This window comes from Myotis nattereri (assembly GCF_964212035.1).
Source record: "Myotis nattereri genome assembly, chromosome: 19".
NCBI lineage: Eukaryota > Metazoa > Chordata > Mammalia > Chiroptera > Vespertilionidae > Myotis > Myotis nattereri.
The window spans coordinates 10,121,284-10,234,256 of record NC_138095.1 but is presented as its reverse complement, the minus strand read 5'-3'; the positions used below and the strand labels follow the sequence as shown (position 1 = coordinate 10,234,256).

General features: G+C 45.7%; 3 protein-coding genes across 3 annotated transcripts; 2 read left to right on the top strand and 1 right to left on the bottom strand.

Moving 5' to 3' along the window:
- Positions 1 to 14,786: 14,786 nt before the first annotated feature.
- On the bottom strand, positions 14,787 to 47,867 carry BRAP (BRCA1 associated protein). The gene is made up of 12 exons (XM_081113377.1): positions 47,576 to 47,867; positions 45,450 to 45,611; positions 42,420 to 42,618; positions 40,683 to 40,872; positions 34,409 to 34,522; positions 33,235 to 33,383; positions 30,571 to 30,646; positions 28,730 to 28,868; positions 28,017 to 28,126; positions 25,895 to 25,984; positions 19,898 to 20,001; positions 14,787 to 17,430 (listed from the first exon to the last, which is right to left on the bottom strand). Exons 1-12 carry the CDS (start codon positions 47,655 to 47,657, stop codon positions 17,067 to 17,069), a joined length of 1,779 nt encoding a protein of 592 aa, XP_080969503.1. The 5' UTR covers positions 47,658 to 47,867; the 3' UTR covers positions 14,787 to 17,066.
- A 4,123-nt stretch (positions 47,868 to 51,990) lies between these two features.
- On the top strand, positions 51,991 to 82,487 carry ACAD10 (acyl-CoA dehydrogenase family member 10). The gene is made up of 20 exons (XM_081113376.1): positions 51,991 to 52,190; positions 55,040 to 55,188; positions 57,268 to 57,462; positions 59,669 to 59,827; positions 60,541 to 60,700; positions 62,001 to 62,142; positions 63,196 to 63,264; positions 65,781 to 65,962; positions 66,909 to 67,059; positions 68,065 to 68,210; positions 70,199 to 70,372; positions 72,153 to 72,553; positions 74,597 to 74,737; positions 75,445 to 75,582; positions 75,683 to 75,773; positions 76,654 to 76,812; positions 77,442 to 77,614; positions 79,839 to 79,982; positions 80,985 to 81,062; positions 81,613 to 82,487. Exons 1-20 carry the CDS (start codon positions 52,004 to 52,006, stop codon positions 81,751 to 81,753), a joined length of 3,180 nt encoding a protein of 1,059 aa, XP_080969502.1. The 5' UTR covers positions 51,991 to 52,003; the 3' UTR covers positions 81,754 to 82,487.
- Positions 82,488 to 87,735: 5,248 nt separating this feature from the next.
- On the top strand, positions 87,736 to 112,753 carry ALDH2 (aldehyde dehydrogenase 2 family member). The gene is made up of 13 exons (XM_081113375.1): positions 87,736 to 88,119; positions 94,768 to 94,872; positions 95,930 to 96,070; positions 97,138 to 97,217; positions 100,580 to 100,691; positions 101,107 to 101,235; positions 101,667 to 101,780; positions 102,624 to 102,726; positions 103,288 to 103,472; positions 108,324 to 108,488; positions 109,176 to 109,333; positions 110,974 to 111,088; positions 112,385 to 112,753. Exons 1-13 carry the CDS (start codon positions 87,997 to 87,999, stop codon positions 112,415 to 112,417), a joined length of 1,563 nt encoding a protein of 520 aa, XP_080969501.1. The 5' UTR covers positions 87,736 to 87,996; the 3' UTR covers positions 112,418 to 112,753.
- The last annotated feature ends 220 nt before the right edge of the window (positions 112,754 to 112,973 follow it).

Genomic DNA, 112,973 nt, shown 5'->3' with positions numbered 1-112,973 from the left:
TTCAGTGCTCTTCATTTGATCATGTTTAATGTATGACGCTACATTACTCACTCAATACTCTTGATTTCGCTTTCAAAAGCATGAAAATTAATTCAAATCAAAACTAACATGCACTGCCCCCCCCCCCATCTACAAAATCCATCCTCTTAAAATTTTTGCAAAGACCAAGCCTCATTTAAGAAAAGAGAGAGAGCAGATGTAATTTCAAAAATAGGACCATGGCTAATTAAACCAGTGTTGTTTCTTCTAACCATGGTTACTCGGAATTCTTAAAGGCTAATCTATTTGTAGACACTCCAGGAATCCCAAAAGACTAAAAGAAAAAAAACTTTTTAAAGTGTGTGTGTGTGTGTGTGTGTGTGTGTGTGTGTGTGTGTGTGTCGGGGGGTTGCTTCTAAGAGGCATTATTTATACACCTTGTATGCAAAGTAACAACTTTCCCATAGGTTCAAAAAAAACCTGAGGATGTGTGGTAAAATAGGAGGGAACACAGCAACATTACTTGAAAAAGCTTTTAAATGAGCCCTTTCCTCCACACAAGCACACTTCTGGTGGTTAAGTTGCTCATTTTGTTTTACCTTGAGGGACAGAATAATGATGTGGTGACATTATTCACAAGGCAAAAGCGGGATGCCAGCTGAAATAGATACAGAAGAAAGAATTCGTTATTTTTATTGGAAATGCTTGTGCTGCAGAGCCAGAAATTTAAAGAAACTCAGTCTTTTTGTTCTTCCTTATTCTCCCTTTTTGTTTTCATTGGCCCCCTTTTTGGGGTGACTGTTGTGGGCAGCCAGTTGTTTCAAGGGGCCATAGATCCATGGAAAGCCAGAGATGTGAAGTATGCACCATTTGGAGAACTCGGGAAGGGATGTGGAACGGATGTGTGCAGCACCCGTGACAGCTGAACTGGCCATTAGCATGGGATCTTGTTAAATGTGCTACAGGATACCGGGAGCCCCACAATGGAACCCCGGAGGGATCAGACTATAATTAATACTGACATTGCTGACCTATGATCTTAGAATAGGGACTTGGATTCTTGTTCCGGAGTGGAATCAGATACGGGCTTAATAATGCTCCCTTGTCTTGCTCAAGCCCCCATATTATCAAAACTATTTATTTTCTGTAAGGTAAGCCTTAGGGCTCAGGAGAGATAATGCTGATAATAACTGCAGGCCTTTATATAGCATTTATTATGTACCAGCTCTGTTCTAAGTGCCTTTTACATAATAACTCATGCATATAATCTTCACAGTAACCCACTGATGCTCAATGGGAGGGGAGAATTTTGCCTCCCCCATCTCCAGGGGCCCATTCGGCAGTGTCTAGAGACATTTATGGTTGTCACAATTGAAAGGGAAAGGCCACTGGCATCTTGTAGGTAGAGGTTAGGGATGCTTCAGTGCACAGGACTGCCCACTCCCTCAAACAGAGAACCGTCCAGCCCTACATATCAGCAGTGCTGAGGGTGATTGAGAAACCCTGCAGTAACTTTATGACGTAGATGGGATTAGTCTTTTTATCTGACAGACAGTTAAGTCACTTTGCCCAAGGTCATATGCAGTATGAGCATGTTGAGCTGGGATTCGAACCCAGGCAGTCTGTCTCCAACATCTGGGCTGTAAGCCACTTTGCTACATGAAATAGTACAGGCGCAATTGCTCTCTGGGAAAAAGAAACTTCTCACCTTGGGTTCATCAAATGCAAACTTCTAGTAAGCTGGCACCACCGATGACTGCCTGCTCATAGATTAAAGAGGGAGCTTACTATTATAAAAGTCACCATCTGCAGGGGACACGCTAGCAGTGCCTATCAAAACTGAAATAGCACCTTCCCAACAGGGTGAAAACTGAATGTACAAGGATAATCACCACAGTGTTGTTTGAAACAGAGAATAGGAACTCCAGCAGGAGACAGTGAAATGCCTTGTAGGGTGTCCCAAATGCAATGGAATACAGAATGTTCCCAGCTGTTCAATGAGAAAGAGGTAGATCTTTGCACTGATCTGGAAGGATCTTTAAGAACCTGTGTTTAAGAAAAGAAAATTCAAAAGGTAACTATGTGAGGGGGTGGATGTGTTAATTTACTGGATTGTGGTCATTTCACAATGTCTACAAATATCAAATCACATTGTACGCTTTAAATACATACAATTTTATTTGTCAATTATACCTCAAGAAAGCTGGGCAGGGGAAAGACCTGGCCAGTGTGGCTCGGTGAGCATTGACAGGTCATTGGTCGATTCCCAGGTTGCAGGCTTGATCCTCAGTGCGGGGCATGCAGGAGGCAGCCAATCAATGATTCTCTCTCATCACTGATGTTTCTATCTTTCTCTCCCTCTCCCTTCCTCTCTGAAATCAATAAAAATATATTTTAAAAAATTATAGTAAAATAATGAAACATACATAAATGTGCAGAATATTTTTATGTTGTACACCAATTTGTGTTAAACCAAAGGGAAGTATGTATGAATATATATAAATATGGGAATATATGTTTCTATTTTTTACTCCATATGCATAAAAAAACTGATACTAGGAAGGAGGGAAACTTATCGTATACCTTTGGACTGTTGGAAAATTCACTTTTGAAAATTTATTTTACCATGTACACACGTTACCTTTTCCAAAAACATAACAAAATAAAATGGTAGGGCATCAGAAGGAATAAGTCCTATTTGTATAGCACTTCATGGTTTACAAAGCACTTTTATTTGCATTGTTTCCTTTGGCGCTCACCCCAGAGATGGCAACACCAGAACAGAGAAGTGGCATGCGCTCTGCCCAAGGTCACTCCCTGCCAATTCCCCCACATGCTGCCCTTCCTCGTTTCCCACAGTCAGATCAATTACTGTCTGCACCACTTTAATTTTGTTTTATTCAACCACAAGCTGCCACTCTCAAGCTCTGGGCAGTAAAACCCTAAGTCACATAAATAGGAAGAAAGGCCTGTTTCAGGAACTTTTCAGCCTGCATCCCTTTCTGCCACATTTGTATTGTTTTCTCCTGAAATACCATATTGGTCAGATACAGGAGCTGCAGAAACAGATTCTTCTCTCCCCCATCAATGTAGAGTCCCTCTGTGCGTAACGGGCACTTAACAAACCTGAGTTGCTTTGATTGGATAGAGACTAATTCTTTCATTTTATCCATGTTTGCTTCTTTGAGCCTGAAATGCATATGCTTCCTATTCATACCTGCTCATTGCCACCAGCCATGGGCGCCCATGATAGGGCCAACATCCAGGTCACCCCCTAATGACCCCAGCATTTCCAGGCAGTGCAGGGGACAGTTGGACAACTAGCCTTCCTTACCCATGTTTCACTCACAGGTGGTTTGGGCAGGGTTTGCATTCACCCCTGGATAAAGTTTAGCTCTCTTCCAGTGAATAGCTTGTGATGTAGCCTTGTAGGCAGTTGGGAAAGTGTCCATAGTAGTTCATCAGGAGACACTGGAGCCAAGAAACCATGAGGGTCCTTCTGGAGAACTACTTTTAGTCACTAGCCTCCTGCAGGCTTACAGGAGGTTGGAGCTGAGGCCCTATGAGACTTGGTTTCACTCTCCTTTAATCAGGGCTTTCTTCTATTGCACATGTGGTTCATTTCTGTCCTCAGTGGATCAATACAGGGCAAGTCTTCACATAGCACAGCGGTTCTCAACCTGTGGGTCGCGACTCCATTGGGGGTCGAAAGACCCTTTCACAGGGGTCGCCTAAGACCATCGGAAAACACATATATAATTACATATTGCCTTTGTGATTAATCACTATGCTTTAATTATGTTCAATTTGTAACAATGAAATTGGGGGTCACCACAACATGAGGAACTGTAGTAAAGGGTTGTGGCATTAGGTAGGTTGAGAACCACTGACATAGCAGGAAGCAAATGCTAGGCTTCTGGTTTCCTGAAAATGACTCAGGAATCCTGATACTTGAACTTTTTTTTTTTTTTTAAGTTATATAAGCCTTTTTAAGAACATCCTGAATATTTGTGTATTGGTTAGCATTCGCTGTGTAACAAACCACCCCCCCCCCCCCCAACATAGTGGCTTAAAACAACAAACATTATTTTATCTTAAAATTCTGTGGTTAGTTGAACAATTCTTCCATTCCGGGCTGGCTCAACTGGGATAGAATGGTCCAGGATGGCCTAATGTCACGGGTAGCAATTGGCTCCCTATCAGCTGGGGATGACATGGCCACATGTCTCTAATCAGACAGCAGACTAGCCTAGGCATGTTCACATGGTGGTAGTCACAAGGTTTCCCAAGAGCAGCAAAAGAAGACAAACCCCAAGGCACCGACACTGCTCAAGTCTGTTCTTGTGTCCCATTTTCTAATGTCACATTAAGTCAAAGCAAGACATATGACCAAGACCAGGTTTGAGGGGTGGGAAAACAAGACTCCATGTGACTTGATGGAATAAGCTGCAAAATCACTTTGCAAAGGATCAGCATGCAAGGTGGAAAGAATTTGCAGCCCTTTTTTTGTGATCTATCGTAGTGAGATGGGATATTTAAAAATCCATTTTATTTTATTTATTTATTTATTTATTTTTTTAAATATATTTTATTGATTTTTTACAGAGAGGAAGAGAGAGAGATAGAGAGTTAGAAACATCGATGAGAGAGAAACATCGATCAGCTGCCTCCTGCACATCTCCCACTGGGGATATGCCCGCAACCCAGGTACATGCCCTTGACCGGAATCGAACCTGGGACCTTTCAGTCCGCAAGCCGACGCTCTATCCACTGAGCCAAACCGGTTTCGGCTAAAAATCCATTTTAAAACTTTAAAAACACACACACACACACAAGATGTCTCCTAAAATTCAGAAGAAAGCTGAGAAAGCCTACTTTTATCAATCTGATGACTTTCAAACCTCCAGTTCTTGTCACCTCACTCCAGGCTGCTAGAACCATCCTGATGAAAATAGCACCAGGTATTGTTTCTGCAAAGCTGATTGTGATGATTAATTTTATATGTCAACTTGACTGGGCCACAGGATGCCCAGATATCTCATTAAAACATTATTTCTGGACGTGCTTGTGAGAGTGTTTCTAGAAAAAAAAAACAAACAAACATCTGAATTGTTAGACTTAGTAAAGCAGATGGCCTTTTCCACTGTGTGTGGGCAACATCCAACCCATTGAGGGTCTGAATAGAACACAAAGGTGGAGGAAGGGAGAATTCTCTCTCTGCCTGACCGCTTGAGCTGGGACATAGGTCTTCTCCTGCCCTCAGACTGGGAATGATGCCATCAGGATTCCTTTTTCTCAGGCCTTTGGACTTGGACTAGAACTTATACCATCAGTTCTCCTGGTTTTCGGTCTTTGGACTTAGACTGAAACTATATCACCAACTTTCCTGGGTCTCCAGCTTACAGACAGTGGACTGCAGGACTTCTTAGCCTCCCTAATCAAGTGAGCCAAGTTTGTGTGTGTGTGTGTGTGTGTGTGTATACATATACATATGTGTGTGTGTGTGTGTGTGTGTGTATATATATATTTTTTTTCTTTTTTCTTTTTTCTATTGGTTCTATGTCTCTGGAGAACCCTAATAGAGTGGTTCTCCAGAAAGGAAATCGCATGACCTTGGGAAGTTTATCCTCATTATCCTTTTTCGACAATGAGAACTACACTAGATGTTCTTGGGTTACATAGGACCTTTCAGAGGCTGTGTTAGAGGAAAATGAAAGTACAGGCCACACGCTGAATGGCCCAAGCCCTGCTCGTAGAGATAAGATGTCCAGGCATGGGGCTGAAATTTTCAGCTTTCGTCCAGATTTTTGGCATGGTCTTTGAGTCTGTGATTTTCAGCTTTTTCTCCTCTAGGCCTGATTAAACCCTTTGATCTCATTTTATTGGGCAATATTATTACACCACTTTGCAAATACACTATTTATTCTAGGCTGACCTTAAAATCTTTTTCTTTCCCCCATTCCTTGAAGGGCATTCATGGTTAGTAGAACATTCAACAGTGCTAGATTAAAATGGGGGAAAGGCATATAATAGGTGCTGGAAAATATTCAAATAGCCCAACCGGTGTGGCTCAGCGGTTGAGCATTGACTTATGAATCAGGAGATCATGGATCACGGTTCGATTCCCAGTCAGGGCACATACCCAGGTTGCCTGCTTGATCCCCAGCTGGGGATGTGCAGAAGGCAGCTGATCAATGATTCTCTCTCATCATTGATGTTTCTATCTCTCTTTCCCTTCCTCACTGAAATCAATAAAAAAAAATATTTTTAAATGTTCAAATAAATGAAGGCCAGGTAAGGAAGAAGGAGAGGAAGGCAAATGAAGAGAGTCCCTAAGATATCCAAGTTGGACTATTCTTTTTCTAGCTTTGCTGACATAAAATTCACATTCTATATAATTCACCGATTTAAAGTGTGTACAGTTCAGTGTTTTTTAGTATATTTACAGAATTGTACAACCATCACTACAGTGGGGTGGTGAGGCCCTTCCCCAAATCTTGGGAGGTGAATCATACTTGGCCTCATGGAATGAAGGAAAGTGTCTTAAGAGCGCTTCTGTACATGGTCTTTGGTAAGGTTGCTAAGCCACTCATTTAATCAATCCAGAACTTGACCTACCTCCAATCTTGCCTTGTGAGATAATAAACCCTCTCATTATGGGAACCATTTTGAGTCGGAATTCTGTTACTTGCAGCTGAAGGCATCTCACACATCCATTCCTCCAACTCACACAGAATTTGCTCAAAGCAATACTCTCCAAAATTGCCTTAGCACTCCAGATAGAGGCAGGCCAGAAGCTCTGTCCTTTTAGGTTCATCCCAAATGCCACCATGTCCCTAAACCATTCCAGGCATGCACAGTCATAATCACCTTGCCCTTTTCTCAGTCCCTCAGGCATTTTCCTTATTGCCCTTTCCAATACATTGCCAGCGGTTATTACCGTACATTCCCCCATACATTCCAGGGGATGTGCTAGGTGCCAGCATCGTACAGGTGAGGATTCCCTTACTTGCCTTCAATCATGCAAAGTCTGCTTGATTTCATCTGCTGAGCCTGTGTTGGTTCCTTCATGCCTTCCAGTGCTGCGTTGAGAGGATTCTCAGGACCAAGCCTCGTGCAGATGAAGGAAAATGATCCCGGCTTTCAAAATGCATGTTGTCTAGCTGGGGGAGAATGACAGATATAAGCACAGAGGGCAGCAGGGAGCAGGACAGGAGCCACTAACACAACCATCTTGTGAGGGGCAGATATTATTTCATCAGAGATGTCAAATAACTTTCCCTAGATCACTCAGCGAGCAGTAGCAGAGCTGGGATCTGAACCCAGGCAGGCTAACTCCAGGCCCAGGCACAAACCTCTGCACCACACTGCTGATGCAAGCTTGGCCAGATCTCTGCTTGCCAGGAGAGGCCTGGAGCAGGGCCTTCCCTCACAGCCCTCAGGAGGAACCAATGCTGTAAACACCTTGATCTCAGACCTTTGGCTTCTAGACTGTGAGACAGTAATTCTCTGTTGTTTACATCATTCAGGGTGTGGCCCTTTGTTATGGTGGCCCTAACAAAGCAATACACCATGTACGTCTTAAGGTAGCTGCGAAGAAATAGAGGAGGAGAGTGGAATGAGATGAGATTAGAAAGGCAGATCAGGGCCAGAGCACACAAGACCTTGTAGGCTTAGGTAAGACTTTGGATTTTATCCTGAGATCCAGGAAAACCATTAATAGGTTTTATAACTGTTTTCTGCAGAGTTTAAAGTTGACGATGGGAATAGGAGTTGACGAGGTGGAAAAGAATAGCTGTCAGAGGGAACAGAAGCAAAGATTAGTGTGCTAATTTCTAAGATATCAAAGTACCACGAACTGGAGGGCTTAGAACAACAGAAGTTGCTTCTCTCATAGTTCTGGAGGCCAGAAGTCTGAATTAAGCTTTTTTTAAAGTTTCTATTATTATTATTATTATTTTTTTTTTGGCATATAATCGACCATGGAGGTATTCTCTGACAAGCCTACCTAAAAATAGCCGTGCCCTTCTATCCCTTTACACCATGTCATTTTTATTCCTATCATTTATTACTATTAGAAATTTGTTTGTTTGGGGGATGGCAATGACTGGGACTGTTATATTTGCTGCTTCATCCTCCAAATCTAGATAGTGTCTGGCACTTAGTAGGCCTTAAAGTAATTGCTAAAAGGACAAATAGCCAAAACCGGTTTGGCTCAGTGGATAGAGCATCGGCCTGCGGACTGAACGGTCCCGGGTTTGATTCCGGTCAAGGGCATGTGCCTGGGTTGTGGGCACATCCCCAGTGGGGGATGTGCAGGAGGCAGCTGATCGATGTTTCTCTCTCATCGATGTTTCTGGCTCTCTATCTCTCTCCCTTCCTCTCTGTAAAAAATCAATAAAATATATTTAAAAAAAAAAAAGGACAAATAAACCATCCTATATAATAAAAGACTAATATGCAAATTGACCAAACAGCAGAATGACCAGTTGCTATGATGCACACTGACCACCAGGGGCAGACACTCAATGCAAGAGCTGCCCCCTGGTGGTCAGTGTGCTCCCACAGGGGGAGTGCCACTCAGCCAGAAGCTCTGAGCCGGGCTCAAGGCTGGCGAGAGCAGTGGCGGTGGCAGGAGCCTCTCTGCCTCTGTGACAGTCGGACATCCCCCAAGGGCTCCCAGACTGTGAGAGGGCACAGGCCAGGCTGAGGGACCCTCCTGAGTGCATGAATTTCATGCACCGGGCTCTAGTTAAAAACAATATGCATAGAAAATGCTGGAAGAAACACTATTAAAGCACTATAATGATTTTCTCTCTTGAGATAAGGGTGCTTTTAATTCTCTGTTTTTCTGCTTTAAGAATAAAACATCCTACTTTTAAAGGAAGATGGAAATGATCTACATCTTGATTTGGGTGGTGATCACACAGCTGTATACAATTGTCAAAACATATCCAATGGAACACTTAAGAGCTGCATTCTATTATATATTAACTAGAGGCTCAGTGCATGAAATTCCTGCACTGGGGGGGGGGGGTGTCCCTCAGCCCAGCCTGCGCCCTCTCACAGTCCGGGAGCCCTTGGGGGATGACCGACTGATGGCTTAGGCCCGCTCTCCACGGGGGGCCTAAGCCATCAGTCAGACATCCTTAGCACTGCCGCAGAGGTGGGAGAGGCTCCCGTCACCACTGCTGCGCTCACTAGCCATGAGCCCAGCTTCTGGTGCACTGATCACCAGGGGGCAGCTTCTGCATTGAGCATCTGTCCCCTGGTGGTCAGTGCACGTCATAGCGACCAGTCATTCTGCCGTTTGGTCAATTTGCATATTAGCCTTTTATTATATAAGACTAGAGGCCCAATGCACGAAATTTGTGCAAGGGGCTCGGCCCTCTCAGCCCCGGCTTCATCCGGCAGGTCATCCAGATGGTCGTTCTGCTATTCGGTTTAACTAGCATATTAGCTCTTTATTATATAGGGTTATATCTCAAGAATTTTAAAATATACAAGTAATACACTTGTGTATTTTAAAAATATAACACTCTTGTTATTATTTTATAGCATTTAGAATATATAATTATAAGTAGGATAAATAGAAATGAGTTACATAACACAAAATAGGTATTGGATCTATAGTATAAATTAAATTTGACTTGCCAAGGCCGGTTTGGCTCAGTGGATGGAGCGTCGGCCTGCAGACTGAAGGGTCCCGGGTTCGATTCCGGTCGAGGGCATGTACCTGGGTTGCGGGCATATCCCCAGTGGGGGATGTGCAAGAGGGGGCTGATCGATGTTTCTCTCTCATCGATGTTTCCGACTCTCTGTTTCTCTCCCTTCCTCTCTGTAAAAAATCAATAAAATATATTTTAAAAAAATTAAATTTGACTTGCTATATTTTAGAAAAAGCTCTTGGGAGACATTTGCACACCACACACATACCACTTATACCTGCAAATTAGCACTGCTTTATAATATCCCTCAGTAGTTTATAACAATTTTGTTCTAGGCTTTCTCTCTCCCCTATTTTTCTGTAATAAATTGAAGCCACCAATTAAGCTGATTGTGCCAGAATCTAAAGTTTCCAGTTAGCCTGTTTATCAGTGCCTTGGCAGGCAGTAACTGAGTCTACACTCTTAAAAGGTCTGGACTTTTGTTCTACAAGCAACTTTTCCAGCTAGGGAAGCACCTTGGTTTCCACGAAGCTCTGTATAAAAGAACTGAGGTGTCAGCTTAAATGGTTGGTGTGCACTGGGCCCCAAGCCTCCCAGAGTGAAGGGGCCACAATAGGCATTGCAATGATCTCCCAAAAGCCAGCCTTTGGACACAGTGGGGAAAGCCACGGGCATTGTTTATAACCTCCTTTATCAGCTCTGGCTCAGGTCCCGGTGAAGTGGGACAGGAGACAGTGAGAAGTCAGAAAGTCCCGTGAAGAGGGTACGTATACAGGACGGGTTTATTTACTCAGACATGGTCTTAACTCAGTATTCAGCTTGGTTAAGCAGATGTACTGAGTTAAAGCAACCACAGAACAGACACTGGGAACGGTGTCCTTTCTGCTCCCAAGATCCAGAGTTAGGAGAGTAGGGTGGGGAGGAGCCCAGGTTTGGGGGCCAGAGGATGCTGAGGTTGTGCACCACCCTCTCACATATTAGCTATGTGACCTCAAGTCAATGCCAGTTGAGTCCTGAACTGTCTTCCACTGAGCCCTGGCTTCCCGATTTTTAAATGGGGCAAACTCTACCTACCTCACAGGCTGATGCTGAGGACTGAATGAACACAGGACATGGCAAGTGCTCAGCACCGTAACTGTAGATGGGTAAGTGGTTCGAAATCCAAGAAGTGGAGCTAGGCTTGGAGTCAAACGTCCACAGGGCAGGACATGCTTCCGCCTCTGGTTTCTCAGTGAGTGCCAGGTGCCTGGATCAGCTTTGGGTCCTACCAAATGAAACAGATTTTGGGTCTGCCCCTCTCCCTCCACATTGCCTACCTGGGGTAACCAGCACTGGAAGTGAGGTCTCTCATGGGAACGTTCTTCTAGGTTTTCCTAGTGGGGCTCCCACAAGAGACGAGTAATCCAATCAGGGATTTTAGCATCAATTGCCTCCCTTCCCACAAGAATGTTATCTCAGAAGGTGAAAATAACACTGGTTTTAAGAGTTCACCAAAAAGGCATCTCTCTCCTGAGGGCTAACCAAGAAGATGGGGGGAGGAGCTTGGTGTGGGTTATCTTTTTTGAGCTTATTCTGGTTTTGAGAAGCAGGCATATTTACAAAGGTGAGGAGCAAAGGGCTGCAGGAAGAGGAGGATCCAACATAGAGGGAGAAAGGCACAGGGGAGAGCTTTAGAGTTTCTCCGGCTCTAGAGAGCCAGGAATCTCGCCAAAGAGAAAGTGAAGTATTGGCAGCAACTGAGAGATCCTGTGTGGACTTTTAGGAAAGATTTTGGGCTGCAGCACGAGGCCTCCTTTAGTAGGGCCAGGAGAGTTCTGGCAGCAGCCCCCAGCCCAGGCATGTTCCCACATAATTGAAGTCGAATGTGCTGGGGGGAGGGTGGCCGGAGGAGGCCTCCGGGTTCTTCCTGGCTGCAGAATCTCAGCATTCTGCAGTTGGCCCTGTTTGGGATCCAAGCCAGTTTGTGTTGATTTTCCGCAGCATGGAAACAAATGCAACGAAGCTGTTTTCCTGAGGCGTGCATTTTGAAAAGAGGATTTTAATTTTTTCCTCCGAGGACAGGTGGGGTGGGGGTGGGGGTTAGGGGAAGCTGTGACGTGGCTCTTCCATTGCTGTCCCTTTTGCAAACCCGTTCCGGCTGTTTCCGAGTAAGCATACACTAATGAGCGTGTGAGTGGGTATAGCTGTGATGAAGGCTACGTCTTTCACAAAAGCTAATTCCTGGAAAATGCTGCTGGCGGACCCTCTGGCTATGTGCGATAAATCACAATCCGCCTTCCGCTGGAATGTGTCCAAGAGAGCAACTCTCCTCGTTCCTCCTAAAATTTTCCGCTTACTCTTCTTCTCTTCCAGGTCTTTCTCAGTGATCATTTCTTTCTGCCCAGGAATTAATTTGCGCTTCTTTTCAGTTAGCATCCAAAGTCTTTTGGTGCTAAGTATAATTATATTAATGATGTCAAGTGATACAGGAAAGTTTTCTCCAGTGGCGGAAACAACTCGTCCTTTCAATGGCAGCGGTGCTCAATCTGTGGGTCGCGAACCCTTTGGGGGTCAAACGACTCTTTTACAGGGGTCGCCTAAGACCATCGGAAAACACATATATAATTATATATTGTCTTTGTGATTAATCACTATGCTTTAATTATGTTCAATTTGTAACAATGAAATTGGGGGTCACCACAACATGAGGAACTGTATTAAAGGGTCGCGGCATTAGGAAGGTTGAGAACCACTGTTTTAATGGCATTCACCTTCTCCCAATTCCCTAGGGAAAATCTGGCCACAACCTAGGGATTCAGAATTTACAATCAGGAATTGATACAGCTGGAGAGGGGGATCTCGGTGGGCTCTTCCTTTTTAAATGAGGAACAAAAGTACAAGATTTGTTCTGGGACCGGCTGTTTCTTGCAGCCAAAGATGGCCGAAAACATGGAGGCTACCCAGCTTGTGTTGCTCGGTGGTTGAGCATTGACCTATGAACCAGGTCAGGGTTCGAGTCCCGGTTAGGGCTCGGTCCCCAGTAGGGGGTGTGCAGAAGGCAACTGATCAATGATTCTCTCTCATCACTGATGTTTCTCTCTCTCCTCCTCTCTCTGAAATCAATAAAAATATATTTAAAAAACAAAACAAAAAATGTGGAGGCCAAGTCAGAACTGTTTTTCCTATTCAACATTTATGTGCAGTGCTATAGGGTTATCTTTTGGAAAGAACTGCACCATCAGTCATGTGCTAGGGTAGATTTATCCTGGGTATCATAAACCTTCATGCTCCAAGACCTTGCAGGTGATTTCACACCTTGATTGGCTTCACCCACTGGACAAACCTCTCTGCATTTATTTTGAGAGGCTGAATTTGAAAGGAGTCTCAGGTCAGGGGATTTAGAACTTGTTCAGCAAAAGAGCAAAGCGGCTTTAGTTCACTTAGTGCGCTTGGTAATTAGCCTTGGAGTAAGGCATGTTACCTGCACCAGCGCAGCTCCGTGCCAAGTACCAAACCGCATTTTCCAGATGAATCCAGTGAGAAGTTTCTGACCCGAAGCAATTCAACATTAGGCCCCAAGGACCACAGTCATGTTGTGTAAAATAACAGATTGCTCATCTCTCCCTGGCCTTCTTTACCACAGCAAGAATGCAAAATCCAGATTAAGAACCAATGCAGTGCCCCTTTCATGGTCTCCTAAGCTTCCAAATTACAGTGAGAGGCTGCTCCAAAAGTGTACTAGAGAAAATGACTGAAATAGTTTTGGCTCCTGGAACGACAGCTTTCAAAATTAATGTTTGATGGAACCCATTATTGATAAGTGTCTGAGCATTCCGGGGTGGGCGTGAAGTTTCAGGCATGCAAAGTAAGGTTAGCATTAAGTGGTAAAGGGTTACCATTAATTTAAAAAAATGATAAGAGCAGGCAAAGGAATAGATTATGAGATTAGCCAGAATAAACAGGCCACAACCCCTCCCATAAAGAATAAAAAATAAAAGAAGCCCTATTAAGTTTCCCTGAAGTCCCCAAAAACCCAAATCCGAAGACTGGCTTTCCATTTGCTCCAAGCTGACTGCAGTACTGTGTTTGGGGGAAAATCAACTTCAGAGGACACACTTGGCTTTGGCTCTGGGGTAAAACTCGGGGTTACTGAAGGGAAAGGCTTTTCTCCCTATTACCACTTCGCTCTTTCCTGTCATTTAAGCATTTAACTTTAAAAGCTCCATCTGCTGGTGAGGCCACTAGGTAGATATTCTGGGATTCCCGTTCCAGAAATTTTCGCAGGCAAGAATAAAGTCTGGCCAGCGCGGAGGCCTGCCAGGGAACACTTACTTGGTGGCTTCCTGAACTCGCCAAAGGTGATGTCTTTGAGTGGCTTAATTGTCCCTCGGCGCCATGAAGGAGCAGGAGTCAGGGCTGGAGACTCCTGAAAAATGCCCTTCTGCTGCCAAGAAAGAAGTACCATAGCAGAATCACCTCGACAGTTAATTCAGTTTTATCCTGGAGAAAACGAAATAATTTCCCTCAAATGCTGTGAGTGGCTTTCCTTTTTTAGATCAGCCCATGGGCTTCATCACAAGCAATGTGGCATCGGGTATAAAGCAGCCAAATCTCAAGGGTAGTATTCGTAGCTTGTGGATCCCAACTGCACTAGGAGAGGGGTTTCCAAGTGATGACAGACGGTCGTTCATTTGTGATCTGCCAAATTCTCCACACTCAGCTGGCTGGCTATTTAGGTAGGAGTTCCTCGGCCCTTTTGATGAGGACACTTTCACTATGGAAGCAAGGAGGGGGTCTGCCTCAGTGTATCCTAGGAAGTCACATTTTGTGACAGTTTCCAAAAATAAAACAATCTCAGCATGGTGTCGGGCCTAGGAAAAAGTCTTAGGTGTATAAATTCATTGCTTTTGGTTTGTAAGAATTGTGCCTGGGTCTTCTACCCCGAGCCTCCAAATTAAAATAATTTTTCCTATCCTGTATTTGTTCAGGTACTTATTGTTAGGAAAGTTGGGAGCAAAGGGGCAGAAAAATGAGTATAATCTAGCTGCTCACTACATTGTTGCAAGATTGAAATCCAAGCCATTGACACTTTCATACATTTAGATATAAACTCCCAAGCAAATGTCAATAGGAGACACACAAATTTCACATGAAACAGAATCATTTCAAAGTTTGGTTACTTTAATGCAATGTCATTGTTCAAGGTAGTATGGGTATGTTAAGTGGTTCATTTCCACCCTGAAGAAAACACTGACAAGCGTCTATCTTATGTAATTTTGTCAAATTCAAACATAACTCTTTTAACAGGTTTTTAAAAAACATTTTCTTTCCATATCTTAATAAGATTTTTATTTTCTGCAACATTTTTTAGAAACCTTCAAGTAGTTTGGAAACATTTGCCCATTTGCTCATTTCTCTGGGAACAGGCTTCCAGAACATTTATCCCACCTATGCAGAAAATCTGCATTTTCCCAGCTGGTGGTAGAGCTGCTTGATAGAGGTGATCAGAGAGAAATGAGGAGTGTGCAAGCTTTGTAAAGCACTTGTAATTCTCTTCATTAGTATGCTACAATCCACCCCAGCTTCTGCAAGGTCAGACATGCAACACAAGTACTTGGCCAAAAAAGCAGGATTCTAACTAGTGTAAAAATAGATTTTAAATAAAATAGAATCTCTATAGGAAAGGGAATTAGGTTATGTTTTACATTCCCACTGTTGCTCTAAGATATCTGAGATATCTGGTAAGTCCAAAGAGGACTTACAGTCGGTCTGCCAAAAACTGAGAATGTCTTAAGTACATTCATTTTGCAAAGTTACAGGTAAGGTTCTCTGGAAATGCTGCAGCACATCCCACAACAATGGATGGTGATTAGCGATACAATTGGTGTGCTAACAAGTAACTTGTAAGACATTTAGGTCAAAGGGGATGAGGCCTACCCATAGGCTGGCTAAAAAAATTCTGAAATGTGATAATTTGAACTTTGGCTAATTATAAAGCAGAAAACAAACTCATCTTGTAACAGTATGTCTTGTTAACCTATCCAACTTACCACTTTTGAAAGCTAAATTCCAACAGCTCTTATTTTAATTTTGCTCATTACTGCATATTACGAATTATTTGGAGTTTGTTTTTAGAGAAAGTACACAGCCCCTCTGTTGGCCTACAACAAGCATTACATGACAGTTTTAAAGGGGGTTCTGTTAAAATTCTAATTTTTGGATTTAGAAACACCCTTTGGTTACAGCTTGAAAGCATAATTGAAAATCTGCCCAAGCTCCCTCTAGCCGCAACCTGAACATGCAGCCCAATCTTTTGTAAACATTCAAAAAATACTGATTCCAGCAAAATACACAATCAGCTAGTCAGAGGCCTCACTCTACATTTTAACATGGATGATAAATCTGACTGCTCATTCTTGCTAGATGCAAGGAAATTCACTCTGAGATTTGAGTCTTGAAGTCACTATTAAGTTTCTTCCTTATTTGAGGTTCATGGGGAGGTGTAGAATCATCAAAAATAAACGAAGTTGCCCTAGCCGGTTCGGCTCAGTAGACAGAGTGTCAGCCTGCGGACTGAAGGGTCCTGGGTTTGATTCCAGCCAAGGGCACAAGCCCGGGTTGTGTGATCGTTCCCCTGTAAGGGGTGTGCAGGAGGCAACCAATGATTCCCTCTCATCATTGATGTTTCTCTCTCCCTCTCCCTTCCTTTCTGGAGAAAAAAAAAAAAAGGCTTAAGAAAAGAAAAAAAAAAAAAGAAAGAAAAAATAAACAAAGTGGAAACACCACCATTTTTCCTACACTGGGTCTACTCAGTCTGCCCTGGATTGTTGTTTTTCCTGGCTAGCCCTAGAGCAAGAAGATACGGCTGCTGGAGACAAGCCAGTGCCTGGTTTACAGGCCCAACCTCTTTTCATATAACATTCAACCAGTCCTTCAATTCCCTAGAGGAAGGGAGGGATGACAATGATATGAGACTAATGCTCCGGAATTTTCATAAATCCTCAGTAGCTAATGCAAACCTCTCTCTAAGGCAGCTTCTATGACCTCAGGGAGGTTTGGTGCTTTAGGACTAGGAATGTTACCCACCGACCCCAGAACTGAATGTCAAAAACACCAACTCAATAAATACAACAGAAAAATGTACAGCAGATTTGGGGCATCTATCAAGTAGGAAGGCAAAATGGTCATTAGAATGTCTGAGGTTAGTGAACTATTAGGTTGAAAAAAGCAGCCACCATTTAAAACATTCCCCTTTCCATCAGTTCTCCCAGTCGTCAACCCTCTACATTCATTACACCAAACACAAGCAAATGAAAGATCCAAACAACTGCAGCTTGATCCTCACTTGTACTTATTTCGGGCCCACCCTCACATTTAGGCCCCAGCACACCCTCGCCGTGCCAGGGTAAACAGTCTCAGGGACACCTGTTTCTGCAAAGGTCACTTGCCCCTCTTGCTGCGGCTCTTCCTGGAGGGCAGCTTCCCACTGCCCCCGGAAGAGGCAGGGCTTGAGGCTGAGGCCATGGCAATGTTGATCTGCCCCTCTTGGATTTCCTGCCGGGTCTCAGCAGGCAGGTGGTTGATCTTCTGCTGTGCCTCCAGGTAGAACATGACATCACGCAGCTGCTCCTGGATCTCAGTGATCTGCAGATCCTTCTGGTCACAGGTCTCCTTCAAAACCCTCTCCTCCTCCTTCAGCTTGTTTTGCAGGAGGACCTGATTGGCTCGCAAACACTTGTTCATTTCCTGCTCCTCTTTGAGCTCTGTGGTGAGTTTGGCTACTTTTGTGTTTAGCTGAGTGCACCTTTTACAAAACAAAGGAAGACAAAAGCACATTTTTCATTTGCTGACACAGACCTTTATCTACTCCGAGCTTGAACAGAGGAGCTATGATCTCAGAATCATTTAGGGTGGAATCCTCCCTACCTGTTCAGGGAGACTGGTTTGCTACCATTGCAACAGCTACACAAAGCAAGAATTTTGCACTACTTAACCCAAGTATAGCTTTAAGACAATTTTTCATTTTTAGGCATAGAAATTTTTTCATAGCAGAAACTATTCTGTGATTCATGGTTTACGGTAAAACTTCTACTGCTTCTCTTGTTTTGCAGTAGTGGTTAAATAGGTTTCAGAGAGGACAATGGTGATAAAGAAGTTATGAGGAAAAGTTACATTCTTGGAGAGTCAAGTGATCTGACCTCACTGCATTTATTACTCAGAAGTAAAGAACCACAAATTTAAACACCATTTTTATGTATCAGAATGCCAAAGAGCTCACACACACGGGAAGAGGCACTCCTACACATGGCACTGGAGTGAGAACTGGTACAAATTCTCAGAGTTAACTTAGAGCTAACTAGAAAGTCGAAATTTTCACATGGTCCTTTGATACAGCTACTCTACTTTTAGGAACTTATCCTGTAAACTAGATATACTCAGGAATGCGCTGAAAAGACACACAGAGAAAGATGCTCATCACAATGTTGTTTACAATAGTGGAAGACTTGAGACAACTTAAATGTCCATCAATGGGAACTGCCTGAAATTATTATGGGACCGCCCTAGCCAGTTTGACTCAGTGGATAGAGCCAGCCTGTGGACCAAAGAGTCCCGAGTTCAATTCCGATCAAGGGCATGTACCTTGGTAGCAGGCTCCCACCCAGGCTGTGGTTGGGACTTGTGCAGGAGGCAACCAATCAATGTGCTTCTCTCACATCGATGTTTCTCTCTGTCTTTCCCTCTTTCTTCCAACCTCCCTAAAAATAAATGGAAAAATGTCCTTGGGTGAAGATTAACAACAACAACAAAAAGTTTGCCTTAGCCAGTTTGGCTCAGTGGATAGAGCGATGGCTTGAGGACTGAAGGGTCCCAGGTTTGATTCCGGTCAAGGGCACATGCCCAGGTTTCGGGCTCAATCCCCAGTGGGGGGTATGTAGGAGGCAGCTGATGGATGATTCTGTCTCATCATTGATGTTTCTCTCTCTCTCCCCCTCTCCCTTCCTCTCTGAAATCAATAAAAATATATTTAAAAAATTATTATGGGACCTACACACAATGGAATACTACACAGCCATTACAAAGATCATGATAGAGCTAAAATGTGCCAGCATGAAAAAAATCTCCAGAGTATTTTACCAAATAGAATACGTAGTATTATTCTAATTGTGTAGAAAAAAAAGACTATGTATGTGAGATGTTTATATAGGTACAGCAGATCTGTAAGAGTAAATATTCACTGGTACTGTTAAATAATGGTTACTTCCAGATATTGGGATCTAGGAAAACACCTCCAGTTTTCACTTTTTAATTCTTTAATATAGTTCAATTTACTAAGGTGGTAAAAGTATAGGATGATTTTTAATTTGTATTTCTACTAATGTTGGGATTTTATCACAGTGGTGTTTTTTTTTTTAAACCTTTGGTGAAGAGTTCCTGTTTGTGGTGATGAGAAATTTTGGAAACAGATGGTGGTGACAGTTGTACATTATGAATGTATTTAATGCCACTGAACTGTACACTTAAAAATGGTTACAAGTTTTCTGTTATATAGATTTTTTTACCACACACATATAAAAAACTATTTTTAAAAATCCAACTTTTGGGGGAATGTGTGAAGGGTATACAGGAACTCTGTGCTACCTTATAACCTCTGTTAATCTACATTTACTCCAAGATAAAAGGTCTATTAAAAAACTTTTAAGGAACAATTATCACCCTTACATTTTTTTATCCATTTGTCTGGAGGTAAAAATCCAGTTATTTTTGTAAGTATAGCATAGACCAGAAAAGTAATTTTAATCAGTAATAACCATCTTCACATACAGCAGGGGTAGAGTGATGGTCTTGCCATGCTGTTCATGAGGTTTTTGCTCCATATTCAATATCTTTGGCCTTTGATTCCTGTCTAAGGTCAGATCACATGCCATCTCTAGCTTAGACACAGTCTCTTTCCTATCATTTCTCAGGCACCATGGCTCAGAGAAGCTACAGGCTCTGGGAACAAGGAAATTGCTTTCTACAGGCAAATGTAGAAGATATCTGCACATTTCAGGAGAGAACACTGCATTCCCTATGGCATCCATCTGGCATGAAACACAGTGATTTTAATAAATAGGAAATCACAGTAAGTTTGCTCTACATATAGATAGACCCCTGAAAACCTGGTGATATATTTGAAAATGAGTATTTCCTGAGGAGTGAAGGAAATTATCTGTTTATGTTGCCTGTTACAATAAAATGCCTCCTTTAAAGAACAGACCAATTATACCTACTTTCTTTCCATAGACTGCTTTTCTTTTAGAAGGTCATTTAGTCTGTGCTCCAGATTATCACATTTCTCAATTGTTTCTTTAAATTTGGTCTTCATATTGTTAATCTGAAAAAACAAACAGAGATCAGTTTCTTTTCTTTTCTTTTTTTTTTTAAATATACTTTATTTTTTACAGAGAGGAAGGGAGAGAGATAGTTAGAAACATCGATGAGAGAGAAACATCGATGAGAGAGAAACATCGATCAGCTGCCTCCTGCACACCCCCTACTGGGGATGTGCCTGCAACCAAGGTACATGCCCTTGACCGGAATCGAACCTGGGACCCTTCAGTCCGCAGGCTGATGCTCTATCCACTGAGCCAAACCAGTTAGGGCAGAGATCAATTTCATTTCACAAAGACAAAGTTGTGTGGCCTTTGGAGCTAATTTCTCAAAACAATTTTTTTTCCAATTACTGTGTATAACTTTGACAAGCCAATTTTAGAAAAGGTGAGATAATCATTTTAAAGAATTCCAGTAATAGGAATAAAATATTTGAGAAATTCTTTTTTTGGTTACTATTTCTCTATACCAGGATGAACAAAGGATCAGGAACTGCTGAGGGTCAAGTGAAACTGCTCGGAAGTAAAGGAACAGTTCCAGGCAGTAGAGCAGGAAACGGTTTGTCAGAGACACTGGAACAGGGCCTCCCCTCCCATGCTCAACTCACCATCGTTTTTCTCTTCCTGAGATTACACTCCAAAAACTATTATCCAAATAATGCAAGAAACTCATCTACTCTAAGAATGATGTGATAACTGATTCTGTTTGGGGTTCCCCATCCCAATTCACTATTCAATTTCTCATGTACCATAAAGCCATATGGTACATGAATCGGTTCTTGTTTTATTGAGTTCAATTATAAAGGCAATATATATGAACTAATTCTTATTACACTGTCTTAAAAACTTACGAGAATTGAAAGATTCTGTTGTTTTATGGCAGATGGCAGCAATCCTAGCCAAGAGTCCCTGAAGTCTAGCGAGGCAGACACTAGATTCACTCAGGTGTGAAGATTTGGGAAATGCCTCAACTCTACCAGTCTAACAACATGGGAAGATTAGGTGAAAGGGGAAGTAGTGAGGCTAGGTCAGTGGTCAGCAAACTCATTAGTCAACAGAGCCAAATATCAATAGTACAATGATTGAAATTTCTTTTGAGAGCCAAATTTTTTAAACTTAAACTATATAGGTAAGTACATTGTTATTAACTTAATTAGGGTACTCCTAAGGCTTAGGAAGAGCCACACTCAAGGGGCCAAAGAGTCGCATGTGGCTCGTGAGCCACAGTTTGCCAACTACGAGGCTAGGTGAATCGTGAGGCAATAATCATAGGAACTGATAGTAACTGAGAATTTAAATCCTATGGCCCAGGCACCTGCTCGGTGTTTTGTAAGTAGTATCTCCTTATAATACACCTATGATTAGGTATGTCAACTTTTTACAGAAACAGAGGCTTTCAGAAAGGTGAGGTAATATACCCAAGGTTTACCCAGCTAAATAAAGTATGGTGGGTCCAGGACTGGACCCCAAGTCTGGATCCAAGGCCAAGTTCTAAACCTCTCTATAGCAAAAGAAAAGTGACCTCCGGTGAGTTCTAAACTCAGCAGAGATCCAGGAGAAAGGGCCATTGCTTTTAACATTTCCTTTTTAAACACTTGCCAATATGGCCTAACAGGTCTCTAAAAGCACTGTCCACCTTTTTAAAAAATATATATTTTTATTGATTTCAGAGAAGAAGGGACAGAGAGAGAGATAGAAACATCAATAATGAGAATCATGGATCGGCTGCCTTCTGCATGCCCCTACCAGGGATTGAGCTCACAACCTGGGCACGTGCCCTTTACCAGAATCAAACCTGGGACCCTTCAGTCTGCAGGCTGATATTCTATCCACTGAGCCAAACTGGCTAGAGCTGTCTCCCTTTTTGAATTATAAGAAAAAAACTACTTTGGAGAAATTAACTTTATAGCCTACTACCATTAAGTTATAAAAGCATGCAATTAAAGGGAGATTTCTGACAGTTTTTCTATGTCATAAAAATAAAAATAGCCTTAAAATTGCTTTAATTCTAGTTTGGTATTCATTTTTCTCCTCAATATTGCTTTAACATAAAAGACCACTAAATCCTTTGACATTTTCTCCTAAACCGGCTCCTGTTAGTTTAGGGGAATTGGAAAGGACAGATATGGAATCAAATTGTAATGTTTTGGCCCTAGTTGGTTTGGCTCAGTGGCTAGAGCGTCGGCCTGCAGACTGAAGGGTCCCAGGTTCGATTCTGGCTGGGAGCACATGCCTGGGTTGTGGGCTCGATCCCCAGTAGGGGGCGTGCAGGAGGCAGCCGATCAATGATTCTCTCTCATCATTGATGTTTATCTCTCTCTCCCTCCCCCTTCCACTCTGAAATCAATAAAGAAATATATATTTTTAAAAAATTGTAATGTTTTGGTCACTAAAGTGACTTAAACTGAACACATTTAAATAAAATGAAAAATATCAAGCAACACCAAGAAGCTTTCTAATATTACTATAGATGATGTTACAATGGGCTAAATTAGTGCTTTTTAAAACATTTCTGACCATTAGCCCAAAGTAAGAAACACCCAGGAACATAAAAAGACACAACTGAAACAGGAGTTTCGGAAAACAAAATTTAAATGTGATGCACTCTGATATTTTACGCCTATCCTATTCTGTTTAATAAAAATGCCAGTTGTGGTCCACCAAACTCATTTCCCACCCACAGCTGGAGAAACACTGTCTGAAAACATGGGTCTAGAGTTCAGAGAGAAAAGCGGCACCTGTGTTCTTCATATGCGGCCCCATTAAAACTAAGCACCTTCAAGTGGGGATGAGCTTCATTTTCTAGCACAGACTCTGCTCACATGCTAGAATAATTGTACTACCTAAGGCAACGGGGGACAGGAATAGTATTATAACTGAAGTTCACAATCCATTTCAACCTCCCCCCTCCCCTCCCCCACATTAACTTTTTATGAGGCCCATGAACAAGACTCTCTGTCGGTGAGATTCACGTGGGTTCCTGTTAATCCTTGCACATGCTGGAGGTGCCAATGGGCAGAAGAGTGGGCAAAAGGAGGACAGTGGCAGGAACAAAAGGCCTGAACCGTCCATTACCTTATGGGTAAGCAACATTTGTTATTAGGAAACAAAGCATTCTTTTCAAGCCCTTCATGCTTTTCATTTAGGGCCTCCATATGACACCCTTCCTAAACGGAAACACAAGTTTCAAAGTTTTTAGCTCCCCTGTCCCTGGACTTTTCATGGGCATGTGTTAGAGAATGCAGTTAATCCTAAAGAATCTTAAAAGGCAGAGAATCCTGAACTTAGCTCTCAAGGGTCTGCATGAAGCACTTCATGGTCACGCTGGGATAGCCCGTGGAAAAACCCATTAGTGAGGCTGCTCGGGTTGCCAGCTCTCTCCCAAATGCTGTCAGAGGTGTATCCTTCCCCCATGTACCCAATCAAGCCCTATTCAGAACTTGAGTGCCTCTGGAAAGGTATTTCCATTACTTGAGAGAGTCGTAAAGAATTTCATCAAGAACTTTGAACTAAACATCATTTTAAAGTTGGTGTTAAGCCTTATGTTTAAAAACCCAGTTTCTCGCCGAAACCGGTTTGGCTCAGTGGATAGAGTGTTGGCCTGTGGACTGAAAGGTCCCGGGTTCGATTCCGGTCAAGGGCATGTACCTGGGTTGTGGGCACTTCCCCAGTGGGGGATGTGCAGGAGGCAGCTGATCGATGTTTCTCTCTCATCGATGTTTCTAACTCTCTATCTCTCTCTCTTCCACTCTATAAACAAACAATAAAATATATTTTAAAAAAAAAACACAAAAAAAAACCCAGTTTCTCATTTGTAGGCATACCCAGAAACCAGGGTGCCTGGGCCTGGCATAAAGTGAGAGCTCGGCCCTGCCTGCTAAGCTCCAGGATAATGCGACTCAGAGGTGAGCCTCAGGCCCAGCTCTGCATTCTCCATCTGAAGACCCAGTTACTGGTGGGGATTCACAAAATTATTAAGATAATCATTTTAAAAAATCTCAAAGTCTTTATTTAATACTAAGGGAACTGATGAATTAAGAACACTGTCTATAGGTTCAGAAAATGGTTTCTAACATCCTAATTATACGTGAACCATGCAGTGCTCACTGGTTTTCAACCTCCTTCTTTGGGAACCTCTGAACTCCTGTACATGCTGGAGACAAAGGGAAAACCAAGCAGGTGGGGCTCTGGGCCCTTCATCTAGGTTTCAACCAAAACCACACCACTTTTCTCTTTTAAATATTGTAGTGAGTGGCATCTCTTTGAAAATGGCATCTTTGTTAAAATCTGAAGACACTGCCTGAGACCAGCAATTTTTAACCTTTTTCATCTCATGGCACACATAAACTAGTTACTAAAATTCTGCAGCACACCAAAAATGTATGCTTTGCAATCTGACAAAAAAAAAAGGGGGGCGGGGAATACATTTTGATTCATTCACACCAGGCAGCTATTGCTGTACTGGATGTTGTCATTTTTTTTATTTTACAATCTAGGGCAGTGGTCAGCAAACTCATTAGTTAACAGAGCCAAATATCAACAGTACAACGATGGAAATTTCTTTTGAGAGCCAAATTTTTTAAACTTAAACTATATAGGTAGGTACATTGTTATTAACTTAATTAGGGTACTCCTAAGGCTTAGGAAGAGCCACACTCAAGGGGCCAAAGAGCCCCATGTGGCTCACGAGACGCAGTTTGCCGACCACGGATCTAGGGGAAAAGAAGTCCGTGCCCTTGACTGCATAGTCAGGTATTCTATGTTATAAAAATTCACACTGGTGTGCCATGGAACAACCAGTTGAAAATCACTGTCCTAGACCAATAAGGAAACATGGTTACCATTGAAGTTCTAGCATTTCTGCCCAATTTTGTTCCCATCAACTTGTAGAAGTAACATCTTGTTGCCTCAGAGGCCCATGTTCAGCTCCCCAAAGCAGCTGTTCCCAAGTTCACAAACCAACTGGCTGACTCAAATTACAAACTCTCATGTATATACTTCTTTTTTTAAATAGAATAACACAAGGCACTAGAAAACTTTATTGAAATTACCAAATAAAACCCCAAGCCCAAAATTTAAAGCTTTTAAATGCAAGATTTCTATTTTCCTTTCTTTTTTTTAAGGTACATGCCAGGAATTTTACTTCTTCCTTAACTTAGTTTGGTATAGAGCTCAGTATACAATAAGACTTTAATATATTCTTTTTGATTTAGTAATCTTAGGTGAGAATACATGTCTGCTTCTCTCCCCTTCTTATACTATACCTAGTTGATTGCATTTGCCTTTTTTATCTTTCTTTTCCTTTTTGACTAATTTCATTCTCATTGTGATCTAGCTCAGGGGTGGGCAAACTTTTTGACTCGAGGGCCACAATGGGTTCTTAAACTGGACCGGAGGGCCGGAACAAAAGCATTGATGGAGTGTTTGTGTGAACTAATATAAATTCAAAGTAAACATCATTACATAAAAGGGTATGGTCTTTTTTTTCAATAGTTTTATTCATTTCAAACGGCTGGATCCGGCCCGCGGGCCGTAGTTGCCCACGGCTGGTCTAGCTTGTCCCACAATAGTGCCTTCATAGGCTAAGTCTAATATAATGAAAATTCAGGTGTTTACCATTCTCTCTGGAATCCTTACCTAGAGTTACGTTACTGAGGTGAGCCAAATGATTCCAAATTGTTTTCTTTTCTTCTTTCCCCTAACTCCAGCTTTACTGCAACATAACTGACATACATAGAACAAAGGTTTCTTTTTAGAGGCAGAACAGTTCTTTACCTGTCTACCAGACTAAGAAGCAAGATTCAAAGATTCCTTTGTCTGTACTCTGCCTTTTCCCAAACCAACATCAGATTGCCCATGCCACGTGGCACTTCATCAGTCACTAAACCAGAAACTTACTTCTTCTGCTGTGTCCTTCTCTATCCGAACTATCTTGTTTTCCCAGTAGATTCGCTGTGATTCCAGCTGGCTTGTTAGTAAATATGAATACTGAAAACATAAATAATAAAACGTAAGTCACTGTTGTAAGTCTCTGAAATCCAATTAAAAGCTTACTTTTAATGGCCTACGGAAGAGTAAGAGTAACCATCAAATATATATTACACCTTGGTTCCACTCTACTCACTAAACCACAATTATACTCCTGATCTCCTGGAGCTTACAATCTAGTCAGGAACAAACAGGGAAATGTGCAGTAAAAAAACATATGTTCCTGTTCAAACTGACTTTCAGAACCACATGGTGCCCTAGCTGGTTTTGCTCAGTGGACAGAGCGTAGGCCTACAGACTGAAAGGTCCTGGGTTCGATTATGGTCAAGGGCACATGCCAGTAGGGGGCGTGCAGGAGGCAGCCAATCAATGATTCTCTCTCATCACTGCTGTTTCTCTCTCCCATTCCCTTCCTCTTTGAAATCAATAAAAATGTATTTTAAAAAAGACCCTCATGGTTTTTAAATCAAAGGGTAACTCAACTCAGGTTATCCATCTACCCTGTACCTCCCAGCCTTGGGTTACGTGCCCCCTTTCTCAGTTCCCACAGCACTATGCCTATCAATAGCACTTACAACACTAGCACTTAATTACTGGTTTATTTGCCTGTCTTCCACGACTGGCCTCTTTGAAAGCAAGGGTTCTATCTTTATTTCTATATCCTCGGTGCCTGGCACATGGATGTTAGGAAACATTTGCTGCCTGCTTACATGGATGAATGAATAGTGCTGTGTAACTGCGGGGAAAGGATAGATGGCTTCTGACAGTAGGGCATAGTAGGACTTCTGAAAGAAAGAGATTTGAGAGGTCTCTTAACAGACAGGAAGAGGAGATAAAGAGAGAGGTATGGTTCCAGAGAACTACTGGACCTTGATGTGAGCTGTGATGTATATGTCTCTTCAGAGATGAAGAAGTACCAATAAGGCTGGGGTGTAGGGTGTGGAGAGTTGGGGTCTATGGAAGGCTCTGGGTTATCACATTGAGAATGTGGGCCAAGGCTTGGTCAGATCACACCTGCATTTTGGAAAGACTATTCTAGGAGACTAGCAGAGAGTCTAACCACATTCTAGAGAAGAAACTGAAAGTGCAACAGAGGGAAAGGACAATCGGGAGAATATGTGTGTGTGTCACCAGAATGTACATTCCATGAGGGCAGGGAGTTTGTTTAATGCTACATTCCCACCACCAGAGGACTGGCTGACAGACAGCAACCCTCAATGAATATTCATTGAATGACATACTATTATTAACTATTATGGAAGGGCTACTCATTCTAAAAACTTAATGTAAAAGATGTGAACGACTGTGATATATCAATATAATATTTTTTCAATATAATTTATTAACGGTAACAACATAAGCCTTATTTTAGGCCATTATACTGATCTATCAGACCTTAAAAGTCTGGAAATGAGCAAGTTTTTAAATGTCCATTTCCTCCCAAGGTTAAGATAATTATTTTTTAATTTATATAAAATAGGACTTGTGTTAAACTTCTTCATTAACATAAAATGCACATGACATCAATTTTATAGTAGATGGGATTTACTGGTATGGAGAAAACATAGACTGTGCTAATTTTGTTGTTTCTTCAAATATATGAGTACCCAAAAATGGCTTTATGTATACAGGCATCAAATTCATAAAATGCCAGCCAATATATAGGGAAAAGCTCCCTGGAAAGATAATATTGAGGTTTCCTCACTCCAACCAAGTCTGCTCAATTTACAACTGTTACTATAATGCCAACAGAAAGATTCTTAACTTCCAGTTTTAGAGCAGCTACAGAGGACAACCTTAATATTGAAACTTGAGACAACTCAGAATATCACATTGAAAATAAGGCACAGTGAAACTTAGACTTTCAAGGAAGAAAACCAGAATAAAAACATTCTAATAATCATTTATAGCAGTAAAAGAACTTTTTAAAAACAGTTGGCATGCAGAGTAAATGGCAAAATTAAAAATCTAAAACACCTTTCAAGTTAGAATAGTAAAAAGCTATTTAGTAATTACTAATAACTTATCTTACCTCTAACTGCAAGGCATCTATTTTCTCTTCCTGGCAAGTATCACCCTCACATTCATACTGTACTATTTTTCCATCTGTTTTACTTGCAACCAGTCGATGGACATAATTATCTAAAGAAAAGAATGAGTCAACCAAGGTCAGAATGAAAAGGGTCTCCCATACTATTTTAACTGACATTTTTGTTTTCACAGATCTAAATTGCAGTATTTCTTTAAAAGTGAGCTAGCCCTAAAAATAATAAAATAAATAAATAATAATAAAAATAAAAGTGAGCTAGCCCTAGTGGATAGAGCATCAGCCTGCGAACTGAAGGTTCCCAGGTTCGATTCTGGTCAAGGGCACATGCCTGGGTGGCGGGCTCAATCCCCAGTGGGAGGCGTGTAGGAGGCAGTTGATCAATGATTCTCTCATCACTGATGTTTCTATCTCTCTTTCCCTCTCCCTTCCTCTCTGAAATCAATAAAAATATATATATTTTTAAAAAGTGAGCTAAAGCATTTGAATTTAAAAAAGAGTGAAAGGCAAGAATGGAAATATTAAGGTGCAAACATTAATTTCTTTATAAGGTGCAACTCAGACCAGTCATAGGAAATCAAGCCCTATAGGGCTTGAGTTTGCCACAGCTGTCAGAAAGGTTTCAAGCTGTGAGAGATTCTGACAGAGAAGTTTTCATACAGAATGAACCCAAATTCGAGAATGAGAGTGGTGTTCACCTCCAGCATAGTCCCAGACTCGATGGTTGGTGAGCTGCATGGCATATGTGTGCTGGGTTTCCTCAAAGTGCTTATAAGCATGTCGACTTACATATCGTCCACATCCTATGTGGCCACATATTAAGCAAATCCAAAGGTTCTGCCAAGAAAAAGGTATGATTTTAATTATATAAAAACACATGACAGATAATCTCTTTGCTGTTAGAAGCTTCATTTTGTAGAAGCAAAAGTACTGGTACTTTGTTACAGCAATCTGAACAGAATAAGACACCAGCCATTCTAACTTTTTCCACTGTCATCCCTGAGTCTAAGCCCCCATGATCGCTGGCCTGGACTATTCCTGCCCATCTACATTTTGTCCTCCATACTGCAACCAGAGTGAACTTCAGCCCTAACCACTTTGGCTCCGTGGATAGAGTGTCAGCCTGCGGACTGAAGGGTCCCAGGTTCGATTCCGGTCCAGGGCATGTACCTTGGTTGGGGGCACATCCCCAGTAGGGACTGTGCAGAAGGCAGCTGATTGATGTTTCTCTCTCATCGATGTTTCTAACTTTCTATCCCTCGCCCTTCCTCTCTGTAAAAACTCAATAAAATACATTTAAAAATAAAATAAATAAATAAATCCATCAGATAGTTTGTCCTGGCTCTGCTATATCCAAGCATCTGGGATGATGTCATGAAATCTCCGTGGGCCTCCGTTCCCTTATCTGTAAAATAGGGACGGTAATGGCATTGATCTCATAGGCTTGTTAAATGATTGAGTGCATAGCTGTAAAGCACGTAGAGCAGTCCAAGGACATAGTCAGCGCTGTGTTTGAACTTTTCAAATACAGTAACTGAAACTCCCTTTCCTTCTCAATACACTTAAACTCCAGACTCCTTACCTTGAGTCTCTAAGGCTCTACATCAAGCATGTCAAACTTGCGGCCTACACGAGTATTTTTGCAGCCCAGCCAATATAACGGTATGGAAGAAACATTTTAATAAAAATTTCGTAACTTAATTTTTACAATATCCTGTTATACATAATTATTAATAACAAACTACAACGTTCACTAATGACTGATTATTATAATTGTGTTGCATTCATTTCCCTTACATGCCTACGTACAGGTGCACCATTTCTCTCTACTAATACTAGCGGCGAATATTTTAGCAGCCGATGGCCACATCATTAGTCTTGTACTGACTTGTTTGGTGTGCACAACAGGAAATATTTCGCTTTTGGAAAACAAGAAAAATAGGTTTATTTGTGTTACGCTTATTAATTTGTGCAGTTATTCAGTGTCTGGTAAGTTAATGTTTAAGAAAAAATATTTTTATTAAAATGTTCTATTATTTTATGTTAACAATTACTTATTTATTTCAGCCCTTTGTCTTCAGCATGTCTCTATCAAAATAAACCTATGTTTCTATGAAAAAAATAAAATAAAATAAAAATACATGACTGCCCGACTCATGGTAGGAAGGGGCTGACAGAAAATAAGATTTAGAGTTGTTTCTATAAGAGCTTTGAATAAATATATATTTAAAACCCAAAAGTAAGGATGCTTTTATGGGTCAATCATTTTCTTATTCTGACTTTAATGGAACTCCATGCAAATAGCAAGGAAAAAATTCATAACTTATCAATAAAAGTATAGGCTTTTTCAAAGAACAAAAAATAAAACCATAAAGTATTTTGCTTAGGTGTCAGTTTTTATAGTTATATTTCTTGCCTGACACTAGACAAAAAGAAAAAAAATCAGTCTCACAAAAGTATTTCAAGCCTCGCAAGGCAGAAAAAAATCCCAGACAATTAAAGCGGTGTTCATTATTCATTCCCACCATGCATTACTTACTTCCTGAACACCACATTCAAAACACTTATTTTCTTCTACTGGCTCTGGAGTTTGACAGTACCGGCAAACAGGGCACCTATCCAAGACACCAAAAGATAATGACAGATTAAATAGAAAACAGCTGTTATACAACCCAACAGTAAAAAACTTAATTTTAAATACTCCTTCTCTAATATCTTTTATCATAACTAAAAATAGCACTTAAAATATACTTCTGAGCTATTTGCAAACAAAATGAAAAAAACAAAACACAAAAAACCCCAAAATCTTGACAAAGCAGAGGAAAGGGAGAAATCTTCATCTGCCTCATACCTTTTCCCACTCTCCTGTCTAAAGCTTACATAATCAAAGGATTACATAATGGGCTAGAATTAGGGACTTGAGACAAGTTATTAATTTTTTCATGTCTAGGTACCCATAAGGTATTTTTACTTTAAATAATCTACCTTATACCCACTTTGAAAAGTTTAAATTATTTAAAATGAATCCAGTCCTCTCAAGGTTGCTATTAAGAGTTGAAACTAGCCGAAACCGGTTTGGCTCAGTGGATAGAGCGTTGGCCTGCGGACTGAAAGGTCCCAGGTTCGATTCCGGTCAAAGGCATGTACCTGGGTTGTGGGCACATCCCCAGTAGGAGATGTGCAGGAGGCAGCTGATCGATGTTTCTCTCTCATCGATGTTTCTAACTCTCTATCTCTCTCCCTTCTTCTCTGTAAAAAATCAATAAAATATATTAAAAAAAATTATTTTTTTAAAAAAAGTTGAAACTAAACTCTAGTAAATTTCACCAAATTAAAAATAAAGTAAGTCAATGTACTTCCTGAAATGCACATGACACATATAAGGAACATCATGTGGAAGAATATACCAGCGCTCTGTGAGTACTCAAGTTTCAATTTACAAAATGCAATAAAAACAGCAGTGAAGTCCTAGCTGGTTTGGCTCAATGAATAGAGCGTCGACCTGTGGACTGAAAGGTCCCAGGTTCGACTCTGGTCAAGGGCACATGCCTGGGTTGCAGGCTCGATTCCCACTGTGGGGTGTACAGGAGGCAGCTGATCAATGATTCTCTCTCATTATTGATGTTTCTATCTCTCTCTCTCCCTTCCTCTCTGAAGTCAATAAAAATATATTTAAAAAAACAAACAAAAGACGACAGTGAAGCCAAACTCATAGATACATAGAGTAGAAAGATGGTGACCAGGGTCCAGGGGATAGGAAAATAGGAAGATGTCAAGGGATACAAAGTTTCAGTTATGTAAGACGAGTAAGTTCGTAGAATTGGTGCACATTAATGTGACTACAGTTAATATTATACTGTGTACTTGAAATCTGCTAAGAGGGTAGATCTTGGGTGTTCTTACCACACACACACACACACACACAAAAAAAAAAAAAAAAAGGAAAAAGGGAAATGGTAAAAGTATGAGTGATGGATTATGTTAATTGGCTTGGTTGTGGTGAATATTTAATATTTCACAATGTATACGTAGATTGGTTCATCAAGTCATACATCTTAAATATATAATTTCTGACTGTCAATTATACCTCAATAAAATTGAAAAAAGGGACACTGAAAAATCCATTAACCCTTTTCAATTATACTTAAGGCAAAGTAACTGAGTTAAGTACTAGCCATTAATATTTTTGTCAGATGGGCAAAGATGACACAAAGTGAATTATTGTTGAGGCTAACTGAATTGGCACAAGAAGAAAGAATGCTCAAGAAACAACTAGTATCAGTTTGTTACCCAACTGCATAAATAAAACCAACAAAAGGAAATCAGCAGGAAGAACACAGAGTTCTTGTCACAGAAAAAGAGTCTATGTTGCCCTAGCTGGTTTGGCTCAGTGGATAGAGCATCAGCCTGTGGACTGAAGGGTCCCAGGGTCGATTCTGGTCAAGGATACGTGCCCAGGTTGCGGGCTTGATCCCCAGTAGGGGGCATGCAGGAGGCAGCCAATCAATGATTCTCTCTCATCATTGATGTTTCTATCTCTCTCCCTCCCCCTCCCCACTCCACCTCCCAGAAATCAATAAAAATATATATAAAAAAGAAAAGTCTGTGTTCCTAAGAGAAAGTTAAAGGATCCAGTCTGTCTCTTTCTTCAGTATCAACAGAAAAGACAGAAGACAACTTGAAGAAATAACGAAATGGCAGCTGGTAAGCAGCAGGCGTCTTGTCAAAGCTAGAAACTAGCCCTCTGCCATCCCTGTGGTCTGTGTGGCAGCTGTAGTAGTGGTTGGATAAGAAAACAACAAACTAATTCTGAAATCTAAGTGTCAGAATGGCCTTTGTGAACTGTATGTATGACCCTGAGAATGAAAAGGAAAAAAGGAGCCCAGCCTGAGTGGCTCAGTGGTTGAGCGTTGACACATGAACCAGGAGCTCACGGTTCAATTCCTAGTCAGGGCACAAGCCCTGTTTCAGGCTTGATTCCCATTAGCGGAAGTGCAGGAGGCAGCCAATCAATAATTCTCTCTTATCACTGATGTTTCAATCTCTCTCTCCCTCTTCCTTCTCTGAAATCAATAAAAACATATATATTTTTTAAAGTCAAATACTTGGACTGGTTCACTTTTGGTGGTGGCTATTTTAATTCTGGGAAAGGATAAGAGTGGGCTTTAATAGGGTAGGGAGATGAGCTCGCTCCTGTACTCACGTCGTGTCATCCCAGCGCTGCAAACACTGACTGTGGAAGCTGTGGTTACATAATGTGGTGAGGATGCCATTCACGGACTCATCCATGCGCTCCAGACACACCGTGCACTTGGGGAGCTCGGTCAGATCCATCACAGGGAGACTGGCACCCTAGAATGAAACACCTCACATAAGCCTCACTCTTCATCCACCAGTTCTAATTTTTTAAAACAACAGTTTTCCTATTGCCTTTTGACTCCTGGAAGGATATTCTCAACATTATTGCTCTGTGAAAATAATTTAAAATTTTTGTTCAAGAAACAAATACTGATTGAGCGCCTCCGATCTTCCCAGCACTGTGCTAGGCACTGGGGATACAGAGGAGAACAAAGCAGACAAAGATCCCTGCCCTCACAGAGCTGACATTCTAGGAAGGGAGACTGCCTCCAAAACCTTAAAACAGAGAATCTAAAATGTCAACAGGCTCCTAACTCTAAGTGTAAAGGTCTATGATTATAACAGAATACAAATGAAGAAAAGCAGCAGAGTCTGGCTGGCAGGTGTGAGTGTCAACCTATGAACCAGGAAGTCACAGTTCAATTCAGGTCAGGACACATGCCCAGGTGGCCAGCTCCATCCCCAGTAGGGGGTGTGCAGGAGGCAGCCAATCAATGATTCTCTCATCATTGATGTTTCTCTCTATCCTTCTCCCTTCCTCTCTAAAATAAATAAAAACATAATAAATTAGGATGGGGACTAAGGGTTGATATTTAAAATAAAAACACTTCTTTTAGGCTCTAGGCAATGTTTCATTGATCTAGAATAGATGAACCTAATTTTCAATGATACACATAATATCCTTTTATTTATTTATTTACATTTTTGGACAATTTTTAAAACAGACATAAAATTCACCAAAGTATACAATTCAGTGGGTGTTTATTGTTTTGTTTTTTGGTTATTCACAAGTTTGAGCAACCATCACCACAACCTAATTCTAGAACATTTCTATCATTTTGAAAAGAAACCTCGTTTTCATCAGCAGTTACTCTCCTCTTACCCCGACCTCTGGCAATCATTCATCTACTTTCTGTCTCTATGGATTGGCCTATTTTGGACATTTCCATAGATATCTTACTGTTCAACTTTATACCATTCTGATATGTATATAAAATATAAGGATTATTCATACTTACATCTTCAGATTTCAGTACTTCAGCCCTTTCCACATAGACCAGCTGGCAAACATCATCTTCTATTGAGTTGAACTGGCGGCCATTGCATGCCATATAAAAACTATCTGCATCAGCCTAGGTACACCAATGGGGAAAAGAAAAAAATTGAGAGCCTGAAAATGCGCTTTATATTCAAGATGCATAGCTTCAATTATTCTCTTCATTGTCTTTTAAAACTTATACTTGAGAGAGAGAAAAATCAACGGCCAAAAGTAACATCTACAGAAGCAGGAAGCAGGTTCATAGGCTAATCGAACTCTGCAGCTCAATATCCTACATCTCTACAATGTTTCCTGACACATGATAGTTTTACTGGAACAAGAAGCAGCTACTAATGTGTAATAAACTGACAGCTAGTATAATTTTATTATTCGACCAGCAATGGTCAACACTTCCCTTGATAGCAGTATTTTTTTCTCCTCTAGTCAGCACTTTCATAGCAGCTGAAAGCAAAACACTTATTTTTGCAAAGCTTGGAACCAAATCCTAATGGAAGATTGTTAGGGAATAGTCATTTTCAAAATATGTCAGCATCTATGTTCAAAAAAATAAAGGACATGTGGAACTGGAATGAAAAGCTAAGATCTCTTCAAGAAACCAAGTAATAATGATACATGATAAGGATCCCATAAGGAAATTTAAGCAACCCAGTGTGTAATACCAAAAGCAAAGCTCTTGGCTAAAATCAAGATGAATGAGCCTTTGAAATACTAAGCCTCCTTCCCTTAGAGTGAAAGATAGATGGAATTAGAAGAAAAAGTCCCTTGCAAAGGCATAAATGCATTTGTGAATATGGACACAAGTAAATCAAACCTAGACTAGCCTTAGTAGAAAGTAACAAAGAGATGATTTCAGTTTTAAAACTCAGTAATTTTTAGAGGCAGCTAGAGGCCAAGGCTTGTCTGGGTTTCACTCCCACACGGCCATTAGCCCAAACATAGGAAGTTGTGTGCTTTGGCCCTGTCAATGTAGACAGGCTGCTTGTGGGGAGGAAGGGTATCTGCAAAAGGAAATGCCATATTGTTAACATCTAAGAAGAGATTCAAGTCTGTAGCAGGCAAAAATTGTCCTGCAGGTCTACTTTCATGGGGTTCTGAATCTTTAACAGCAAAAGCTTACAATGAGCTTTTCACAGCTTTAAATGTCATTCTAATGATGTAATCAAGTATGGATTCTTGATTATTTATGCTTTCTTAATATGAGCAAGGGAGCTAAACAGCTGAGAAAGGACAACCAATTCTGAACAGTTATATTTAGGTGGGGGGTAGGGAGGTTTTCTTTCAGGAAACAACCTAGTGTACAGACTACAATTCACTTTAACGTCAAAATGTTAAGAGCTAGTTCTTAAATAATACATTTTCTTTAATACTAAGAAGAGGCAATCTAATGGCTTCCCCCATTCTTTAAGAGTAATGACTTCTTGCCCTGACCGGTTTGGCTCAGTGGATAGAGCGTCGGCCTGCGGACTCAAGGGTCCCAGGTTCGATTCCGGTCAAGGACATGTACCTTGGTTGCGGGCACATCCCCAGTAGGGGGTGTGCAGGAGGCAGCTAATCAATGTTTCTAACTCTCTATCCCTCTCCCTTCCTCTCTGTAAAAAATCAATAAAATATGTTAAAAAAAAAAAAAAAGAGTAATGACTTCTTCCTGAAATGTTTATAGATGAGGAAGCAGCACAGTGAGCAAATGGATTCATGTTCTGAGGAAAGTGAGAGGCTGGGAATGAGGGCCACTGGTCAGCTCTTCGGGGTCCCAAGCACCAGGAGCTGCGCCAGCTGAGTGAGGAAAGGAAGACCCCTCCTTGAGCCTCCAGCTCTGTAAATGCTCACTAAGCGACTATGCCTCCTCAGAGGAAGGAACAAGGTTTGTGTGACACAGGGCATGTGATGAATTCTATTCAGCACCAGATAAATTAATCCTTTCTGGAGGGAGTTGTTTATACCGTAGAAATGTATTTTTTGAACACACTGATCTCTTCTTTAAAATCTTGGTATTGAAAATGTACCTTCACTTTTTCAAATATTTACTGAGTACCTAGCATATGTCAGTAGAAAACAAAATACACATGGTTCCCACTTCAACCCACCACTGAAGTGCACAAAAGCATGAAGCCAACTGGAAAATTCGCAAAATAAACTCTTTTATTTAAAATGTTTGCACTGTATAGAGCCCAAAATTTAAAGAAACCAGCTTTTGTTTTTTCCTTAGTCCTTGTTCCTACTGTTCCTGTCTCAGGATAAATTTGAGAAAAAGAAAAATCCATCATGAACAAGGTTCCTTTATCATCATGATGATCACTATACTACTGAGAACATATTTTTACTTCTCAAGAGAGGGGTCTTGCTGGGCCACGGTTGCTCAGTGGTTGAGTGTAGACCCATGAACCACGAAGTCACGGTTGGATTCCTCATCAGGGCACCTGCCCGGGTTGTGGGCTTGATCCCCAGTCTGAAGGCAGACGATCAATGATTTTCATCACTGATGTTTCTATCTATCTCTCTCCCTTTCCCTTTCTCTCTGAATTCAATAAAATATATTTAAAAAAAGAGGGGTCTTCAAGGTTGCCCTAAGCATGCAAGTGAAAACGAGCCAACACACACTATTCTCTCAAAAGTTTTGTTCCCAAGAAATATGAAATTGAACCTCCTGTCTTCCTGTGTCCTGATGAATTACAAATTCTTTAACTAAAGACTAAATTTCCTAAAGGTTACAGTAAACTTTGTGAGCACATCCTATATAATAAAAGGCTAATATGCAAACAGACCAAACGGAAGAATGACTGGTTGCTATGAAGTACACTGACCCACAGGGGGCAGATGCTCAACGCAGGAGCTGCCTCCTGGTGGTGAGTGCACCAGAAGCCAGGCTCGTGGCTGGTGAGCACAGTGGCGGTGGCAGGAGCCTCTCCCGCCTCCATGGCAGCGTTAGGGATGTCTGACTGCAGGCCCATGGGGAACGGGCCTAAGCCACCAGTTGGACATCCCCCAAGGGCTCCTGGACTGTGAGAGGGCACAGGCCAGGCTGAGGGACCCGCCCCCGCGAAGTGCACAAATTTTGTGCAACAGGTCTCTAGTCTCTTTATAATACCTCCAGCATAAAGCTGAGGCCAAAAGAAATTCATGAGGTTATAAAAGATAGAGAGAAGGTCCATTTTTTTATTATTATTATTTTTTATTGATTTCAGAGAGGAAAGAAGAGGGAGAGAGAGATAAAAACATCAATGATGAGACAGAATCATAGATTGGCTGCCTCCTGCACGCTCCCCATTGGGGATTGAGCCCACAACCCAGGCATGTGCCCTTGACCAGAATCAAATGCGGGACCCTTCAGTCCACAGGCCAATACTCTATCCACTGAGCCAAACCAGCTAGGGTGGTCCATTATTTCTTAATAACAATTCTCTGGTGAGAAAAAGGAATAAGAATATAGCCTGGCCGGTGTGGTTTAGTGGTTGAGTGTGGACCTATGAACCAGGAGGTCATGGTTCAATTCCTGATCAGGGCACATGCCCGGGTCACAGACTCAATCCTCAATGGGGGCATGCAGGAGGCAGCCAATCAATGATTCTCTCTCATCATTGATGTTTCTATCTCTCTTTTCCTCTTCCTTCCTCTCTGAAATCAATAAAAATATATTTTAAAAAAAAATACAGTTAGCTGCCCAGGCTATGGAGTCAGGCTGCCTGGGCTTCAATTCCCACCTCTGACAACTATTAGCTGTGTAGCTTTGGGCAAGGGACTTATTCCCCCTTGTTCCCACAATTACATAAGTAACATAACAACATCTACTTCATGGCGTTATTGAGAGGACTCAAGGACCTAATGCATGAAAAGCACTTAGCACAGGCCTGGCATCTATCTAAGCAAGTGTTTAACATGTGGTAACTACTGAGTCTATTATTTTCATTAGGGCCCAATATTAATTTAATAACACCAAGTCTTATACTAGGAGGGTGCTTGTAGGCCTTAGAAAGTCCCTGATAGGATGAGCCTCTGACCCTAAGATCCAGCATTAACGATAATACAACTCATGACACCAAAGTCAAGGGTTCCGTCCTCATGGGGGAGAGCATGCAGTAAGCTGTTTCAAAGTTTTAGAAAACATTCATCAACTTGAGCAACCTGCACTTGATCAAAAGACAGAGGTACAGAGCCAATGCATGAGTACAAAGAAAATGTATTAACAGTAATAGCAAATTCCCACAGCATTATCTGCACACTATGAAGCACTTGTTAGAAGAAAATTTGTGGGTTTATTAGACTTCAGACTAACAAATCTAATATGTTCTTAAACATTTTCTCCAATCTGTTTCTGTGATTTTTCCTTTTTCTGATCGGCTTTGTTAAGTAGAGGCAATAACTAAATTACTGCCATTACACAATTTCTTGCAGACAGTGACTGTCTCCCCTTTCCCGCACTTTCATACCACTCCTTAAGGTAAGAGGGGTACAACCTAGGACAGTGATGGCGAGCCTATGACATGCGTGTCAGAGGTGACACGCGAATTCATTTTTTTGGTTGATTTTTCTTTGTTAAATGGCATTTAAATATATAAAATAAATATCAAAAATATAAATCTTTGTTTTACTATGGTTGCAAATATAAAAAAATTTCTATATGTGACACGGCACCAGAGTTAAGTTAGGGTTTTTCAAAATGCTGACACGCTGAGCTCAAAAGGTTCGCCATCACTGCCCTAGGGATTAAAAGTGAGGGGTCAATCCCCAGCTCAGTCACTTACATCTAGCTATGTAACCCTGGGCAAATTCCCAATCTCTCTCAGCAGCTAGTTTCCTCATTTTGTAAAACAAGGATAACAACAGTACTTATCTACCTCACAGGGTTTCTAGTGAGGATGAAATGCGATAACTCACATTAAGCATTTAGCACTGTGAATGGTACAGAACAAGTAGTCTATCTTATTATTACTTTTACCAGGTTTAAAAGGTTTAACATACCACTTGCCCATTTATTGCAAAACTCTTCACTGACCTCGGGTCTCTTGACAATGAAAGCAGTTGTTTAAGTGCTTTTCCATTCTCAACTTGCAGGACAGTTGAAACATTTCTTTTAAATGTCTCGTTCAATGATAGGGTGCTTTGGAAGGTTAAAGGTAACAATTGTGCACCCTCTTGTACACAGAACTCCATTCTAAGTGTTCTCTTTCTGTGGGGCATGGAACAGATAATATAACTCTCACTTCTCTTAACTTCCTTCCCATGAACAATGAATGGCTGCTACTGCTGTCAACATTGGATTTTCTATAACGAAGAAGGAAATGCCTAGTGGATCTTGCGTCATGGGCTCCTTTTCACCCACCAATCTCAGTGACCAGTCAGAGACAAAGGCAAATGACCCTACAGGAACACCCACCTTTGCCAATCTGCAAATGAGGTGAGATTGAAGTAATTTTTGACAAAGCCGCATTTCAAAACTAATGAATAGACAAATATAACAGGCTATTAAAAAAAACCACACAGATTGAATGAAACCTACAGATAAGGTAGCTCTTTAATAACCTGGATAACACCTAAAGCTTACCTCATTTTTATATGCATAAAGAAATATGCATACTCCTAAGAATATCTTTCTAACATCTTTAGAACTGAGACACGTAAAGTATGAGTTATAATGCACAAGTGCTTTTAAAAACTGAAAATACCACCACTCTTTCAGTGTTTGTTTCTCTATTCTCTATTTCCAATCAGAATTCTAGAGCATCTTTAATACATCAAGGAATGTCACAAAAATCCCTCGTCACCAAAATTTTTTTAAAAAAGAGAGATCTTATTTTCTAAAATGTGCCAAAGAAGGTCTTTTAAAAAGAGCATGAAAGAAGCAGGGGCACAAGTGTTATAATGGCAAATTAATAATTGCTTTCAACTTTTAAAAGTTTGGAAACACACATTTGTAATACCTTAACTAATAATAATAATAATTAAAAAAAAAAAGTTTGGAAACTATTGTTCTACTGGAATAGTTACTATTGGATAAAAAAACCCAAATACAACCCTAGATTTCATACCAAATCTGATTTATAAAAAAGTATGGGTATGAATTAGAAAATTCAGTGTCTGCTAATTAATTTAGAAGTAATTCTAGAATTACAATATCCTAGAAGATAAGCTATGAGTCTTAAGTGCAAAATGCTGTAAACCACACACAGCTAGTATTATACAATTTCAAAAACACAGTTTCTGTGGCAAAGAGATTTTTAATATATCTTAACTTTTACCTGTGCACTAAACTTTATCAGCACCATATATTGATTTGGAGTAGAGTCTCTGATGATTTTCATTTGTTCAATTACTTCATTAAATGGGGCGACAAACTTCATAAGGTCATGACTGGTCATTGTAGCAGGGACTGTGAGAATACACAGCATGGCACTGCGCCTCACATCTTCTTTTAAGGAGGTCATCTTACTAATAAGACAATAATTAGACTGTCTTGAATAGACGTATAGTTAGTTCACACAACACTAATTAGACAACTTTTACGTCCAATAGGAAAAATAAAACATGTAATACTTCACATATCAATTAAACAGCTTATTATTTTATTTGAAAATCCATACTACATAGGTAAATGCAAAATCCCTTAAATATATCTGCCATGGAGTTTAAGGTAAGCTTCGTAATGTTCTACATTACACACACCAGTGAAATTTTTAACCTTTAGTTAAAAGTTTGTTATGGTTACAAATCTGCATTAGGCAAATTTGCAGTTTGTTGTTTTATTTTCGTTGTTCTTGTTTAGTTTTTTAAATAATAATCTCTCACTCAGCTGGCATGGCTCAGTGATTGAGCGCTGACCTATGAACCAGGAGGTCACGGGTTCTCCCAGTTAGGGCACCTGCCCCGGTTACGAGCTCGATCCCCAGTGTGAGGCATGCAGGGGACAACCAATCAATGATGCTCTCTCATCATATCTCTCTCCCTCCTCCTCCCTCTCTGAAATAAATAAAAATATATATTAAAAAAAATCTCTCATTGTGTAACTTGGAAGCACAATGCTAACTCTGGACTTCTCTTAAGGGTCTAGAACAGGGGGGGGGCAAACTTTTTGACTCTAGGGCCACAATGGGTTCTTAAACTGGACTCAGAAGAAGGAGCTGCGGCCGTGTTTCCCGATGTTGCCATGTTAACACTGCTGCTGGTGAAGGAGCGGAGGGGAGAACAAGAGAACCCTTTGCTCTTTCGGCCACGGCTGGTCTAGAAGATAAAAGAGCTCTTAATATAAGAAAGAGAATTCTGAACCATGAAGATGTGACTCTGAAGATTACAGAAAGTGTTGCTGGGTTGTAATAGCTGGAATGGGGGTAGGGAGGATTCTCCCTAGCCTTTTTGAAATGGTGCAAACTCACTTCAACAGCTGTGATTCCACATGGCTACCTGAATATTCTGAGTATTCACTATTTCCCTGTAGGAACTTAGCATCCGAGTTAGGATAAAGACAGCCTTTAAAGAAATCAATTACTAATTATCCCAGAAGCTGATGGCCCAGCTTATAGATTTAGTCAAACGCTTTCTTTCTGTTGGCCTCCTGCAAGCCTACTGCTCGGACCACAGAAAAGGGTAAAAAGAGGTGATGAAATTGCTACCATTACCTGATTTCTTAGTTTCTTTCATAAAGATTTGGTGGGGATATGAGACTACTGTGATGTTATGGATCATTTGTAATTTTCCTTTGCTATCTTCTTTCCTTTCCCTTTACCAATCACCTTGCATGCCTACCTTCTCAGGGAATATTTTCTAGGAAGGCCATTTACACATTCCTTTTATAAGGAGAAGCTCTGACCCAATCTACAAGATTAACCAAATGTAAAACATTTAAGAATTCTCTAACACACAATATATGAAAGTACTATGTTTTTGAAGCTTAAAATACACACTTCCCTTCAGGGTAAAAGATTTTTCTCCTCCCTAAAGCAAAAAATAGACCAACTCAAAAGGAAAAAGGTTTTTCTTACTTTGTCTTATATAGATGCATAATACCATGAACTATTTCAACTGATGGATTTCCACTGAAGAATGAAATCTGGTCTGGAAGCTGTTTGGATGGAGAATCGGGAGCAGTATTTACACTTTCTTTACTTTGATCTTTACTTTTCTGTGCAGTGGGGGATGCTTCTGAAGACTTTCTTTCTTCCATTGCAGCTTTCAGGTCATCTTTCACAAATCAAAAATTAGCAGATTATAAAATGATAGGAAATATGCTGAAGGATTCTAATTAGATTAAAATTTTGAGTCAGAATAATGAACTCTGACAGAGAAATTGTCATATATTAAGAACTACATTCACAGAACAGCCATGTTTTGGGGGCATCTCAACTTAAAAGTGCTCTTTCCTCCATAAAAATCCCATTATCGCCCTCAAGGTGACTCTTACATCTATCTATCTATAATAATAAAAGGGTAATATGCCAAATAGACCGGATGTTCTTCCTGATGAAGCCGGGGCCAGAGGGAAGCAGCCGGGGTCCTGGGTGCCTGCTGGTGGCAAGAGGAGGGAACATCAGGTCCCAGGTGCCAGAGGGAAGCCGGTGCCAGCAGCCGGGGGAAGGAAGGCCTACTCTTGCACAAATTTTTGTGCATCAGACCTCTAGTCCTATCTAATAAAAGAGAAACATGGTAATTAGCCATACGACCGCTACCCTTCCCATTGGCTAATCAGGGCGATATGCAAATTAACTGCCAGCCAAATGGTGGCCAACAGCCAGGCAGTTAGAAGCGAACATGAGGCTTGCTTGCTTCAGTGACGGAGGAAACCAACGTTCCCTGCCAGCCTTGTCGGCCTCTGAGCTTGCAGTTTGAAACATTGTAACAAATATAGAAGCTAAACAAAACCCCAGAAACCCGCTTTCAGCCAGCCAGGATCTCAGAGCTGGAGTTGATACAGAGTTTTGATTATAGAACCCAAACAAACCAGATACCTGCTTTCAGCAGGAGAGGCCTCAGAGCTGGAGCCAGAGCTAAAGCTGGCCCAGAATAAAAAAAAAAGAAAAAAAGGAGCAGTTGGGAGCTTCAGTCACCCGCCAGCCTGAAAACAGCCCTCAGCCCCTCACCCAGACTGGCCAGGCACTCCAGTGGGGAACCCCACCCTGATCCAGGACACCCTTCAGGGCAAACCAGCCAGCCCCCACCCATGCACCAGGCCTCTATCCTATATAGTAAAAGGGTAATATGCCTCCCAGCGCCGGGATCAGCGTGACAGGGGGCAGTGCCCAAACCCCCTGATCGCCCTGCGGCTCTGTGTGTGACAGGGGGCTGGGCCACAACCTCCCTATCCGCCCTGCTCTGTTTCTGACAGGGGAAGGTGCCCCAACCCCCTGATCAGCCCTGCTCTGTGCCTGATATGGGGGAACTCCCCAACCCCCTGATTGCCCTGCGGCTCTGTGTGTGACAGGGTGCGGCCACCCCAAGCCCCTGATCGGCCTTGCTCTGTGTGTGACAGGGTGCGGCGCCCCAACTCCCCCCCCCCCTTCCCCACGGGCCCTGCTCTGTGTGTGATGGGGTAGAGCCATAACCTCCCCATCAGCCCTGCCCTGAGTGTGACAGTGGTGGCACCCCAACCCCCTGATCTGCCCTGCTCTGTGTGTGACAGGGGGCGGTGCCCCAACTCCCCTATCGGCCCTACTCTGTGAGTGACAGGGGGGAGCTCCCCAACCCCCTGATCGGCCCTGCTCTGTGAGTGACGGGGGGTGGCGCCGCAACCTCCCCATCGACCCTGCCTTGAGTGTGACAGGGGGCGGTGCCCCAACCCCTCAATCAGCCCTACCCTGAACGTGACTGAAGGTGGCATCGCAACCTCCCGATCCGCCCTGCTCTGTGCATGACAGGGGGCGGCGCCCCAACTCCCCAATTGGCCCTGCTCTGAGCCCAACCAGGGGCTGCACGTAGGGATTGGGCCTGCCCTCTGCCACCCGGGAGCAGGCCTAAGCCAGCAGGTTGTTATCTCCCAAGGGGTCCCAGACTGTGAGAGGGCACAGGCCGGGCTGAGGGGCCCCCCTTCCCCCCCGCCTGTGCACAAATTTTTGTGCACCGGGCCTCTAGTATATATATAAAAGCCCAATATGCTAAGTGTCCGCCTGTTCAGTCAACCGCTCTACCAGTCTCTATGATGCGCACTGACCACCAGGGGGCAGATGCTCTGACTGGTAGGTTAGCTTGCTGCTGGGGTCCAGCCTGTCCCTGATCAGAACTGGGTGAGAGGGGCCAGACACGCCCTGGAGCCCTCCCACAGTCCCTCCCCAGCCTCTAAAATATTTCTACTAATTAATTTCCTTTCAATGTGCATGAATTCGTGTACTGGGCCTCTAGTTTGTTAATATCATAATAAAAGCAGGTGCCTTACATCATGTACTTTTAAATAGGACAAACATTCAGAGCTATTAAGTTTGAAAACCAACCCTACCAGTTCTAACCACCTCCATGCTGGAGATGTAGTATACATCCACTCATCCACTCCCCTGGCTGGGGTGAGCTGGCAGAGCAGGGAGAGACACAACATGCTTATTTGTATTCACTCATGATCTGCCACTGACCTAGGTGGTAAGTAGCTCTCCTCACTGAATAGAGTTGTCAACCCAGACTGTTAGGATTAATTTAGAAGAAATATTTGGGGAAGTTGAAATGTGCCTTGGCAATCTCATGGAAGGCACACAGTCAGTGAAAGATAAAAGTATGCTAAAAAGCATGGGCTCACTGACCAACATGTGTAAACAGGCAACCAGAGGTTTACGTTACAAAAGAGTCTAGGGCAGGAGTGGGCAAACTTTTTGACTCAAGGGCCACAATGGGTTCTTAAACTGGACCAGAGGGCTGGAACAAAAGCATGGATGGAGTGTTTGTATGAACTAATATAAATTCAAAGTAAACATCATTACATAAAAGGGTACGGTCTTTTTTTTTTTTTTTAGTTTTATTCATTTCAAAGGGGCCGGATCCAGCCCTCGGGCCGTAGTTTGCCCACGGCTGGTCTAGGGTTTTATAAAGCATACCTGGGTTGGACTTCATGGTCTCAATGATCACGTCTGTCATTTCTCGACGGCCAAGATGCTGATGTATGATTGCTGCTTTCTCCCCTGGTGACTTCCCTTCTAAACAGGCTACAGCTGAAGCTAGTGTCTTCTCTTTGATCTCCGCATCGGACATTTCCCCGGCTAAAGAACACATGAATGATTAATACCTGATAATAAAACAGGCTCTTTTCCCCTCTTAATGTATCCACTGATAGGTTTCCCTTTTCTCTGCTGCTTTCCTGACGACGCCGTTGCAGTGTCCATCTCACTCACTTCTGGGGCTCCTGCAGTGCCCAGCAGACAGTCAGTCAACACCCAGTGCAATAAATTCAGAAACGCGGGGCTGTTCTAGGGAAATTATTCACTTCTAAAGCAATTTAATGAGAGCAACCCCTTCAAGGAGGTTTGACAGTGATTATGCCCAGATGAACCAACCTTTTTGTAATACCTAGTAAAGCACAATTGTGTGCTGAACCCAAAATAAAGTACCAAATCATTATCATTAATAAAGAAAACTTACAAAAATTTTTAGGGGTAGCCTTCTTCAACACCCTGTATCGGAGTCACCTCCTGCCAATCTGTGATCACTGTCTCCAGTCAATGGAAAAGGAATTTGGAGACGTGACTGAACTATCCTGACTATCAGGCCCATCAGGGCAGAGACCAGGCCTGTTGTGTCCACCGCTCACCCCACAGCGCCTAGCACGCATTTAAAGATTCCCTGAATAATGCCGAACTGGTTTGGCTCAGTGGATAGAGCGACAGCCTGTGGACTGAAGGGTCCCAGGTTCGATTCCGGTCAAGGGCATGTACCTTGGTTGTGGGCACATCCCCCGTAAGGGGAGTGCAGGAGGCAGCTGATTGATTCCTCTCATTGATGATTCTAACTCTCTATCCCTCTCCCTTCTTCTCTGTAAAAAATCAATATATATATATGTATATGTATGTATATATATATATATATATATATGTATATGTATATGTGTGTGTGTGTGTATATATATATATATATATATATAAAGATTCCCTGAATAAATGACTGAGCCATGCAGAAGGGACCATGTGGCTAGTGCAGGTTTGGTGGACTTTCAGAACCCAGAGATCATTTTTAACCTTTAAAGATGGCTCCTCGCCCATAAAATAATACTCTATCTTTAATCTGCAGTTCCAACATTCACATACTCAGGGAAGACTCCCACTGACGCCACCCCTACCTGCCCCCCCCCCCCCGCCCCCAAACCAAACGGCGCCTCCTGCAATACTTTTCCAGACTGTTTCTTCTCCGCCTTCATAGTGGTGGTTCTCTCTTTATTCTGTAATTAATTCACCCGTCCCCCCCGGGAACTGCTGGTCCCATTACGGCGGGGACCACGTCTGATTCTGCACACAAACTACAGCTCAGCAGACGGGGTGCGTTGGGTAAGCGTTTCGGGGTGAATGTTACTGTTCGGCAATGGTCTGAGGTCCAAGGAACGGCCATGGCCGCTCTCACAGCCTCGGGGGGTCCTGGGGCCGGTGAGGAAGGGCTCCGGGTCTCCGAGGTAGAACCCCAGTCTCCCGGATAAATCCCGGGCAAGTCGTTTAATCCCTGGGTTTTCCTTTCCCAGTTTGTGACCAGGGGCACCCACCAATCTAACCGGACCGGGTTGTTAAGACAAAATACATACAGTCCAGTTGTGGGCTACAGGAAACGCACCAACGTTAATTACAGGAACTGCCAGTGTTACAAGGCGCCTAAATGAATAGTTTTTTTTTCCAAAGAGGAACGATTTAATAAAACCAGGGACCGTCCGCGTCGCTGGGAATCCAGTCCCCGCCTTCACAAAGCCGAGAGGAAAGCGACTCACAAACTCGACTGGAACCGAGGGCGGGGCAGCGACACGCCAGGTGTAAACAGAGTTCCCGTGGGCGGCGGCAGGTGGGAGGGTCGAGCAGGGCCTCCCCCCGGAGCCACCTGGGGAGGCCCCCAACCCCTCAGCTTCTTCCTGAGGCAACAGCCCTCCGCGGGGCCCTCCCCAGGCCCGTCCTTGCGGAGGACAAGCCCCCCCTCCCCCCCGGGGCCCAGGCGCCGGCGACGCGCGGGGCGGCGAGGCCGCGGCACTCACCCGCGGCGCTGAAGCCGAAGCCGGCGGGGACGGGCGAGTGTTCCGCGAGCTCCAGTCGGATGACAACCAGTGACACACTCATAGGGCAGGCGCTGGCCGGCGCGGGCCCCGGCGGGCTCAGGAGAGGCTGGGGGTCGAGCCGAGAGGCCGGGCGGCCCGAGGCAGGCAGCGCCGCCACCACCTCAGCGCCGCTGCCGCCGCCTCAGCGCAGCAGCTCCTCACGCCACCCCCCGAGCCGCCACCACCTCCACTTCCGCCTCCCGGCCGCCGTCGCTGACCCGCAGGGTTACGCATGCGCGGGCCGGCGCGCGCCCCGATTGGTTGGGGTGGCAGCCGCGTGACCAGCGTGGCCGCTCGGAGCCGGAGCCCCCGGGACCGGATCTCGCTGAGGTTGGGAAGGGTGGGGGGGACGGCGTGGGCATGGCGGGCACTTCTTCCCCCCACACGGGGCCGATGGGCGGGTTGGCGCCCAGGCCCACGTTCACCTACCCGATAGGCCTGGCCTTCAGCCCCCCTCAGCTGATGGCGCGGGGGCTCCCGCTCCGCGAGGTCCCCGAAGCGTCCGAGGACCCGCGGTCTGCAGAGAGCTCTTGCCCCTTTCGCCCCGTTTGACCGCTAGCTCTAGCTTGAGGCAGGGTGGCCTTGTGTCGGCCGCACTTTCCGGACGGGTCCTGAGACTCAGGGGAATCCACTTCTCTGAGGGCCCGGGGGAGGGGCAGGGACTCGATTGCAGGGACGCCGGCTCTGTCCAGGATCGGGCTGGCTGCGGATCTGGGTCCTGCTCCCCGCCCCGTCACTTCGCAAAGGTTTGCGGAGGGCCGCGGGCACTGCTGGCAGGGCACCGTGAATAAGACAGACACCCAGCGCCTTTTCGTCTGCAGCCGCCCTTGACCGCTAGTTGTGTGACCTTGATCCAGGTTTTGCATAAGATTGGAAAAATACCCTCATTCAGCTGTGAGGGTGAAGTGGACAGAGCCCGTGGCTCGGTGTCCATCAGTTTTTCTGAGATTCAGCCTTCTTTCCAGGATGCCTGTAGCACATGGGTAGATACTGAGAGCCACGATCGATGCGTAGGGAGCATCCATGACCAGATGCTGTTCTAAGTATGCTATCATGTCTAGATGTGTCACAGCAGGTCCTGGACATACGAAGGTAGATCGCGGACATACACCTTGTGACTGTGTCCTATGGATTGTGATTCAGTATACGCTGCTTACCTTAGGGTTTCTCAACCTCTGCACTGTTGACATTTTGGGTTCTGATCATTCTCCCCGGTGTGTGTGTTTCCTATGCTTTATAAAGTGTTTAGCTGCAGCACCCCCGGCCTGACCCCTGAGGTACTGGTGGCACTCCCCAAGTGGTGGCAAACAAAATGTCTCCAGACATTGCCAAAGGTCCCCTTGGGGCCAGAATTACTCCCTGTTAAGAATCACTGGCTTATGAGAAAGTACATGTGCCATTTGCACATAGTATGTGCATATAACATGAGACCTCGTGAACATTTTATAGTATTTTACAGTAGTAGATAACATTTTTTAAAAATATATTTTTATTGATTTCAGAGAGGAAGGAAGAGGGAGAGAGAGAGGTAGAAACATCCATGATGAGAGAGAATCATTGATCAGCTGCCTCCCGCAAGTCCCCCACTGGGGATCAAGCCCACAACCTGGGCATGTGCCCTTGACCGGAATCAAACCTGGGACCCTTCAGTTCGCAGGCTAACGCTCTATCCACTGAGCCAAACCGGCCAGGGCAGTAGTAGATAACATTTAACAGTGTGCCAGGTCCTAACTTGAGTGCTTTACATACTTTACCTCATGTAACAATGACTTTATGAGACAGGTACTATAATTATTCCCATTTTACAGAGGAGTAACTGGAGGCTCAGAGAGAGAGAGAGAGAGAGAGAGAGAGAGACTTGCTCAGGATCTCACTTAGTAAGTAGAGGAGCTAAAATTTGAACCAGGCAATGTGAAGGTATGGAGAAAAGGCAGTGAGAGTGAGGAGAGAAATAAATAAATAAATAAAAAGTAATATAGTCCCATAGTCCACCTAAAAAAAGAAATAAGAGCCCCTCCAGAGGGGAGGCTGAGGCTGCCGTGTACAAGGGAATGGGAGTTCACCAGGCCAACAGCAGGGAGAGGCAGTTCAGTCGGTGGACATGGCAGGTACCATAGCCTAGAAATACAAGAAATCACAGCATTTTCCTTCGCTGAAGAAAGTATTGGGAAGTGGCCAGAACAGAACTGTCCTCCCTAAATGGAAAGAAGAAGCAAGCTAGTCATGGGAGCATTGCCCATCATCCATTAGTGGGAGTATGTGGAGGACAGTGTCCTCAGTGAGGATGAAAGTCAGTCCTTCAGGCCCCAGAGACACTTTTCATCTCTGTTAAGCCCTCACACAAAAGCTGTGGATGTTTTGGAGCCTATAAATAAATTTTTCCTTCTGTTATAAACTTTGGCCTTGGCATAGAAACAGAAGTAAAACTGAAAACACCAACCAACCTCTAAATTTTTCATTTCAAAATTCACTTCCCAGTTCAACAAATTTCTAATTACATGAAAAACACAGTATATAAACTTGAAGAGTTACTCCTTAAGAATCTCTCCTTTAGATTCTTAGTTTATTGAATCCTTATGGTGGCCCTAAAAGACTCTTTTAAACTTGTAGGCTGTCATACCAATCTGTTTTGCTGTAACCTGATTTTCAGTAAGCTTTTTTTAAACTGTAGATATCACATAAAAAGCTTAAAGAGTTTCATGAGGGCCCTAGCCAGATTGGCTCAGTGGATAGAACGTCAACCTGCGGACTGAAGGGTCCAAGGTTCAATTCCGGCCAAGGGCACATGTCTGGGTTGTGGGCTCCATCCCCAGTAGGGGGCATGCAGGAGGCAGCCGATCAATGATTCTCCCTCATCGTTAATGTTTCTCTCTCCCTCTCCCTTCCTTTCTGAAATCAATAAAGAAATATATTTTTTTTAAAAAGCAAAATAAAAAAGTTTCATGAGGAATGACTACAAATTGAATTTGCTTTAATTATTTTGTTCCCCCCCCCAGCTTTTTATATCAGACCTATAGAAAAGTTTAAAGAATAGTATACGATCTCTCAATGTACTTCATCATATACCTTTCACCTAGATTGATTATTAACATTTTGCCACATTTGATTTATCTCTCTACATGTATCTATCTACGTGTGTGTTTGTGTGTGTTATATTTATATGTTTGTTCTTTTCTGAAACTTTTGAAAATCAATTTAGGAAAGAGGCAATGTTAGGAGGCCATTGCAGTCATCTGCAGGAAGGGTGATGGTGTGATGGTGGCCTCATAAGTGCTAGGAGGAGCTGAGTACAGGGCATCTTAGGAGTATACAGGAGACACTCATCTATCTCTTCTGGTAGCCAGAAGAGGTTTCAGGACGGAAGTGACAGAGAAACTGACCTAAAGGACAGTTCGGAAATAGCCAGGTAACAAGTAGAAGGGAGCATCACAGGCCAAGGAAACATATGAAAGGCCTGGTAGCAGGAGGTGAACGTTGGTTGAGAGCTACACATGGATGTGTGTGTCTAGATCATCCAGGTTAATATTGTGGACGAAAGGGGCCACATACTAACCTGACAAGCTCAGGGGAGGCCCGCCTGGCGGTCTTGCAAACTCAGAGACCTAAAGTAACCACAAAGGATGGTCTGAAATTTAACTAAAGCAGTTTTGGTGGGCAGTTACGTCCTAGGCCAGTATCTTCACTGACAAGGTTAACCTTTACCTTAACTGAGCCTATCTGTCTTTTTGCATCTATGATAACACACCCTTGAAATGTCTGGGTAACTTGTAATTTCCCTTTTTCTAGAGCCCCTGGGGCACAACCAAATGTGCTGGGCTCCAGGACCGATACCACAGAGTCCTTCATTATCATGTTAATTGATCCTGCATCCACCTAAGTATGTGTCCATCATTTTACTTTTTATCCAGTCCCAGGGGTTTCCCTGCTTTGCTTTATCCCTCCTCTTTAATCTATCACCAATGAATTTCATGTAACCCACCTATGTCCCTCCCTTTGATTGCAAATGTATAAATACAAATGTAACCCCGCCATTCTCCGGAGCATTATCTCAATTCGTTGAGGTTTTGCTTCTCGGCATATGTCGGCAGTTTGGCTCAAATAAACTCACAAAAATTCTTTACAGGTTTCAGTGGTTTTTACGTTAACAATGGGCAGCTTGGTGAATGGTGCAGCCCTTCACTGAGCTAAGGAACCCACCAAAAGGAGGTGGGAGGGCAGAGATAGAGCTCAATTCTGGTTGTGGTTTGGAGTGTTTATTGGAGATCAGTGATGTCCAGGTGGCACCCCTGAGCTCCAGGATGGAGGTCTGGATGGAGGCAGTGAAGGCAAACTGTGCCCTGTGCCTTCTCACACAGCTTTGGCCTCAACATGTGCATACGGCGGCTTTTCCGGTCCTCACATCTCCAGTGGGCTTGGAGGGCAGCCTTCCTGAAACACAGCCAGCGTGGGCACCAGGGACCCTGGCGATGGACACATTCTGGAGGCGGCCCCTACAGAGCGGTCATTTTTGACATGGGTGGAGTTCTCATTCCTTCTCCAGGGAAAGTGGCTGCAGGTGAGCTCTGTTCTATTTCACTTTTGGAGACGGGGGTGGGGGTGGGGGTGGAATGGGAGTGGGGTGGGCGTGGAGGGTGGGAAGGAGAGACAGAGAGGAACATTTGGTCAGCAGTGTGTCCCGGTGGGTGATATTCTGGCTCTTGAATCAAATTCTAAGCACCACTTAGTGGTTGATTATGTTGAGCAAATTAATCTACTTCCCCCAGTCTTCGTTTCCTCATCATTGACTTAGGTCTAGCCCAGAGGTTCTCAGCCTGTGGGTCGCGACCCCTTTGGCGGTCGAACGACCCTTTCACAGGGGTCGCCTAAGACCATCCTGCATATCAGATATATTCATAACAGTAGCAACATTACACTTATGAAGTAGGAACAAAACTAATTTTATGGCTGGGTCACAACATGAGGAACTGTATTTAAAGGCTAGAAGGTTGAGAACCACTGGTCTAATATGAGGGCCTACCTCTTTGGGGTTTGGAAAGCAAATTCTCAATAAATGACAAGCTGCCATTGTTATGGGTAGGATTTAACTAGTATCTTCCCCTGTGAGCTGTGCTGCTTCTGAAATCTTGAACTCTGAAAGCCTCACCCTTGATCCCAGCCTTCCCTCTTCCACCAACTTCCTCTAAACCTTCCAGAGCAAACCTCTAGTCTCTGATCCTTTCTTTGTCAGGCCTCTCCTGGTTTTACATTTTTCCTACTTAGTTCAACTCAAGTTTGACTAGTTTTAGCTCTAACAAAACAGTGATTGAAACAAGATAGAGGTTTATTTCTTTGGCAGGAAAGCCAAGGTATGTGGTCTGGGGCTGGTATGTTGCTCTGTGATACCAGGGACTCGGGCTCTCTATTGTGCTGCTCTGCTGTGAGTTCATTTCCAGTTTCACCTCACGGTCTGTCTGGGCTGCATCACCTCCTGCCATTACATTCTCATTCCAGCCAGCAGGAAGGAAACAGGGCCAAACAGCTGTCCCTATCCTCTGACCTGCTATGGTGGCTGGTTGGCAATGCTCCGTGTTAAATGAACTGAAGTACAGGCCTAGTGGTTTGGCTCAGTGGATAGAGCGTCGGCCTGCAGACTGAAGTGTCCCAGATTTGATTCCTGCCAAGGGCACGTGCCCGGGTTGCGGGCTCAATCCCCAGTTAGGGGGTGTGCAGGAAGCAGCCTATCTATGATTCTCTCTCATCATTGATATTTCTATCTTTCTATCTCTCCCTTCCTTTTTGAAATCAATAAAAATGCATTTAAAAAGTAAAATAAATGAATCCAGATTTCCTATGCTCCTGGGTAAAAAGTTACCCGGCTGTGCAAATCGGCTGAGTGAGCTATTTTTTTTTTTTTTTTTTTTAGTTCCAGGGACAGCTGAGCCCTCAGCCTCTCTATTCCTCCACTCATTCCTCTCTCTTTCACCGCAGCCGGGCTGTTCCAAACACCTCCCCTCCAAGTCATCACACTCCCCCACCCCAAACCTTCAGACTTGGCAGACAGAGAACATAAAGGTCCCTGGGCAGGAATCTCCGGGACTTTAGAATATCTTGAGAACCTATTTGCTCCTCTCCACCTGCACTGCCTCCGCCCATTTCTATCCTTGTCTCCTCCCACCTGCCTGATCCCATTAGCCTCCTAACTGCTCTCTCTGCCTCTGGCCCCTGGGTTTTGCGCCACCCTCCACACAGCCCCCAGGATTACCTGCCTAAAACACAGATCTTATCCCTTCACTCCCCTGCTTCAAATCCTGAGTGCCTGCACTTTGTCGCTTAAATTGGGTCCAGAAGCTTTTGCCTGGCATTCAGCACCTCTCGAAATTAGCCTTGTATCCTGGTATCACACCGTTTCCTACTGTGTGTCCCCATTTCAGCTGCCGTAGACTACTTGATGTTCTCTAAACTTGCCAAACACATGTGCAGTGCGGTGCCTTTGCAAGCTCTGTTCCCTCTGCTAGCAGCCACCCTTCCCTGCCTCCTCTATAAATGACTTGCTTAAACTTTATTCAGTCAGAAAACAGATTTTTAAAAAAAAAAAAAATTTTTAAAATATATTTTATTGATTTCTTAGAAGAAGGGAGAGAGATAGAGAGCTAGAAACATCGATGAGAGAGAAACATCGATCAGCTGCCTCCTGCACATCTCCCACTGGGGATGTGCCCGCAACCCAGGTACATGCCCTTGACCGGAATCGAACCCGGGACCCCCCAGTCCGCAGGCCGACGCTCTATCCACTGAGCCAAACCGGTTCCGGCCAGAAAACAGATTTTTATGGAGCAGTTACTATGTGCTGGGCACTGCTGAGGCATGAAGGGGATACTGTGTGCAATGTGATAGACACAATCCCCTCTGCAATCCCCACTTACCACATTTCAAGAGCTCAGTTGCCACAGGTAGCTACTGTCTTGGAGATAAAGCATTTCCATCAGTGTAGAAAGTTGTGCAGTTTACAAAATGAAGGTTTTTTTTGTTGTTGTTGTTGTTTTTTTAGTACTGTCAGTATCTGGCTTATTACCCTATGGGCTTCCTTACTGTGTGGCCAAGACTGTGTGAATGACCTAATATATATGAGCCAGCTAGTGAAAAACCAGAAAAGAAAATTTATATTAGAGTTCAGTGTCATCTCAAGCAGGCGGTAAGGATATGAGACTTGGCAGCAGTGTTCCCTCATTCACACAAATCAGTACTGCTGTTCCCTTGGAGATCTAAGGCTGAGATGTGCATTTCCTGGATTTTTTCAGATTCCCAATAGAGCCCACTTGGCACCATAGTGATGCCACAGGAACTGGTATGGTAATTCCCCTGAGCTCCCTAAACTCCAGCCATCTGTTAATGGGTTTCACTTATTGCATATTTTTCTTCCTACAGAATGGGAGGTACAAAATCATATCCCTTCCGGAACTATATTGAAGGCTTTCATCACAGGTGGCGAAAATGGGCCCTGGCTGACATTTATGAGAGGAGAAATAACGAAAGAGGATTTCTTACAAGAATTTAGGAGACTCTGCTCTGAAATTGTGAGTGATAAACATTTTTTGTTTGTTTGAAAATACATTTTTATTGACTTCAGAGAGGAAGGGAGAGGGAGAGATAGACAGACACATCAATGATGAGAGGGAATCATTGATTGACTGCCCCGTGCACACCCCCTACTGGGGATCGAGCCCACAATCCGGGCATGTGCCCTTCACCAGAATTGAGGGGACCCTTCAGTCTGCAGGCTGACACTCTATCCACTGAGCCAAACTGGCTAGGGCAGGGGTGGGCAAACTTTTTGACTCGAGGGCCACAATGGGTTCTTAAACTGGACCGGAGGGCTGGAACAAAAGCATGGATGGAGTGTTTGTGTGAACTAATATAAATTCAAAGTAAACATCATTACATAAAAGGGTACGGATGCCGAAGCCGGTTTGGCTCGGTGGATAGAGCGTCGGCTTGCGGACTGAGGGGTCCCGGGTTCGATTCCGGTCGGGGGCATGTGCCTTGGTTGCGGGCACATCCCCAGTGGGAGATGTGCGGGAGGCAGCTGATCGATGTTTCTCTCTCATCGATGTTTCTGACTCTCTGTCTCTCTCCCTTCCTCTCTGTAAAAAATCAATAAAATATATTTAAAAAAAAAAAAAAAAGGGTACGGTCTTTTTTTTTTTAGTTTTATTCATTTCAAACGGGCCGGATCCGGCTGGGCTAGGGCGATAAACATTCTTGAATTTCCATATTCTTTTTGTCTAGACTCTAGAGTAATGGAAGTAATGTAACACTCGTCCATATTTATTAAACTGCAAATAAAGAAGTGAAAAATCTAATAATCCATTATAAGTTTTTAAGCTATTTCTTCCACCCTTGGGTACTCAACTTTGACAACACATATGAATAAATAAAAATATTCTTTCACTGCCCCTCCATCAGCCATTATGCTGTCTGCCTAATGAGAAAGCTTATTTGAGGCAATAATAATATTAATAAGTCTTATCTCTGTACTATGCATTTTCTAAGCTCTTTATATTAACTCATGTAACTTTCACAATAAGCCTGCTAAAATATAATTTAAAATATAGTAAATAAAGTTCTGTGGATAGATGATAGAGATGGGTACATAATAATGAATGTACTTAATGACATTCAACTGTACACTTAATGTGGTTAAAATAGTAAATTTTATGTATGTATATCTTATCACAATTTTAAATATATATATATATGTGTGTGTGTGTGTGTATATATATATATATATATATATATATATATAAAATCTTAAAAACATTAAGCTAAGTGGGAAAAAAAGTCAAGACCACAGATTGTATGATTCCATTTATATGAAATGTCCAGAAACAGAAAGTAGATTAGTGATCTGCTCAGACTGGGACTATTGGAGGTGTGGGAAGGAATGGAGAGTGACTATACTAATGGGTATGGGGTAAGGGGATGAAAATGTTCTAAAACTGATTGTGGTGATGGTTACATAACTTTGTGAATATATTAAAAACATTAAATTGTATGGCTTAAATGGGTGAGTTGTATGGTATGTGAATTGTATTTCTTTAAAGCTGTTGTAAAATGTGAGTGTGTGTGTATAAAGAAAATAGCAGGTTTGCCTTTACAGATTTTTAAACAAGATAAAATAAGAGTTTCAAAACCCACACAGATTGAATTAAAAAAAAAATTGATCAGAAACTGAAGTTCATAATGGTGAGTTAAGGCAATACAAAACCATTAAATGTCTTCTGGATCACTGAAAATTAAATTACATCAACTTATTACACTTTTAAAGTTTAATGTATCCTCTTACAGTATCCTGCTACTTTTTAAAATTGACAGCCCATGGTTGAAATAAAGAACTCCTTTAACTGGAATATTGATATAAATAGCTCCATACCCTAACCATTGTAACTCTAATTCTAAGTCACTTTTTATAACCTTATATGCAAAGCTCTGCACAAAGGCCGAGGGAGAAGATTCCTTTAGGCAGCAAGCCAAAGGCCTGGGCTCTTACAGCCAGCTAGCGCAGGAAGCGGGGAATATTTCTTTTTCTCTGTTTGCGATAAGCTGACTTTTCTCTTAGTGATTGCTGCTTCGTCTTTCCCTGCCTCCTTTCCTAGTCAAATACCTCTGTGCCTGTGGACAACTTTTTCTCTCTGCTGACCAGTGAGCAAGTGGCGAAGCAGTTCCCAGTGATGACTGAGGCCATAACTCAGATTCGGGCAAAGGGCCTTCAGACTGCAGTCTTGAGCAATAATTTTTATCTTTCCAGTGGCAAAAGCTTTTTGCCCCTGGACCGAAAACAGTTCGATGTGGTAAGTTTGAAGTGATACTAAACAATAATCAAAACAGCCTGTCCTTGCTTCGGGATGCAACATTTAACGCTGCCCTTTAGCAGGTCTTGAGTGAATGGGTTTTTTATTCAGACACTTGACTAACTCAGGTTTAGATATAACAGGTTGAAAAGAGGACTTGTATCACTGAGCTCTTAGCAAGGTCAAACATTTGTGGGATTTGGAAACTGGTTGAGACCTCAGCTTTAGAGACTTCCTTACATTCTGGATTTGAACCTCAGTCACCACATAACACACACAACTTCTGTCAGCCTCTTAATGGCCCCTTTGACCTTTTCTTTTCAAAGACCAACCATGCTGCCCTCTCTTTCTATGGCATCAATCCTTAGACCAGCGCTGTTCAGTAACGCTGAATGCTGTAATAGAAATGTCCAATACAGTCATATATGGCTATGAAGCGCTTGAAATGTGGCTAATGTCACCAAGGAATTGAACTGAATTTCCTTTAGTTAAGTGTAAAGAGTCACATATGGCTAGTGGCTATTGTAATAGATGGTGCTGGACTATCCAAGTACCCTGAGAACATACTGAGCCAAAATACAGTTTTCTGCCCTAGCTAGTTGGGCTCAGTGTATAGAGCGTTGACCTGTGGAAGGGTCCCGGGTTTGATTCAGGTCAAGGGCACATGCCCAGGTTGCAGCTCAGTCCCCAGTAGGGGGTGTGCAGAAGGCAGCCAATCAATGATTCTCTCTCATCATTGATGTTTCTGTCTCTCTCTCCCTCTTCCTTTCTCTCTGAAATCAATAAAAATATATTTTTAAAAATCTGTTTTTTGAATGAAGTTTAAGCAAGTCATCTATCAATATATATATATATATATCTCAGGATAATGATCTATTTTCTCTTAGGGAAATGGGGAATCCTTCACAGATGAAGATCCTTCTGATCTTCTAGCACAGAAGATCATATCTTTAAAATATATATATATATATATATATATATATATATATATATGCATTTTTAAATTGATTTCAGAGAGTAAGGGAGAGGGAGAGAGAGATGGAAACATCAATGATGAGAGAGAATCATTGATCAGCTACCTCCTGCACGCCCCCTACTGGGGATTGAACCCTCAACCCAGGCATGTGCCCTTGACTGGAATTGAACCTGGGACCCTTCAGTCTGCAGGCCGACGCTCTATCCACTGAGCCAAACCGGCTAGGGCAAAACAGATTTTTATTGAGCAGTTACTATGTGCCCTGGGGATAATGTAAGAGGGGACTTCCCAGAGGTGCTGGCTCACAGATAGCCTGACACTGAGACGGCTTTTCAGGGTTCTCCTCCCTCCTCCTCTGGTTCCAGATCAGAGACAGAATGGAAATTAGTCTGTCAGGATCCAAGGAAGGGAGCGTCTTTGCCACCAACAGGCTCTTTGGTGACAGTCAGCCCTCTGGTGGGGTTCAGTCATATAAACTGAGTCTGGGTCTTTTTTAACTTCTGAAATACAGACATTAAAGCCATGTTTCTTTTATAACAGTGAATAATGGCTTCTTTCTGAAAAAATATGATGACTTTCCCTAAAACAGAAATGTACCGCTTTTCTTCTGCTTGGTGTAGGCACAGCAGCTAACATTAGCAAAATGCTTTGTCATTTTGGAACTCATTCAAGTTAAGTTTCACAACAACCATAAGAGAGATAAGATGGCTATTAGTATTCCCACTTGACTGATGATGAAACAGGCCACGTGGCTTCACCATGAGCACAAGGTCACTGTATCTGAACCAGAATTTTGGTTTCCTGAGTTTGCTCCCAGGTTTGCCCCCAGTATGTTCAAATCACTCAGCCTAAAAAAGCAACATCATTTTCTATCATAATCCCCTTAAGTTACTTATTATAACAAATCTCAACTGTTTCCTTTTGCACTTTTTTTTAGAAATATATTTTGATGGATTTCAGAGAGGAAGAGAGAGAGAAACATCCATGATGAGAGAGAATCATTGATCAGCTGCCTCCTGCACGCCCCACACTGGGGATCAAGCCTGCCACCCAGGCATGTCCCCTGACCGGGAATCAAACTGAGACCTCCTGGTTCGTAGGTTAATGCTCAACCACTGAACCATGCCAGCTGGGCTCCTTCTGCACTTTAAAAAATATACTAGTATATCAGCGTGCCTGAGGGAGCACCACTTTTAGGGACATTTATTTCTCATCTCTGCCCTCCCTCAGGTCGTGGAGTCCTGTGTGGAAGGTGTCTGTAAGCCAGACCACAGAATCTACAAGCTGTGCTTGGAGCGGCTGGGCCTACAGCCTTCGGAGTCCATCTTTCTTGATGATCTTGGACAGAATGTCAAAGCAGCTGCCAGCCTTGGAATGCGCACCATTAAGGTAATGGCCACTGGTCTTTGAACTCCACTCTCCTCCAGGCCCTAGGGTGAGCATTTCTGTGCAGTCCTCTCACATGCATTGCTGTAGTTGCCTTTAGTGGGTTTCCCGTGTGTCGCCGTGGTCTTTTTTAATTAGGAAATCTGTGTGACTAGCTGCTTGTACTTTTAATGGAAGTAAGACAAACACACCAAGAAGGCAGCTTGAGAAGGTTACACATGGAGGTGAAGGGCAGGCTGTAGGCATTCGGGATGGCAGCCAGACTGTCCAAGTGATGCTCTTCTGGGTGGGGAGCCAGCAGCAGCAGCCACAGGGACCACCCAGGTGACCTGTGAAGCGCGAGAGGCCACGTGGGAGGGTTCCTGGTCCACATTGGAGTTTTCCTTTTGACGCTGACGGGCTCACGGGACAGAGTGGATGCTGTGGCACGAGGAGGGCTCACAGGATGTTCTTCCCTCCTGGCACGAGGCAGTGCCATGGACTCTTAACCGGGACTCTCCCAGGAGGAGAAATCTTACTGCATTTAGGAGTTAAGGAGGAAGAGGAAACAGTCTATGGCTTCCTCATTAGCTGAATATCCTGATTTCAAAGGCCTTGCTCAGAGAATGGAGTTCTTGGTATTTCCTCCTAAAAATTACCGTCTTAGAGAACAGACAGGAAGACAGGCCACGGCTGACAGGTCAAGGTGGCATGTTCAGTATTTCCTCTGACACCAGGTTAATGACCCAGAGGCTGCAGTGAAGGAATTAGAAACTCTTTTGGGCTTTACCTTGAGAACGGTTATTCCAAACACGCGTCCCGTGAGAAAGACAATGGAGATTCCAAAAGATTCCTTGGAGAAATACCTCAGAGACCTCCTGGGGACCCAAACCACAGGTATGTGAGTTTTTGTGTTTTGTAACTCTTCCCAAGCCTAGCCCCTCAGGCTGCTTTTCACTGTCAAACCCTAGTGTGGAATGCACCAGAGACACAGGCAATATGGTGAGGAAGCAGCCCCCGGCCGCCCAGGGGATCTGAGCTCCGCTCTCAGTGTTGCGCGGGGAAACGCATTCGCCTCCTCTTTTATGGATCCCGAAAGTCTCCTTGCCCTCTCTTCCTCTGGCAGCGGATGTGGCAGCCGTGCCTGCAAACAGCTGTCAGGGAGGAGAGGAGCCTGGGGACTGTAGGTGGCCCAGGGGCGCTTGAATGTTTCTCATTTTTTCGAGATGACAGCCTGTTTGTAAAGAAAACTTCAAAGTTGCATAAACAGAAAATGTGACAAGTTGTCTCCATCTCTTCAAAGGTCCCACCCTCCTTCACCTTCCACCCTCAGAAAAACAGGTGCCTTGTGAGCTTTTGAAGACATTTCTACCTGGTGATAAAGTTTCGCCTCACCCCGTTGGTCCCTGAAAAAGGCTGTTTGTATGGAGTTCATGTTGTGACGTGCCCTAGTGATTGGCACATTCTTAGTGCCTCCTCAAAGCTGAGGGGCCCTTTACCTATCCAAGTCCCAGGCAGGCCTGACCCCGCTTAGCTTCTGATGAGATCGGCGTGTTCAGGGTGGTATGGCTGCAGGCTGAGGGGCCCTTTCCAACCAACAGAGAACTCTGGCAAATGCCCATTTCCTGCTCTTCTGAGCGAGTGACATGAATCTCCGTCCAGAGTTTAGTCTTACTATGAAGCTGAGGGCTAAGTAGGATGTTTCTGTAAGAGAGACAAAGCATTCAGCCTGCCGGGCAGGGAGATCGCAGCTCATGAAAGCAGCTTTGGCTCTGGCTGTGGGCCCTGCTTAGCTCCTTTCAGCTGTCGCACCCGTGTCAGGCGTGGTTGGGCTGAGCATGGGCTGAGGGACACACAAGGGCACTTTTCATCTTCCGGCTTCAAGCATTCCATTTAGCAAGTTGGGTTGCCATGACTGTGCTTGTGGTTGATAAACACAGCTAAAAAGCTTTTCTTCACAGAGCAGGAGTTGGCAAGACGGACAAAATTGGACACTATACAAAGTGAGGACGTTATTGTGGTGTAAATCCAGTGGCCTAGCCACACTGCGTGGCCTGCGATTCTGGACCCGAGCTGGTGGGGCATGGTGCCATGCCTTCAGTGCATCCCAGACTCTGGACTCATTAGAAAGAAAGAACGTCTTTCCCCGTCTGCCCTTCAGAGCTGGTTTGAGTTTTCTTTGTTTTCAAACTTGCAGGCCCCTTGGAACTCCTTCAGTTTGATCATGGGCAGTCAAATCCAACGTACTACATCAAGCTGGCTGGTCATCAGCTGGTTCTGAGGAAGAAACCCCCCGGGACACTCCTTCCATCTGCCCACGCAGTGGAGAGGGAGTACAGGTAATACCCAGGGCCAGGCGCACCCCCCAGCTCCCCCTTGGCAGCTCAGCCCCAGCTCACCCGTCAGCACTCCATCAAGTGCCTTGAGACATTTAAAACTACAAGTGTGACTCTCCAAAATTATTTCAAGTAAGAACAGTAACCTAATTTCATTTTTAAAAAAATACATTTTATTGATTTTTTTACAGAGAGGAAGGGAGAGGGATAGAGAGTCAGAAACATCGATGAGAGAAAAACATTGATCAGCTGCCTCCTGCACACCCCCTACTGGGGATGTGCCCGCAACCAAGGTACATGCCATTGCCCGGAATCAAACCAGGGACCCTTCAGTCCGCAGGCCAACGCTCTATCCACTGAGCCAAACCGGTTAGGGCTTTTTTAGAACTTTTAGATGAAAAAAGGCATTATTAAGAAACTCTTTAGTTTTACCCTTAGCCTCAAAGACTCTAAGACCTTTAGTCTTAAAATCAATATGTTAGTGAGGCTACAACCCAACAAACATGACCACGAGTTGACTGTTGTTGGAACTGAGTGATGGGTACATGGGTTTGTTTTTATATGACTTTCTACTTATGTTTGATATTTTCCATAATAAAATGTTGAAAATAATAAAAGTATTATAACTCATCCCAAGTAAAATAGTTTGTTTTGAGACAGGAACATTTAAATGTAGTAGATTCACACAAAACTAGCTCTAAATCTCTGGCGAGTGAGTACTGAAGCCAGGAGAGGGCTCTGGGCTGGGGTTCCCCTTCCTCCCAGCCTCATACTGCTCTGCAGAAGGAAAGGTGCAGAGAGTAATATGGACAATGTGAGTTTAGTCTATTCAACTTAATGTAGTTATTGACTGGTTGATGTAGGCCTATAAGTTCACTATTTCTTTTTTGTGTTTCATCAGTTTTATGTTCTTCTTGCCTACTTTTGGGCCAATTGAAATGTTTTTAGAATTACATTTTAATTTCTGCACGGACTAATTTTTAAATGAGAAGATAATTGTAAGGAAGTCTCAGCAGTCCTTCCCGCAGTGGTGCACATTCTCCTTTGTCTTGGCAGGATCATGAGAGCCCTTGCGAGCGCTGGAGTACCCGTCCCCAAAGTTCTGGACCTCTGTGAAGATTCAAGGTGATGTTCCAATTGATTTATTTAATAAATTTTTATTGATTTCAGAGAGGAAGGGAGGAGATAGAAACATTAGTGGTGGAAGAGAATAATTGATCAGCTGCCTCCTGCACACCCCCACTGGGGATCAAGCCCAAAAGCCAGGCATGTGCCCTGATCGGGAATTGAACCGTGACCTCCTGGTTCATAGGTCAACACTCAACCACTGAGCCACACCATCCTAAACAGATTTATTTTTCCCGTTGTCTATTCAACCTACAAAAGAGAAAAGCCAGTACACTAACTCAGATTCTAGTTTGTTAGAGTAAGGACAAATAAATTTGATAGAAAAGAAACTTTATAGTAACTCCCCCAGAAGGTCATAGATATTTAAGTTATCCTGAAAGATAAAGAAATGCCTGCTTTTGTGAGAATTGGTAGAAAACATCTTTTTTCTTTTTCTTTTTCTTTTTAATCTTCACCTGAGGATATTTTTCCATTGATTTTTAGGGAGAGTGGAAGAGAGAGGGAAAAAGAGAGAAACATCGATGTGAGAGAAACACATCAGTTGGTTGCCTCTGCATGAGCCCTGACCAGGGCCCAGGCCGTGGAGGAGCCTGCAACCAAGGTACATGTTCTTGACTGGAATCAAACCCAGGACCCTTTGGTCTGCAGGCTGATCCTCTAGCCATTGAGCCAAACCAGCTAGGGCAAAAACATCTTTTTTTTAACATTCTAAAAATATATATCCATCTAGCTTATATTGTTTGCTTTTGTTTAATTCTTTTATTGTAGCCTTTCTAAACTTTTTAAATTGCTTTGTAATGTTTTTGAGTCTGTCCTTTTTCCTAACTTTATAACTATGAGAATTGTGAAACATACAGAAAGAATTGAAAGAAGAAATATTGTTTAAAAAAAGAAATAATAGTATAATGAGCACCCATTTATACTTCATCTAGATTAAACCATTGTTAACATTTTGCCACATTTCCTTTCAATATATGTGTGTGTGTATGTGCATATATAGATGTGTATGTGGATTATATATATAAATTAATTTTATATAAATAGTAACAATTGTATGTAAAATATTGGATATATCATAATATAATTAAATGTAATTATTTTATATGTAATTATTTTATAAATAAGTATATATTATGTGTATAAATTATTATTTTATTTATATAAATTATTTTTAGCTGAACCTTTGCAGTTGCAGGCAACATACATCTAAAAGTAAAGACATTTTCTTTTATAAACACAGCAGCATTATTACACTTAAGATAATTAAACATAATTTAATAGTCTAACTCAGTGGTCGGCAAACTGCGGCTCGCGAGCCACATGCGGCTCTTTGGCCCCTTGAATGTGGCTCTTCCACAAAATACCACATGCGGGCGCGCAGGTACAGTGCGATTGGAACTTCCTGGCCCGTGCACTGAAGTCGGTATTTTGTGGAAGAGCCACACTCAAGGGGCCAAAGAGCCGCATGTGGCTCGCGAGCCGCAGTTTGCCGACCACTGGTCTAACTTGACTAGCTCATGTTCAAGTCAGGATAAAGTTATAATGGTAGAAGTTTCAAAACAACTTTTTAGAGTAGTAAACTGATTTATAAAAATGACTAAAAGATGACATTTCAGTGTGTCACCTTGATCCTATAGCAGTGATGGCAAACCTATGACACACGTGTCAGAGGTGACACGCGAACTCATTTTTTTGGTTGATTTTTCTTTGTTAAATGGCATTTAAATAGATAAAATAAATATCAAAAATATAAATCTTTGTTTTACTATGGTTGCAAATATCAAAAAATTTCTCTATGTGACACAGCACCAGAGTTAAGTTAGGGTTTTTCAAAATGCTGACACGCCGAGCTCAAAAGGTTCGCCATCACTGTCCTATAGGGTGGTAGATGTGCCATTCATACCACTGGATAATAGTAAAAACAACAAGATGGAACATTTAAAAAAGGGCTTCTGTGTGAGTGGCACACGTAGAGCCCAATAAAAAGAAAAAAAGGGGGGAAAGAAGGGATGGTTATTGAACCCTCATTAGAACCAGACACATATGCCAGGCACTCCATACATACTTGCTCTTTTAATTCACAAAACTACTCCTTGAAGTTTTACATATTTAAAAACAAAAACAAAAGCTCAGAGAGGTTTAGTAAATCTCTCAGAATCACACTGCGAGAAAGGAGTAGAGATTCTATATGACCCCAAGCCCCACCTCTCAACATGCTGCTTTCCTAAGTCATTAACCTTATACCCATTCCAGTGGCTTCTGCATGCAGACCAAAGAGAAGAGAGGCATGCTGGCCCAGAAGTATGGGCAGGGCTGTGTGTGTGTGGATTGGTTTGGGAGGGAGAATGTATGACCCCCCCTGTGCTTATGTGCCAAGGAAAAAGGAAATGTCCAGTACGCTGGGTCGAATCCTTCCCCAGCGCTCAGCGTACACATGGGGTAGAAAGAGCGGGGCCATGACCAACAGCCTCCACCTGTGAGCCACTGAAGCACCCTGTCTGTGTCCCTCCCAGGGTCATTGGCACGCCCTTCTACCTGATGGAGTACTGCCCAGGCCTCATCTACAAAGACCCCTCTCTGCCAGGCTTGGAGCCCAGCCAGAGGCGGGCCATATACGCTGCCATGAACAGAGTCTTGTGCAAAATTCACAGTGTGGATTTCAAGGCTGCGGGCCTAGAAGACTACGGGAAACATGGTAAGCATGTGGCCGCCTGTCTTTCATGCTGAATGTTTCCTCACTGTTGCCTCTGCTTTCGGGATTTGCCTGGTGTCAGGGTGTTAATGCACCAAGCGGTTGCTAACAGTGAGGTGGGCTTACTCGCTTCCTACTTGAACATCCACTTTCATTTTACTGGAGGGTTGCTTACCTAGACATCCTAGGATGAATCTCTTCATGGGCTACAGAATCTCTCTTCCCTGCAACTTTTATCTCACTAGATCATTTAAATCTTTATTCCAACACTGGCAAACAGTAGTTAAGGTACCTTCACAACTGTCTACAGAATTTAGTATCAATACACTCATATAGAGGAAGCAAGGGAGGAAGACTCAGAGAGGTTAAATCAACTGGACACCCTGACTGTGAGCCAAGTTCACTCCAGAATTCCTTTCAGTGTCCAGTCCCAGATACAACTTACAAGTTCGTCAACTGTTGTACGTCTTGGGTTTCTTAGCAAATCCTGATGTATTTCTTACTGCATGCTAGGGAAAGCTTTGAGGGCTTTTCACATTTTATCCTCCCAACAACTCTATGAGGACCATCTCATCAACGAGGATACACGGAGGCACAGAGAACAGCAGAGCTGGGATTCAGATCCAGGCAGTCAGGCCCCAATGTCCATGCTCTTAGCCAACCACTGTTTAGCCAAAGAGGGATTTCCTAAAGGCTATTAGGAAGCTCATAGGACCTCTGAGAGGGCCAGGGAGAGGCCACGTGGCTGGGCACCATGCCCAAATCACACTGATGGAGCCAAGACAAAACAGCCGGTGGCTCTCACCTGGAACTATCCTGGGGGATATCCCCCAGTCATAGGATGATGATGCTACAGGGCATTGCAAAGGGTTTCACGGCCCTGGGTAGTTTTTGAAACCTTTGGAGCTTCTTGGAACGGTACACCCTGCCCTAACCCTCTTTCTCTCAGGGGACTATATTCCACGCCAGGTGCAAACCTGGATTAAGCAGTATCGAGCCTCAGAGACCAGCACCATCCCGGCAATGGAGAGGCTCATCGAATGGCTGCCACTTCACCTTCCCCGGCAGGAGAAGATCACGGTGGTGCACGGGGACTTCCGGTAGATGCGATGAGGGGTTAATATTTAATGTGAAAAATGATGGGAAGGGCATCTTAAGGGGAAATGAATCAGCTTGGCCCAATTGACAGTTGTGAATTATTCCCATTTCCTAGGATCACCCTGTGCATGGCCTTTCAGGCAGGCTTTCTCAGCCTTGGCTCTTCAGCTGTTTGGGGCCAGCTAATTCTTTATGCTGGAGTGGGGGTTCCTTCATGCTGGGGTGGTGGGGGCGCTGTTCTGTGCAGCTGCCGGGGTTATTGCCACACCTGGGTGTGAAGGTGCAGGCCTGTGCTCCGGTTATTCTACTGCATAACCCACTCCTCCAACACTGGCTGTAAACCATGACAGCAGTTTTTCATTTGCAAATCTGCTGTCTGGGGACGGAGAGCTTGTTTCAGCTGAGGTGGCTGGGAAGCTCGGGCTGGACCCAGAAGGCTCACTCACATGCCTGCACTGGGGCGGAGGAGACTGAACAGCTAGACTCCGCGGGCCTCTGTCTCTCTGTGGTTTCTCACATGGGCCCTCCAGGGTGGCAGCTTCTGGGTAGCGGGGCTTCTTACCTGGAGGCTCAGGTTCCAGAGGCGTGTGTTTGAGAGAGGGCCGGGCAGGAGGTCGCCTGTTCCTTCAAAAGACAAAGAATTAGAGTCTTTCTTTTGTGGAAGGAATGCCAAAGAATTTACAGACCTGCTTTAAAACCGTTACAGGGAGGGAGAAATTACCAGGTCCTAGAGAGGTTAGCTATGTAGAGAGGGCTCCCCGACCAGAGCCGTGGCCTGTGGGGGAGGAATACCGCCTGCCGGCCCCTTCCCATCTCCTGCTGGGGGCCCCATTGGCTGAGCCCAGCTGAGCCAGATGGCAAGGGAGCAGGTGGCTATAACCACAGCCCCTGCAGCTCAGGCTCCAGAGGCACACAGGGGCCACAGGAGCAAATGCCCAGCACAGGGTACACCCTTGGTGACCCGTCTTCTTAGTACTGTCTCTTCATTCCTTCTGTGGCTTATCCAGGCTGGACAACCTGCTGTTCCATCCAGAAAAGACCGAGGTGCTTGCTGTCTTTGACTGGGAACTTTCTACCTTAGGCGACCCCCTTTCGGACGTGGCCTACAGCTGCATGGCTCACTACCTGCCGCCCAGTTTTCCCATCCTGCGAGGTAGGAGCTGCCAGTGGGGAGAGGGAGGGATTAAGCCAGCTCCATTCTCAAAGCATTGGGCCCCACGCAGCAGGAGTAGCTGTGACTGGGCTAGTGCACGGAATTGAGGTCCAGGCGGTTTGGGTGGAAAATGCCTTTGGGTGCATTCTTGTCACAGTGCAGGGAAGTGGATGCAGAGAGACTATGAAGTGAGAAGGATATGCACACAGGCACTGCTTATGCTTCTATACAGCTAATTTCTAAAATTAAAAATACAGGTTTACTTAAAGTTAAAAATCTCAGTGGCACAAGAGATAACCACTGCCAATCTTTTCATGTCATCTGTTTCTATGTGTATTCATACATTTATTTAAATGAAAACGTAATTATATGATTTCACGACTTGCTTTTTTCACTTAATTATATGCTTTGGACATGTCTTCATGTCATTAAGTATTTCTTCTACAGCAGCGGTTCTCAACCTGTGGGTCACAACCCCTTTGAGGGTTGAACGACCCTTTCACAGGGGTTGCCTAAATACATCCTGCATATCAGATATTTACATTACGATTCATAACAGTAGCAAAATTACAGTTATGAAGTAGCAACGAAAATAATTTTATGGTTGGGGGTCACCACAACATGAGGAACTGTATTAAAGGGTTGCAGCATTAGGAAGGTTGAGAACCACTGTTCTACAGTCATCTACACTAATAAAAGAGAAAGATGCAAATAGACCATACCTTCGTGATGCCCACCAGCCAGCCAATCAAGAGTGAATATGCAAATTAACCCAACAAAGCTGGTGGCTTAATTTGCATACACAGGCGCTGAGCAGCCGGGGGCAGGGCAGGAATGCTTGCATCGTTGCCATGGCTACAACACCGGCATTCCGCACCACCCCAGCTGCTCCGGGCCTCTGGGCAGCATGGGAAGGCGGAAAGGTGGCTCCTGGCCTCTGGGAAGTGTGGGAAGGCAGCTCTGGGCCAGAACGGAGGTGGACAGGTGGCTCCGGCCAGGGCAAAGGCAGTGCCGGCAGCCAGGGAAAGGACGGCCCATTCTTGCACAAATCTTCGTGCATCAGGCCTCTAGTTTTTAATAATGGCATTGGATTTTATTGTATAGAATTAACTTAAACGAAACATTTGGTTTGACTCCTATTTGAATATTTAATTTGTTTTCAGTTTTTTTATATATTACCCCTTGTCTTCACAAAAAAAGCAGTGAACAACTTTGTATTAATATATTTATTTATATAGCCCTAGCTGGTTTGGCTCAATAGAGTGTCAGCCTGCGGACCTAAGGGTGTTGAGTTCAATTCCAGCCAAGGGCACATGCCTCATTTTGCAGGCTTCTCTGCAGCCTGGGCCCTGGTACGGGCACTTGCAGGAGGCAGCCAATCGATGTGTTCCTCTCACATCAATATTTCTCTCTGTATTTCCCTCTCTCCCACTCTCTCTAAAAGTCAATGGAAAAATATCCTCTGGTGAGGATTAAAAAACACACAAAACAAACAAAAATGAAAAAACAAATGTGTGTGTGTGTGTATTTGGCATAGTCCTAGGATAAATTCCTAGGAATGGAATATATTACCTGCTTCGGAACCATGAAAATGTTACAAATGAAGCAGATCTATAAAATGTTTTATGTGTTGTAATTTTCTTTTTCATAATTTGGTGGGCTCTTTCTCGCAATACCATTTTTCATCAAATGACTGATCAAAAATAATATGCATCCACGCTGAACTGTGGTCCTGATGGAGTGAGAAGCTCCTCATTCCTTCTCTTACTGCCAATTTAGCCTGAAACTTTCAAGAGCCAGTTTGGGACTAATAGCCTCCTGCCTGGATTCCAGCCGTCTGAGGGAGGAAGAGCCCTTGAAATAATGAGCTAACCCGCTGAACTGGCTGGGAAGCTAACTTCCAGGCGAGGAAGTGCTTTTCAGAATTTAAATTCTTGTGGCCACGGGAGTGGGGGTCACTGACTGCCCAGGATGCTCTGTCACCACAGGTCTGCGTGACTGCGATCTGACTCACCTGGGCATCCCTACTGCAGAGGAGTATTTCAGGATGTACTGTCTTCACATGGGGATCCCTCCCACTGAGAACTGGAACTTCTACATGGCTTTCTCCTTTTTCCGAGTGGCCGCGATCCTGCAGGGAGTCTACAGGCGCTCGCTCACAGGTAATGGGGTGGCCTGGGAGAGCCAGCTCGAGGGTCCCAATCAGCTTCTCCCCTGGAGACCCACAGAGGCATCAGAGGGACGGGTTTGGCCAGAATCTTTAAGATTCCATTAATTCAACCATTTGTCATTGAGTATATATCATATAGTTGTTTTTATTTTTATTGACTTTTTACAGAGAGGAAGGGAGAGGGACAGAGAGCTAGAAACATCGATGAGAGAGAAACATCGATCAGCTGCCTCCTGCACACTCCCCACTAAGGATGTGCCCGCAACCAAGGTACATGCCCTTGACTGGAATCGAACCCGGGACCCCCCAGTCCGCAGGCCGACACTCTATCCACTGAGCCAAACCGGTTAGGGCTATCATATAGTTTTGTTCTTGAAGATATTTAAACTTTAAATTTTGAGATAACATACATAAGAATTTTAAAGTGAAAACATACATGATAAGTTCAATCATATAGAATGATACAAAATTATTTTTTCTTCTCAGCGCCATTCCTCAAAGTTAAACACTACTGTTAAGAGTTTCTTGGGCCACCCAGTTTTTTCTATATGTCTACCTTCTCTCATTTTCTCCAAGTTTTATAAAAACTTGATCATCTTTCAAGGTGGCATGTACAGTCTGAGTAATGAGGGGGAAATGCAGTCCTGTGGTTTGCACTCTGCTCTGGAGCAAATGGATTTGGTTCCTAATTTGTAAGGAATAGCATATCCTTAACACCAAAGCTGCATGAAACGGCTCTTTTGAGAAGTTGGCCATGGCAGGAGCCAGAAGAAAAATAGGCCTCCATGAAGGTCCAAAGGGAATCAGGGAAACGGTCTCTTAGAGCAGCGGTCGCCAACCTTTTGGACCTCATGGACCACCGGTTGGCCACCGCTGTCTTAGAGCATGGAAATGCGGAAAGCCATCCAGGAGAGCCGGCTGTCCAAGGGCCCGCCACAGGGAGGCAGTGTCCACCTCCATGCGGTGCCCTGAGAGAAGCCTCACTGACAAGACGGTACCCTGTGATGTGTGTGTGACATTCTGGAAGAGACAAGCTATAGGGACAGAGATGAGTGTTACCAGGGGCGGGGGAAAGGGACACCGGAAGAAGGGATGATGGAAGTATTCTGTGTCATGATAAGGTGGTGGTTACCTGACTCAACTCCCAGAATTATATGCTTCATAAAGAGGGTGTATGTACACTGTACCTTAATTAAAAATTTTTTAATTCTTTTGAAAAAAAGTCTTGAGCATATTAAAGAAAGCAAGAGACGGTGAGAGCATGACTAGAGGGAGTTCTGTGATGCTGGTGATGGCGTTGATCTAACAGAGTGATGCCCAGAAACTGGCCATTAATCCAGCCACTGGTGACACTTATTACCAATGTCACAGCACGGGCAGCTCAGGGTAACACAGGGCTTCCTGTTGCCCATGGCTGGCAGCGGAAGTCATTGGGGTGTTACTGATGTAGTTTCTTTAGGAAAAGAAGAGAGAAAGAGCAGGAAATATACCAGCCAAGATCAACTTCTGGATCTCAGCCCACAAATGAAAGCTTGGGCACATTTCCTCCCTCTCAGACGCAAATCCTTGTCTTAAAGTGAAGATTAAAACAGTCACATTGCTCCAGGAATCCAATAAGCTATAATAACACATGTAAAGCACTTAACACCATGTCTTGGACATGGCAAGTGCTCAGCAAATGGTAGTAGCTGCTAAAATAATAACAACATTCTCATGAGTGAGTAGTATTATTAAGGGCGATTTGGGAGTAATCACTGTTTTTCTTTGCTTAGGGCAAGCGAGCTCAGCAACTGCTGAACAAAGTGGAAAGATGACTGAGTTTATGTCTAACCTGGCCTGGGAGTTTGCAGTCAAAGAAGGATTCCGGATTTTCAAAGAGATGCCGGCCACAAAGCCATTAACGAGGTCCTACCACACGTGGGCTGGTCCACGGTCCCTGCCGAGCACCCCAGGAGCGAGGAGTTATATCTCCCTTCCAGAACCTTCCTCAGCTCATGCCTCAAAGGGAGCTCTGGTTATCTCTCCAGAGGGCCTTTCCCCACCGGTCAGGGAGCTGTACGAGCGGCTGAAGCAGTTCATGGACCGGTACGTGTACCCCGCTGAGCCAGAGCTGCGCCGTCACCAGGCCTCCGCTGAGAGGTGGACCCCTTCCCCACTGGTCGAAGATCTCAAGGTAAAGCAGCCTTTCACGGGTCAGTGAGACCCGCTCACAGTGGCAGAGCATCAGCTCGCTCACCGGGCAGCTCTGTCCCCGCTCCAGGCAGTGCAGAGAGCGGGCTGAGCTGAACTACCTTTGCTTTCCACCACCGCCATTCCTGGCCTATGGTTTATGACCCCGGGGCAGGTGGGCTTACTATGCATATTTGAATTAGTAAATTTGGAACAGTGATATTATAGACATCAGTTAATAAAGCCTCTCTTTAAAGAATCTATAATGTCAAAGCTAAAGGGCCAAATCAGTTATAAACTGCTTGTGCTCTTGTCTCATGGCGACACCACTTTAGCTGAAAAACGGAAACACACTGTTCTGTCAGGATTGGTCTTGTCTTAGTTTTTAAGTTGAGATCTTCAGGAGCACCGATTTGCCTATGATACAGCCATCATCTACTTAAAAAAAATAGCATTATCACTTTTTTCTAATTACAAACCTATTGCAAAATTAACCAAAGCTCAAACGTGACAAAGTACATAACATAGAAAGAATTCTCTAACACCCTCCCCCTCTGAGATAACCACTGCCAACAATTTGGTGTATTAGGCTCCCAACTTCTTTTTTCTATCATATACTAACATATATTATTATTCCTATGTGGTTTTTTTTGTTTTTGTTTTTAAATATATTTTATTGAGCCCTGACCGGTTTGGCTCAGTGGATGGAGCGTTGGCCTGCGGACTGAAGGGTCCCAGGTTCGATTCCAGTCAGGGGCATGTGCCTTGGTTGCGGGCACATCCCCAGTGGGGGGTGTGCAGGGGGCAGCTGATCGATGTTTCTCTCTCATCGATGTTTCTGACTCTCTATCCCTCTCCCTTCCTCTCTGTAAAATACAGAAATATATTTTATTGATTTCAGAGAGGAAGGAAGAAGGAGAGATAGGAACATCAATGATGAGAGAGAATCATTGATTGGCTGCCTCCTGCATGTTCCCTACTGGGGAGACTGAGCCCACAACGCAGACATGTGCCCTGACCGGGAATCGAACCATGACCTCCTGGTTCATAGGTTGATGCTCAACCACTGAGCCACACTGGCTGGGCTTATTCCTATGTTTTAATGGAGTCATCCTATACATTCGAATCTCCTGCTTGCTTATTTGACTCTACGATATATCACCTTTGCATGCCAGCCCCTGGAGATCGACCTCCGAGGGGTTCTGCAGTGTGGGTGCACCGTAATTTGTCTGCCCTTCACCTGCCTGAGGGACACTGGTGTCTCAGCTTATAGCAGTGATGGCAAACCTATGACACACGTGTCAGAAGTGACTCGCGAAATCATTTTTTTGGTTGATTTTTCTTTGTTAAATGGCATTTAAATATATAAAATAAATATCAAAAGTATAAATCTTTGTTTTACTGTGGTTGCAAAGATCAAAAAATTTCTCTATGTGACACGGCACCAGAGTTAAGTTAGGGTTTTTCAAAATGCTGACATGTCGAGCTCAAAAGATTCGCCATCACTGGCCTACAGTTATGGTGCAAGCCACAGAAGCCAGCTCAGGGTCAGTTAAGGAGCCAAGGCTGTTAGCAAGCTGCTAACATGGACAGGGGGGCTAAAGACACAGCCTCAGAAGACAGTAGATGCTGATTCAGGGTTCTCCTCATGCACCAGAGCAGAGCCACTGGGGCTGCAGACAAGTGTACTGGGCCTGGTCCCTATCAGGTGTGCCGAGGAACCCCCAGTCTCCTGTCCACAGGGAGCTTGTTCTCAGATTTGTCATGACATTAGTCCTGCCAACGGCGATGGCAGGTGGGGCCGAGGGGAGTCTGGGGGAGTGAACTGACGGCTGCCGTCAATGCCAGGACTTGGCCGTCCCAGGTCTCCTCGGGCTCATGCCACCTCCAGATCCAGCCGACGGTGCGGACTCACGTAATTATTTTTGGCACACACCTCATCTTCGGCTGTCTTTCCTCTTCCCTCCGGTCCCTTTCATCACTGGTCACAGGCCAAAATGAAACTAAGCCATCCACTCTGCTTCCCTGACTCTTTTTCCCATGCTAGGAGAAAGCCAAGGCCAAAGGACTTTGGAACCTTTTCCTACCCTTGGAGACTGATCCCGAGAGAAAATACGGAGCAGGACTGACCAACGTCGAGTATGCGCACCTGTGCGAACTCATGGGCATGTCTCTGTACGCTCCCGAGGTACCTTCTGTGATGTTCTCCGTGCGTGAGGATGTCCTTGTCCCCCATAGCCTGTGGGTCACCCTTCTGGGCAGACAGCATTTCCTCCAGCTCGGGCTGGACTCAGGAGCCCAGATACAAACTTAACTTTTCCAGTGAGGGAGGGCAGCTATGGGCAGGTGGCTGGACAGAGCAGGAAAGCAGCTAGCGCTGGAGTCTTCTGGGAAGACGGGAGCCGTGTGAGGCATGAGCCTGGCTGGCGTCTGAGTCTCCAGCCCACTAGCTCCAGTCTCCTTTCAACAAAGGAGGTCGATGGCTGGGCTTTATAGGCTCCGAAATACTATCTTCAGAATGTCTGTGTCTTTGCGTTTCTCTGAGAAGAGGAAGAACTTTTTTTTCTCCTTAATATGTTTTATTGATTTTTTACAGAGAGGAAGGGAGAGGGATAGAGAGTTAGAAACATCGATGAGAGAGAAACATCGATCCGCCCTGCACACCTCCTATGGGGGATGTGCCCGCAACCAAGGTACATGCCCTTGACCGGAATCGAACCTGGGACCTTTCAGTCCTCAGGCCGATGCTCTATCTACTGAGCCAAACCAGTCAGGGCAGAGGAAGAACTTTTGCTCAGGGTGTCAGAGGGCCTGTGACTTGGAAGATGCCCTGTCCCTGGGTATCTGAAGTGTTAAATATGGAATGAGAGTCACCTTCATGCTTTTCCTTTTCAGATATTTAACTGCTCCGCTCCAGACACGGGGAACATGGAGCTCCTGGTGCGCTACGGCACCGAGGAGCAGAAGGCCCGCTGGCTGACTCCGCTGCTGGAGGGGAAGGCCCGCTCCTGTTTTGCTATGACTGAGCCCCAGGTACCACCCACAGGGGCTTATCGGGCCACACCCTCGCCAGGCCCAGATGGACTCCGCATGGGGAACCTTGCCATCCTAAGTGGAGTGTACTCTCACTCAGGTTGCCTCATCGGATGCCACCAACATTGAGTCTTCCATCAGAGAGGAGGATGGCTTCTATGTCATCAACGGTCACAAGTGGTGGATCTCAGGTATTTGGCCTAAAATCATCTCTCAGTCACACTTCAGTGGGTCCGTGTGATGGGCATGTCTCTCTGTGCCCTGCTGAAGCAGGATAGCAGCTCCATTCCCTGTTGATGCAAAAGAGATTCCGTCTCTGTGCTCCCAGCCAACGCCAGGAGAACCGGAGGTTCTGCGTGGGCCAGGATGACCGCGCCGGGGACAGTTCTAGGAACCTCTCACCCCCCCCACCTCCCCGCTCTCTTCATCCTACCCTCGGAGAGGCAGAAGGTCACTTCCTCAGTGGCTTCTCCTTGCTGCGAGGTCAGGGGGCTGCATCAGAAAGCTCGTGATAACCCGCCATTCATCGCAAGCTGACTCTGCAGGGCCCTCCATAGGTGCTGCAAGAACCACACCTCACTGAGTCCCACACCTCCCCAGGGGGTCATATTATCATTCCCATCCCCACTTTACAGAGGAGGAAACTAGGTCCGAGAAGTGATGGCAGGTACCAGCTACCCCCTCACAAGAAGGTAGGGAATCCAGAGTTCAGGGTTTGCCTGATTCTGAAGCCCGTGCCCAAAGCCATTATGTTCACACCGTCTGTGGGAACAGCAGAACGCTGCCAGGGACAGAGTACCAGTTTTCTGCCTCTTGTCTTTATATTTTTCAACTCTGCATGGCGCTTTTTAAAAAATTGCTCTTATGATGTTGGATTCATTCCTCACTGGGACGAAAACCAGCCGCTCTCATTCCTGGTCCAGGCCTGCACGTAGGCATCTGATTATGTGAGTCTTAAAGAGCTCTGTCGGCTGCTGGCTTTGGCTTTCCTGGACCAGGACTGCGTCTGTGAAGAGATCTGATGGCCTTGGTGTCGGATGGTGAGGGTCTGTCTCTCTCCTTTCCTGGCAGGCATCCTGGATCCTCGCTGCCAACTCTGCGTGTTTATGGGGAAAACAGATCCGCATGCCCCACGCCACCAGCAGCAGTCCGTGCTTTTGGTTCCCATGGATACCCCGGGGATAAAAGTCATTCGGCCTCTGACGGTGTATGGGCTGGATGATGCGCCAGGTTAGCCCCCACGCCTCTCCGTCTGTGTATGAGTCTGGGCCTGGGAAACATCTGGATGCAGCACCTCTAAGGGCATGATGACATTCCGAGGGCCACATGCTCCTGCCTTTCATTTCCAAAATATCAACCACATAGGCAAATTCCATACAGGCATTTATACTTTTTTTTCACTTCTGAACTTAGAAGATGAGCCCGAATCTGTGAGATAAATGGTCACTCAGGACAGTAGTAGGAAGTGCACTCTAAACTTTCTCTTCTAGATCCCGGCGGTCAGCTGACCAGGCTGGAGGTCCTCTTCCGTCTGCTAACAGCATTCACGTGTTTCCTTTCAGTGACTGAGGGATCGCTACACAGTTAGAGTCCCATACTCCCAGGAAGGTTCGCTTACAGTAGTCATTACGTTTTAGAAGAGGAATGGCAGACTATTCATTTGATATTGTAAGTCAGTGATTATTTTTCCATCTTTGATAGGCTTCTTCCTGCCCTACTCCCCAACCATGCCCCAGTTAGAAGGCGGAGTAAAAGGCAGGAGAGTTGCCAGCAGGTGACTAGAACTGAGGCAAGGGATAAATGCATCCAACGTGGATAGGTAGGTGGATCTCTCAGGGGGAACCATTTGGATCTTTCAGGTGGCCACGGTGAAGTCCTGTTTGAGCAGGTGCGCGTGCCCAAGGAGAGCATGGTCCTGGGCCCTGGCCGAGGCTTTGAGATCGCCCAGGGCCGACTGGGTCCCGGCAGGATCCATCACTGCATGCGGCTGATCGGGCACTCGGAGAGGGCCCTGGCGCTCATGAAGGCCCGCGTGAGTGCTTCCCCTGGCGCCTGGATCTGACCCAGAGCCTGCTGTCTCTCTTGCTGTCGGACCTTAAATCCTAACTGTTTTCTGAGAGCCGACTTAGCAGGTGAAGCAAGGTGACGTTTTTGCCAGGAAGCTGTGTGCCTGTCTTTGCTTTGCATCTGCTACTTTGCTGAAGTTTGAGTCGGAGTAGAATGGGTCTTACTCTGTTGAGGTGGCCAGAAGGAAAAGGCTGGGCTCTGGAGCAGCAGAGGGCAAGGTTCCAAGGTCCAAAGGGTCACGGGCTGCAAAGGGCCATTCCTGCTACTCACTCATCTTTAAAAATCAGGTACCAGAAAGAACCCCCGTCAGTGGCTTATGTCCCTGGAGTTCCAGCCGCTAGCCCTGTACCATCCTCCTCCCTGAGCATGTCCAGAAAACTGTTCTGTTGTGACCCCCCTCAAAGACTGGAACCCCACGCAACAGAGAGCTTTTGCTGGGAGTGATCATTCACATCAGCGGTATCGATTCCACAAAGTTCAAGCAAACCCTTGAAACCAAACAAATCTCTCATAAGAAACTACATGAAGATCAGAGGCAATGCAGTGCGTTTGGATTACTGAGCAAACCTCTGTGATTTACAGCCTTTTGAGTTGAGGCTGACCAATTTTTTCCTCCCTAAATAAAATGCTCTTTTCTAAGGGCTCAGAATGGCACTTCAGCCCCACCTGCCACTGGAATGCAGACCAACCTTGCTGCAGAGCATTTTTTGTCCCAGGTCTTCAGGAGGACGGGGCACTGACGTGGCAGCTGCACATGCAGGACTTGGCCGCAAGGAACTAACTAGGAGTCTACAAAAGATTTGATACTAGGAGGTTCACCACAGCACTGAGCATAATAGCAAAATGTTGGGAACAGTCGGTAAGACTAATAATTAGAGCCTGGTCAGATAAACCCTGGTATAGGCATGCACAGAAATTCCAGAATGAATCTGTAGGAATCTATTTCTTAACATAAAGAAATGTTCACTGTATACTCTTAAATGAAAAGAAGCAGGCTACAAAGCCATAGAGTATGACTCTATTTTTATTAAAAAACTAGAGGCCTGGTGCACGAATTCGTGTACCAGTGGGATCCCTTGGCCTGGCCTGCGGGATTGGCCTGAAACCAGCTCTCCAACATCCCCTGAGGGGTCCCGGATTGCGAGAGGGTGCAGGCCAGGGACCCCACTGGTGTATGATTGAGGCTGGGGAGGGACGCAGGAGGTTGGCCAGCTGGGGAGGGACCTTAGGAGGGCTCCAGAGTGTGTCCAGCCCATCTCGCTCAGTCCTGATTGGCTGGACCCCAGCAACAAGCTAATCTACCAGTTGGAGTGTCTGCCCCCTGGTGGTCAGTGCGCATCATAGCGACTGGTTGACTGATCGACTGTCTGCCCCCTGGTGGTCAGGGCACGTCATAGTGAGCGGGTGAGCAGCCTTAGCATATCATTAGCATATTATGCTTTGATTGGTTGGACGACCGGACACAGCATATTAGGCTTTTATTATATAGGATGCATACAAAAAGTCTAGAAGAATAGCCACCAAATAGCCACTGTAAGTAACTAGATGATAGGATAACAGGTGTTTCTATTTTTATCTGAAAATTTATACTTTTTCTGCCATGAGATATAATATATATATATGTGTATGTATGTGTGTGTGTATACACACACACACACACACACACACACACACACATAATTGTTTTTAGTTAAAACAAATTAATAAAACTAAACTAACAACAACATGAAAGAATCCCTTGTAAGCTTTTCTGATTGCTGGTGTCCTTTGCAACTGTCCATAACAGTTGCCCACCATGGCACCCAGATGCAAAGCTGGGCCTTGGTCAGCAGAGGGCACCCTCCCTCACCTGTGTGAGGTGCCCACAGTCATCATCTAATTCTCAGAATAGCCCTGGGCCAGATGCTGGCTCAGATCCAAAAGAACTGTTCCTGTCTGGCACCCAGAAGGGGCTGAATTGCTGGAGTAAAGGACTTCCTGGAAGTAACCTGTGCAGCCACCACGTTGACTGGCTCTGCAATATACATGAATGCTGTCTGCATCTGGATCTTCTCCCTGGAAATGGACTGTGGCTAGAGGGCTGGCAAACTGGCTGAGCTACACACTCCTGCTTCCGCTCCCTGCCCTCTCTTGTGCACGCCACACCCCTCCTCTGCGGGTGTCTCAAGCTGTGTCTCTTGTGTCCACAGGTGAAGTCCCGTGTGGCCTTTGGGAAGCCCCTAGTGGAGCAGGGCACGCTCCTGGCAGACATCGCCCAGTCGCGCGTGGAGATTGAGCAGGCCAGGCTGCTGGTGCTGAAAGCTGCGCACCTCATGGATGTGGTAGGAAATAAGGTAGGAGGCCAAGGGGCCTCACAGAGGATGGGTCCTGAGGTCGGTCACATGAGGGAATCCGTTCTGGGAATCTACAGCCACTGGCCTGCCTTCCCAATCAGCAAACCCTGGAGAAAGAGCCTGGCTTCTTGACATTAGTAACTTTGCTTCAACTCTGCTTGGAACTGTTTGGGCAGCTTTTCAAACATGGAAAAGGCGCACTAAAATAGGACTGGGCTCCCCATTTACTGAGCCAGTGAACTTCGGGGCCCAAGATAGTGGGCCTGACAGGGTCACACGGCCCCCTGGCCTCAGCTCTGCCCCAGCCTAGACTACGAGGCCCTGTCAGTGCAGGCATCAGGCAGGCTAAGAATTCACAAGAGCAGCTTTATTTTCAAGCCTGACATTATTCCTTAAATGGCTTTCTGAGTGCCTTGAATGGCACGATGCCTACATTGACCTCTGCCCTCTCCAGCTCCGTAGGACAGCCTTTAACCCTTAGCCAGGAGGCCTCAGTGGTGAGGGGGGATGACACAGGCTCAGATTCCCAGCTCCTTGGCGCTCTAGTGCTGGGTATGGTGGAGGCTCTCGGGCCTGGTGCCAATGCCCCAACACAGGGCAGAGTCTTGCAGCTTGGTCTCCAGAGCCCTGGTTGGTCAAGGTCCACTGTCAGGTTGGAGCTGGCTGACACTGTGATCAAAGCAGAAGCCACTCCCCACTCTGCCTTTGGAGTGAGCTGGTGATGCTCCCCATCATCTGGGAAGACATCTGTGTGCCCGAGTCTGTCCTTGACCAGGCACCTGCTCACACCTCACCACATCCTGAGTCACCCTCACAGTCCCCACCACTGCGCTTCCCTCCTCCCAGGTGCTGGGCATGGGCTGCCTCACGGAGCTTGTGGTCCAGCTGGACCTCAGGTCTCTGTTCTGGCCAATGTTTCTGCAGCTCCCGTGAAACTGCTTATTCCTCCAACCATTCTGCCCCGGGGTCTGCCCGTCTACTCTCATCTCCTCTTCCTTGCAGGCTGCAGCGCTAGATATTGCTATGATTAAAATGGTGGCCCCATCCATGGCGTACCGCGTGATTGATCGCGCTGTTCAGGTGAGCAGACTGTGGACCGTGGGCTCTTTGAACCACTTACAGCACATGCAGAGCTCCCTCACCTTCAGCTGCCCCACTCCCGTAAGCTCCAGCAGTCGCCTGGTGTCACACTCAACACGCATGTCGTTTTCCTTCTTTGGCCTCGGGACAACCCTGCACGACGGCCACATTCCTACTCCCACTTAGAATATGAGGAGACAGGCACCGAAGAGTGAAGCAGCTTGTCCAGGGTTACTTGGCTTGGAGGCAGCTGATCTCAGACTTACGGGAACTTGGTCCTTGTTACACCAGAGCCCTGCCTCCTAGCCATGCGGGATGTCTCCTTCCCAAATCTTAGCACCTGGCCCCAATGTAGACTTCCCGGTGACAGGAGTTATTTACCAGAGCGGGTGTGAGGGGACTGGTGTCCATGGGACGGCAAGTGTGGCCCCCTGCCGTCTTCCGCAGGTGCTGTCACACAGGCGTTCTGAGCCATCTGTGCAGGCCACGTTCCCGGGGCTCTCCGATGCGGGCTCACTGGGGCTTCCTTCCCCCCTGCCCTGTCTGCCAGGCCTTCGGAGCAGCAGGGCTGAGCGGCGACTACCCGCTGGCTCAGTTCTTCGCCTGGGCCCGAGCGCTGCGCTTTGCGGATGGCCCTGACGAGGTGCACCGGGCGGCGGTGGCCAAGATGGAGTTGAAGAACCGCATTTAGGCTGCAGGACAGCAGGAGCCAGACGTCCCTGCCGGCCGAGACACCCAAACACGCAGTGATGCATTTTGAAAGGCCTGCTACATGTGATTTTTGCACCCTGTCGGCAGCTGAAACTGGGACAGTCCCTGCACACACCTTTCTGGGTCCCCACAGAAGGCGTTTCCGTGAGAAGCCCCGGGTCGGCGGTGTCAGGCAAGGAGGAAGGGCATTGGCTGGGAGCTGGGGGTCGGGACAGAGCCTGGGAAGCTGGTCTCCAGTCTCAGTGCTGGGCAGGCAGCCCGTGCGTCCTCTCTCTCTGACAGTGGTGTGCTGAGGTTGTGGGGATCTGGGTAAATAGTAGGAGCCCTGCTGGATGGTGTACCTGTGCTTGCACCCCGATACGGGGGTGGGGGAGCTTCCTGCTCTGTGGACCCCCTTCCCTTTGAGCCAAGGGGCAGCCATGATGGGCTGCATCTGAAGACCCAGGCCGATGGCTGCTGGGAAAATGAAACCGAAATCATGAAGCCACTGCCATCTGATTTTCTTCGTTTGAATATCCACAACACAGAACACTAATTAAGATATTTTGTAAAGGGGCTTTGGGAACACAAAAGAGTAAGAAAATACATCTCAGAGACTTCATGAATGTCTGTATGTAATACAAAAGGAACTGAGAATAAAGGTTCAAGGAGACATGTAATACGTTCAACAATAAAGATAAAAAAAAAGAGAGAAAATAAAGGTTCACGATCAGCCCTCTGTCGCAGAGTCATTTGTCTCCTCACACTTGTGTTTACACAGGATCCTGCCCAGGGCATTGGCCCACGTGTGGGCCACCACCACTGCTCATGTGAATGCCACCAAAGGCCTATGGCTTTCTGAGGACCCCTGTGCCTTCCCCAGTCCCATCCACGCCGTAGTCAGAACATGTTAGGGGAGGGGAGGTGGCCGATTATACGCCATTACAATGTAGAGAGCAGCGACCTCCCCTGGGAAGAGGGTAGTAATGCTCACTTACTTGAGGTCTGAGTTCTTCCAGAAATGGACGCCCCAGGAGCCCAGGTAGCTTGTGGAGATAAATCTCCAGCTGTTAGGACCCCATCTGCTAATCTCATAATTCATGGGGATCTGGCCAACAGTGGCCCATTTCAGGTCAGACCAGATGGGCGGGGACCGTCCCCCTAGTCTGCTGCTTCACCCAAGAGTGCCCACCCGCGTCAGCCAGAGCCACGTGCCTTCAGGGAGAGTCTGGCGGGGCTGGTGAAAGGGCTCCCCAGTGATTTGGGGAGGCAGGCCCTCTCCAACCACAATGCTTGTTGCTCATGAAAGGTCAAGTTAAGTTGAAGCCCTCACACTAATGCCAGCACAGCATCAGCCACACTGGTAAAGAACCTTTTGCAATATCTGTTGGGTTTCCAGCAGCCTCAGCTCTTGCTCCAGGCCTCAGCAGGAAGGAGGGTGTCTGGCTGCCTTGGCCAGTGCCTGACACATAGCATATGCCCCTCAAATTCTCCTGTGGTCTCTGAGGTTAACCTTGCTTAACTAGTTCACAGGCCAGTGCGGCTGCAGAGATGAAAACGAGCCCTGCTGCGGGGTGACCCATGCCTCCCTCAGATATTCTGCTGCAAAGGTGGGGCAGCGAGCACTGCCTGCAGAAGGTCAAGTCACAGGGACACGGCTCCAGCCCTCAGCCAGGCCTCCAGTTCTGTTCAACTGTTCCACGCACACTGTCAGCGCGCCCCAGCTCTGGGCCCCGCACCGTCCTCGCCTTGGGGATTGTGCGGGAAACAAATGCAGGCAAAGCTGCTGCTCTCAGAGCTCACATCTCGAGCGGCGGGTGGTGGTGAGTGGCGAGACTGTGGTAGGCACTGCTAGCGGTTGGGGAGCTGGGGGTTCAGGGGAGCGCTCTTTCCAGACCTGCATGACAAGACGGGGCAGGGTGCTCCAGAAGGAGCTGTGAATGCAGAGGCCCCGGGAGCTGGGAGGTCGCCCAGTGTGTCTGGGACGAGGAGCGGAAAGAGTAGGAGCTGCCCGGCCATGAGGAGCCACCGGGACCTTGGTCAGGAGTTTGCTGTGGATTCTAAATGTGACAACAGGGTGAGTTCAGGTAGTGGTTTGACAGGGCTTGATTTGAGTTTAAAAATATCCCCTGTTCCTCAAAGTTCACCCAGACGAAGAGGAAGAAAGGAGGCTGGCAGCCAGCTCACAGTGCCTGACACTGCAGAGGGCTCCAAATGAACCCTGCAACATTTTTAAAAAGATAAAAGGAAGGGTGGGCAGGGCCTTCAGAAGATATGAATAAAGGATCCAAAGATCCTCTGCACCTTCAGCAAACAATGGGCATTTCTGCTTGGCCAAACGCGGTAAACGATCTGGTGGTGCCCTGGGCACTGTGCTTCTCTGGAGTGGAAGTGAGTGTGCGACTGGGGGTGCGTGCTTGGGCATGAGTGAGCTTGGGGTAATGATCGTGCCTGACCAGTTTATCTGTGGAGAACATCTTGGCACCATCCCTACGTGGTTGGACCTGCCTTATTAGCCTGTCTTGGGGAAAGGAACAAAATGTGATCATAACATACTTATGACTTTTCCTGTCACAGCAGTATTCTACCCCAAAGCAACTGAACACACTCTTCTGCTGCTATCTTGGCAAACAAGGGGGCTAAACTGAGCCCTCCCCGGCAGTCCAGCGCCAGTCACAGGACCACAGGGTTCCACCAGAGATGCCAACTCTGGTGGGATTTTTCATCCTTTCCTGCTCTTCCTTCTCCTCATCCCCCCTGCATCGAATTGTGGTCTTGGCATTCACAAACTGCCTGTGTTGCCAAGTGCTGACTTCAGATAATTCCAGAATAACCCTACAGAGGCGGATAGAGACAATTCCAAGCAATTCACTTGGGTGGGGCCCCTTCAGGGCAGCAGCTAGAAGTTATGCTGAAAGTGTTCTCCTCTGTGGTGGCCTAGAGATGGCCCTTGTCTGTCAGCACCCAGGCCTTCAGGGTTTCTTAGGGAGGCCTTGAGGATGCCAGGGCCTATCTGTAGTCAGAGCAAAATGCTGCACAGGCCCAAGGCTGAAGTGTTAATTGAGAATCTCAGAGACATCTAGGTCTGTATCTATCCTGCCCTGTGTGGGGCCACATGGCTATTCTCCTCACTCTTTGGCCCTCTAAGGATACTTTGCTTTTTTCAGCTCCTTTTCTGGCAGTGAGTCCACAGATGAGGGATAGTGGAGAACAAGAGAGAAAGTTGAACCTAGAGAAAAGAGATTTAAAAAACAATCGGAACAAAGAATTTAAGAGTAAGAAAGCAGAATGAATGGTGGAAAAGAGAGAAGAGCCAATACAGACTGTCAGGGAAAAATCTAGGTTGAGAGTTACATTGTTCTATTAAGTTTTTATTAATGATTTGGACAGACTGAGCCACATGAGCTACAATTATATTAGGTCTTCAGTACATCGATGCTTCTCCTCCCTTCCCTCCCTTCTACTCTCTCTAAAATTCAATGGGAAAAGCCTGGCCGGCGTGGCTCAGTGGTTGAGCGTTCACCTATGAACCAGGAGATCATGGTTCGATTCCCGGTCAGGGCACATGTTGTGGGCTCCATCCCCAGTGTGGGGCCTGCAGGAGGCAGTCAATCCATGATTCTCTCTCATCATGGATGTTTCTATCTCTCTCTCCCTCTCCCTTCCTCTCTGAAATCAATGAAAATATATTTTAAAAAATCAATGGGAAAAAATATCCTCAGGTGAGGATTAACAACAGCAGCAAAAAAAGAAAGCATTGGCAAAAAAAACCCAAACCAAAACAAAACAAAAAAAAACCCCAACCCCTCCCCCCCAAAAAAAACCCCCCTGTAAAACAAAAACAGAAGGCATAAACTAAATAAAGACACATGAGGATTGGCAGAAAGTATTTGCATCAAATATGACAGACCCAATGTTAATTGCCTTGATATCTATAAAACACCTACAAATCAATTTTAAAGAAACCAACAGTCTGATGACAAAATGAACAGCTTATAGCAGAGGAAGAACAGGTGATTTCATACTAGTATAGGCAAAGATGCTCAAGCTCACTCCTAAGAAGATAAATGTAAATTCATGTGATAGAGAAATGTTGTTTTTCACCTGATTAGCAAAGCTAAAATAATCTGATAAAATGTATCCGTGAAGGTGTGAAGAAACTCAGTCATGACAGCAGGCGGGGCATAAATTAAACCTCTATGAAGGGTAATATCATAACATCTATATTTAAATTGTAAATATCCTTTGACTTAGCGGTTCTGTTTTTATGACTTTCTCAAGTATGTCAAGGATATACATTTCTGAGTTGTTTGAGCTGGCAAAAGATTGGGAACAAGCTAAATGTGTCCACCCACAGGAAATTCATTAAATAAAAATGATACATGTATCTGTTGGCGTTCTGTGTAGCTGTTAAAGAAAATGGGACGCTCCTGTGTGCTGTTACAGAATCATCTCCCACACACATTATTAAGTGAAAAGCAAGCTGTTTTGGGAAAGAGGAGGTGGGGCTGGGGATGCATTCAGAGGAGACAGAGAGACTCTCTGCAACAGATCTCCAAACCTATTTCCCCTTCCTTCTGGGCATACAGTTTGACGGACTTCCCCAGACTCCTATACAGTGGGGCCTTGACTTACGAGTGTCCCAACTAACAAGTTTTTTGAGATACCAGCTGTCTATCGGCTGATTTTTTGCTTTGAGTTGACAGAGTAATTTGAGTTAACGAGCTCCTTAACGAGCTTGGTCTCCGAACGAATTAAACTCAATTAAACTCGTAAGTCAAGGCCATGAAACAGGGCTCAGTCTACAAAACTTTCCCATGTGCCAACCTTAATGCTTTTTTCTCCTCTGGATGTGACTTTGGGAATCAGGTGTTGACATCAGAGTCACACAAAGAAAAGTGCCCGGGTCCCTCCTTTCGCCTGTAGGGGAACGAGCGTCTCAATGGGAACGGGACTGGATTGCCGTTAGGCACTGGACTTCCACGGCATTTGCTTTGGCAGCTCTGTTAACTATTATGATGTCCTTTTGATAATCACACTAGCGCTTCAAGGGAAACAAGAAACCACACACACACACACACACACACACACACACACACACACACACACTGCTGGCTTCTTTCAGACTGTGGATCGACACCTTTGCCTGGTACTTCATGGCTGGGCCTTGGGCCACCTCTTTGGCCTCAGTCCAGGGGCTGGCGCCTCACACAGCAACCCATTGCCTGGATGTGTCCCTTTCCTGCTCCTCTGCTGTGGAAACCTCCTGCCAGGTGTCCTCGCCTCTTCCTCGGGCTTTTGCTGACAGTTATCTGGCTGGAATGCACACATTGGACAAGTAACCATCCTCCTCACTATTCAACACGTCTCACTCCTCCCAGCATCCTTGCCCAGCCCCCGATGTCCATGGAATAAAACAGTTTGCGAGATCCTAACTTCCACCCCTGCCTTCCTGTAGTCCATTCTCCACAGACCAAGAAATCAGTAAGTTTAAGAGGCCGATTAAGTCATCCTTCCGTTCTAGACCCCTTACCACCACCCCTAGGGCCATTCCTGCCTTGGCCCCGCCCACCTTCCTCCTCACCTCACCTCCCGACACGCTCCCCTAGTTGACTTGGCTCCATTCTTTCCATTTCTCTGACACGCGCCAGGGTGATCCCAATTCCAGGCCCCTGCACTCGCTGCCCCCTCCCCCTGCAATGCTCTTAGACCTTTCACTTTACCATCCAGGCCTCACATGCCACTTCCTGGCCATGGGACCTAAAAATCAATGCCTTCTGCCCCAACCCTGTCTTCACCCTGTTCATCCCCTTCTCATCCCTGCACCGTCTGCAACCGCTCGCCTTTGGGTTAACGTCGGCCTCGCCCACTGGTGCGAGGCCCGGAAGCCAGGCCAGGGGCGCTGCGGTTCAGGCCTGTACGCCTCGGGTTCCGGCGCTGCAATCGCGAGGTTGGGCCATCGCACACACGCGGGGCCACACGAGGAGTGCGGGGCACCGAGGGGGCACGCGAGGGCGGGCCTCAGCCGCGGGCAGCGGGGCTCCAGCCCCGTCCCGGCCACGCCCCTCCGCGGGCGCTGCAGCCTCCGGGCAGCTCCGCCCCGAACGTGGGGGAGCGGCGAGCACGCCCCCCGCGCCCCGCTCGGCGCCAGCTGGTTGGCGGCCGCCAGGGGCGGGGAGAGGTCGTGGACGCTGGGAGCCCTCCGGCCGCCGCCCGCCGCCCGCACACCCGCTCCGGCTGCAGCATGTTGCGCGCCGCCGCGCTCGCCGCCGCGGGCCTCGGGCCGCGCTGGGGCCGCCGCCTCCTGTCCGCCGCCACCCAGGCGGTGCCGGCCCCCATCCAGCAGCCCGAAGTCTTCTACAACCAGGTGAGGCCGCCCGGGGACGGAGCCCGGGCGGGCAGGCCCCAGGCCTCTCGGGGCCTCGGTTTACCCGGGTGCCCGCGGTCGGACTCGGCGCGCACCTTCCCCCCTGCACCGCCTCTGACGGCCCCTGTGCAGAATCCGGCTGGGACCTGGGTCCGAGCGCCCGCCCCCCGTGTTCCCATCCGCCCTCCTTCGGCCTTGGCGTTCAGGCCTCGGCCGCCCCGGTGTCTGCGTCGGGTCTTCATCGTCACCCACGCGAAGGACGTTTTCGCAAGTCGCTCTTTGCAGGGACTTTTAAGTCGTTTCCTGGGGCGTCTGTTGCCCCCTCCACTCCTGCTCTTGCCCCGGGGACTCCGGACGGAAACACCGGGGAGGGGGAGGGCTTTCCAGCGGAGGCTCATGACTTTGCTCCGGCGGAGGCCGGGCCGCGGGACGTCCCCGCTGCTTTCGCTGCCGGGAGTGCGGAAAGGCGGGGGACGGCCGCCCCGGGTGCAGTTCCCGGGAGTGTCCGCCTTCCAGGAGCTGGCTTCCTTGGACCAAACCAAGGAGGGGCTTTCCAGGGTAACACCGGTTCCCATTGGCGATGCCTTGCTCACACAGGACTTTGCGGTATTCTCTCTCTTGACCGGTGAGTTTGGGTAAAGTGCTGGAATTCGCAGGGAAGGCAGATACGAGAGTTCATTTGTGTGTGCAAAGGTGGAGTTGCTGCCCTCCTCCGAGCCCCGGTTTCTTCTGTGAAGTGGGAAGGGGGTTAGGCCATGCCTTCCGCCAGCATCAGGACCTCATCCACTCCTGATGGCACTTCCAGAAATAGCAGCTTCCAGTTCCCTGCACAACCTTTTGTACTGGAACCATCCTAAGCATTTACCTGTTTTGCTGTTTAATCCTTACAACAGCCTTTGGAGGTAGGTACTGTGGCGATCTCCATTTTGCAGGTGAAGAGACTGAGCTACTGAGAGGTTTAGTGCCTTGCCTCAAGGCTGAGGTCAGTGGCAGAGTTGGGGTTCACATCTAGATCCGGAAGAGGAAGCTCCTACCCAGACGGTCCTCTGGCGCTGTTGATGCACCTCTGGGGGGGACTAAAGGGAGAGTGGGCCCCCAGGTGACTACTTTCAATAGCAACGTCAGGCCCAGAGTTTGGCTGCAAAGCTGCACGCAGGTGATGGGTAAAGGCACATTCACTTGATGTTAGGGAATGTTTCCAGAGAATAAAAACAAAGTGTCCTTTGTACAACACAAGCCAGAAGTGCTGCAGCTTTAATTCCCTCGTGTAGGCTGTGTAAGAAGTTCATGCTTGAAAGACTTGACTATCAAGAGATCAAGCAGAGCTTGGTTTGGCTCAGTGGATAGAGCATCAGCCTGCGGACTGAAGGGTCCCAGGTTCGATTCTGGTCAAGGGCATGTGCCTGGGTTGTGCAGGAGGCAGCTGATCATGTTTCTCTCTCATCAATGTTTCTAACTCTCTATCCCTCCCTTCCTCTCTGTAAAAAATCAATAAAATATATTCAAGCAGAAATATCATGGAGGGAGAGGCTTCAGCACCCAGAACCTTTGTGGCCACATGGAGGTGAGAAAAAGAGGTACAAACATGCACAGGTCTGGTATATAACTTGAGTCCTGTTCTCCAAATTTAGTCTGGGAATGTAAATTGGGAATGTAAGTTGGGGGAGTGGAGTGAATTCTTCCTGAGGCTCCCCCCCACCCAAGTTGTTGTTGTTTTAAATCTCACCAGAGGGTATTTTTTCCCATTTATGTCTAGAGAGAGTGGAAGGGAGGTAGGAGGGGGAGAGAGACACACACACTAATTGGTTGCCTCCTGCATGCGCCCCCACAGGGGCTGGGAAACCTGCAACTGAGGTATGTGCCCTTGACAGGGAATCGAACCCAAGACCCTTGGGTCCAGAGACCTGAGCTCATAACCGGCCAGGGCACCTGTGGCTTTTTTCTATCAGATTTTTGGAGATCATAAAAGTAACACGTGCTCATTGTATAAAAATGCACAGAGTACTGTAAAACTTCCCAATATCCTAAGGCATTTCCTGTTAGCAAATAATTGGGGTATGACTTGCAGACATTTTCTCTGGATTTGTGTGTGTGTGAGAGAGAGAGCGCGCACCAGATTTTTTTTCCATAGATGAGATTGGCGCACTTTCTGTTCTGAAGCTGTCTCATTGAACAGTGTACCTGCATTCTCTCACAGTGGGTACTTTCACATGTTCCTGTTCTCCCCAAGGACTGCAGTCTCCCGCATGCTGGCACTGCTCTTAAAGCTCCTTGGGCTGTTTTTTTTTTTTTTTTCTCATCTGAGGGTATGTTCCCCATTGATTTTTAGAGAGAGTGGAAGAGAGAAAGATAGAAACATTGATGTGAGACATATTGATTGGTTCCTCCTGCATGTGCCCCAACCAGGGTCTGGGCCAGGGAGGAGTCTATAACTGAGGTAAAGTGCCCTTGACAGGAATTGAACCCGGGACCCTTTGGTCCGCAGGCCCACACTCTATCCACTGAGCCAAACTTGTTAGGGCTGTTTTCAGTGTTGAGTTATTGCAAACCTCGCTGGCAAGAATGCCAAGGCCTGTTCCTAAACTTTTGAGCTTTTTACCAGGGGCTCTGGATACAAAGCTGCCATTTCCCTGGGCGTTATCAGTTCCTTGAAGTTCAATCAGTTGTTCTGGTGTCTGAAGTCTGGAGTCTCCCCAAAAGGAGATATTCTGACCTCTTTTGAAGCTGTGAGGATGAAATGGGGTCGTTCTCGTACAGCCCTTAGCACCTGCCTGGCTCATGACTACTGGTCCTTCCACTTTTACCGCAGCCTTAAATAGCAGTGGGGATAACGAAGCTGTTAAGTTTTCAAGAGAATATGATAAAACTCCATTTTATGCGGGTGCTGTTGGAGTTGTAATTTGTTTCCTGAATTAGGGTTTGGGGTGAATGAAATTTGTGTCTCTATTCTTAGCCTCTTGACATCAACACTCAGGAACTAAAGAGAAAACTGACAAAAAGGGAATTAGGAAAGGATCTCTCTATGAACTTTCTGATTACAGCAGTAATACATCCTCAGCGAAGCATGTGTGTCTTGTGGACATGTGTAGGTATCCCCCAATCCAGTGATTTTCCATCACTTACGATACATCTGGCCACGTGCCGAAGGCCTTACCTACATTTTTACTTTGCATTCTGCCACCAACTCTATGAGCCAGGTGTTACTGCTCTCCCATCTTACAGCTGAGAAAACCAACTCTAGCATGCATACCCTTAGCCTCCTGCTGCCTCATGACCAGGCTTTATGGTCAGGAAAAGGATGTAAATATTTAAGGGACGATGGAATGGACTGTTTGAGATTAGGAGGGAGGAGCTGTGCTCCTAGCACTGAGATTAGACTACTGACTGCTGCTCAGTAAATATTTACTGAGGGAAGGAATGATTGGTTACCATTTATGAAACCATGTTTACACTTTGTGCTCTTGTAGCAGGGAATGGGAAACGAATATATCCCCCCTTCCCAGCCCTCCTGCCCCTCCTGAGGGAGGAGAGGGAGTTACAAACTGGAAGTCTGCTGTTCCCTCCAGGGCCCTAGCGCTAGCAGCTCTAGGTACACACCCAGAGGTCCCTCTGCCCGCCCTTCCCCCTCTGTTGCCCTCTGACCCTGAGGTCTGTTCCTCACTCCTGCCTGTTTGTTTCCACTTGTCACTTTGTGGGTTTGCGGGTTCACTGAGTCTTTCCTGCCCAGGATGGTAGCACAGGAGGCAGGACTTGGCCGTTCACTCAGTGCAACGTAGGAGGAGTGAATCCAACCTCTGTGAGTTTTGCCAACAGTCCAGATTCAGAGTGGCTAGAGTGGCTAGTGTCGCTCTGCTTCTAGAAACTAATGAGGAAGTGGGAGCTGGGAGGCCCCCTATCCCACGGTGACCAAGTTAAGCGTGTTATGTAAGTCAAGCTTTGGGTTTCTGGCAGGAAATTACAATGCGTTTGGCGTGGACTCTGCCCTGGTGCTTATTCAAGAGAAATAACTGTGAAACTCCTCACTGGGAGCAGGACTTCCGCAGAAGCTCGGTTCCAGAACCTTCCTGCCCTGGTCCCTCCCGAGAGGAAGGGAAGTCCCCTGAAGGCCAGCTCCAGGAGAAGGGAAATGGGAACTCTACGCAGAAGGAAGATTCCAGGTTCCTGCAAACCCACGATTATCTTATCAGTTTGGAGGGAGGATGGATTGTTGACAATTCAACAATGGAGACTGAGCCAGCAAATTCAGGGCTTTGAGAGGCAGATAGGTGCCAGGGAGTGGCCTTTCGAGGTTTCGTAGTCGAAGATCAGGGGACAAGGGTGAGGACAGTGGGAATTTAGCCAGACTGGCCCACCTCTCTGCTTCATCCTTCATGATCTTTGCAAAATAACAATCAGAACTTTTCTAGGACAAACTAATTTAGTATGCCGCTGTGCAGGACCGACACAGAACGATACAGACCTACCTGGCCCTTGCTCCTAGGAATCTCACACCCGAGACAGCCTCAGGATCTAGAGTAGTGTCTGTGCAGGGGTGAGACTCCACTATGGGAGGGGGGGGGGCTTAGTAACTTTACACCCCCTGTTGCATTTAATCCTCACTTTAGCCCCTAGGTGTTGGCTCTGCTCCTCCCATGAGGCTCCTTCTCCTCCACATTCCCCAGGAGGAGGAGGCTGACTCTAGGAGAGGACAGGTGTGCGGGTTCCACCAGGGCACAGCTGACCAAGACCAACTTGAACTCCGGTCTACCTGGCTTTGAGCCTGAGCTCTTTCTGCCACACCTGTTTTCCCCACTGGAAACTACCCATCACCCACTTCCCAGCCCTCCTGCCCCTCCTTCGGGAAGTAAAAAGGTGTCATTTTCCTTAAGATTAAATGATCAGCCAACTAATCTGAAACCGCACAAACATATTTCCAAAGAATCTGACTGGTGTTTACCCACACTCTCCTGCCAAATGCCAAGAGCCTTTTACTGTAGGCGCACAGCTGCGATTCCCCCGTGATGGTGGGGCAGGGACTGCGCTGAAATACCAAATTTGAGCCTGGGAAAGTGACCTTTGGTCGGCCCTTTCCTGACTGGCTCCTTGCTGTCACCACCGTCGTGGTCACAGCATTGCACTTACTCCACGGGAGGCTTGATGCAAGCACTGGGAACTGTCGCATGCCCTTTATGAGGGTTGCTATAGTGATTCCCAAAGGCTGGGGGATGGAGAGGGGAAGGTAATGTGCCTTGCCCCATGGGACACAAGTAGGAGGAAAAGTGCCCAGATTCATCCGGGTTCTAGTCTCGACCCCTGCTCTTGAGCACGGAGCTGGGCCAGCCCTCTCTGGGCCCTGCTGGCCCCGAAATCTCTGCCCTGGATTGAGCTCTGCCCTTGGCTTTGCTTGGTGCTCCTTTTTATCAGTCAGGCTCTAGTCAAATGCCCGCTCCTTAGAGGCCCTTCCCCGTCATCCCAGCTCAAGTTCTGCATCTCCCCCTGCCCTCTAGAACTGTCCCTGGATCCAGTTTTTCTCCTTTGCACTCGCCCTGGCAGTCTGAGGTTGCCTTGTGTATTTGATTGCTGCTTTATTTTCTGTGCCCAACAGAATGCCATCTCCATGAGAAAGGTCCTCATGGGGTTTGGTTTCCACTGTCCGCAGCCCTAGGACTGTGCTGGCTCATCGCCGGTGCTCACTGAATGTTTGCTGAGTGGACAAAGGAATGATCTGCCTCGATGTTCCACAACCCTGTGCACTAGTGTGTTAAAGGGAAGATGGTTGCAAATTCTTTGCAGCTCCTCCCAAGGAGAGGTGGGGCCTCCTCTTTTCCTCCCCCCCCCCTTTTTTTTAAAAACATATTTTTTATTGATTTTTTACAGAGAGGAAGGGAGAGGGATAGAGAGCTAGAAACATCGATGGGAGAGAAACATCGATCAGCCACCTCCTGCACATCTCCTACTGGGGATATGCCCGCAACCCAGGTACATGCCCTTGACTGGAATCAAACCTGGACCTTTCAGTCCACAGGCTGACGCTCTATCCACTGAGCCAAACAGGTTTCGGCTTTTCCTTCCCCTTGAGTCTGGACTGAGCCTGTGACTCACTTTGATGAATGAAATTGGGCGTCAGAAACGAGGCCATGTGACTTCTGGAGCTAGATCTTAGGAACCTGTCAGCATCTGCCCGGGTCTCTTGTAACATTCTTTCTGGGCAAGCCAGCTGTCATGAGAGTCTGACTAGCCTAAGTCCACCATATGGTCAGGAAGCCCAAGCAGCCATGTGGTGCCAGATGCAAGTGAAGAAGCCATCTTGCACATCCAGCTCCAGGCACCCTCACTTTGCAACCACCTGAGCCCAATCCATAGACCCAACTGTTAGATAATAAGTCAATTTCAGCCACCACATTTTGAGGTGATGTTACACAACTGATAAGGTAGGAAGATAACTCTTCATTTTTCAGATCAGAGAAACCAAGACACTGAAAGATCCAATGACTTACCCGAGGTCAGTCGGCAGAGTGGGCACTCCAGCTCGGATAATCCCCAAGGCCTGTGGCTTTTAACCTCGTGGTCACATCATTGAGTTAATTTATATGTTCCTCCTGATTTTTTGTTTAACATCAGTTTCAGGTTGAGAACTGGTCCTGAGAACTTTCTGCCTTCTCATTGTAGATCTTCATAAACAATGAGTGGCATGACGCTGTCAGCAAGAAGACGTTCCCCACCATCAATCCCTCCACTGGGGAAGTCATCTGTCAGGTAGCTGAAGGGGACAAGGTGAGAACTGGTGGCTTACCTCGGGGAAGGGGTGGGCAAGGATAATTTAATTTTCTACTTAATATGTTCTTGTATGATGGGAGCTTTGCCGTGTGTGTATTGCTTTCAAAACTAAAAAATGGCAATTAAAATTTTTGAGTAAATGAAATCAACAGAAATTCCTTCCTTGCAGACAAGGGTGCTAGTAAGCGAGTTCACTACATACTGTTGTGGATTGTAGACATGGAATTGAACTTGAGAACATCTGCTCCAGTCTCTCCTTCCCAGAGCCAGATGGAAATCTTGAGTAGAATTTGGGTTTCCTGAGATCTAGCTCTGGTGTTGGTAGTATGTCTTGTTTTCATTATATATACTCATAGTAATTACATAGTAATAGTTAACTAAAATTTTTTATATTATACTTTTATTTCTTTCTTTTTTAATATATTATACTTTTAATAAAAATATGTATTAATAGAAAAGGCATTACAAATAATTCAAGAATACCTCCTTCCCTCTGCTTTAAGACAATCTTCTACATTCATGATTAAGGCCTGCTGCCTTTGCTAAAAGCAAATGTGAATACTCTTCTGGGTTGTAGGGTAGTCTGACAGCAAATGTGATGAATGGGAACTGTGCTCCCTACTTCCTGAGATGCATCTCTCTTATCAAAAATGCTAGCTGATTTAGCTGGGTTGATTTACAGCTTCCCAAGGAGAGGGAAGCTGGTACACCTGCACTTGCTGGACACTGCCAATTGTCTGAGGGGGAATGTTAATTAAGTTCATGAAGCTTGCTTCCTTAGGAAGAGGGAACATGGTCATATCCTCAGCACTGACCCTGGAGTGCCTTTCCCTCCAAAACTCACTGGGGGGTTTTGAAATGAAAATACAGAAATGGAAACGCCAGGGTCCTCATTGCCTCCTTGACTCCTGGGAAGGAGAGCCGGAAGCTCAGCAGGTGGAGCCCTCGGGGCGGGGAAGGACTGTCCAGGCATTGCTGTTGGGCAGTGGGTGGGCAGTTTATGGGGGTGGCTGTTGCTCAGAAGGCCTGAGCTGCCTCGCTGGGTGTTTTCCAGGAAGATGTGGACAGGGCAGTAAAGGCCGCTCGGGCTGCCTTCCAGCTGGGCTCGCCCTGGCGCCGGATGGATGCCTCCAACAGGGGTCGGCTGCTGAACCGCCTGGCCGACCTGATTGAGCGGGACCGGACCTACCTGGCGGTGAGTTCTCAGCCCCCTTCCCTCTTATCCCACATGGCGAATGGGTTCAGAGCATCCCATAGACAACCAGGAAGGAGCCACAGTGCTGACAAGTAACTGTTCAGAATGGCAGAGGCTGGGTCCCTTTGGGATATGTCCTTGCACCAACCAAAGGAGTCTCTCTTTTGAGGCAGTGGGTTTGGCTAAGCAAGGAGGAGACCAGGGGAGAGAGGAGAGCCATGTTGGGGAGTCTTCCCAGGAGAAACCCCCAGGGATGGACACATCTCCTGTGCATCCTTCTCCCTGGCTGCCAGAGGCAGAAAAAGCCAGGAGGCAGTACCCTTTCCTCTCGCCTATCCCTTCTGTACATAGCGGCCAGAGTGACCCTTCTAGATGGCGAATTATGTCATGGAGCTCCACTCCGAGGCCTTCCATGGCATCCTGTGTATCCTTAGGATAAAGTCCTGTTTCCTCAACGTGGCCTGCAAGGCCCTGCCTGGTCTGGCTCCATCTCCTAACGCATGCTGGACCGTGGCCCTCACAGCTCAGCTCACCAGCCTGCGCCCAACTTCTTGACTACCAAGCTGCTTTGAGCATCAGGGCCGTTGCACATGCTGTTCCCTCTGCCTGGAGTGTTCTTCCCTTCATCGCCTTTTGTACCTTCCCCCTTTGCCCAGTCACCTCCGACATGTCCTTCAGGTTGGAGTTTCTCAGACTGGATTGGGCAGCCTGGCCTTCTTCCTAGCACTCTTAACCCACGTGATTGGTGATTCCTGTCTTTCTTCACTGGCTCTTTGCTCTGGAAGCTCCTTGTTAGTCTCTGTATTCCCACCCAAACTGAAAACAATGTGCTTGTGAAATGACTGAATGAGAAGTTGGTGCATCATTCTCCTCATCTCCCTGCTCATTCTCCCTGCCCTGCCTTTGGAGAGGGAGGGCCACTGGCCCAGAAATGCTGTGATATTCAGTGGCCCCGAGTGGCCACAGCCCTTCTCAGCCCGTGCTGAGCCTCTATGCTGCTTGTCACTTATTTGCTTTGTTTCATTCCTGTGCCAGTATGTCTGTGCTGATCTTGTTCTTTTTTTTAGGCCTTGGAGACCCTGGATAATGGCAAGCCCTATGTCATCTCCTACCTGGTGGATTTGGACATGGTCCTCAAATGTCTTCGGTAGGGCCTCAGGCTTCCTGGTCTTTGTCCTGGCCATGCCAAAGGGGGGAGTCCTGCTGGGGAGGTAGAAATAGGATAATGTAAACAGACCATGAGACTTGGAGAAATGGGTTCTACTGGACTCCATCTCAGGGGAAAATCCCTCAGTACCGAAATGATAATCCTAGAGGCCCAGTGAACTTCGTGCACTGGTGGGGTCCCCAGTGGCTGCCGGCTGCCGGCCGGGGCCTCCCTCCCTTCCCCTGTTGGCCGCAGCTGGCCAGGGCCTCCTCCTGTCCCCCAGCTGACCCCACCCCCTGGTTGAACTCCCAGACGAATTCCAATAAATTTATTATCTTTATATAATAAAAGCCTCATATGCAAATTGTCCCCTTGGGCAGTCGTTCCGCTGGGAGACCGGGAGTACGGCCACTTAATACGATGTGCTGACCACCGTGCGTGGCGCAGAGCACGGCAGGCACTGGCGACGCACTGCAACCTCCTGCCGGCTACCTGGGGGCAGGGGTGACGGGGATGGAGGTGCCGTGAGAATGCGGGGTATCCATGAGCTCTCCCCACACCTGCGCAGCCTCTTCCTGGTGAGCCAGGCCGCAGCCACCAGGACCGCAGGGGCCAGTCGGGCTCCCTGTGGGTTCACACAGGAGCTGGTCTGCGAGGCCGGCTGGAAGTGAGTGCGCTGCCCGCCCGGCATCCGTGTGGTGCCGCTGGGCAGCCCAGAGGCCCAGGCTGCCCCCTGGCCTGTGGTGTCCGGCCAGCTCACTGTATCTCCACATGGGGACTCAGGGGGAGGGGGGCGTGTGGGGACCTGGGGACCCAGGTGCTGCCCAGGGCCCAGAGGTCAGCTGGGACCTGCCCTTCCACACCAGACGCTTGTGCTTCGATTGCCAGCCAGGCCTAGGAACTGCACCCGTGTATGAATTTCGTGCACTGGGCCTCTAGTCTAGTCATAATGTTTCTCAATTCTTGAGTCAGTTTTGGTAATTTACGTTGTAGTTGGATTTGTCCATATCATCCAGGTCAGGGGTAGGGAATGTATAAGGCCTGCGAAACCATTTTGTCTGGCCCTGCTAAGGCATTAGGGTAAGTTAATTAAATATCTGACCAAATATAGCAGCCTAATGTTTAAGTTGATCATTTTGTATGGCCCTTGAATGATGTTCTAAAAATCCAAATGGCCCTTACAGAAAAAAGGTTTCTAGGTTGTCCAGTTTATTGGCTTCAATTGTTCATAGTATTCTCTAATAACCCTTTTTATCTCTGTGAGTTCGATCAGAATATCCTCACTTTCATTTCTGATTTTAGTTATTTATGTTGTCTCCCTTTTTCCCTTAGTCTAGCTGAAAGTCTGTCAATTTTGTGAATGTTTTCAAAGAACCAACTTTTGACTTTGTTGATTTTTGTCTATTGTTTTTTATTCTCCATTTCATCTATCTCTGCCCTAATCTTTATTTCCTTTGTGTTAGTTTGATCATAAACATTTTAGTGATCAAGAAATAAAAGATGAGGAACGGGAGCTTTGTTAGAGCTCTTTGTCAGTCTGATCTGGACCACACAGGGCAAAGACTCTTTAAAAAAAACCAAAACAACATTTTTTTTTTTTTTGTATTTTATTGATTTCACAGAGGAAGGGAGAAGAAGAGAGAAACATTAATGGTGAGAATCATTGCTCAGCTGCCTCCTGCATGCTCCCTACTGGGGACTGAGCCTGCAACCTAGGCATGTGCCCTGACTGGGAATTGAACTGTGACCTCCTGGTTCATAGGTTGACATTCAACCACTGAGCCACACCAGCCGGGCCAGAGTCAGAACTCTTAAAGCCACTAAGTCTCACTGCTGCCCACTCCTACCCCTAGCTTCTTTCTTTGCTCGACCACCACCAGACTCCTTCAGGCCAGTCTGCATGTTGGAATCTGACTGCCCACACCCGGACTTGCTTCTCTCTGTGGTTCTAGCCAGACCAAGTGGCATTCTCAGGCTCTTAGAGATCACTGTGCAGATAACGGCTGCTCCCCCATGGCCACATGGACTGAGGTGGAGGAGAAGCAGTACCAGAAAAGTCGGGTTGGGCAACATAACAGGTTCTCAGCCAGGGCAGCTGTGTCGCTGGGAGACAGTGGGCAGTGTCTGGAGACATTTTTGGTTGTCACAACTGGGTGGGAAGGGGTACTGCTGGCATCTAGTGTGTAGAGGCCAGAGATGCTGCTAAATATCCTCCAAGGCACCAGATTTCCTGAAATAAAAGCAGACCTGAAGCTCCCACCACAAAGAATCATCCAGCCCCACATGTCAACAGTGCCCACATCGAGACCCTTGACGCCCCAGAGCGAGCAGCCTGGCAAGTCTCGGGCAGCGCCCTCGCCTCCCTGGGTTGCCGCAGTGTGCCTCTGTGCTGGTTAAGTAACTATTCTGAGGCGTGAAAACACACACAGTACAGACCGGGGAGGAAGAGAACAGCGACGCCTTAACCTGGATAGGCTGGCAACTCCCTGGCTCGTTTTCTCCCAGGGTCACAAACCCGTGCTCAAACCCTGGTCAACTTTGGTCTCAGGTTAACTGTCAGACAGTCATTTCAGACATCTTTCTTTTACATTTTTCCTACTTCCCTGGAAACTTAATCATCACATGCTATACACACATGCTGCTCTTTTCTCCCCTATTTGCCGGATCACTTGTGTCCCTGTGTCTAGGTAATAAGCTTTGCGAGGCGTGGGGCCCAGTTGATGACTTGTTTTTCTGGTGACTGCTCTGCATACAGGAAGTGCCAGCTGTTAGATGGGTTGGCACATTTCTACCAGATCTGATCCATGGTTGTCAGATGCTAGGCTGGTGCAGCAGTCAGTTTAATAAATCTGAATGCTTATTAAAAATACCCATTCCATGCCTGGCTGGTGTGGTTCAGGGGTTGACGGTTGACCTATGAACCAGGAGGTTACGGTTTGACTCCTGGTCAAGGCACATGCCCAGGCTGCTCGATCCCCACTGGGGGTCATGCAGGAAGCAGCCAATCAATGATTCTCTCTCATCATTGATGTTTGTGTCTCTTTCTGAAATCAATAAAAATACACTAAAAAAAACCCCAACCGATTCCTGGGCATCCACCCCAGAGAGCCAGATTGAGAAAACGAAGTGGACTCTTGGAATTTGGTGTTTTCTGTGAGCATCCCAGGTGAACGTGGGAATCAGAGGTTAGTTTCCTGGAGTGGATTATTGTGACCTTAGCAGTTAAGTCGTTCTGGGAACAAGCCAAGAGCAAGGGCAATTATCAGAAACACCCAGGTAGACAGTTTGAGGTTTTTCTTTCTGCTGGGATGTATAGGGATCCCTGACAGTCACTGATTCAGTTTGGACTTTTTCTTTTAAAGCTATTATGCCGGCTGGGCCGATAAGTACCATGGGAAAACCATTCCCATCGATGGGGACTTCTTCAGTTACACCCGCCATGAGCCTGTGGGTGTGTGCGGGCAGATCATCCCGGTGAGTGTTAGCCTTATAATAAACCGGTGAAGTTTATTGGGAGCGCCTTGAGGTGTAGCAGTCTCCAGCAGGCTCAGGTGCACATGTGGGCTTTGACAAAGCCAGCTTGGGTTCAGGGCCCTGCCCTGCCACTCATGAACTTTGTGACCTCGGGTGAGTCACTGTCCCCCTAAGCTTGAGTTTCCGTATCTGCAAAGTGGGAGGGAACACAGACCTGTCTGAGGGTGGAAGGGCAGGGAGGGCTGAACCTAAGTTTAGCTTCGTACGAAGCAGCACTCGGGAAAATGAGTCCCTATTTCACCCTGCCTCGGCCATCTGTCTTAAAGCTACGATTGAGTTGGGGGAGGGGGACAGAAGGGGTTCAGGGAGTCATGTTCTGTGGCCTGGGTTCGGGAGTGACTATTGTTTACTGCAGTGGAACTTTCCGCTCCTGATGCAAGCGTGGAAACTGGGCCCTGCTTTGGCGACTGGAAACGTGGTTGTGATGAAGGTGGCTGAGCAGACGCCACTCACCGCCCTCTACGTGGCCAACTTGATAAAGGAGGTGTGTGGCTGTCCGTCTGGACCTCTGGGTGCTCTTCTACAAGCTTTCTCTACAGGAGTTCTGAGGAGGGTCCTGAGTCCAAAGTGAGGGGTGTTTGCAGAGCAGGGGCTAAGCACCCTGTCACCACACTTCAGCCAAAGAGGCTCCATCTTCCCTGTTTTCTACCTTGGGCTTCATTGTAAGACCCCTTTGAATAATGAAATTGTTCCAAGTGAACGCCATGGGGGGAGCGACAACAGCCACAGGGAACCCCGAGACACGTGCTTCTTGCTGTGCTGTTAGCATCCCGAGCGGTTCCCCATAAGACTACTTCTGCTCACCTGTGTCCGGTCCCGCTGCCGTGGCGTCTCTGGGAAGGGATGTGTGCTCCTCTGTCCAGGCCTTTGGAGTGGGAGAATGATGCCCAGTGTCTCCTGGTTGTTTGCACACAGGCTGGCTTCCCTCCTGGCGTGGTTAATATTATTCCTGGATTTGGTCCCACGGCTGGGGCTGCCATTGCCTCCCACAAGGATGTGGACAAAGTGGCCTTCACAGGCTCCACCGAGGTAAGGCATCCCCAGGACCTCAAGCTTGCTGGGTGTTGGGTTCAAGTTCTCACTATCCCAAAAGGATGATGCATTCGAGATACATGTGTTCATTCAACAAGTAGGTACAGTGGTGGCTCTGTGCCAAGCTGAGAATGTAGAGGTGAGGAGCACCCCGTCCTTGCCCAGTGTGCCGTGTGCAGGGGACCACACTGCACACATCGTGGGAGGGAGGCAGGGTAGTGGGTTTGAGCTCTGAATGTGAATTCTGACTCCACGTTAACCAGCTGTGTGACCTTGAGTAAGATGCAGCCTGAGATGCAGCTCCCACACTTCTAAAAAAATATATATTTTCATTGACCTCAGTGAGGAGGGGAGAGGGAGAGAGAGATAGAAACATCAATGATGAGAGAGAATCACTGATCGGCTGCCTCCTGCATGCCCCACACTGGGGATCGAGCCCGCACCCCTTCAGACCGCAGGCCGACGCTCTGTACACTGAGCCAAACTGGCTAGGGCAGCTCCCACAGTTCTAAATCAAGGAACAGGGTCGCTCCTACCTCTGTGGCCATTGTGAGGATTGAACTCAGTGCACACAAAGCACTTAGCACAGTGCTTGGTATGTAGGTGGCGCTCGGTGTAAAAGCCACCCAGCAATAACTGCTGTGTCATTACTATCACTGCCATCCTAAGAGCTCAGGGTGGGGCAGCGATGGTATGCGGGTGGCCAGATTTGGCGACATTCTCCAGGTCTCTTATAATCTAGCTTCTCACCCGAGTTGTGGGGTCCTCTGTTGTGTGTCTGTGAGCATTTGGTTGTTTCTCCCGCACTGAGAGCTGGTCTCTCTTTCTGCTTCCCGGCAGGTTGGCCGCCTAATCCAGGTCGCTGCGGGGAACAGTAACCTCAAGCGGGTGACCCTGGAGCTGGGGGGGAAGAGCCCCAACATCATCATGTCAGATGCTGATAGTGAGTTTGCAGGGCGAGGAGGTTTGGCCACGAAGGGAGCCACTAGCTGCCATGCTGTGTTCCCTCACCTGGCAGTCCTCGTCGTCCATCAGATCCATTTCTGGGCCAGGGCCTCGGGATGCAGGCCAGGCTCCAGCCAGCACGACCCAGCCTCTCCCGCTTCTCTCCTCTCTGCTCCCTGTAATCCAGCCAGCTGAGCTGCTAGTGCCCAGCCATGCCCACGCTTTCTCAGACCAGACCACTCTTCTTCCATGACATCCTTTCTCCTGGTCCTACTGAGGAGCTCCCAGACCTGCCCTTCTCGAGGGAGCCTTCCCTGCCCGCCATAGGCTGGCTGGGCTGGTCCCCCAGCTGCCCCTGGTTCCGTCACCACTGTGATCATGTCTATCTGCCACTTGGTCTCCACACACAGAAGGGGAGAGCTCTGGTCCCTCTTGTCCTGGCACATGGTCTGGCACCCAGCAGGCACCATGCTGTCGGTGGCATGAAAGGGTTGAGGAGGTAGGCAGCCACTGGGGCCAGGGTCCTTCTCTCCTAAGGGTCGTCTCTCTGCCTCCCCAGTGGACTGGGCCGTGGAGCAGGCCCACTTCGCCCTGTTCTTCAACCAGGGCCAGTGCTGCTGTGCGGGCTCCCGGACCTTTGTGCAGGAGGATGTATATGCCGAGTTTGTGGAGCGGAGCGTTGCCCGGGCCAAGTCTCGGGTGGTTGGGGACCCCTTTGACAGCCAGACTGAGCAGGGGCCGCAGGTAAGCCGCAGCCACAGGTGGGTCTGGGTGTCTGGAACCAGCATGGAGAAGTAGAAAGGGCCTCGGACTCAGAGTCAGGCAGGAATGGCTTAAAGTCTAGGCAGTGATGGCGAACCTATGACGCCTCTGACGCGTGTCAGAGGTGACATGCGAACTCATTTTTTTGGTTGATTTTTCTTTGTTAAATGGCATTTAAATATATAAAATATCAAAAATATAATTTTTTTTTTTTTTTACTATGGTAGCAAATATCAAAAAATTTCTATATGTGACACGGCACCAGAGTTAAGTTAGGGTTTTTCAAAATGCTGACACGCCGAGCTCAAAAGGTTCGCCATCACTGGTCTAGGCTTTGCCATGTGCGTCCGAGAAGCCAGCTGTGCGTCCGAGAAGCCACATGCCCTCTCTGAGCTGCCGTTCTCCCATCCTTAACACCTGCCCTTCATAATTCAAGGTGACTGTGGAGTGGAAGTTAATGACTGAAAGCACTTTGTAAATTACATATACATAGTAAGTACTGGCAGTGTCTGTGCAAAAGGAAATGCTTCCTAGACCTTGGCCACCTATGAAATGCATCTACCGGGACACACGGATCTGTTAACCATGGTTATTTCTGGAGAGTGGGGTCGTGGGTCATGACATGAGAGGGGAGGGTCTTTACTTCACTTTATACTCTTCTGAGCTGTTTAATTTTTTTTAACCAGGAGGATGTGTTCATTTTAATCAATAAAACTCTAGTCAATGATAATTATAAGAAAAAGAAAACAGCACCTCTCTACCATTTCCTCTGCATCCTGGTCCTTTTTCCAGCGTTGTCCTTAGACCCAACTTGCCCTGGGCTCACTCTCTACAGGGCCCTGCGCTGGCCTCCTCCAGCCACCCTCCTAGGGACAAGGAGTCTGCAGGGTCTGGGATGCTCCCTGCTCCCGCATGGCCCTGAGCCTACTTCCAGGGCCCATGGTGCCTCTCTGCAGGCTCCATCCTCCTGAGGGAGGTGTCTGTGCTGCAGGTGTTCACTCCCCAGGCACCAGGACGGCCAAGGAACCTTTCAAAAAAATTAACAGACTATAAAAATACAGAAAAATGAGCAGAAACTATAGAGTTCCCATATACCCCTTAACTCTCCGTTCACCCCCCTAGTTTCCCGTTACTAATATCTTGCATTAGTGTGGCACATTTGTTATAATTGATGAGCCCATATTATTGCGTTATTATTAACTAAAGTCTAGTGTACCTTAGGGTTCACCCTTGATGTTTCACATTCTGTGGTTTTGACAAATTATAAAGATGTGTCCACCATCACACTATCATACAGGACAGTTTCACTAAAAATCCCCCGTGCCCCTGCTCATCCCTTTCTCCCGCCCCCTACCTCTGGCAACCACTGATCTTTTTTCTTCTCTAAAGTGTTGTCGCTTCCAAAGAATGTCATGCAGTTGGAATCATACAATATATTTTCTGATGGGCTTTCCCCCCCAGATTGGATACTTTTACTTAGCAATGTTCATCTAAGGGTCCTCCCTGTCTTTTCCTGGCTTGATAGCTCATTCCTTTTCATGGCTGAATAATATTCCATTGACTGGATGTGTACCACGTTTTGTTTACCCACTCATCTACTGATGGACCCTTGGGTGGTTTCTATTTTTTGGCTATTTGAATAGGGCTGCTAATGAATCTCAACATCTCTTTTTCTCTCATTTTTTTGTGTGGTTTGTGGATATTTAATTATTTAGTATTTATTATGTTTATGTAATTTATAAAGTGCTTTCCAAATTTGTATACAAATTTAATAAAACAAATAATAGGGGGTGGGAGCATGTGCTGGGGGGGCAGGAGCAGGCAGGGAGAGGTCAATGGGGGGAAAAGGAGACATGTGAAACTTTCAACAATAAAGAATTAAAAAAAAAAAGCCATGGTACATTTACACACACACACACACACACACACACACAATTTAATAAAGTATTTAAGTAACATGTAGGATCCCCCTCCCCCTTGTTCCCTTTCATGTCTATTCTCCATAGGTAACCACACTCACACAGTTAGGTTTCTATATGTTTTAATAAAAATAGGATTATGTAATATGTATTGTTCTACAAGCTTTCTCCCCTCTTTACAAAATACCTTAGGCCAGGGGTGGGCAAACTTTTTGACTCGAGGGCCACAATGGGTTCTTAAACTGGACCGGAGGGCCGGAACAAAAGCATGGATGGAGTGTTTGTGTGAACTAATATAAATTCAAAGTAAACATCATTACATAAAAGGGTACGGTCTTTTTTTTTTTTTTTCATTGCTTAAAGTATTACAAAGAGTATTACATATGTCTCCTTTTTTTTTCCCCCCGCCCTTGACAATCCCCTGGCCTCCCCTACCCCCCAGTGTCTTATGTCCATTGGTTATGCTTATATGCATGCATACAAGTCCTTTGGTTGATCTCTTACCCACCCCCCTCCTGCCCTCCCACCCTCCCCGGCCTTCCTGCTGTAGTTTGACAGTCTGTTCGAGGCAGCTCTGCCTCTGTATCTATTTTTGTTCATAAGTTTATAATGGTCTTTATTATCCAGAAATGAGTGACATCATGTGGTATTTTTCCTTCATTGACTGGCATATTTCACTTAGCATAATGCTCTCCAGTTCCATCCATGCTGTTGCAAATGGTAAGAGTTCCTTCTTTTTTATAGCAGCATAGTATTCCATCGTGTAGATGTACCACAGTTTTCTAATCCATTCATCTACAGATGGGCACTTAGGCTGTTTCCAGATCTTAGCTATGGTGAATTGTGCTGCTATGAACATAGGGATGCATATATCCTTTCTGATTGGTGTTTCTGGTTTCCTGGGATATATTCCTAGAAGTGGGATCACAGGGTCAAATGGGAGTTCCATTTTCAGTTTTTTGAGGAAACTCCATACTGTCTTCCATAGTGGCTGCACCAGTCTGCATTCCCACCAGCAGTGCACGAGGGTTCCTTTTTCTCCACATCCTCTCCAGCACTTGTCGTTTGTTGATTTGTTGATGATAGCCAGTCTGACAGGTGTGAGATGCTACCTCATTGTTGTTTTGATTTGCCTCTCTCGGATGATTAGTGACTTTGAGCATGTTTTCATATGTCTCTTGGCTTCCTGAATGTCCTCTTTTGAAAGGTGTCTATTTAGATCCTTTGCCCATTTTTTGATTGGATTGTTTATCTTCCTTAAGTTGTATGAGTTCCCTATAAATTTTGGAGATTAGGCCCTTATCAGATATGACATTGGCAAATATGTTTTCCCACACAGTGGGTTTTCTTGTTGTTTTGTTGATGGTTTCTTTTGCTGTGCAGAAGCTTTTTATTTTGATGTAGTCCCATTTGTTTATTTTCTCTTTAGTTTCCAATGCCCTAGGAGCTGTATCGGTGAAGAAATTGCTTCGGCATATGTCTGAGATTTTTTTGCCTTTGGATTTTTCTAGTATTTGTATGGTTTCCCGTCATATATTTAAGTCCTTTATCCATTTTGAGTTTATTTTTGTGTATGGTGTAAGCTGGTGGTCTAGTTTCATTTTCTTGCATGTATCTGTCCAATTTTCCCAACACCATTTATTGAAGAGACTATCTTGACTCCATTGTATGTTCTGGCCTCCTTTGTCAAATATTAATTGAGCGTATTGGTTGGGGCTGATTTCTGGGCTCTCTATTCTATTCCATTGATCTATATGTCTGTTCTTGTGCCAGTACCAGGCAGTTTTGAGAACAGTGGCTTTGTAATACAGCTTGATATCTGGTATTGAGATCCCACCTACTTTGTTCTTTCTCAGGATCGCTGCAGCTATTCGGGGTCGTTTTTTATTCCAGATGAATTTTTGGAGAGTACGTTCTAGGTCTGTGAAATATGCCATTGGTATTTTAATGGGAAGTGCGTTGAATTTATAGATTGCTTTGGGCAGTATGGACATTTTAATGATGTTGATTCTACCAATCCAAGAACATGGTATGTTCTTCCATCTCTTTATGTCTTCCTCTATCTCTTTTTTCCGGTTTTTCCCCCCAATAGTTTTATTCATTTCAAACGGGCCGGATTCGGCCCGCGGGCCGTAGTTTGCCCACGGCTGCCTTAGGCTATCTTTCTATGTCAGTCAGTTTACAGATCTATTATTAATGACAACACAATAGGCGGATGTACCTGAGTTATATTAACCTGCCCCTCTACTAATGTATACGTAGAATTATTTCTGTTTTTTGCTTTTACAAAGTGCTCCCCAGTGAATGTCCTTGTTTAGGTCCCTTTGTCATATATAGAATGAATTCCTAGTTGGGTCAAAGGGTATGAGCATTTAATTTTTTTTCTTTTTTCTTTTCTTTAACAAAACCCACTTTAAATATAAAGACACATATAGATTAAAAGTAAATGAATTAAGCTGCAGCCTGTTTTGCTCAGTGGATAGAGCACTAGCCCGTGGACTGAAGATGAGCATTTAATTTTTGACTGATATTAATAAACTACTTGCCAAAAGAGCTATTCCAGCTTATAGTCCTCCTTTTTAAAGATTGAGATATAAGTGACATAGAACATATTTATTAGTTCTAATAATGTATGAATATTAGTGTGTTTGACATATCTTTGCCATCAACGTATTTTCTCACTATTTTAAATTTTTAGTAATGTCATAGTTGAAAAATAAAACCAGAGGGTTTGCTGTGCAGTTTGAGGGCCAATGAGGCTGTTTGAACTGTTTTCTTATAGTTATTGGCCTCTGTAGTTCCTCTGAGCCTTGCGTATTTGTTTCCCGGTTGTCTCCTTGTCAGTGTGGTTCTAAGCCTGGAGCTAGGTGGGTATGGCTCTAGCATCTCTGACTCTGGGCTCCTTCGCCTGCAGGTGGACGAAACTCAGTTTAAGAAGATCCTTGGCTACATCAACTCTGGGAAGAAGGAGGGGGCGAAGCTGCTGTGTGGTGGAGGGGCGGCCGCTGACCGCGGCTACTTCATCCAGCCCACTGTGTTCGGAGACGTGCAGGATGGCATGACCATCGCAAAGGAGGAGGTTAGCACGGGGCCAGGGCTCTGGGGAATGTTCTTGGAAGTGGATAATTCAGTCTAACATCTTGACACTGTGACCCAACAGCTGGCTTTGGCCAAATCCTGGCTCTGTTCCTAGGACAGGTTCTTTACAGTTCACATCCGATCTCGTCACTCTCCTCTCAGGGCCACTGATGACGTTTCGACCACGTACAGTTTCTCCATTGCTTTCCCCTGAGAGGGCTGAGCGCAGCCACACCCGACAGCAGCAAGCGCACTTAGCTCCCGCATCTTGGTTTCTAAATCCCATTCTTCACACAAAGGAACCAGGATTCCTTGAAGAAATGGCTAATTCCAGGGAAAGTACAAGATAAACCTGGAATGTCCTGAGAGCAGAGACTGTATTTTGTTCAGTTGTTTCTTCAGCATCTAGTGTGTGCCTTGCTGAATGACTGACTTAAATTTTAGACATTAAGTCTATGTGTAACATGCCAGTAATGCAAACATTGCAGAATTGTTTAGAAATAGTGTACATATGTCAAGCATGTGGTACATGGAAGGTAACTGACCCCATTAACTTCCTTTTGGGTTTCAGTCAGCTTGGGAGCTGTTGTCTCTGGGATTATTAGGGTGCCTCTGGGGACTCCGTGAAAGCTGGACAGCAGGTGGTTCCATGTCTGCCACGCCCTCCCACTCTGCTCTCTCACCATAGATCTTTGGGCCAGTGATGCAGATCCTGAAGTTTAAGACCATAGAGGAAGTCGTTGGGAGAGCAAACAATTCCATGTATGGGCTGGCCGCAGCTGTCTTCACAAAGGACTTGGACAAAGCCAATTATCTGTCCCAAGCGCTCCAGGCTGGCACTGTGTGGTAAGAGCCTCCCAGCAGCCCCTCACACCCAGACAGGGGTCCCCAAAGCCAGGGTCTTCCAGAATCCAGTGCTTACATCCCAGAATTTGGGGTACTGGGCTTAGCTGCTCTGGGCTTAGGGAGTTTGTGGTACAGCAGACAGATGGAGCTTCCCTGCCCCTCTCCAGGAGACTCAGTTTCCCTCCAGTCCACATGCTCGTGCAGTCCTTCTTGGGCAGCAGATGCATGACCGGGGGCTCGTTACCACACTGTAACAAGGGTGGGGGACCAGAGCTGGGGGCCCTTCACAGGATCTTAAAAGTTTGGCATTTCCCCCACACTCATTAGGATGGCTGAAATTTCAAAATCCAGAAAATACCAAGTGTTGGTGAGGATGTGGAGAAATTGGAACCCTTGCACATTACTGGTGGGAATGTAAAATGTTATAGGCACTATGGAAAACAGTCTGACAATTCCTCGATAAGTTAAACATAGGATTACCATAGGACCCAGCAATTCCACTCCAATGTATATACCCAAGAGAAGTAGAAATATACATCCACATAGAAAAGTGTACCCAAATGTTCATAGCAGATTATTCACAATAACCAAAAGGTGGAAACATCTTAAAAGTCCATCAGCTGATGAATAGGTAAACATCATGTGGTTTGTCCATGCAGTGGAGTATTATTTGGCCACAGACAGGAAAGAAGTGTTGACACATGCTACAACATAGGTGAATCGTTAAAACATGAAACTAAATGAAAGGAGCCAGACACAAAAGGCCACATCCTATATAATAAAACCCTAATTTGCAAATTGACCGAACAGCAGAATGACTGGTTGCTATGATGCGCACTGACCACTAGGGGGCAGATGCTCCATACAGGAGCCAGGCTCACAGCTAGCGAGCGCAGCAGTGGTGGCAGGAGCCTCTCCTGCCTCGGCTGCAGGCAGGCAGTAAGGAGCGAGGGGTCCCGGACTGTGAAAGCCCCAGACTAGGAGAGGGCACAGGCTGGGCTAAGCCCCCCCCGCCCCCGCGCGCCCCCCCCCCCCCGCGCACCCCCCCCCATTGCATGAATTTTGTGCACCAGGCCTCTACTATGTGATTGCACTTATAGGGAATGTCCAGAATAGGCAAATCCATAGAGTCAGAAAGTAGATTAGTGGCTTCCAGGGGTTGGGAGGGGGGATGGGGAGTGACTGCTTATAGGGTACAGGGTTTCTTTTTGGGGTGATAGAAATATTCTGGGATTACTTAGTGGTGATGGTTTGGACAACACTGTACATATGCTATAAAACACTGAATTGGACTCCTTAAAATGGTGAGTTTTAAATTCAATTAAAGTTTTAAAAATTGTAAAAAAAAAAAAAAAAAAAAAGCTTAGCATCTAATTAGCAAAAATGGGTTAATAAAATGAGATGCTGTCACGTGGTGTTCCCTGTTATACTGACATCCATCTGTGACTACGTCATGAAGGATGAAGATGGCGTACGGCTTTATGTCATGTAGCTTGCTTTCAACTCCTACGTGGCTGGTTATTACTATTCTTCTTCCCATTCATTTTTCCTCAGTAAAATTTTAGAGCAACAAAGGAGGTCTGATGGGTATGACACATATCTCCGAAAAGTGATTTCTGAAATCTTTTTTCAAATTATAGGATCAACTGCTATGATGTGTTTGGGGCCCAGTCACCGTTTGGTGGCTACAAGATGTCTGGGAATGGCCGGGAGCTGGGAGAGTATGGCCTGAAGGCATACACTGAAGTGAAAACCGTGAGTATGGGCACCTTCTCAGCCCTCTCCATCATGACAGACCATCAGTATTTATTACTAATTTCTTGTTTTAAGCTAGAGAAGCTACAAAATAGGATAAAGACCCATGAGAAAGAACTAGAGACTGGATTTCTAGACTACTTACTCTTCCTATAGTCTTTAAAAAAAAAAAATAAGGGAGAGAGAGAAACATCAATGATGAAAGAGAATCATTGATTGGCCGCCTCCTGCATGCCCCCCACTAGGGACCAACCCCAAAACCTGGGCATGTGCTTTTTAAAACAGATTTATTATCTTCTCTTTGGTGGTGGTGGGGGTGCATGTGTTTTCGTAGAAAGAAGCGGCAGCACTTGGTTCATCAGCCAGCACTCATACTGTGCCAGGCACTGTGCTTAGTGCTTGTGATAAACAGTCCTGTATTTTGAATTTGGAACTCAAGTGATGATACTAACAAAAATAGGGATTTTTCAGGACAGGAGTCAAGTTTGCAGGGAGGACCAACGAGAAAAAAATCTTCTTTTAAACTCATTTTTACTAAGTGCTTATGTTGTGCCAGAGTCTATGCTAGACTTTCTTAGGTATGTCACCTCGTTTAGTGCTCACAGCAAGCTCATGAAGTAGACACTGTTATTAGCCCATTTTACAGATGAGAAAACAGGGCATGTAGAGATGAAGTACTTGCCCAGTAGGGGGTAAGGTTGGGCTTAAACCCCAAAGCCATCTGAATTTAGAATCTTCCCACTTAACACACTGAGACAACTGCAAGCTTCAGCACATTGTTTTTTTCCCTTTGATTCTTTTGGGGAAAAATATGGATCTAGGTTAGGGTCTCTCAACCTCGGCACTGTTATATTTGGGGCTGGATAATTCTTTTTGTGGGGCTGACCTGTACAGTATAGGATTGTTGGGCAATATCCCTGACTTGTACCCTGTAGATCAGGGGTGGGGAACCTTTTTTCTGCCAAAGGCCATTTGGATATTTATAATATCATTCGCTTAATATGATTCACTTAATATAAATTTCTATTGCTATGCAAAAAGCTCCTAGATTTACTGAATTTCGAGTCCCGCCTGTGGTTGCCTTGGCAGAGTCAGACCAAATGATTTTGCGGGCCTTATGCCATGGTTCCTCCCCTCTCCCCTCCCCGCCCCATCTAGATGCTAGTAGGAATTCCCCCTCCCCGCCTCCCATGACAATCACAGATGACTGGGTTAAGGAAGGAAGGACGCCCTGCCTTCTGAAGGTGCCTACGGGTCAGCATGGAGATGTAACAGCTTCTCTGCATCCCCTTACAGGTCACAGTCAAAGTTCCTCAGAAGAACTCATAAGAACCACACGGGCTTCCTTACTTATCCAGTGACTGGGCGTTCCATGGAATCAACAACAAAACCAAGAAAAGTGACCCTACACCCTAAGTTGCAAGAGAGAAATTCTCCCACACAATCTCTTGGATCAACAAAGGCCCAGAATTTGAATTCCTTTTGGGTGGGGGTGGGGTGAAGAGGTGATAGTTTTTCAGAAGTAGCCGGGAATGTCTCATCCCACCTGTCTGACACACTTTTGTAACTTGCCTTTAAGGGGGAAGGAAGCCTTTGTTCACAGCTGTACTAACACCTTGTTTTGTATTCTGGGCTAAAACTCATTAAAAACAATGCTACTCTTCACTTTTCGGGCCTCGGTCTCAGTAACCCAAGGAAATGCTGCCACACAGGTATGTGTCCCTGTGTTTGCATGTCACACTGTTTACGACACCCCTCCCCTACTGTGGGTAAGTAGCTTTTGTTTGTGTGCTTTAACTAACACACCTATGGCCTGTCCCCCTGCGGCAGGCTCCGTGCTAGGCACTAAGGATGACACCTACACAAGACTCCCAGCCCCTGCTCT

What these genes read in the sequence shown, in the direction of transcription:
- BRAP (XM_081113377.1), bottom strand. Translation starts at nt 47,657, where the DNA reads ATGAGTGTGTCACTGGTTGTCATCCGACTGGAGCTCGCGGAACACTCG. An exon ending in CTTCGGCTTCAGCGCCGCGG is followed by an intron (nt 45,612 to 47,575) that starts GTGAGTGCCGCG and finishes TGTGTTCTTTAG; the next exon opens with CCGGGGAAATGTCCGATGCG. An exon ending in AGTCTGGGACTATGCTGGAG is followed by an intron (nt 28,127 to 28,729) that starts GTGAACACCACT and finishes TCTTTTCTTTAG; the next exon opens with ATAATTATGTCCATCGACTG.
- ACAD10 (XM_081113376.1), top strand. Translation starts at nt 52,004, where the DNA reads ATGTGCATACGGCGGCTTTTCCGGTCCTCACATCTCCAGTGGGCTTGG. An exon ending in TCCAGGGAAAGTGGCTGCAG is followed by an intron (nt 52,191 to 55,039) that starts GTGAGCTCTGTT and finishes TTCTTCCTACAG; the next exon opens with AATGGGAGGTACAAAATCAT. An exon ending in AGAAGACTACGGGAAACATG is followed by an intron (nt 65,963 to 66,908) that starts GTAAGCATGTGG and finishes TCTTTCTCTCAG; the next exon opens with GGGACTATATTCCACGCCAG.
- ALDH2 (XM_081113375.1), top strand. Translation starts at nt 87,997, where the DNA reads ATGTTGCGCGCCGCCGCGCTCGCCGCCGCGGGCCTCGGGCCGCGCTGG. An exon ending in CATCATGTCAGATGCTGATA is followed by an intron (nt 102,727 to 103,287) that starts GTGAGTTTGCAG and finishes CTGCCTCCCCAG; the next exon opens with TGGACTGGGCCGTGGAGCAG. An exon ending in AGACTGAGCAGGGGCCGCAG is followed by an intron (nt 103,473 to 108,323) that starts GTAAGCCGCAGC and finishes CTTCGCCTGCAG; the next exon opens with GTGGACGAAACTCAGTTTAA.